At 51.5% G+C, this 142,293-nt stretch overlaps 3 protein-coding genes across 7 annotated transcripts in view; all 3 read right to left on the bottom strand.

Moving 5' to 3' along the window:
* Window positions 1-2,998, bottom strand: part of KLF11 (KLF transcription factor 11) — a 9,982-nt gene extending 6,984 nt beyond the window's left edge. The window contains exons 1-2 of the mRNA XM_047782663.1: window positions 2,808-2,998; window positions 997-1,266 (exon numbers count right to left, since the gene is read on the bottom strand). Coding sequence (XP_047638619.1) covers window positions 997-1,266; window positions 2,808-2,849 — 312 coding nt within the window. The 5' untranslated portion in view covers window positions 2,850-2,998. The remainder of the gene's footprint in view (window positions 1-996; window positions 1,267-2,807) is intronic.
* A 33,076-nt stretch (window positions 2,999-36,074) lies between these two features.
* On the bottom strand, window positions 36,075-84,357 carry GRHL1 (grainyhead like transcription factor 1). 3 transcript variants are annotated; one of them, XM_047782665.1, is made up of 16 exons: window positions 84,185-84,338; window positions 80,802-80,988; window positions 78,078-78,148; window positions 75,695-76,082; window positions 74,598-74,674; window positions 72,732-72,888; window positions 72,442-72,553; window positions 71,004-71,098; window positions 52,534-52,692; window positions 47,158-47,245; window positions 45,861-46,000; window positions 44,621-44,658; window positions 42,450-42,541; window positions 42,031-42,116; window positions 39,451-39,515; window positions 36,075-37,612 (listed from the first exon to the last, which is right to left on the bottom strand). In XM_047782665.1, exons 1-16 carry the CDS (start codon window positions 84,202-84,204, stop codon window positions 37,498-37,500), a joined length of 1,890 nt encoding a protein of 629 aa, XP_047638621.1. In that variant the 5' UTR covers window positions 84,205-84,338; the 3' UTR covers window positions 36,075-37,497. The 3 variants fall into 3 exon arrangements, with proteins under 3 accessions (XP_047638621.1, XP_047638620.1, XP_047638622.1); XM_047782664.1 differs by having other exon boundaries at window positions 36,076-37,612; window positions 75,695-76,085; window positions 84,185-84,322; XM_047782666.1 differs by having other exon boundaries at window positions 36,077-37,612; window positions 47,194-47,245; window positions 75,695-76,085; window positions 84,185-84,357.
* A 16,500-nt stretch (window positions 84,358-100,857) lies between these two features.
* The window catches only part of TAF1B (TATA-box binding protein associated factor, RNA polymerase I subunit B), a 61,776-nt gene continuing 20,340 nt past the window's right edge, over window positions 100,858-142,293 (bottom strand). For 2 of the 3 annotated variants that reach the window (XM_047782667.1, XM_047782668.1), the window contains exons 8-15: window positions 140,969-141,068; window positions 121,308-121,455; window positions 118,501-118,678; window positions 117,623-117,669; window positions 114,524-114,614; window positions 108,138-108,208; window positions 107,379-107,601; window positions 100,858-101,373 (exon numbers count right to left, since the gene is read on the bottom strand). In XM_047782667.1, coding sequence (XP_047638623.1) covers window positions 101,169-101,373; window positions 107,379-107,601; window positions 108,138-108,208; window positions 114,524-114,614; window positions 117,623-117,669; window positions 118,501-118,678; window positions 121,308-121,455; window positions 140,969-141,068 — 1,063 coding nt within the window. In that variant the 3' untranslated portion in view covers window positions 100,858-101,168. Of the gene's footprint in view, window positions 101,374-107,378; window positions 107,602-108,137; window positions 108,209-114,523; window positions 114,615-117,622; window positions 117,670-118,500; window positions 118,679-121,307; window positions 121,456-140,968; window positions 141,069-142,293 lie in introns of those variants that run through there. The other variant, XM_047782669.1, reaches the window with a different exon arrangement.

Consider the following 142,293-nt stretch of genomic DNA (forward strand, 5'->3'; position numbering starts at 1 on the left):
GTATCAGAATCTCAAAGTTTTAAAAAAATCTCACTGATAATCATTTAACACCCTTATCCAATCGATCACACACCTACCCCATCAAACACACACTCATCCAATCACACACCTATCCAACCAATTGATCACACCCCATCCAATCCGTCACACACTCATCCAGTGCCTACTAGATACAAAATAAAACCTAGGAGAACGATCCCCCAAAGGCCATGCTTTAACCAGGGGTTTGGCCTAAACCAAGACTCTCTTTGTACCACTTCTCCCTACAAACAGCTCCCACTTATTTTCAACCCAATGCCAAGTAACTCTGACAGGTGCCCCCCCACCCCGCAGCCAGGCCCACTCCTTGTACAATCCTCTCTGCTGCCACAAGTGCCTTCCCACCCCACAAGTCGGTGTTCTGCCCCATCCTTCCAGTACAAGATACCAGCCCAGAACAGCCAGATCAAAAATTTCAGTTTTGTTGGAAACTGACAGCTTTCAACTTCTCCAAGTGGAGAGGCAGTGCTTCCCAGTAACTTTGCTGCCGTTTGCCGTAAGGACAAAACAAAAACAAAAGCCAGTGTCTGATGGCACCCAACTCACACAAGAAAGAAATTGGCTCCCATAAGGGAGGCAGAGACCCAGGATTTCACCCCAGCTAATGAAGGCTGCCTGGTGCAAAGTAGAGGCTTTCCCCTGCTGCCACCCACAGATCCTGCTCCTGGACTGGAGCCCTCAACCTACAGTTCCCCAGGAAAATGGCTACATTTTGCTCTTCCACATCAATCTATAGTTTCATCCTATGGACATTTACACCCTGTGGCTACAAGCTATGCTCTATTAATGGAAAGCATATTTTCAAGAGATAAAAGCAGCTTTCACCCTTAAGACCCACATAGAGGGGGGTATGAACTTGCTTGCCAGCATCCTGGTGAATCTACCCAGCAGCTCTTTAGCACATTTACCAAAGATACTCTAGACCAGGCGCAAACCGCCCCCTCCCCCACCTCTTACCAGAGTTGATAAAGAATGGAAGTCCTTTGGTAGCTCAGGTGCAGGTGAGTCCATCGGCACAGTGGTGGTGATATCGCCAGAGTCAGAGACAGGTGTGAGCGGTCTTATCTTCAACAGGTCCCCTTTTTGGGATCTCTGACCCCAGGAGCTCATGCAAACCAGCACCTCAACAGCTTCAATGTCATTCTGCTCCAAGATGCTGCACGTAGACCTCTCACTGTCATGCCGCTTCCTCTCCAGGATGGACTCACATATGTCCATGATGTCAACCTAAAGGCGACACAACACTATGGCTTCTCAGTCCCGGAAGCACAAAAAGGGTCACGCACAGCCCCCACGGTAAGGAGGAAGAAGGCATGCACACCAGGAACCTGCCCCGCACCCACTCCACACCCACCCCAAGCCCGCAGCGCCGCATGTGCTCTGGGGGGTGGGGAAGCAGCCAGCAGAGCTCGGAGGACCACTTGGCTCCAAAGCCAGTGTTTCGCCAAGGGAGGAAGGAGGAATGGACTGGGCCGGTCAGCAGCTTCCCCAGAACACCCTGACTCTTAGCAACGGTTGCTAAGCTCTTGCTTTTCTTTGGGAAATGATTAATAACACTCCTTTCCAGAGGTGAGAACCCAATGGCTAATGCCAAACTTTCCCGGGGGGAGGAGGAGGAAGGACACCGATGGCTCAGGTTGGCTGAGCTGAGTCGGCAAAACCACCCGAGCGTCCCCACAGATGCATTTGCGACAACCCTGGAGCATCCACACCCGTCAGGGAATCACTCAGCTGAGTCCCGCGCGGGAGAGCAACGCGCGGTTCAGCCCTGGTCCCCACCCCCGGGAGCGCCCGGGTCGGTCCTCGCGGACTAGCACTGGGAGAGGAAGAACGGATAAGATGTGCCACAAGCCGGCGAGGGCTTCCCAGCGCAGCTCCTCCTCTGAAGCGGGAGCAGAGCAGGAACCGGCTGGAGCCAACCCATCTCTTCCCCGAGAACCTTTCCATCTACGAAGATAACACTTCCACTCCGCTTGCCTAAACCCCGACCTGTCCCGCCCAGGGGCCCCCCCGCGGCACACAGGTAACGCCGCCGCCCTTACAGATGTCACTCTGGCCGGGTCCTCGGGAAGAACTGTGAAGTCACAGAAGTGGAAAGGGTTAATAAGACCTGCCAGACCTGCTAGGCCCCACAGGTGGGGAGGGACGGGGTGGCGCGGGGCTCCCAGACCCTTCTCCTCGGCCCCTCGGCAGTCCCCGTGGCTCGACGACTCGGTACCAGGTTCAGCCAGCGCCCTCAAGCACGGACAGGAGCAGCCCGGGGGGTTGAGGCTGCCCGCCCGGCGCGTGCAGCCTTCCCGCCAGCCTTGGCCCCGCCCCGCTTTCCCGCCAGCCTTGGCCCCGCCCCCGCCCTCGACCCCGCCCCCCGCGCCGAGTTCCCACAGCCCCTGCCTCTCCGCCGGCGCCCCGCCCCCCGCGGCCCGCACGCCGAGTTCCCGCCAGCCGCGCCCCGCCCAACGGCCACCTCCTCCCAGGGCCTGATGACGTCATGGCTGCAAATAGCCCCGCACCTGGGGCTGCCTGGGTGGGGCCGCTGCGGGAGCGCTAGACAAAAAGCTGCGCGTGGGGCGGTGCGAAGCACATCCCCCTCCCCGCTCCTCCCGGCGCGACGTCGCGCGGCCGCCGCCCCTTCAGGCGGCCGAACCCGCCCGGGCTCTCAAGGGTGTGGGTGCGGCGAGACCCGTGTGCCCCCGCCCTCCTCCGCACCCTGTGTCCGCACAGGCAACGCAGCCCCGTCTCGCCCCTCTCTCCGATGGGCGACCACTCACCGCGTGTGCGTCGCCCGGGCCCGCAGAGCCCGGCGTGAGCATGGTGCCGGCGGCCCGGAGGCAACAAAGCGGCCGCAGGGCGGGAGCTCGGCGCACGACAGCGGCCGCACGTGCGTGGCGGGCGGCGGCGAGCCGGAGATCCAGCGGCCGGCGCGCGCCTCCGCCCTCCCGCGCCACTCTGCCTCGGCGCGGCCCTCGCGGCGTGGGAGGGGCGGGGCGACCGGAGGGGCGGGGTGCAGAGGTAAACCAAAATACACCGCGCCCCTCCGGGGCGTGGCCGGCCAGGTGCCAGCCAATCCGCGCCAGGCCCGTGCGCCACCGACCAATAGGCAGCACGGGGAGCCGCGTGATCAGAGCCTGGCCGCGGCGTGATCGGGCAGGGCGGGACGCGGCACGTGTTTTGGTCGCGATGAGGGGGCGGGGCCTGAGGCCCTGGAAAGTAGGGGAAAGGTCCCGGCGGCAGCTTGGCCCCTGCGGTGCGGAGGCGGCTGGGCAGAGAGGACAGCGCCTTTGCGGCAGGGGAAGTCCCCGAGCTGGCTGGGGAGGGGGACAGCGCTTAAAGCGGCCACTGCCTGAAGCCTACCAGAGCGCAGGTCCGGATGGGGTGAATCTGTCCAGTAGAGGCAGCGCACTTGGAGGCCTCGACCTGGAGTTTGCTTTCTTTTTAAAAAATTTGTATTAGGCAGCCGTCGTTCCTAGGAGTGCGACATTGATCTGGAAGAGTTTTGAAAGCTGGCTAGCCACAGGTGACATTCCTGCGTCCGCTTGTTCCCTTAAGCACCCAGAACTGCAACTTCTAGGCCTGTGTCTGCGGCTGACCCGTCCCCAGGCAGCTCAGGGGAGCAGTTTCCACTTAGTTCCTGGGGGGCTGGGGGCGAGACGGGGGACCACCTGACAGGCACCTGGTGAAACACATCCATTCTTCCCAGACCAGTTGTAAGCGTTACCCCATCTGGCAAGTCCTCAGGCCTGATTAGACAGATGCCCAGGGCACCTGTCTTCCCCCAGGACTTCCGGTGCCTGTGCTGCTGGGTATAGTTCCTCCAGGTCTGCAGCTCGAAGTTCCTGCGGAGCAGGCTGTGTTTATTGTGCCCTCACCGCCTGCAGCGCCAAAGAGACAGCCGTTCATCCGCCCATGTGGCCCACATTTGCTGAGCTGGGATGTGGGTTGGCACAGCGGGAGGTGCAGAGGCTGCAGCGGACCGTAGCCTCGGCCCTGCAAGCTAAGGGCAGGTGAAAGCAGAGGATCCTTGCACTTCGGGATTGGCTCTGCGTCAGAAAAGCCCTGAGCCCGAGGGACAGGTCCCCGGAACACCAGGCCCTCCCCCTTACACTGATAGGGAAGCAGGTGGAAGCAGGTGGGGCCCAGGGCTGTGGCCAGCTTGTTCCTGTTCCTGAGCAGGCCTGCTGTGTTGGGCATAAGCTCACTTCCAGCTTCTTGCTGTTTTATCTGATTCAGGTCCTTCCCAGCGCTTTTCATGGCCTGCAACTTCTCTGTTTCTTTAGTGATTTGCTGATTTTCCTCTCACCAGAAGGAATCCTCCCGAGGTTAGGGACCTTGTCTCATTCACTGTGAACACCCAGTGCCCGGCTCGCTGCAGCCGCATGATAACCACTTGTGGGATGAGGAAATGAAGGCCCACACCTTCTGTCCCCCGTACCCGCCAACTTGGACAGCTTGCAGACACCTCTAGTTCAATGTCCTTGAAACTGAATCTCCATTCTACCCAAATCTGGATGTCTCACCGCTGGAAGGGCACCACCAGATACCCCATTCATTCCTTCACCCAGAAATCTGAGAGTCACCTCTGACCCTTCCCTGCCCTGCCAGTGACCTAGTGTTCTTTCTAAATCGCTCTCAAACCCAACTTCGCTCCATCACCTACTCCTGCCCTGGCCAAGCCACCGTCTTCTCTCACTTGAATTATCCCGCTGCCCCCAGTGGGTCTCCGTGTCTCTGGCTTCGTCCCTTCCAGTCTACCCTCATCTCACTGCCAGAATGATCTTCTGGAAGTGGAGGTGGTACCAAACCCACATGCAAACCCTCGGTTTGGAATCCAGATGCCTACAGGCCTGAAACTTACTCCTTAGGTGGGAACCCAGGACCGCACAACCAGGCCCCAGCCAGTGCTTCCTGCATCATTCAGACCAGTTCCCCAACCCCTTTCCCTCCTGCTCCCACCACCCAGTACCAGACCCGGTGCCCCCCACATCACGTCGTCCCTGTCTTCTGCTTTGGACATGGTGCTCCTTCTGCATGGAACCCATACCTTCCCCACTTTTACTCTGTACGACCGACCGCAGTGCAGGGCCTCTCTGAGCCCTGCCCGGTCCCCAAAGGGCAGGACAACTCAGCACAGGGCTGAGCTCAGGGCTTTGTAGTCAGACCTCCATGCAAATCCCATCTCTGCCAGTGTGGCCTGGCCACGTGGCCAGCCGTGTCTCTGTCCTGTAGGAGGTGGCAGCAGCTCTCCAGGAGTCTGGAGCCCAAGCTTCTGTCACCTCCGGCTCAGTGTCTGCTCCCTGGAGTGCAGGAATGCCTGGATGCTTGGACAGCAGGCTGGCTCCGGGCTCTTCAGGCATAAAGCCCTATCCTTCCGATGTCTGGTCTGTGTGACAGACAGACAGACAGACAGGTCTTCATGTATGCTGCCCCCCACCGCCCACCCCATACTTATCTCCCCGAAGCCTTTCTTCACACACACGTGCAGTGTAGGCTGCTTCCAGATTGCCAGGACGTCATGTCCATGCAAGGATTAACTACGAGACCCCGTCCTGGACTTGGCATTGCCGGGCCAGCTGCTCTTCGGTTTCTTTTCTTTTCCCTTTTGGTAAATCTTACTGAAGTGTAGCATAGGTACAGGGAAGTGCAAACACGTAGGTGTCCAACTCAGTGAATTTTCCACAAGGCGGACAAACTTGTGTCTCCAGGCAGAGATCAAGACACAGAATCTTAGCAGAATCCTAGAAGCCCCCTCCCTGACCCCCCTGCCTCCGGATCATCCCTCCCATGACTTTTAATACCAGTAGGATCCTTTCACATGTATCGAAACTTGTACAGAGAGAATCACATGGTTTGCTCTCTTTGGGATCCAGCATGGAGGTCAAGATCATTAGTCCCGCTGCTGTAAAATACAGCGCAGCGCATCAGCCACTCTCCTGTCCAAGGGCGTCAAGATTGTGTCTAGCCTGGGGCTGTTATGAGGACTCTGAAAATCCTGATATGTGGTTATGTGCATTTTTAATTGAGAAAAATCGTCGCCTTTTCCTGTGATGCTTTTGTGTCCATTTACGCCATCAATAATGAACTGTGGAGCCAACCCCCTGTCTCTTTACTAATGCTGAGCCTTCTCGAATTTTCTGATCTCAACCATGCTACGTGGAAAAAAACAAGAACTCGTAGCAGTAGGTTGCCTTTCTTTGATGGAGTTTACTTGAGAACTTCACGTATATCAAAGCCATCTTGGGAGTTCCACTGTGGCTCAGCAATAATGAATCCGACTAGTATCCATGAGGATTTGGGTTCAATCCCTGGCCTCGCTCAGTGGGTTGGGGATCCACTGCTGCCGTGAGCTGTGGTGCTGGAGGTCACAGATGTGGCTTGGATCCCACATTGCTGAAGCTGTGGTGTGGGCCGGCAGCTGTAGCTCCGTTTGGACCCGTAGCCTGGGAACCTCCATATGCTGTGGGTGCGGCCCTTAAAAAAAAAAAAAAAAAAAAAAGGCCATCTCAGAGTTCCCTAGTTGCCTATGGGTTAAGGATCAGGCGTGGTCACTGCTGTGGCCCAGGTTCAATCTCTGGCCAGGAACTTTTTTTTTTTTTTTTAAGCCATCTTGTTTTCTACTTCTGTGAATTTCAGAGGACTTTTACATGACAGCAGAGACACTTGAGTGTTTGTGCGCTGCAGGGAAGGGCTCGGTACACAAAAACAGGTGCTGCGAGAGGGCGAGGAAAAGGCTGATGGCAGAAGGAGTTTGGGGGTGTCGAGGGAGGCTTGGAGGAGCACGTAAAAGGGAAGCAGGCCCTGGACAGGGAACGGCCTGGCTTCATCCGGAAACAGGGGAAGGGAGGGAAGGCAGCCGGGGAGCCAGGAGGATTCCAGGAATGGGAGGAGAGATGACCAGGGTGCTGGCCGGTCAACTACTTTCTTGGTGACGTGGGACCCACCTGCTGGGAGGGGCCTCTGGTGACATGAGAAGGGTCGGGAGCATATCTGTGGGGCGAGGTGTCAAGAGCTTGGCCAGGGAGCGTGACAAGGGTTGCCTGCTGCCCTGAGGACCCAGTTAGGATGCTGGAGGGACCCCGGATACCCGGACAGACGATTGGCTTGGTGTCCTCGCTCCTGATATTACAGTGCTAGGTTACCTGGGCAGGTCTCTTGGTCATCTTTGAGCCTCAGTTTTCTGACCTGCCAAATGGAGCTGGATTAGCTCTGTGACTCTAATCGGTCCTAAACCTCAGCCAAGCTCGTTTGCATGGTTTTGTTATGAATGAGAAAAATAAGGGCAGAGAACGCATTTTTCCTGTACAGTTAAGTGCAGCTTGAGAGTGTCCTTTACGCAGGGATCGCATCCTCCTAAGTTTCTCTCGTTAGAATGTCGAGTCTTGGCGGAGGGTATGCTGCCAGCAGGTGGTACGTAACCCTCTAGCTGTGCGAACAAAACATCGGCAAGCCTGTGGCAGCCCTGCACACGTGTTCTGAAACCCTGTGGTCAGTGAAATGCCCAAACCGGAGACTCTTTGGACGAGATGTTTCCAGAGATCCTATCCAGCTTGGATAAGCATCACTTTACAAGAGCCGGTCCCCTGTCCACACTGACCGTGGAGGAGTTGATGTCTAGGCCTAGTCAGAAACAGAGGGTTGGTGTGACTCCGCTCCACCCTGTCCCGGGCCTGGCAGCTGCCCAGAGGCAAGGACCACCCACAGCCGGCGGGCTGGCTCCTTCTTTCTCCGGACCCTCAGCCGCTTCCGCAACTCCCCCCAGTGACAGACCAGCTGACCCAGGACTTGCCGCTCTTGGGTTGTTCCGCCTTTGGCCAGAGCCCAGCTCCGGAGCCAAGAGAGACAAAGGAAGGTCAAGGCTGCCTTCCCTGCCCCCACTGCTGCCAGGGCGGTGGGCGGGGGGTGGGCAGGGAGAGCTGACCTGGGAGGGGAGCACTGGCTGGCGGCGAGGCCTGGGTCCAGCCCATCCTTCCTGCCTTTCTCCTTCTCCCTGGGCTCAGCTCACTGGCTGGAAGGCACACAAGGACCAGAACATACTATAAACTGCCCTCTGCTTGACCTAAGTAATGATTGACTGGTGGACAGATTAATGGGTCACTGATCCACCCCTCCCCCGCCACTCCTGGCCTGTTGGATGATGGACCCCTCAACCTCACAGCAGGCATCCGTCCCTCCTGACACCCTCAGTTGCTGCATCTGCAAAATGGGGCTCCATTGGTGGGGCCAGGACCCATCTCTCAGACTCATGCCAGGGCTTTCTTCCAATGTGTCTTCTTGGCAAAGGGGATGAAGGGCACGTGTGAGTCCCTGTGAGTGGATCTGGGGCAGTGGGGGGGCCTGGGCAGCTCCCACCAGACACAAAGGGGATGGTCAGCTCCTCCCTCTACACACACACACACACACACCCACACCCACACACACACACACACACCCCTGCTTGCTGGCAGCAGCTGCCTCCTGGCTGTTCTTCTCTGCCTTTTCTCTGTGTGTCCCCAGGCCAGGGCACAACCTCTCTGCGTGTTGTGTCTTCAAACCTTCCAAGATGGAAAACCCGGCTGTGTGTATGGTTCAGGCCCTAGGCCTGGGCTAGAGGGGCCGCGTGGCCTCTAAACTCCAGCATTTGCCCAAGGAAGCCTCCAGGCTGGGGGCGTGGGCGTCAAGGGCTCTCAGAGGGGATGGGCATTTGGTGGGGTCCTGGGAGCCCAGGCAGGACAGCCTGAGGTGTGGGGACGAGAGCCCCACCATGTTCCTGGTCCTAGGGGTCCACGGCGGGGTCAGACCAACCCTGACCTTTAGCCCCACCATTTGGCAGGAGGCCGACCCACAAACAGGGGAACCCTGAGGGCGATGCTGGAGGCGCAGGTGCAGGGGGCCTTCTGCCTCTGCTTGGGGCTCTGACAGGAGGGCCGGCTGGGACCGTCTCCCCGGGAGATGCCATTGCAGCTGGTGCCAAGGGACCAGTGGGAGGGAGGCCCCCAGGGAATGGGGGTGATGTCTGGGTGCTGACAACACCCAAACCTCACCCGCTGTGCACATGCCGTGCGGGCCCGAGAGACGGAGGGGGGAAGCCTGGGAAAGGACCATGAGAGCCGCCCGCCAGCGGTTCTCACACTGGAGCAGCAGCAGAATGCCCTGGAGGTCATGTCAAAACAGACCCCTGGGTCCATCCCAGGGCGCCTACAACCATTCTCCGATGGGGTCGGAAAATTCCCATTCTGCCAGATTCCCAGAGATCGACGCCGCTGGGCCGGGGACCGCGCTGGGAAAACTACTCCTGCAGTCCGCGCCCCTCGTTCTGTGGGATGAGAAGCAGAACCAGAGGACGGAAGCAGCTCGTGCCAGTCACTCCGAAACGATGAGCATCCAGGACTCAGAGCTGAATCCCAGCTCGGTGCTTCCCCCCATTACGAGCCCCCCGACCCCCCGATGGATGCCCCGGAGCCACTGTCCTGAGATCGGCCCAGAAGAAAGCCCCTGGAGGCCAGTGCGGGGTTGGGCCACCGCACAAAGTACCTGCTGGCCTGGGCGGGCAGCCTTCCGAGTGTCCCCAGGGCCGCCCAGGCCGTCTGCCTGGCCAACTGCCCACACCTGGATGTGTTGCCAGCCTGGCTTCCCCAGTGATCCAGTGTGATGCTGGCACCAGCCCAGCCGGGCAGCAGGGCCAGCGAGGCAGCAGCTCAAGGCATGGGCAGAGCAGCCAGTGAGCGTCTCACAGGAGGACTCGGGTGATGCCCGCCCTCACGCCTGCCCTCTGTAGAGCACTGGGCTGAGCCCTGCTGGGTTGCGTGGTCCCAGGCTGGCCAGCCCCTGACTTGGCGCAGGAGGGATTTTAACCCCTTGAAGAAGATGCCAGCTCCCAGCTCCAGGCTGAGCACAGCAGAACCAGGTGGGCTGGCCCTGTGCCCTCAGCTTCCCGGGCTCCAGGGGACTCCTGGGCTGCAGCTGCCTGTGGCTCCCTCCTCTGCCTGGAAGTCCCTTGTCTGCCCCACGAAGCCCCTGCCCCAGGCACAGTCAGTGCCCTCCATCTCAGTGTCCGGTGGGGCATCTCTCACACCATGTTGGTCATGCTCACCGCTTCCCATCTCGCTCTGCCCTCAACGGCGAGCTCCGACCTCCGCGCAGGCCCGTGTCGATGGCACCAAGAGATGAGGGACCTGCTTAGCCAGGATGAGTTGAGGAAATGCCCGGTGCCCTGATTCGTCCTGAACCTCTTCCTGAACACCTTTCTGGCTCTGTGTCACTCACGGATCCCTGCTGGGTCCCTTGGGCCACCCTCCGGGCTGCCGTCCCATCGTGTCTCTGAGACAGGTAGTTGCTTAGGATTTGGGAGCTGTCTTCACGGCCTTTCCCTCTCCCTCCCTCTGGGCAGGGATGCTGCGCCGTGGGGCCTCCTCCTCAGGTGCGATGCCTCTTCTGATGCCGCCACCGCGGGGGCCTTGCAGAAACCTGGGGCAGAAAGACAGGAGAGCTTGGCCCGGGTGCTTGGCTCCCCAAGGCAGACGTGGACACCAGCAGCCCAGGTTTTGCTGTTTCTGTTGCACTGCAGGCGAATTCACGATAAAGGTTTGTGCTCTGCCAGCCGCCGGGGAGAGATGCTTGTGACACTCTTCCTGCCCTCACAGACTTTCCTCACTCCCTGGATGATCTGAGGCAGATTGCTTAGGCTCTCTGAGCCCCAGTTTTCTCTTCTGTAAAATGGGGGTGGTGAAAATATCCATTTATAGGAATGTCATGGAGATTAAATGAGATGATATTCATATAAATACTTGGCAAAAGTGCCTGCCACATAACTCCTCAAAAAGGATGACCGAAAAGCCGTCCTGTAGTAGAGAGGCTCCCAAGCAAGGTGGCGATAATGGTGTAGTGTGATAAGTGCAAACCAGAGAGGAAAGCACAGCAGGCGGAGGAAATGCTGGGAGCAGGGGGAGCTGTCTTAGCCACTTAGCTGAGTTGGGGAGAGGAGAGCCGTGAAGGTTTTAAAGAGGAGATAATTAAAATGCATCGTATGGAATATTACTCGGCCATAAGAAAGAATAAAATAATGCCATTTGTAGCAAGATGGAAGGACCTAGCGATTATCAGATTAAGTGAAGTGAGTCAGACCGAGAAAGACGAAGATGGTATGCAATCACTTATATGTGGAATCTAAAAAAGTAGTATCAATGAACTTATTTACAAAACAGAAATAGACTCACAGAGAGAGAAAGCAAACTTCCCGTTACCAAAGGGGAAAAGGCAGGGAGGGATAAATCAGGAATTGGGGAGTAACAGATACGTACCACTATATATAAATTAGATAAACAACAAGGACCTATTGTACGGCACAGGGAACTAAATTCAATATCTTGTAATAAACTATAATGGAAAAGATCTGAAAAAGAATATATATATGTATATATATTTATGTATAACGGAATCATTTTGCTGTACACCTGAAACATTGTAAATCAACTGTACTTCAAATAAATAAATAGTGTAAATAATCAAATGGGAGAGAAGAGAAAGTTCTCCCACAGGAAGAATCCCAAATGATACATAGAGATAACCCCCTCCAGGGAGTGGAGCTTAAGTCTCCCCGCTCCCACCCCCCAAATATGCACTGGGAGTAGTGACTGACTTCTAACAAGTGAGTTGTGGAAAGAGAAAAGAGAAACTTCATGGTGGAGAAAGCTTGCTGACATCATCAGGCGACAAGGGTAATCCCACACGTGACAAGTCGTGTTGACGTCACAAGTCACAAGCCCCCCCCCCCCAAGGTGAGGCGAGGAGGCCACTGCACCTCCGGGTTGGTCTTTCCTCGATTCCATAATCCCAGTCTAACCATGAGCATCATCAGATGAACCCAAACTGAAGGACATGCTACAAAACACCTCGCCAGGCCTTTTCCAAAGGGTCAAGTTCACTGCAGTCGAGGAGACTGGAAAACCATCCCAGAGGGTGGGGACTAAGGAGACAGGAGGCCACGATGCACCATGGGATCCTGGGTGGAATCCAGAAGTAATGATAATAACAATAGGGCTTTTGTGGGAAAACCAGTGACATCTGAATAAAGCCTGCTGTTTAGTCTGTAGTGTTGTCTCAGTGTTGATTTCTTCGTTCTGACAAATGCACCCTGGTATGTCAGCTGTAGCCTAAGAGGAAGCTGGGTGGAGGGGAGGCTCTGGATTGTCAGCAAGTTTTCAGTGAATCTGAAATTACTACAAAGTAAATTTTCTTTTGTGTGTGTGTGTGTGTGTGTGTGTGTGTGTGCCTTTTCTAGGGCTGCTCCTGAGGCATATGGAGGTTCCTAGGCTAGGGGTCTAATCAGAGCTGTGGCTACCAGCCTACACCACAGCCACAGCAATGCAGGATCCAAGCCACGTCTATGACCTACAACACAGTTCACGGCAACATCAGATCCTTCACCTACTGAGCAAGGCAAGGGATTGAACCTGCAACCTCATCATTCCTAGTTGGATTCGTTAACCACTGAGCCATGACAAAGACTCCAAATTTTTTTTAATAATTCCCAGTAAGAGATGAATGAGAGTAGGTTTTCCAGATAGTGTGTGTGTGTGCATGCGTGCGCACACACCTGTGTGCATGTGGATAAGAGAGCAGTGTGTATGTGTGTGTGTGTGCACCTGTGTGCACAGACCTGTGTGCATGTGGATAAGAGAGCAGTATGTATGCACCAGGTTGGTCAGAGGGGAAAGCACAGCATTTTGGGAAACTGTGAGTGTGGCTGGATCCGAGGAGGGAGTCCTGGGAGGAAGGCAGCCTTGCTACGGGGACAGCTCTGTCAAGTCACCTGGAGGAGCTTGGGTCTCCAGGAAGGAGGATGGGTGGCACCAGGCAGAGCCAACACCCTAGTTCTCGGCAAAACCCGATTTGCCCGACAAGAAACCTTGTCCGTGGTGGGTGTTCCTGGTCAGATGAGGCTGATCTGTGATCCCTCCTGCTCTTCATGACTTAAGGAAAAGAGCTCCAGGCACTCGTGTGCGCCTCAACCAGTGCAAAATCCTCGTCCTTCCCAGTATCACTGGGGATCCCAGCAGCGCAAGTCTCTCTCGGGCACCTCTGGCTCTGAGACCTGCTTGTGCCAACTTCTGCTCCTCTTCTCACCTCCTGGGCACAGACTTGCCTGGGACAAGCTCCTGTCCTTCATGGCCAAGGACGTGCCTGCCCTGAGGGATGGTCACGCTGAAGGAGGGGCTGTGAACGCTGATGACACACACCGGAACATCCCTGTCACAAAAGCCCGAGTCCCCTGGCCTCCGGCCTCCAGGAATTGTTCTTCAGGTGCAGCACGCCCCCCTTCTCTCTTCCCTGGCCCCCTCAGCCCCACTCAGTTAACTCTGACCCCCTCCAACCCCGTAGCGCTAGGCCGTGGGGACGCTCCACCCCTAGTGACCCTCAATGTAGAGGATTCTCCTCCAAGACCAGCTCTGCAGCCGACTCTGGACGGGCTGTGATCCCCCCACTGCACCACAGAAGGAAGGAATACACGAGGAGTGAGCTCCCCACCTTGAGATGAGCCCCAGCCAGACGGGGCAGGAGCACATCAGGGTGAGTGATCCTTGTCGAGGGTGGGCTGGCTGCTGGGGCCCGGGGCCAGTCCTGAGGTCCTGGGGCTCGGGGCCACCCTGTCTCCACAGCCTTGGGCAGGTCCTACTGAGGCAGGAGCTAGACGGGCTCCAGGATAGACATTTGCACTTCCTGAGACAGGAAATAGGTGGGCTCCGGGATAAACATTTGCAACCAGCCACCTGTCTATACGCCAAGATAAAAATAATAACAGGAACGAGGCAAATAACTGGTACTTGTCTTCCGTGAACTGTTAATCAAGGGTCACGACAGGATCAGAGAGGGGCTGAGCCCTGCTTGGACAAACCACCAAGAGGTCACGTCCTCCCCATCCTCAGGGTCAGGGAGATCCCAACTACACAGGCTCAGAGAGACCCCTGTGGGTCAGAACGGGAGGGGGTGCCAGGCCATAATAAGTCTGGATAACCTTCCCACCATGCTCTCCTTAGGACTCCATCTTGGCCAAAAGATGTGCACACAGAGGGCGGAGGCCCTGGATCTGGTCAGCTATAAAAGATAAATCAAGATAATTGGCCAAAAGAAGGCAAAAGCCCAGAAGGACAGCCCCTTATAAAGGTCACTTCTCGGGCACACTCCTCATTGGGGGACGCCTGTACCCTCCCTCTTCCGGGTGTGTTGCTGCTTTGCTTCTGCCTTGGATCAGCAGACTGCTTCTGTGTGTGCTCTCTTACAGGTTGTACTGCGTTTCTTTTCTTTTCTTTTCTTTTTTAGTTCTAACTTTAAAAAATTTTTTTTTACAAAATAAAATACATATATTTAACACAATTACATTCACACAGATTATTATATCATGGATCTTAAGAAAGAGATTAAGTGACTCCCTCTGGAGAAGGGGAATGGAAAATATGCTGAGACAAATAGGACATTTATTCTATACTTTATCCCATTTTGTATGGCTTTCATCTTTACTATTTAGTATTATCTATTACATTTCAATTTTCCTTTAAAAATTAGCATTATATTAAAATTGTGTATATTATGCAACCAAAATTTATAAAGTAGAAAACCTTATATTCCATTAAATATTTTATATAGCATAATAAAAAGAATAACTTAACTGGTAAGAATAACAAAAATAATACACCCTCTGAAAATAAGTAAAATATAAAATGCATAAATTGGTTAAAAAACAGAGGACATGATAAATATGTCCTCACAATTTTTACATCTTATTGATTCTTCAGTATAGGCATCACACCATTCTAGGTAATGTGATAAACAAGACATTATAGACCTTACATTGTACCATGGAGGGAAATGGTTATTAATAATACTATTGTAGAACTATAGTATTTAATTGTACAGTTGCATTATTTAATTATAATTATCATAAATTTTTTGATGGGGAGGAAATCAGAATCAGTTCTAAGAAGACTTCAGCATTCCAAGAATGATGTCAAATGACCCACTTCATGGTGGATTATGCACTTATTTACTATGAGATATGTTTCTTCTCCAGAGATTCCTTGTTTGTGTATCAATTGTAGATTTTTGGTTTACAGTTATTCTGAAGTTTTGATATAAGAGTCTATGTGTACATGAGATTGTTTTAAGTTGTTCTCTTTTTTTTGTCTTTTTTTGTCTTTTTGTTGTTGTTGTTGTTGTTATTGTTGCTATTTCTTGGGTCGCTCCCGCGGCATATGGAGGTTCCCAGGCTACGGGTTGAATCGGAGCTGTAGCCACTGGCCTACGCCAGAGACACAGCAACGCGGGATCCGAGCCACGTCTGCAACCTACACCACAGCTCATGGCAACGCCGGATCGTTAACCCACTGAGCAAGGGCAGGGACCGAACCCGCAACCTCATGGTTCCTAGTCGGATTCGTTAACCACTGCGCCATGACGGGAACTCCCTGTTGGTCTCTTAATTGCAAGTTCATCTCCAGTGTCCCGCATTTGTACCCACCTCTTCTCATGATTTCTGATTTTGGTGGTATAATTGTGCATGGGTGATTTCGTATCTTTACTGTATATATACCTTTACTGGTGAGCCTTGTCATTTGTGGAATTTTTGTTTCCTGTTGCTGTCCTTTCTTTTCTGCCTAGAGAAGTTCCTTTAGTATTTGTTGTAAGGTTGGTTTAGTGTTGCTGAATTCTCTCAACTTTTGCTTATCTGCGAAGGCTTCAAATCTGAATGAGAGCCTTGCTGGGTAAAGTAATCTTGGTTGGAGGTTTTTTCCTTTCATCATGATAAGTATATCATGCCACTCCCTTCTGGCCTGCAGAGTTTCTGCTGAAAAATCTGCCTTTGATAACCTTATTGGGGTTCCCTTGTATGTGACTTGTTTCTTTTCCCTAGCTGCTTTCAAGATTTTCTCTTGTCTTTAATTTTGGTTAGTTTGATTTATATGTGTCTCAGTGTATTCCTCCTTGGGTTTATTTTATATGGTACTTGTTGTGCTTCCTGGATTTAAGTGAGTGGTTCCTTTCCCATGTTAGGGAAGTTTTTGGCTATCATCTCTTGGAATATTTTTTCTGTCCCCTTCTCTCTCTCTTCTCCTTCTGGCACCCCTATAATACAGACGTTGTTGTGTTTCATGTTATCCCAGAGTTCCCTGAGACTCTCTTCATTTCTTTTCAATCTTTTTTCTCTTTTCTGTTCTGCATCTGTAATTTCCACTAATCTGTACTCCACCTCGCTTATTCATTCTTCTGCCTTCTGTATTCTGCCATTAGCTGCTTCTAGTGAGTTTTTTATTTCAGTTATTGTATTTTGCATCTCTTCTTGTTTAAGGTTTATATCTCGTATCTCTTTGGTCAGTGTTTCCTGTGAGTTATCCATCTTTGCCTCCAGTTTATTTCCAATGCCTTGCATCATCTTCAGCTTCAACAATCTAAAGTCTTTTTCCTGGAGGCTAAGAATCTGCTCATCGCTTAGCTGATTTTCTGGGTTTTTTCCTTTCTCCCTCATCTGAGTATTAGTTCTCTGTCTTTTCATTTTTATAGGTTTTTGGTGTGGTGACCTTTTTACAGATACTAGAGTTGTAGCCTCTCTTACTTCTGGTGTTTGCCCCCCTTATGGCTGAAGTCAGTATGGGGGGCTTGCTGTGGGCTTCCTGATGGGAGGGGCTGGCCTGCCCCCTGGTAGGAGGAGCCGATTCTAATCCCTCTGGTGGGTGGGGCTTAGTCTCTGGCTGGGATTAGAGGCAGCTGTGTGCCTGAGGGGTCTTTAGGCAGCCTGTTTCCTGAGGGGCGGGGCTGTGATCCCACCTGGGTTGTTGTTTGCCCTGGGGCTTCTCAGCCTGACTGTTGGGTGGGGCCAGGTTTTCCCAAAATGGCCACCTCCAGAGAAAGGCAGCTGCTGAATATTCCCGAGAGCTTTGCCTTCAATGTCCTTCCCTCACAACAAGCCACATTCACCCTCTTTTCCCATGATGTCCTCCAAGAACTGCAGTCAGGTTTGGCCCAGATTCCTATGGAGACCTCGCTCTGCCCTGGGACCCAGTGCACGTGAAAGTCCGTGTGTGCCTTTTAAGAATGGGGTCTCCATTTCCCCCAGTCCTGTGGAGCTCCTGCACACAAGCCCCACTGGCCTTCATTGCCAGATGCTCCAGGGGCTCTTTCTCCCAGTGCCGGATCAGCTCATGTGAGGGTTTGATGTGGGGCTCAGATCTCTCCCTCCTGTAGGTGAGTCTCTGTGAACCAGTTAGTTTTCAGTCTGTGGAGCTTCCCACCCGGGAGGTATGGGGTTGTTTATATCACAAAATCGCCCCTCCTACCTCTTGATGTGGCCTCCTCTTTTTCTTCTGGAGTAGGGTATCTTTTTTTTTAAGGTTTCTGGTTCATTTGGGTGGGGATTGCTCAGCTTTTAGTTGTGCATTTTGTTGTTTTTAGGAGAGAAGTTAAGCTCCAGTCCTTCTATTCTGCCATCTTAATCCTCTCCTGTACTGCGTTTCTAACATAAACTTTGTACCTGTTTTTACAGTCTTTGCCTCCTTGAAACATTCTTGCTTTCAACAGCGGGCAAGAATCGGGGCAAATCTGCTTTCAGCCTCCAGCTAGTTTAGTGGCCAGGGTTCCCGGTTTTCACCCAGGCTGCCCAGGTTCAATTCCTGAGTAGAGAATTAAGATCCTGTTTCAAGCCATCACTCAGTCATGTCTTTCTGAGATCACTGCCAGGACCCCAAGGTGCTTCGGGCTGTATGCCCTCGGCAGCCCCTTCTTGCACAGAGCAACAGCCGCCTCACTAGAGCGTCCCTCCTCGGCTCTTGCCTAGGTTGGCCGTGCTATCTGCCTCAAGCTAGCCGCCACGAGTCCTTGGCACGCCTGTTATTGAATATATACCAACCCAGTAAGTGCAGAGCTGGCCAGGGAGTCATTCCAAAGTTCATGGCCCCACATCAGGGGTCTGCCAAGATGCCCGCCCCACAGGCTGGCCAAGAGTCGGGGGAGAGAGGCTGACGTCCCTCGGTCTTCTCTGGCCCATCACAGCCTTGGTCCCCAGTCCTCTCTGGTGCTGGGTGGCGCTTTGACTGGCAGGGGTTAACCCCCAGGGAAGTGGGAGCTGGGCAGGACATCCTAACTGGCCTTCCTCACACCCCACTTCCGGCCTGCGCAGCACACGCGTCTGCTGGTTTCCTCCTGGGCTCCTTTATGGGGCTTCCGGAGGCCTCGGGCCCTGTGGGCCCTGGGACACCCTGGCACTTGGGCTCAGGAGGAGGCCTGAGGAGTCGTGGTGGCTGCTGTGTGACATGGCACCTCTTGCCCTGTGGAAGAGGCAGGGCCCCCCAACCCGAGCCGTGATCAGGGGCCCAGGGGCACCTGCCTCTCTCCCGCGTGGGAACCTCTGACCTCTGGCTTGTCTGCTCTCGAGGCCTGACCCCAGATCTTGAGCCGCCTGAGTGAAGAGCCACACGTGTGGGCTCTGATGACTCCTTACACACACGGTGCCTCCAAAAAGCCCTCTGTCCTCCATTCTCTCATGATCACCCATAGGTGCTCAGTTTCTTCAGCCCTGAAATGGGACTAATAACACCTCCCCAGCCGGGTGGTGTTAAGAATTAGGGGTGACACTCCACAAAACGTGGTCTTTATTGGCCGTCAAATTATCCTCAGCCAAGCAGGTAGCTTCCCGGTCGTGGCTGGGCCCAACCTTCCCCTCACGTCAGAGCCAGTTGTGGGGTGATGTTGGCGGGAGCTTTTTGTTCTGTGCCCGAGGGAGAAGGGGACAGCCGGGACCTCCCACGGGGATGGCACCCCTCACCCCGGAAACCTTGGCAGGAGCAGGGGCTGAAGTCCCAGGGGGCAGGGGTGTCACCGCGAAACGCTGGGGTAGAGACGGCCCCACCGAACTTGCACGGCGTGAGCTTGCAGCGGGGTGGTCCCGGGCTGCTCTCGAGAGCACCGCGCCCTGCAGCCAGGCGGCTGGGGACACGCGCTCCCACTTTAGAGCTCAGCCGTTGCAAAGCAGGGCTTGGAGGCCGTTCAAGCGCCCAGCCCTGCGGCTTCCTGGCTCCGGTCACAAAGCCCTGGGCGGAGAAGAAAGGGAGAGAAAGGGAGGGGAAGGGTGTCGCAGGCTCAGGGCCTTCCTCTGGGTGGAGGCCGATGGCAAGGGTCCTGGAGGCTCCTGGTCCCACTGGGCCCACGGAGGCCTTTGCTCCCCCGAGAGCAGGAAGCTCCCCACCCTGGGGAAAGTCCCTCCCCCGCCTTCGGGTGGCCTGCCCACTTCCTCTGCAGAGGGACACACCCGAGCCGGTGGCCTCAGCAGCCCCCGGGGAGCGGGGGTGGGGGCTCCTGGGCAGGCAGGCTCCTTTTTGCCTCAGCCTCAGTTTCCCCTTCTGGGGTGTGAGGGGACCCTGTTGATGAGGTGGCAGTGGACAGGCAGAAGCGGAGATGAAAGAGCCCAACCAGCCTCTCTGGATTCCAGCAGCTGTTAGCTGGACTCTTGCTGCCCAGTTAGTCCAGCTCAGGGAGTGGGCTTGGGGAGCATGCGGTCCCAAGACTGGCCATTCCTGTGTAGATCCCGCTCCTCATTCGGAGGGCGTGAAAGGGCGAACTGAGCCCCAGCCCCAGCCGGAAAGTGGACATGCTAGCCATTCCTTCCTTTCATCAGACCCTTGCTGAGAGCCAGCCCTGAGCCAGCGAGATTTTGCTGCCCCCTGGGAATCCAAAGCCTGGGGGAGGACAGAGGGGGTGCACAGGTGACCAGGCACCGGGGGCTGGGCCAGAGGAACTGCATGGGGAAGGGAGAACCCTAGGCAGACCCGCACTTTTGAGCCGAGCTTCAAAGAGGAAAGGAAAAAGGAAGAGAAAGGAAGTGTGTGTGTGCATGTGTGTGTGGGGGGTGGGGGTGGGGGTGGGGGAGATCCAGAAGAAAACGAGTGGATCACAAAAGCCTGGAGCGTGAGGCTGGAGGGAACTGGCCTCTAGTTCTCACACACGGACAGGTGGGAGTTGGGAGCATGTTTAGAAAGACCAAGGGTTTGCATTTTATTCTGAGAACCAGAGCAGGTGTGGACAGGACTTAGGGAACAGGCAAGAATGTTTGCCTCTGAGGACTTTGCCTCTGACCGCGTGTGGAGGGCAGAGTGACAGGTGCAAGGCGCTGAGGCAGGGAGACCCGGCTGTGGCAGCAGCAGTCACTTCCTACTGCGGAGAAAAACAGGGGAGTCTTAGTTTTCTGTGCTGTGTGACAAATGACCACAAAACCAGAGGCTTAAAGTGGCACACATTTATTATCTCAGCTTCCGTGAGATAATAAGAGGAGTCAGGACAAGGCCCGGCGGGATCTTCTGCTGGGGGTCTCCTCAAGCGCCAGTCAAGGCGGCCTTGAGCTGTGTTCTCCCGTGGAGACTTGACTGGGGAGGAATCGGCTTCTCTGCTCCCTCAGGCTGTCGGCAGAATTCCTTCCCTTGCAGACCCATGACGGAGGGCCAGCCTCTTCCCGGCTGTCCTCCGGGGCTGTGCTTAGTCTGGAGGCTGCCCACATCTCCCTGGCCCAGTCTCTCTCCAGCGGCAGCCCCTTTGCTCCGTGTCAACGGGAGAGGATGTCTCTCTCAGCCCAGAGGGAGTCTTACATGACACGAGGCATTTTTGTGAGTGACCTCACCTTTGGCCCATCCACAGACTAGAACAAACCCCAAGGTTCTGCCCACACTCAAGGTGGCGGGGCGGGGGGGGGGGGTTATATGGCACATGAGGGCCCGCGTAGGGGCCGTCTTAGGGCTCCTCTACGCAGGCAGGCGCGGTCCTTCTGTTCACACCCTTCAATAGGCATGGAAACCTAAGCAGAAGATCTTAACACGAACCCACACAGGTGGCTGGCCCTCTTGGCTGGGCAAGGGCCTGGAGCTCCCTCCCCCGTTCCCAGCCACGAACCCACACAGGTGGCTGGCCCTCTTGGCTGGGCAAGGGCCTGGAGCTCCCTCCCCCGTTCCCAGCCCCGAAAATATCCTGGGGAGTGAAGAGGCAGCAGAAGAGGCAGCAGTCGAGTTGCACAAAGCTCTTTCTCTTGCATATCTGTTTCTCTGCAGGCGTTCCTTCACCTGAGGCTGAAAAGGCCCCATCAGAAAGATACGATCAAGAGCTGCCCAGCCCCTCTCCCACCAAAGGGCCCACATCAGCCAATCATAACTCTGCATTCCTCAGGACACGGTGATTGGTTAAAGGGTGAGCGTGTGCCATAAGCCTGACCAATCAGGCTTCTCCTGGGATTCATTCTGGAGCTGGCAGGGATGAGGGTTGCTTCCCCTCCAGAGGGGCTTTGAGGATGTGCCGGTCCGTGGAGCTATCCCCGTGCGAGAGATTGTCAGCGGCAGGAGAGACAGGCCACAACAGAGGGAGAAGCGGGGCAGGCCTAATTCGCGCCCTAATGACTCATCTGAGCTCTGGATACCAGTAGACTTTCTGTGTAAGCAGGTAACCCCCCCCCCCCTTTTTTGCTTTAGCTGACTTGGGATTTCTGACCCTTGTAACTAAAACCCTGTCCTGGAATTAAAGCTCTTAAATTTCTGAGTATCCATCACTGCCGTCCAGCTGGGGCAGGGGGAGCTGTCTTGGAGCCTTCTCCGAAGTGCTCACCGAAGAACAGCAGCGGGCACATGTCGATGAAGCTGGATGCACTTTGAGAAGCCCCCAACCCACTAAGGGAAAGGCTGTGGTTCCCATTAGGAAAGTGAGTGGGGGCTTGAGACCACATTCTTCTGCTTTTTTTTTTTTTTTTCTTTAGGGTCATATCTGCAACATATGGAGGTTCCCAGGCTAGGGGTTTAATTGGAGCTGTAGCCACCGGCCTGCACCACAGCCACAGCAGCTCGGGATCTGAGCCAGGTCTGCGACCTACACCACAGCTCATAGCAATGCCGGATCCTGAACCCACTGAGCAAGGCCAGGGATCGAACCTGCATCCTCATGGATACTAATCGGGTTCACTACCGCTGAGCCACGATGGGAACTCCCTCAGCACGATGTTTTTGATCCCTCCGTGCTGGTGAATGTATTGGTAATGGGGGCTTTTTCTGTTTTGGGGTGGGGTTTTTTTTGCTTAAAAATTTGGGCTTTTTCTGTGTTGTATGGCTGTACCACATTGCATGTATCCAGTCACACGTTCCAGTTTTTGGTGCTTAGGAATAAAGCTGCTACGAAGCTCATGGTCAAGTCTTTATGTGAACGTCCGCTTTCACCCGTCTTGGGTAAAACCTAGGAATGGAATTGCTGAGCCATGAAGTAAATGTATGTTTAACTTTCTAAGAAGCCACCCAACTGTTTTTCCAGAGTGGCGCCACCTCTTTACACACCCAGCAACCACGTATGGAGCCTCAATTGCTCCACCGCTCCACCAACATGTGATATGTGACTTTTTAACTGTAGCTGTCCCTGGGATTGAAGTCCCATGTTCTTGGGGTTTTGGTTTGTGTTTCCTGGTGACTAGTGATGCTGAGCATCTCTCACATGTTTACTTGCTCTTTGTGTATCTTCTCTGGTGAGGTGTCTGAGTGAAGCTTTTGCCAGTTTGGTTTCGGTTAGGTTGTCAGGACTATATTTCTCTCTCTCTCTCTCTCTGGTCTTTTGAAGGCTGTACCTGCGGCTCATGGAAGTTCACAGCCAGGGGTCGAATCAGAGTTACAGCTGCCAGCCTGCAGCACAGCCACAGCAACACGGGATCCGAGCCATATCTTCGACCTACACCACTGCTCATGGCAATGCCGGATCCTGAACCCCACTGAGCGAGGCCAGGGATCGAACCTGCGATCTCATGGCTCCCAGTCGGACTCGTCTCTGCTGCACCACGATGGGAACTCCAGGACTGTATTTCAGTGTCAAAGCCACCTCGTGTGTGTTCCCATACTGAGGAGGCTGACCCACCGATTGTGTCTGAGTGTGCCCTCAAGTGTGCACAAACACACCCTACTCCAGCCATGCACACCCCAGTTCTATTCAACAGCAGGAGAGAAGGCTGGCTTGCATCTCAGCCCCATTTCAGCTGTTCTGTGAAAGGCCAGGCAAAGGGCAGTGAAATGCCCTCCGTTGCAGGACCAAGAACCTGAAACCAGACAGACCGCGGTCCTGAGGGCAGTGACACAAACCCGAGTTTCTGAGCCTTAGGGCCCTGCCCCGCTGAAGCACCTTTGTGGCCTCCCTCAGGGAAGCCTTGCCACCGCCCAGGCTCTTGCCATTCAAATCCACGCCCTGCAACTACTCTCTGTGTTGACCAAACCTCAGGGTGGAGGGGGGGGCCACAGTCCTCTTCGCCCCAATACCTCTATCTGCCCCCCCAGACCAGCCAGGCCGTGTGTCTCCGCTGCTTTTCTGTCCTTCCAGCTCAGTGCCTGGCAGAGGCCTTTTTCCGGCAGCCCTTGCTGCAAGCCCCCACCCCCCCCCCGGCCCTCCCCCCAGCCCAGGTTCAAGTCCTCCCAGACACCCTCTGAGTGGTCCTATGCCCCCTGCAGCTAGGAGGGCTGGGCGCCCGTCCACACCCCATGAGCAAGCGCAGGGTTGGCCTCAGCTTGCGTTTCCCCATCAGTGCTCCCCTCTCTTCCCCCTAATCCTCTGCCTCCCAGGGCGCTGGTGGGGATGGTGGCTCTAGGCCCATTGCCACAGGGAGAACCGCATAGGGCCGCACGCAGAAGCAGCCCGAGCCTTTCCCAAGCTCTGCATTCCCAAAGCCCAAGCCCGCCCTCAAGGAACAAGGAGGGATGCAGGGCACGGAGTGTTCCTGGAGGTAAGGATTTTCTACAGCGCCATCTGCAGCCACAACCCTGGGGCTGCAGGTCCCATCTGATCCTGTGGGGATGGCCCTCCGGTGTCATGCTCACCTGCTTACCCAGAGCAAGGAGAGGCGCCCCTGCCTCAGCCAGGGGCCGGGACTAGGGTTCTGTGCTACTGAGGGGTCACAGTTATATGATATAAGTGTTCTGAGAACCCCTCGTGTGTCAGGCAGAGTTCCACCAGAGAAACAACCAGAAGGCATATGTGCGTGTATATATTTAGCCATACATAGCTATGTATACGTATTAGTATTTTATTTTATTTTATTTGCTTTTTAGGGCTGCACCCGTGGCATATGGAGGTTCCCAGGCTAGGGGTCCAATCGGAGCTACAGCTGCCAGCCTACACCACAGCCACGGTAACGTGGGATCCAAGCCTTGTCTGCGAACTGCACCACAGCTCATGGCAATGCCGGATCCTAAACCCACTGAGCGAGGCCAGGGATCGAACCCACAACCTCATGGTTCCTAGTCGGATTTGTCTCTGCTGAGCCATGGCGGGAACTCCTTCTATTATTTTATTTTGATTTTAATTTTTTTTTTTTGGTCTTTTTAGGGCCGCACCCGTGGCATATGGAGGTTCCCAGGCTAGAAGTCGAATCAGAGCTGTAGCTGCTGACTACACCACAGCTCATGGCAATGCCGGATCCTTAACCCACCAAGAGAGGCCATGGATACTAGTTAGATTCGCTTCCACTGAGCCACAATGGGAACTGTATGTGTATGTGTGTATATATACATAAAAATTGCAGAAGCCAATTGCTTGTGATAAATCTATGTATATATGAGATTTCTATAGCATATAGTATATAATATATATTATTCGGCATAATGTTGTATGATTTTTTATGTATATTTGGAGAGAGAACGAGAGCTATTACAAGGAATGACTTGCACGATTGTGGGGCTGGCCAGGAGAGGCAGGCAGCCATAGGGTGGGCGGCTGGCACCACAGTCATGGGTGGGATGGCTTCTTCTTCAGGGAGACCTCAGCTTTGCCGTTAAGGCCTCCCACTGGTTGGATGGGACCCAACCACGTCATCGAGGGTGACCTGTCCTTAAAGTCGCCTGACTGTAGATGTTACCTGCGTGGACAAAATCCCTTTACAGCTGCCCCTAGGTTAGTGTTGAGTAACTGGAGAGGAGAGCCTGGCCAAGCCGACACGTCAAACCAACCATCACACCCAGGTGCCAAGAGCCGGGGAGGTCCTGGTGGCCAGGGACCAGGAGCAGTCAGCCTCGGTGACAGTGGCTTTCAGGCCCGAGCAGCCTCCCCTAGACCGTTGGCCTGGTTCTGCCCTCGCTGCTCTGACCTGGCTACTGTGTGTGTGTGTGTGTGTGTGTGTGTGTGTGTGTGTGTGTGTGTGTGTGTGTGTGTGTGTTGGGGGTGGGTGGCAGGGGGTGTCTACTGTGTGTGTGTGTGTGTGTGTGTGTGTGTGTGTTGGGGGTGGGTGGCAGGGGGTGTCTGGGGCTGCACAGCAGCTTCCCGGACCCCAGGGCTTCACACAGACGCGTGCCTTCACTCCTGTACCGTCCGGCCTGGGGGGAGGCTCCTGATCGGAGCTGAGCTAACAGCCTGTGCTCAGAGCCCGTGTCTGACCAGCCCTGCGCCGTGGCTCCGGGCAGCGCCTCGGTCTCATGAACACAGCCCGGCTGCCGCCTGCCCAGGCCTGCGCCTGCCCACGCAGGAGAGGAGCCCAGTTCTCTTGCCCAGGGCCCCGCTTCCTCGCTGCAGGGGAAGAGAAGAGGCAGGTGCCGTGCGTGACCCAAGTTCTTTCCCTGCCTGCTGCCCTGAAAGTGAGGCTGGGCGGGAGCTCTGGGTGCCCATGAAAAGACACCCCTGGGCACACGTGTCTCCTGCCTGGAGCTTGCTCAGCTCCCCTCTCTGTGGGCCTCACGTGCTTGGAGGAGGAGAGCCGGCTGTGCTGGTGCCACCTCCCAGCCCGACTGCCCATCCTCTCAAGGCCGTTTACGGGGTCACGCTGTAGCCTGGCATCAGACACGGTGGGAATACATACACCACAGAAATCGGACAAACACTGCAGGTCAGCCCCCCACCCTCGCCCAGAGAGCTGTTTGTAGAGCAGCAGCCACGGGAGAGATGCAGAGGGAAGGCTGGGGTGCCAGGGTGGGGAGATGTTTATCAGTTATTGAGTATCCCCACCCCCCAAATACCGTAGTGGCTTAAATGACAGTGATTTATTATTTCTCACGATCCTTCGGGGTGAGGTGGTCCTGGCTGCAGTCACGCCGGCAGTGGCACTCAGGCCCCTGTCGCCAGCGGACAGCCTGACAGCGTGGTGGCCGGGTTCCCGGAGGGCAGGAAAGCAGAGGCTGCCGGGGCTCCTGAGGTCGAGGCCTGGGACTGGCACGGCGTCGCTTCTGGCACCTGCTGTCAGCCAAGCGAGCCGCTGGCCTGTCCAGATGTGGTTTGGGAGGGAACCCAGAAGATCACGAGGACGGGGAGGTGAGGTTCCTGGGGTGGTGGCCACCGGAGATGAGAAGAGCAGGTGTCAGCCGTGATGGGGGATTAGGGCTCCTAGACAGCCCACTTTGCGGTGCCGCATCCTGATGACATGGTGCCGTGAGCACAAGGGGATTTGTGCCCGTCCCCCTGCTGGGTGCCCACTGTGGCCCTGGGAGGCTGGCAGGACGGGCCTCTGTTTACAGATGAAGAAGCTTTGGATCCGAAGCTTCAGATCCTTGCTCAGAGGCTGCTGCTTCTCCCTGCTGGCTGGTGGGGGGGGGGTAGGTGGAGGAAGAGATTTCCAATCCGGGTGCCCCTTAGAGGGACACCGGGTCTCTGAAGGGAGTGACAGCCCGCTTAGGGAATGAAGAGAAATGGATGGAAAGAAGAGAAAGCTCATGGAAGCCAGAGAGCCAGTGCTGCTCCCCGGCCTCCCGTCCTGGACCACTGGCTCAGAGGGCCTCGGGCTGCATCTCTGTCCCCGCCTCCTTGCACTCACAGCACAGAGAGTGGAGGGGAGCGTGGTCCCCGGCTGTGTGCATCCTGCTGGGGGCCCCACGCCCCAATGTCAGACTCAGCCATCCACACCGTGGGACCATAAGCCCGAGGAGCAGGCTGGTGGCCTTTGAAAGTCACCTGCCCCGCCTGGATCTCGGTTTCCTGAACCTTCAAATGAGAAATTTTTTTTAAAAAAGTTAATATTTTTTATTTTTTTCATTATAGTTGGTTTATAGTGTTCTGTCAATTTTCTACCATACAGCAAAGTGACCTGTCACACGCACACACACACGCACACACACATACATACATTCTTTTTCTCACATTATCCTCCATCATGTTCCATCACAAGTGACTAGATAGAGTTCCTTGTATCAAAGGAGAAATTGAAATCACTGGTCTCTAAGAGCCGGCCTGTCTCCATATTGAAAATGGTGAGTCCACAGAGGAAGCTCCTCCAGTTCCAGACACAACGCATGTCGGTTCCGGCTTTCTCCAACCCCGTGTTCGCGACTCCCTTCTAAGCCAGCTTCCCTTACATATTTACTTACCAGGCCAGCCTCCCCGCCCCCAGGGAATCTGCACTGGTCCCACCCACTACCGGGCCACCCCCGCCACTGGTACCCACCTCCCAGCTGGGCAGGTGCCAGAACGCTGCTCACCTTGTTGTCTGGGCTCTGAGAGCCATGCCAACCCCCCACCACGGGGGTCCCCTTCGCACCCTCCACCTGGATGCTGCCCTCGCTCGGCTCTGATGCTGCGCCTGTGCTGGGCAGCCCCACCACGTGGCCCTCTGCCGGGTGGCCCTGTCTCACTGCTCAGGCCCCCAGCCTGCACCGGGCTGTGCCCCCCACCCCGACCCAACCACCTCCTCACCCACCGCACGGTGGCCCTCCTTACCCACACCTACACTAGGCCACCGTGTCCCCAACCAGGCACAGATACCTGCCTTGCTCAGCCTCACCTGAGCTTAGGGCCAGAGGTGAAGCGGGGGTGGCAGGGGTGGCGGGGGAAGAGCTGTTAGTTCTCAATAGAAGGAGGCCAGGTGCTTTGCGCGGGAGGGGCTCCCAGAGCAACCCGAGCGGAGCTCGCTGTGGGCCCCGCACCGCCCCCATCTCTCGCAAGCCCGCCAGGTTGGTTTTATCGCGACCCCTGTGTTCAAACTGCAGAAGCTGAAGCTCAGGAAGAGGTCAGGGACGCACGGCCAAGAGGGGCAGCACCCAGGCATCGGCTCCCAGGGTGTTTCTGTGTGTTTGCAAACACCACGAGGGTCCCTTTCTCACCTGTCCCACGTCCCCAGCTCTGGCCCGCCTCACCTGGGATGTGTCCTTTCAAGCTCTAGATAAGAAGGGCTTCGCCCAGGGCCTGCGGTCACCTTCCCCCCCACCCCGGCCCATTAGCCCCCAGGGGCTGTTCCTGCAGAGACTGGAAGGCAGGGAGAGGCCCAGCCCCAAGCTGGGCAGGTGCAGGAGCCTGGCCCGGGAGGGGTGGACCCGGAGGCAGCCTGAGGCTCTGAGTCCTCTGCCAGCAGAGTCCCCAACTGTCTCAGGAGCACCTCCCCGGCCCTGGGGGCCTCCGCCTGGCGATCACGGGGTCTGAGGCCAGGTCTGCAGGCACTAGACAAACACAGGAGATCTGATGGCATCTGACATCCTCAGGCCTCCACCTGGATGGGGGACCTTCCCATGACCCCGCTGTCCTCTCCAGAGGCTGGAAGGAGCCAGGGTGACCTCCCCAAGGTCCCACCCGGCCAGGGAGCTGCATGAGCCGGAGGCAGGGGTGGGGCTGGTCCCTGCATCCTCTGGGGAAGTGGCTTCTGCCCCCGAGGCAGGTGTGAGGGGGTTGGGACCCCCGTCCTCCCGCGTCCCCCACCCCTGCTCTGAGCTCCAGGGCCCAGGCAGGGTGTGGGGCTGGGGTCACCAGGCCCAGGTTGTCTGGTCCCTGCTGACCTGTCTGTGCCGCAGGCTCAGGTGCCGGAAGACCTGCGTCCATACCTGGGCCCAGCCGCGCTGCCGTGGCTCTCTGGCAAAGCCCGTGTGCCTGTGTTGTCACAAGCCTGAAGGGAGGAGAAGAGCCATCATGGTCTGACCTGAGTCCCCTTGACAGTTGGGGACCCTGCTAGCAAAGGGGTGTCTGGAGTGTGAGGGGTTGGGGAGCCCTGAGGGGCTGTGACCCTGGGTTTGGGACAGTGCCCAGGGAACTGAAAGCCGAAGACAGAGGCTGGTGCCACCGGGAGTGTCCCGTGAGGAGGACCACCCCCCAGGGGGAGACGGCGGGTCCCTGAGCCCCGCCCTCAGCCCCGACGGCCACGTGAGCAGGTGTCCAGGGCGGGGAAGGAGCCTGACGGTGGAGGACAGGGACCGCGGGCAGGCCCTGGGCTCAGGTCCCATCAGCCTCGCGGTGCCAAGCTGGCTCCACGGTCTGGCTCCGGCCTGTGACACGGCCCTCCTCGGGGGCCAGAGGTCCTCCCTGCTCACGAGAGTGGCTCAAGCAAGGAGAGGAGAGGCCGAGGAGGGCCCCGGGGCCCTGTGCCAGCGCATGTGACTCCCGCAAACTCGGGGACCGGGACTCACGTGGAGGCCAGGGCTGGAAGTGGGAGAAAGGTCACAGCGTCGCGCCAGCGGTGGCCGTGCACCAGGGCCAGAGGAGAAGGGCGGCCGGTGGCCAGCTGGGCCAGACACCCACAGGCCAGCCCCTGCCTGGCCGTCAGCCACCCAGGGAAGGCGGCCCACGCCTGGGGGAGGCCTGGCCAGCATCTGCTCCCCGGGGGCTGCCTCCACCCCCAGCGCTGCCCCTGACCCGGGATTCCCAGCAGGAGGGTTCTGGGAACAGAGCCAGGAGGAGGGGGCCCGGGTGGCCTGGGTAGGGGCCCGGTCCAGGTGTCCTGCCCTCTCCACTCCCCTGGACCTCCCCCTCCCGATGCCCCTGAGCCTGCCCGACTGGCCCCAGGGCTTCCTGCCACAGGCTGCCTTCCGCCACTTCACTTCATCGGCCTCCGTTACCACTTAGGTTGTTTCCAGATGCTTGCTGAGTTTGTTTCAAGCAGCAGATGTTAAGCCACGCTTCTGTTAAGTGCTTCCCAGGGCCCATCTAGAGCCCACCTGCTCCTGGCAGAGGCAGTGGTACAAACAGGATTCCAGCATCAGGGGGTCTGGGGGGCGGTGCCGGGACCGGGAGCAGAAGCAGGGCTGCTGGGGGAGCACAGGGCGGGCTGGAACAGGCTGGGGGGTTCGGGCTTAGCTAAAGGATAAGTAGGCATGAGCCAGATAAAAGGGAACTGGCCAGTTGTGGGAGGGGGGCTGGGCCAGGTGAGCAGCGGGGTAGAGGCTGGGGGGCTGTAGGACTACTGGAGCGGGAGGGGAGAGGGAGGGCCAGGTCTACTGGGACCTGGCCAGTGGCCTGTGACTTAGATTCGCAGCTTGGCGTCAGCTCCTGATGCTCGTGGGCTGGAGCTGTGGCTGTGGTGTAGGCCGACAGCGGCAGCTCTGATTCGACCCCTAGCCTGGAAACTTCCTTATGTCGCAGGTGCGGCCCTAAAAAGAAAAAAAAAAAAGAAAGTATGACTCATATAAAGGCAAAAAGACCAATCAATAGAAACCATCCCTAAGGAATCTCAGACCTCGGACTCAGCTATGTGAAATACGCTCACAGACCTACAGGAAGCCAGGTCTAAAGAACTAAATGCACGAGGCTGATTCTCATCAGACAGCACCCCTCTCGCAGTGGGCTGGCCTGGGGCCACCTGCACAGGTCCCCCCCTCGCATCCTCGGAGGGCTGCCTGGAGATGGTTGCCTTTGGAAACCAGGGCCGGGGTGGGGGGGTACTAGATGTGCCTCAGTGCCCCCACCCAACTCGGAGGGATCGGGAAGGGAAGCCGCTGGTACCGACTAAGGGGCACTGAGCTGGGCACACCTGGCTTGGAGCACAGACTCCACAAGAAGAAAAATGGGCAAAGAGTGAGCTTTTGGGAGCAGGTGGAAACTGGAAGGGCACAGCCATCTTCAAACAGCTTGTTTTCTTCTCTGTGAAGTGGTGATAACGACCCCCGCCCTCCCACCTTGCAGTGGCAGCACAGACTCTAAGGGCAGATTCCCGCCCCCCCCGCCCACCCCGTTTCTCCCCCAGGGCGCTCCTGGAGCGGGGCGGCTGTCCCTGACAGCGTGGCCCTCAGGAGCGGCAGCCCTCCCGTCTGCGTGGCCGGCAGGATGTCTGCTTGTCCTCCTCACCCTCCGCTCGCACACACGGGTGCAGGACTCCGTGAGGGCGCCTGGCAACTGGGCCATCGCGCTGCTGCCAGGCTCACCGGCGCTCCATCCTCCCGTCGTGGCTCAGCAGGTTAAGAAACTGACTAGCATCCATGAGGATGCAGGTTCGATCCCTGGCCTCGCTCAGTGGGTTAAGGTCCAGCGTTGCTGTGAACTGTGGCATAGGTTGCAAACGTGGCTCAGATCTGGTATTGCTGTGGCTGTGGTGTAGGCCGGCAGCTGTAGCTTTGATTCAAGCCCCAGTCTGGGAACTTCCATATGCTGCAGGTGCGGCCCTAAAAAAAGAAAAAAAAAAAAAATCCTGTGCTCCACCTATGTATTCATCATTCCCTTATAAACCCTAGCAACCACTGATGTGTTTACTGTCCCTGCTGTTTTGTTCTTTCCAGAACATCGTACAGGCGAAATCATACAGATGCTGACACCTTTCACTTAGTTAAATGCATTTCGGGCCCCTCCGTGTCTTTGCAGGGCTTGGTAGCTCATTTCTTTCTCGTGCTGAATAATACTCGACGGTCTGGACGCCCCTCAACTGATTTGTCCGTTCACCTACTGGAGGACTCCTTGGTTGCTCACAAGTTGTGGTGATTATGAAGAAGTTGCTGTGAAGGTCCACGTGTGGGATCTGACGTGGCTGTGTTTTCAGCTCCTCTGGGGAAGCGCCGGGGAGCACGACTGCTGGGCCACATCCATGGTAAGAGCACAGGCCGGACTCTCAGGGTGGCTGTACCGTTTTGCAGCCCGACCAGCAGGCAGGGGCGTTCCTGTAGCTCCACAGGCTCGGCAGCATCTGCCGCTGTCAGCGTTCTGGATTTCAGCCTCTCTGATAGGCGTGCGCTGGAATTTCACGGTTGCTTTATTTTGCATTTCCCTGATGACATGATGCGGTGCATCCTTTCACGTGCTCTTTGCCATCTGTGTGTCTTCTCCGGTGAGGTGTCTGTTAGGGTCTTTGGCCCATTTTCTAAATGGGTAGTTTGTTTTCTTATTATTGAGTTTTTTCAGTTCTTTGTGCATTTTGAATAAGAGTCCTTTATGAGATGTGTTGCTGCAAATATTTTCTCCCAGTCTGTGCTTTGTCTCCTCATGCTCATGACCCTGTCTTTTGCAGAGCCAAAGGGTTTTTTTTCTTTTAGGGCTGCACCCACGGCATATGGAGGTTCCCAGGCTAGGGGTCCAATCAGAGCTGTAGCTGCCGGCCTGCACCACAGCCACAGCAACGCCGGATCCTTAACCCATCGATGGAGGCCAGGGATCGAACCTGCATCCTCATGGATGCCAGTCAGATTCGTTTCTGCTGAGCCATGATGGGACCTCCGTAAGAGCCAGAGTTTTCCATTTCAGTCAAGTCCGGCTGATCAACTATTTCTTTCACCGATGACACGTTTGGTGTCGTACCTAAAAATGCCCCTGCCCACCCAAGGTCCTCTAGGTTTTCCTCTGCGTTATTTATGTTCCAGGAACCTGATGGTTTTATGGTTTGCATCAGGCCTGCGATCCCTTTGGCTCTAATGTCTGTAAGGCCTGTGTCTAGACTTTCTTGGGGGGATGCGCCTGCCTTTGTTCCAGGGGTGAAAGGTGAAGGGCCCTTGACACTTTCCTGCCCCTCCTTGAAGGCACCCCAGGCAGAGCCGTCTGCGTGATCAACTGCCGAGTTCTAAGCTTTGGGGGCCAGAAGGGGTTGCGTGTCACCCGTGCAGAGTCCTTCGCAGCGAGAGGCCGTCCCAGGCCTAGGTGGCCCAGGTGGCTGGGCAGCATGCCAGCTGGGACCCTCAGGTGGTGTCTCCTCCCATAATCCCCCTGGTCAGCGGCTGCGGTCTTGACGCGTGGGGAGGGACGAAGGGCGGGAGAAGGAGGAAAACCCGCAAAGGAAGAGGGAGTGAACAACAACTATCTTGCACTAGTTCGGTCTTTATGGTCTATGATTGTTCAGAGGGGCCACGCGACGAATGGAGAGGTGATCAGATGCGCCTGCGTGACTCGCTGACGGCCTCGGCAGCCCCCGGTCCAGGCGCTGCTGTGCACTGGTGTGTGAGGTGGCTCCCTCGGGCTCTGGACTTAATTTCCTCTAAAGAGTAACAGGGGAACCCGCACGGCCAGGGGGAGAGGCCAGAGGGGAACGTCCATCCAGAGCCTTGAAATGCTCTTCCTCTGAGCGCCCAACGGAACAGGTGCACGCTGCCTGGGGCTGGGAACACTTCCGGGGAAGAAAGCCAGATTTTCTTTCCTAATCACTGCAAGGAAACCCACCCAACCCAGCAGGCGCACTGCCCTCCGAAAAGGCTGCACAGCCTTGCTCTGCGTTTTATATTTGAACGAGAGTGAGGTTATTTTTTAAAAAAGGGTGACTTCCCAAAATGGAAGAACGGTAGGGTCTAAAGGGATAGTCTGTGGCCTCTGGGGAGTTGCACCTCACCCCTGAAGGGGCAAGGAGGTGGTCCCCGTCCCCAAGGGCACGTGTGGGTGGGGGGCCTCACGGATCCTCCTCCCAAGCCCTGCGGCTGCCCTGTCCCCGCAGGTGCACCCCGGGGGGCGGGGGGGAGGTGAGGAGGATGATGCGTGTGGGTCTGAAGTGGTCGACACAGGTGCCAGCCTTTTCTGGAGGCCTCTGGGGCTCACCCCTGAACAAGTCAGACGAAACCCTTGTTCTGGTAAAAGGAACATTCTAGCAAGGGAGGTGAACAATAAACAAAAACAATTAGCATTTTAACCAAGTATAGGGCAGGTTAGGAAGGAACACGTGCTATGGAAGAAACCAGAAATCCTAATGGCTTACGATTTTTGCTTTTCTTTTCTTTTCTTTTTTTTTTTTTTTTGTCTTTTTGCCTTTTCTAGGGCCGCTCCCTTGGCATATGGAGGTTCCCAGGCTAGGGGTCCAATCGGAGCTGTAGCCGCCAGCCTACACCAGAGCCACAGCAACGCGGGATCCGAGCTGCGTCTGCGACCTACACCACAGCTCACAGCAGCGCCGGATCCTTAACCCACTGAGCAAGACCAGGGATCGAACCCGCAACCTCATGGTTCCTAGTCAGATTCGTTAACCACTGAGTCACAACAAGAACTCCACAATTTTTTCTTTGGATGTGTCACATTTACAAAAAATTTTAAAATTTGGCTAAAAGATGTGAAGGGGGTGATGGCTGAAGGAGTTCAGGGCCAAGGGTGTGTAGGGTGTGAGAGACGGGAGAGACCTGAACAGAGAAGGAGCAGCCTGCGGGACTGTGGTTACCCCACACCTGCCATGACGCCCTCGGGGGAGGTGGGAGGTGTGGGTTCAAGGTCAGCTTGTATTCGCTGTATACTGGTGACCAGCATTTGCAGGTGAGCTACAAGCTTTGCCAACATCAGATGACACGACCACACCATCCCTGCAGGGTGAACAGCGCCTGGAGGCCCCACCCCAGTGGGCAGCCCCCCCCCCCTCACCTTCTCCCGTCACTCCTTCCCCATGACGTCCTGTCGGCCCCCCGAAACCACCTGTCCTGGGCACCATCAGGGGCTCTGCTCTCTGACTGCTGCCAGGTCGCATGGGTCCAGGTCCAGCCGCACTCATTTCTGAACTTCTAACTTCTAAACTGTCTCCCCGCCGATGTCTTGCAAGTGACGGGGCTCCAGGGCACCAGCCTGGCCCTTAATCACCGGGACAACCTCTACTGAGCACCTGCCAGGGGACTAGCACTAGGCTGGGTGCCAGGGATCCCGGGAGACGAGAGGCTGTGGAGGGCGGGCAGGTTTTGGCCTCATTGTGGGCTGAGTGCTGGGATGGGGCCCGGGCTCATCCAGCTGGGGGTCAGCGGAGGCCTTGGCCTCAGGGCAAAGCCAAGTTTTGAGGCAGAAGAGCTAAGGAATGGGAGGGGTACAGACCGCGGGAAGGCAGGCAGCATGAGTGGGCCTGTGCAGTGGCGGCAAGGAGAGGCCCTGGGAGGGGTCACACCCCGTGTCCCTTCTGGAAGCAATGGGTGACCGAGAACCGAGGCTGCCCCTCAGGTGTTCTGACTTGTGGCCCAGGGATTGGAGCGAAAGGTGCACAGGTGCTGTAGGAAATCCCTCAGGGCACTGGCTTCCTGAGTGTGGCCCTGCGACGTCTCTGAGCGCCTACCACATTCAGGTCCTGGATGACCTGACGATGCTCGCAATAGCCGTCTGCCGTAGAAGTTCTGATGGACTGAAACAGTATTTGTAGATTTTATTTTGCAGTAGGAAACTAGAAATTAGACATCCTTTGGTGGCCCTCTGGGGTATTTACATTGCTTCTCTAAGAAGAAAGTTGATGGGGTTTTTTGTTTGTTTTGTTTTTTGGCCACACCAGGCAGCATGTGGAAGTTTCCAGGTCAGGGATCAAACCTGAGCCCCAGCAGCAAGCTTGGCCGCTGCAGTGACATGCCGGATGCTAAACCCACTGTGCCGCAGTGGAACTCCTACTGGTGCATTTTTATTTTATTTTATTTTTTTTGTCTTTTTGCCCTTTCTTGGGCCACTCCCGTGGCATATGGAGGTTCTCAGGCTAGGGGTCTAATCGGAGCTTTAGCTGCCAGCCTATGCCAGAGCCATAGCAACTTGGGATCCGAGCCGCGTCTGCGACCTACACCACAGCTCACGGCCACGCCGGATCGTTAACCCACTGAGCAAGGCCAGGGATCGAACCTGCAACCTCATGGTTCCTAGTCAGATTCGTTACCCACTGCGCCACGACGGGAACTCCTACTGGTACGTTCTTAAACCAAACGTTTTCTATTAGGCTTTCAAAAATTAAGAACACTAAGATTTTAGGTCTGAAGACATCTGTCTTAAGCTTTAGTGGCTCAATTTTGGTAGCAGTTCAAAACATACTCAGGGCCCCCTCAGTTAAGCACGACTTGCAGCATTTCAGAGCCCTTTAAAGAAAAATTAAGAGGGAAGAGACCCAAGCAGACACGTTGGGGAGAAAAGGAGAAAACGCCAAGGTGATTCTTTTCAGCTCTACTGTTTTAGGAACTCGGATTTTGCTTTACTGAGGAATGAAAGGAAAACGCCAGACTGAGGAACAGGAAATGACATCTTACGAAATAGACATATAAAATTTAATCCCTTTGGTTTAAAATATGTCTTCAATGATACAATTAAAAACACATAAGACAAAATCGATTTCATAAAACACAATATAAAATATTGTTATATGACCCGTGTCCCATATCTTATCTTAGAAAACCAGCGATTGAGTTCACATACTTCATTTGAATCTTTTCATGGAAGAGCCTAACTATGGATCCTACTTAGACAAATAACCTATTCTAGCTCTCTGAACCGAAAGATACCTGCGATTTTATGTGTTACAAAATTACACTTTTGAGTTTTCTATATACTGAACCGTGTACAAAACGTTCTCCTGCCATCCTAAGAGTCTCATAAACCCACGCATGCTTTCGAGACTTGTTCTTAGCACACGAGGTCATCAGAGCTTGAAGGCTCTGAAGCATGAGAACACAGGAACCCCTTCTCCTCCCGGGACGATGGGGAAGACGCCCCTGCAGCCGGGGCCACCTGGTTCACGGCAGCATCCCAGGGACCGCAGCTCCTCTGTCCCGCGCGCGCCCGGGGGACCCACGCGCGCGGACAGGCGCCGCGGGAGGGTCTGTTTCTTCACTTCCTGCGTTAAGCAGTGCGGACCTCCGAAAGGTCACCTTCTCGGCAGTGCCCAGGGCGGCCGCTCGAGAAGGTTCTGCCCTGTGACGTCCACGGGGGCCCGGCGCGGCGGATGCGAAATAACTTAACCTCTCGAGAAGGTCTCCCGGGCAGACCCTGTCGCGTCCCCTCAGCCTCTGTACAGACCCCCAAATATATCACCTATTTAGCGGGGCAGCTATGTACACATTTACAGACGCGGCCCTCGCCACCTATTGCACTGACGCGCGCGCGGCTGCCGCTGCGCAGACGCACGCGGAACCCCTGGCGGCCTCCGGGAGGGAGGGAGGGAGGGAGGCGCCTCGGCCCGCCCGCCCTGCTGGAGTCACCGCCGACGGCGCCGAGGGGCCGAGGGGCCGAGGCCGACGACGGGGCGCCCTGGCCCCAGCCCGCGGCCCCCCCCCCGGGACGGCCCCGGGGAGCCGGCCGGGCCGCCAGCGCCGAGGCCAGAATGCGCTTATAAATAATGGAGCAGATACCCGACAGGTTCCCAGAGAAGCTATTAAATCTCGGAACAAAGTTGTCCCCTGTGATCCTAAGCATTTCTATCAAAACATTCAAATAGCAGAGTCTACGGTTTCTCGGTCATCGGCAAACGCCAATGCAACGTGTTCAAAGCCGTCTCCGGGCCAAGGGCAGCGCCACTGCCAGCCGCAGAGGGTCCCCTCCGCTGCCATCCACCCGCGGCCGGAAGGCGGCTGACGGGGGACTCTGCGGCTGCCCGAACCAAAGGGCCCATGGGACACCTTCGTGGAGCCCGCGGGGAGCGGGCCCAGGGCGCCCTCAGATCTCCGTGAGGGTGAGCCTGTAGGAGCCGGCGGCCTCCTCGATCTGCAGCTGGAAGGTGTCCTCGTTGGAGTAGTGCTTCACGATGTTGTCGTCCATGTTCACCAGGATCCTGCGGGACAGGAGGCCACATGCGTCCACCCACCGCCGCCCGCTCTGCAGTCAGAGCCAGGCCTCCCGGCCTCCCCGCCACCTACCCGCTGTGCCGCGGGAGGCAACCTGTTTCAACCCCTCCATGCCTCAAGCTCCCCATCTGAGCGTCGGGTACAGTAACGCTTCCTGCGAGTTCCCGTTGTGACTCAGTGGTTAACAAATCTGACTGGGAACCGTGAGGCTGCAGGTTCAATCCCTGGCCTCGCTCAGTGGGTCAACGGTCCAGCGTTGCCATGAGCTGTGCTGTAGGTCACAGATGCGGCTCGGATCCCGCGTGGCTGTGGCTGTGGTGTAGGCCGGCAGCTGTAGCTCCGACTGGCCCCCTAGCCAGGGAACCTCCATATGCTGTGGGTGCAGCCCTAAAAAGACAAAAAGCCAAAAAATAAAAATAAAAATAAGAGTTCCTATCTCACACGATTGTTGGAGGAGGAGGGATCCCAGCAAAGCACTTAACACACTGAGCACACGCGTCCCTCAGCGTGATAAAGAAAACACACTAGCTTACTTGTTATCTCAGCACACGCGGTAGCTGTTCAATAAACAGTGTCTATTAAAATGAACAAAATAAGTCTACGGAAGGAGCACTTTGCTGGTCCAGCTTTCGCAAGCACATCGATGAAATCAATCCACGGGATCTAAGTTACGGCCGCTGACAAATTACCTTCCCTGGCAAATAACCCTCCGGGCTGAGCTGAACTACTACCGAGTCCAATCCCTGCCACTGGAAAATTCCAACTGCTTTAGAATTAAGCCACAAAATTCTTATTCATACTCTGCTTACTCATGCCAAACAGCACAGACACTCAAGTAAAACAGTGTTAAAAATAATCTCTGGACAAAGAAGCAACATCCTGCGACTGAAAACACGATCCAGGGCAGGAGGGCAGAGTGGACCAAGCAGAGGCTGGGCAGTTGGTCACGAGAGACCTTGAATCGTGGCTCAGCACCAACCTGCTCCCTGATCTTGGACAAGCCACTGAGGCTCTTTGTGCCCACCTGCCTCTCTATAAACGACGAGTCTTAGGGCAACGTGAAAATCAAGGCCACATGGAGCACCTGGTTTAGTGCCTGCCTCTAGATGAGGGCTCAGTAGGACGGGTGGCGGCTGCTGTCACCCTCAGAGAATTTCACCATGTGCTCTGGAATCTGGGGCCACTGTGCTGCTGCCAAGCATGGGGAGAACACACAGATTCCACCTGGAAAAAAATCCACAAGCGGGAGTACCCATCGTGGTGCAGTGGAAACGAATCCGACCAGGAACCATGAGGTTGTGGGTTTGATCCCTGGCCTGGCTCAGTGGGTTAAGGATCCAACATTGCCATGAGCTGTAGTGTAGCTCATAGACATGGCTCGGATCCTGCGTTGCTGTGGCTGTGGTGTAGGCTGGCAGCTGCAGCTCCAATTAGACCCCTAGCCTGGGAACCTCCATATGCCGCGGGCGTGGCCCTAAAAAGACAAAAGACAAAAAACAAACAAAAAAAAAAGAATCCACAAAGGTGCCCTAGAAAGGCAAGTCAACTTTAGGTAGATAATTTCCTAAGGAAAAATGTCTTCTTCCCCCCTGTGCAGCCCAGGGAACGGCTGTGACTGGGGCGCCGTGCTGTACAAAAGAACTGGACCAAACGCTGTAAATAAGCTATACGTAAGTAACGATGATAATCAAAGAAAAAACGTGAGTTTGCATTGATGTTTCTATAACCGGTTCTCGACCAGACACAAATGCGCGTGAGAAACATCAGTGTCTCGTGATAGTAACGTAACTGAGAGGCGGCGCTCAGCACGCCAGCCAGTGCTCACCCTTTTTTACACTTCTTGAATATTTTCCCGATCTTGTCTTGCGGAACATCGTATTTGTCTGAGATCTAAAAGAACAAGAGAAAACACTTACAAGATGCTGTTTTCATAGCTTGACAAAGACACGCACATATTAACATAATGAACAGTCACTCCACTTTCCGCTTTTCACACAGGCACATGCAAAGCCACAGAGAGGAGCCCGGCCGTGTCCTGGGGAGGGGGTGCCGCCCGCCTCTGGGAGAGCTGGCATCAGGCGCTGGCAGAGGTCAGGAGGCTATGACACGGCCATGGTTTTTTTGGAATCAAGACTTCAGGAGCAGTTTCACGTTTAGAGAAAGCCAGCAGAAAGCTCGGCGCTGCCCGGCCCTCCCGCACAGCGAGCTGTCCTTGGGCTATGAGCCAAGGCTGCTGCTACAGGAGGAGCCTGCCGTCCCTGTCGGGTCCCCTCTCTGAGCGGCCCATTCCTGGGACTATGACACTTATCCGACTGGTACACAGAGGCCTTGACTGGGTCTCAGAGAGCTGACCCGAAGGCAGACGCTGGCTTCACTTCCAGCTGGCAGGTGGCCTTTAACCCGCAGCCTCGGCTGTAAGACAGCGAGACTCTCAGCTCACCTGCCAGAGGGCGGCTGCGGGGTTGGAGCGCACGCAGCCAAAGCAGGAGTTAATCTCCCAAACAGGGCGACGGGGAGGAAAAAATTATTTACTATCCAACCGCCCAGAAGGAACCTCAACCGCCCTGATCACAGCAGGAGCCTCTGCAGGTCCTGCCCACAGCCTCTTGAGGCGGGGGGCGGCGGCGGCGGGAAGGCAGCCCCTCTCCCTCGCATCCAGGGGGCGGCCCCAGGGCGTGATGACGTCAGCGCGTCATCTGAATCCTGGTACAGACCCCTCCCGTGCTGGGGGCACCACGCCCACCCTCCCTCTGAAGAGCAGGGCTCCAGGCGGCCCTGGGGGCTCTCAGATGACCCTCTTTCAGATGGCTTTCGGGCTAACAGAAATACACACCTCTGACCAAAGCCAAGCTCCCACTGAAGATGGAGTTCATTTCTTTTCCGTATCCCTGGGTAGTAACTTTTTTTGTCTTTTTGCCATTTCTTGGGCCGCTCCCGTGGCACAAGGAGGTTCCCAAGCTAGGGGTCCAATCGGAGCTGTAGCCACCAGCCTATGCCAGAGCCATAGCAACGCGGGATCCGAGCCGCGTCTGCAACCTACACCACAGCTCTCGGCAACGCCGGATCCTTAACCCACTGAGCGAGGCCAGGGATGGAACCTGCAACCTCATGGCTCCTAGTCGGATTCGTTAACCACTGCGCCACGACGGGAACTCCGATAATGGCTCTTTTTCTCTTTATGAAACCCCGCCCCAGGAGACGCGAGACTGCAGTGAATTCCTTACTAGTTGTGAACAAGATGTACTTGGCACAGTAAGTCTCCATTTTTTTCACACTCTCCCCTCCCTCCGCAGTCAAGAGGCTGCATGATGCTTAGGAAGAGAGGAAGGCTTGTCAGAAGACAAGGTAAGAAAGGGGACCCAGGCAAAATCACAGGAAATGACAGAGGGCCGGGTGCTGCCGGTGGCGCTGGCTGCCGCGCAGAGGAAGGGCCTAAGGTGACCAAGCGGTGGCGCCCCCTGGCCGCGGCCCCGCGTTATTGTCCTTCGTGGCGTTTCTTAGTACCTGGCAAATTACACAGGACTCTGGTTATTTATGGTCTCCAGCTTCCCAACTGGAACTCAAACTCCACCTGGCACCATGTCACTGACTCCTTTAACCAGTGCCCAGAGTGGTGCCTGGCCTAAGGCAGGCCCTTAACAAGGATTTGTGAAATTTTCTGTAGTCCGGGGAGCCAGGGGACAACCACTTCCAGCCCAGTCTTGTACCTGCTTTGATTCCAATTTACAAGGGCCAAGGCTGACCAACATCAAGGCAGAATGCTGATTCCCTGAACTTCACCCAGGGGCAAAGCCAGAATGGGGAACCAGCTGGCACCCCTTTCACATCTCTCATGTCCCAAAGGGCAGGCTGGGGTCCATTTGCTCGCTGGCCCTTTGCTGAGATCTCGCTGGAGGGGCTTCTGGTCATTTCGGGTCACACCTCTGAATTCTCACAGACAGGCTCTGGGCGAGATCTTGACCCGAGCACCGTCATTCCCCAAGAACAAGAGTTTCAAAGGCAGACTGAGCAGCCAGTGTCTCTGCGGAAGTTTTGAAGATTTTACTTGACTGTTCGCCTCTGAGAGTTTATGACGTGGCACTCTCCCTTCAGCCCTGGATGTGAACAAGAAACTATTCCACAGGTCATCACAAAGTCCCTCCCTTCAGGGGACTGGACACGGCGGAGTGACTGCACCTACCTACCAGGTGACTCAGGGGGGAGGCAGCGGTGTGAGATGGGGCGGCCCTGCTACCACCGAGGACCGAGTCGGGTGCGACACGAGTGGACCACGCCACAGGCGCAGACAAGGCGCTGGGGGGACTCAGGACAAGAATCCGGTGGCCGGGTGAAATCTGTTCCAACCAGATTCTACCTAAGTGTGGTCTGACTTTCAAAAGAGGATCATAAAGGTGCTGCTACTTACAGCCTCCATCAAGCCTTTCAAAGACGGAGTCCTGAGCATCAGGGCATCAAAGACTTCTTCCGACTCCTTCCGCACATAGAGCAGCACTGGTCCCCAGGCAGGAGGAAGCAGGGAAAAGAAAAGCACAGCTTAGTGACCAGGAGCAAAACAGAACAGACCGTGGGTGCTGGTTAAGATGCAGAGAGACGTCCACAACCAGGACGGCAAACACGAGCCAAGACAACGTCTGTCTTAAGGAACAGCTTCCAGCTCCTTCTGCCTCTGCTCCAAGTCCCAGCTCGAGCCAGGGGCTGGGCTGACGGAAGAGACACTCGCGAACATCCGCAAGGACAGGACCTGTTTGAGCAGCTTACGCTTTCAACGGATTCAGAGCCCACCTCCAATCCCAATCTCCCACTAGGACGCGGACACCAACGCACCTCGCTTTGGTTCTTCTATCCGGGAGAGCTTAGTGGGAGGCGGGATCCCAAAATCGTCCTCGGACCCGTACGGCCCCCTTTTCAAGTTGGACCTGTCAGGCATCCAAAGCACAGAGTGAGGGACCTCACCTCAAATCACTCGCAGAAACAAAAGGAGTTTGGGGCTGTCTCACCCAATTTTTTTTTTTTAATGACCTTCATTCTATATCTGGTCCGACTTCCTTATTCTGTGGATGAAAATCAGAGGCCTAAGGAAAGATGCGGACCGAACCAGGCAGGTGCCACTGGATGGCAGAGCGGGGACCACACTCGGGTGCCTGCCAGGCCCTTCCCTGCGCTTACACGGCTCAAGCTGCCCTCCCAGGAAAATACGAATGGAGCAGGTGGAGCTGAGACGCACTAGGAGACGGCCTGCCAAAAAGGGAGGGAAAAGCAGAGCCGGGCTGCCTGAGACAGAGCATTCCAGGGGAAATAAATCTAATCTGGAAAAGGCTGATCATTCAGCTCCGAGGAATTTTAGATTTTAGGTTGCAGATATCGGGGAATCTTTGCAGATTCTTCTGAGACAAGGACGCTGTGGTCAGTGTGTGGCAGAGAGCAGAGGGAACTCCAGGACCTACAGGCAGGAGAAGCAGCTGGGGACTTTGCAGACAATCCCAGCATACAATTCCAAAGGGTTACAATTCAGCAGTGTCAGCAGAAGGACGAAGGGGGGAGTGTTTACAGGCGCGTCGGAAGAAAGACACAAAAACATCAGAGGGATTGGCTGTCAAAGGCACAGTTACAGCGTGTTTGGTGCTGGGAGGTTCAGAGGAGGTGAGCAAGAAAATGGTGAAATAACTGATAAGGACGTTAAGTGCTTGTTTTTGAGCAGAATCATCACTTCTAGGACAGAGGTCTGCCTCGGCTTCCAGCACATCACCCGCCGTGGATGAAGGCACTGGCAGAACGTTGGCAGAACACAGAAGTAAAGAGGCGGTGGCGAACCTGCCTTCCGAGAGGCGGCCGTGGCCAGCGTGGGAGCAAGGCTGGCCCGCGAGGGGGACCAGACCCTCTACGTGGTAGAGCGCAGAGCGGGGAGGCTGCCAGGGTGGGCAGTCGGGGCTAGGCGGGCTGAGGAGGGTGCCCACGGGTGTGGGGAGCAGCAGCACCTCAACAGCAATGAGCACCCCTAGGGGCTCAGTTTCTAAAGCCCAACCTGCACCCCAAGGAGCCAGGGCTCCCTGGAGAAGAGGCTGCTTTCGGCTGGAGAAGGGAAAGCACAGGTGCCTGGAACACATCATGCCTGAAAGCGAGGACGTGCTGGGGGGCAGGGGCGCATGCCCGGGGCAGCCAGGAGCAAGCCTGAGGGACTCCGCAGCCCTCAGGGCAGTGGGAGCAGAGGAAATGATGCTGCTGGGTCACGACGGATGGAAGACAATGGGCACGCGTGCGTCCATGCTGATAGAAACAGGTACAGAAAGAAATGCCACGTTACCGAGGACTGAACTACTGACAAAGCTGCGAAGCGCCTCCCCGGGGAGGAGCCTGGCAGGCAGCACCTCAGTCAAGCCATCAGCGCCCGAGTGCTGTCAGCAAAGGCCGGGTGAGGCTCCACTGGGCCCTCCTTTGCCCAGTCAAGGAAATTCCTGGGACAACTGGCAGAGCCTGGCTGGGGTGAGTGGACTGGCTGGTACCAGGGCCGCAGCGGTAACATCCTGACCTTGCTCCGCAGGAGAACATCCTTGTCTGTGGGTACACACCACACACCAAGCTATTTGAGGATGAGGGGTCAGCAGTCTACTCTCGCACAGCTCAGGAAGAAGTCAGTTCTTTGTGCTGTCCTTACTCTTTTTTTTTTCGTCTTTTTGCCTTTTCTAGGGCCGCACCCATGGCATATGGAGGTTCCCAGGCTAGGGGTCGAATCAGAGCTGTAGCCGCTGGCCTACGCCACAGACACAGCAACGTGGGATCCGAGCCGCGTATGCAACCTACACCACGGCTCACAGCAACACCAGATCCTTAACCCACGGAGCGAGGCCAGGGATCGAACCCACAACCTCATGGTTCCTAGTCAGATTCGTTAACCACTGAGCCATGATGGGAACTCTGTGTTGTCCTTACTCTTAAACATTTGAGATTGTTTCAAAGTAAAAAGAATTTACTAAAAGAAAACAAAACATAAATCTTACCCTTCACCCTCCAATTCTTCCGAGGAAATGGGAAGGACCTAGGACCAAAAAAAAAAAAAAAAAAATTGACCGATCTCGCATAAAACCCTTTAGCTGTATTTTTTAAGGACCAGACGCTTAGGGGTGTCTTAAACTCCTCTGGCAAACTTCAGCCCTGGGCCGAGCCTGGCCCAGTGCCCGCTGAGGCCAATCAGGTCTTTACGGGCACACAGCCACGCTCACCGATGATGCGGTGTCTTCGGCGGTTTTAGCAGAGCCGCAGAGGCGGGCAGTCGCAACAGAGACCACCTGACCCCCGCAAAGCCCCAAAGATCTACTCTTTGGCCCTTTACGGCACAACACTGCTGACCCCTGCTCAGCCCAAAGCGTCTCTAGAAAGGGAATACCCTGGTGGCGGCTTCCTCCAGGAACTCGGCAAGTCTGCAGGAAGCCGCACAGAAGGGCAGGGCAGACGCCTTTGGGGTATTTCTTAGATCTCAGCCTGGAGGGACGCTCCACCCCACCCAGGCCTACTGAACTTTGGCTCCAAGCAGAGTGGGCCTGCGGATTTGCTAAATTTCACATCAGTTGCCAAGACGTGGCCAAACGTGTGCCAAAGAGGATCCACTATAGGAAGCCATGAAGCCGCCCGGAGGCCCCTCATGCCACTGAGGCTCCCACCCCATGTGTTCCTTGGCTTCCCGTCCTGTCCAGACCCACATAAGTTAAATTCATAAGGTCACAGACTCAGACTCCAAGTCACGTTACTATTCCAGTGTCTTTTTTTTTTAAAGGCCACACCTGTGGCATATGGCGGTTCCCAGGCTAGGAGTCGAATCAGAGCTGCAGCCGCCGGCCTACACCACAGCCACAGTGACGTGGGATCCAAGCCGCGTCTGCGACCTACACCACAGCTCAGGGCAACGCCAGATCCTCATCCCACTGAGCGAGGCCAGGGATCGAACCCCCAATCTCATGGCTAGTAGTCGGGTTCATTACTGCTGAGCCACGACGGGAACGCCCCGGTATCTTTGAAATGAGCTGAGACATGAATACATAAGATCGCACAGAATTAAGCTGCCGGGCCTGGGACCGCGGTTCCGAGGCCACAGCGCTCACACACCTGACTGCAAGGACGTTGCGTGGCCCAAACCAGGTACTCCCAAGAGCTGGCCCTGACACTGGTCATGGGTAAGACCGAAGCCCTTCTCTCTGCGCAGCCGTCCTTCCCTGCGGCCACCCTGGGATCCTGGTTACCTACGTGAGCGCCTCGCTGGAGGTTGGCGAAGTGCACGTCGGGGATGAAGAGGACCGGCTGGGTGTCCAGGTCAACGAAGGGCTTGAAGACCGTGACGTCCATGCGTTTGTGCGAGGGAAGCAGCGGCACTTTGACGTCAGAAACTTGAAAAAGAATGAGGGCACCACAATCAGAGCCTACACACACAGCCCGGCGGCGGCCGCCACCCGGCGTCTTCCTCCCTGTTTGAGAAACTTAAATTGCAGCAGAAGACGAGATACGGGCTGCGCCGCCGGAACGGAGAAAAACCACAGCTTGTGGGAAGGAGTGTGCTGTCTGCATTTACACAAAGATCAGCCGCGGATCTCCGCAAAAGCGGGAGAGACAAAGCCATGTGTCAACACAGACGGTCACGCAGAAAACCTGGATTGGAAGCAAAGCATGTTTGGGTTTTGTCCGAAAAGCAGAAACACAATTCAGAAGCAGTTTCCGCTTGGGCCTCCGAACTAAAGCACCTGGACAGTCCGCTCCAATTCAGAACACGCCCCTTAACCTCGGCGCTTCATCTGCAGAACCCAGCCTCAGGGAGTTGGGAGTTAGCACGACCGCCCAAGTTTTAATGTCCAGAATCACGGACTCCATTGTCCCGCAACGTCTGGCCCCAAAGGGCTCAGTGATGAGCCGTCTGGGCCAGTTAGCTCGGAAGTGACATGGCGAGGCTGGCCTGCGATGCCAGCAGGAGGGCCCTGTTGCACTCAGGCCGCTGGCCGCTCACATGCCATGGACCACTCACTGCCCACAAAGGGCAGCTTGCTTTTTCTCCTGTTAGCTGGGACCTAATGGGATTTTTGACCATGAATAATGGTCATTTGAAAAAAAAAGAAAAGAAAGAAAGAGAGAAAAAAAAAAAGCTTTCCCGGTAAAATGTCGAAAGAGAGGCCCTATAGATTCTGCAAACGTTGGAATATTTGAGTGCAGAAAACTACACTCATTGGGAATTAATTAAGACCACACAAATTCCAAAGGGCGCTATCATTATTCTTAAAATTCTAGACACGGTCCAGTTTCATCATCGGCTATTTGGGTGGAACTCGTAGTATTTTTCAGGACTGGAGCCAACGACCTGAGCCGCTGAGCCCGACCTCCGGGAAAACTCAGAATCCTTCCCGCAGTTCCCCAAGCGAAGCCCTGCGCCTCGCCCCTCGTCTGTCTGGCGTCTGGCTGCGGTGAAACCTGTCCCCACGCCCCGTCTCTGCTCGAACCCGCGCCTCTGTCCTGCGGGGAAAGGGCGAAAACCCCTGGTGGGAACACTTCTACTTACAGGCGTTCAACTGGGAGCTGGGGTCAGTACACTTGCCTTTTCTTTTGCTCTGTTTTCGTTCTTCATCCCTGATTTTCCGCTCAGCTCCCTGGGTCAAGAGAAGACGAGACGGGAATTTATTTATCTGTGCGCGTGGCCCCCTTGCAAAGATGGAGCCCTTCTCCTGCGCCCCCCGCCCCCACCCCCCACCCCCGTGCGGGGGGCTCGTTTCTGGAGATGTGCTGCACTGCTTGTGTCATCCGTGGAGCTTATCACAGTCGCCTCCTCTCAAAAGCCCTTAGGCTTAAACCATTTTTAATGACATGACGTCCCAGGAAAACAACACTCGTTCCAAGAACAGACATTTGCAGCAACACGGATGGACCTAGAAATTATGCGAAGTGAAGTCAGCCAGACAATGAGACACCGAAATCAAATGCTCTCACTGCCACGTGGAATCTGAAAAAAAGGACACGATGAACTTTGCAGGCCAGACACCGACGCACAGAGCAACTTACGGTGTCCAAAGGGGACAGTTTGGGGGATGGGGGGATGCGCTGGGGCTGTGGGACGGAAATCCTATAAAATTGGATTGTGATGATCATTGTACAACTATAAATGCAATAAACTACGAAAAATAAACTAAAAAAAAAAAAAAAAAAAGAACAAACAGACAGAGCAAACCCCCCCTCAGCGACAGCTACGGTTAAACGGAAACCTACCAAGATGGGCTGCTGTGACAGACGCTGGCTGCAAAGACACCAGTGACTTCTCCTGCTGTCTGGTAACAAGGAAACGAGACAACCCAAAGGGACCGGCTCTGCGTGTACTTCCCTGTGTGGCCAGCGTGGCCCGAGAGCTGTGCCGCTGTCCAAGGACTTGGCGCTACGTCAGTGACAGACAACGGCCAGGACGCCCCAAAGCCGACGCCGAACTAGAAATCCGCAGTGAAGTCACTTGGGAAAGTGTGCTCCCAGGCCTGTAAAGACGACACACGGACACAGCCGGCTCCGACCAGACAAGGAACGGCAGGGCCACACGACTGAAGCCACAAGCGTGTCGGAACAAACACGACCTGAAATTAAGCAAGCGCGATACAAACAAAACGACTCAGTCGTCGCTCTGACCGACCTATCAGCCTTTATTTCTGGATGGCACAGGTTTCTTTACCGAGATGTCCAGGTAAGCATGAGCTGGTGACCTTATTTTTCTACAAATGAATTCCCTGATAGCAAGAGAGCAAACAAAAACTCCAGCCCACTGATTCTGGCGCGATCACACAAGAAAGCCACTTGCACAACGTGGGAAACAAAACCACCTCCTGCCTCCTTTAAAAGGGGTTCCGCTGCGGACGCATCAAAACCACACGACCTGCTTACAAACGCTGCTGTGTGGTAATGACATAAATGTCACCTCCCTGACAGAGGACGCACAGGTGTCAGCAATCGCCTAGCCAACCAGAGACTAAGTTCACGTAAGCGGTAAGTTATACCCCCTCGGAGGTATTTTTACAAAACAGGACAATTCCTTCCTTACTCATCAGCTGTATCTGCGAAGAATGAAAAGGGGCTTCTGCTTCCCCGAGGATGGATCACCCCGGGCCACACGTACCCTCCGCTCAGAAACAACTGAAAAAAGACCCCAAAACACCTGCCAACAAGGATGTTTAAGGCCCAGCCGCCAGGCAGCAAAGAACAGCAATTCCTGAAACAGGAAGCAGGCGAGGTGAGCCCTCCAGGTGCCACGGCCCTCGGGGGGCATCTGGGAGGTTCCTGGCCTGAGGACGCAGGGGGGCCATGGCAAGGCCACGGCCAGGCCGGAGCAGCAAAGGGAAAGGTTCGAGACAAAGCAGCCCAGAGGCCTTTGGAGGGCCCCAGGGACCCCACGGAGCACAAGGACGCCACCCGCAGGGGGAGTGAAGACGCCCAAGAAGCCAGGAGAGCAGGGCCTGAAACTCACACGGGCCCACACAGCGCCTGTGCCCAGCGAGTGCCCGGGGCAGCGGGCAGTGGTCAGGATGCCGGGCCTCGGTACAGGAGTGAAACCGCCTGATGCTGAGCCCTGGCCCAGGCCCACCGGCCAACCTGCACACAGGAGACCTGAAAGGATGACACCGCGCCCAGGAAGATTCTCGGGGTTACAGAAACATCCAGCACCCAACAAGGTAAACCTCAGGGGCAGCAGAGGGAAGTGAATTTGACGGGCACAGGTCCTGGTACGTCGGAGCTCAGGAAGGAGAGGAGAGAGGATCACGGAGCCAGGGGACAGGGCCGCAGAGAAGAGGAGCTCGAACCCGGGAGAGACGACGCGCTTGGAAGCAGGAGCTGACAACCAGAGGCAGGAGAATCCGGAGCGGCTGTGAGGTCCCAGGGGCTGAAAGGCTCCAGGACCGTGAAAATTCATGACACACAGTATACACAGAATATTTTCTTCTCACGCGGGATTTCACATGAACCCTAACGGCGGAGATAAAACGGGCGCTGGGGTGTCTAAGGTCACCTGCTCTGTCCCCAGGACCCCAGGGCCCTGGCTACTGCACAACAGCGCCACATCCTCAGGCCGGGAGGGCTGGGGGCGGGGGAGGAGACCCACCGCCTCCCCCCCACGGGGCCCTCTCCTCCAGCCAATGCGGGAGGCAGGCAGGGCATGTTTGCAGGGGGCTTACAGAGAAGGCCCCCCAGAAGGCCACAGGGAGCACCCCTACACGCAGGTACCTGGTTCCAGCACGGCTCTGTGGGTTCTCCTTCCACCACCACAGAGCTCACACCCCACGGATGGAGACACAGCGACAGACGCTGGCCTGCTCACGGGACACGCGTGCGAGACCCTGGGGAGTGCAGTCCCATCACACGCGCCCGAAACACAGCGGCGGCCCCCAGACCTCACCCCTGCAACCCCGGAGAAAGGGCATCTGCTGCACAGGGCACGTCGGCGCCCGGGCACCCGGCACAAGGCTGGCTTCTACCTGCTGTGTGCCCGCTGAGTAAGAGGATGACGGGACAATTCCTGAAAGCTCTCCAGCTCTCCATTTCCTAAATCAGCTACCAGTACAGGGGTCCCCCTTGAAAAGGCTTCATATTAAAACCGAATTTGCTTAAGAGCCTCAATCAGTGCCGTTCCTTCTCCTGAAAACTGCTTACTCGGTTTTGACTGCCTGATGCGGGAAACGAGTCCCTGCTAACTTGTGCTGAAATCCCAGGCAGATCCCAAGTGTGACCTGCTCAGTCCATGAACGCTCAGAGTCTGAGGAAAGACACACCAGAAATTGGGCAAGCATTTGGAAAACAATTAGATTTTATATCTGTTGAGGCAAATAAGAAATCGGAGCCTATAATTTGTATGACTTCACGTTTCATTTCCTTTTTATAACAATTCATCTGAATTTTTCTTGTATTTTACAGAAGCAGAAGCAGCTCACGACAGATGAGAAGTGAAAACACGGGTCTCTAAGACGCCGCCCTGAACCTTGAGGAGAGACCCTGATGTGGGGCTGCCTCTGGGGGGCACTACTGCAGGTGCAGGTCCCGCCGGCCTGAGGGCCCCAGAGCAGGCCTCCTCCGTGGTTCCCATGTGAGGCCTGCCCAGTCTCGGCAAGAACAAACATCTTCAGCACATTCAAAAAATGAACTTATGGAGCTCCCATTGTGGCACAGTGCACACGAATCCGACTAGGAACCATGAGGTTGTGGGTCCGATCCCTGGCCTCGCCCAGTGGGTTAAGGATCACAGCCGCGGCTTGGATCTGGCATGGCTGTGGCTGTGGTGTAGGCCGGCGGCTACAGCTCTGATTAGACCCCTAGCCTGGGAACCTCCGTATGCTGCAGGTGCAGCCCTAAAAGGACAAAAGAAAAAAAAAAAAACCCAAATAGCAGATATGAAAAATTTTTAATTAAACCAATAAAATTTTAATTTCCCCCTAGATATTTAGAAAAAGAACATGGATATTCAGATAGTTTTTCTTTGACTGAAAAAAACAAAAAAAGAGTGTGGTATGAAGGGGAGAAACCTGACTTGGGTCGGAAAACCCCCCTCTTCAGCGCGTGCGGGGCGCTGCAGCCGCAAGCCGCGCTCCACCGCAGACACGACCTGGCATCTGCAAATCTGCGGGTGTAGACTAACGCCCCCCAAAGACGTTCATGCCTGACGCCCAGAACCTGTGACTGTCAGCTGTCACGGCAAAGGGGGGGGTGCCCCTTGGCCGACCTCAAGACAGGGACCGTCTCCTGGGTCACCTGCGTGAACCCAATCTAATCCCAAGTGTCCATCAACGAGGAGAGCCCGAGACGGGGGGCGAGGACGGCCCTGAAGCTGGGGGGGCCCCGAGCCAAGGACTGCGGGCAGCCTGCGGAAAGCAGAGAACAGGCGCTGGGGTCTCCCCCGACAGCAGAGGGAGGCGGCCTGCCAACAGCTCGGTTTCAGCCCAGAAAGACCCGGGTCCTGCCGAACTCTAAGATGACGGGCGCACGCTGTTCTGAGCCTCTGAGTCTGTGTCATCTGTTAACAGCAGCGAGAGAAAGCTAACACACCCGAGCACGTCCGGGCACAGGGCGGGGCTGAGCCTGGCGTCTGGGGAGGCCCTGGGGACCAGGCCGGTCTCAGCTCAGCCCCGGGGCCAGGCCTGTGCTCTGCATCCCCAGAGCTCGAGTCGGACACCGGGCCTCTGACGGCAAACACCCTTCCAGCTTTCCAGTACCTCCGAAGGAACCCAAGTAACAGAGAGGTTTCAACAGGATGAAGAGGGGCCGGCAGTGGGAGAGTCTGAGAGGGAAAAGTCCGTTCTTCCCTCTTAGCTCTGGGACGGCTCCGCCTAGGGCGAGGCCCCGGTGTCTCCAATCCCCAGGACCCCGAGGGCCCCCGAGTGTCTCTCTGGATTTGACCCAGCTGAGCCCCTGGCTCTGCACCTGCCCAAAGCGCCCATCTCTCTCCTCTGCACATGAGGGCAAAGAACTGGCGCCAAAACCACGCTCTTGCCCAGCCTCCCGGCTGCTGTCAGAGGCCTGCGACCCCGTGTCTCCTGCCCGCTGAGCTGGCTGACCACCTGCCGAGGGCCGGAGGGAGGTGAGCCGGTGGTGGCTGTCCGCAGGGCCCGCAGCAGAGCTCGGGCACAGCTCCACGACCCCGGCCACTGCCCGCGGGGCCCCGCGAGGGCTGGGGGCAGCGGGATGTCGCCCTCATCAGACCCGCCCAACAAAATGCGCTTGTTGCCCCTTCTGGCTTTTCAGTCGGAAGGAGATTATTTTGTTCCCCTGTGGGACCTAACTTGGCATGGCCAGAACATTTGTAGCTCATTGGCAATAATTTGTGTGTGTGACCAGCAAGACGTTCTCAGGGACTCAAACATTCCAAAGACGCTGGCCTTTTCCGGCGAGGAAGGCCCCGCCCGGGCCCCCGCCTCACCTTGTCACAGAAGACCTTGATCTGGCAGTAGGCCCGGTGCACGGGCTTGTTGCTGCGGTTGTTGTAACTGTAGGTGTCAATCTGAATGTTCAGAGGCAAGCCCTTCACGCCCTTCTGAGAAGAGAAATCTGTGCTCAAGCAGTTCACCGAGATGAAAACCTGCAAGGGAGGAAAAGCTTCCATGAGCAACAGGCCCCGAAGGCCGACTGTGCACAGCTTGTAAAACACCGGTGTCACCAACACTGTCCCCAAGCGCTCTAGACGAGAGCTCGTTTCTCATTCAAGAGGAGGGTTTTGTTTTACGGTTTTTGTTTTGGCTGCATCTGTGGCACGTGGAAGTTCCCAGGCTGGGATCGAACCCGCACCACTACAGCAACCTGTGCCACAGCAGTGACAACACCGGATCCTTAACCTGCTGAGCCACCAGGGAACTCCAAAAGGAGGTTTTGAAAAGAGATTATAAAAGGTTTATTTTATATATTTGTTTGTCTTTTCAGGGCTGCACCTGAGGCATAAGGAGGTTCCCAGGCTAGGGGTTGAATAGGAGCTGCAGCTGCCGGCCTACACCACAGCCACAGCAACTCGGGATCCTTAACCCACTGAGCAAGGCTGGGATCGAACCTGCATCCTCATGGATACTAGTTGGGTTCATTAACCACTGCGCCACAGCGGGAACTCCCATAAAGGGTTTATTTTAAAACCACCTTTGATCATGGGAATGGCAGACTTTAAAAGGGAAAAATTAGATAGCAGCTTTGACTCCTATCATTCTCCCTCCCAGAATATTTATGTAATATCACACAGTAGATGAGAATGGTTGTCTTAACGTCATTTTAAAATGTTCCAAATGGCCTAGGTTCTCTTTACAGCTGTTTTATAGATTATTACAAATTGTTTGGGAATCTGCCTGTATTTATGCCTATACCATCTCCTCGGAGAACCTGTAATACCTATGTTCTCATATTCTGGAATTTGTGAAACTAGTCTCAGTATTAAAGTGGTAATGAAGGCTGGTACTTAGACCCAGGTGAATCTTGTACGGAAAATGAATGTGCTCCATCCCCGCCCCCACCCCCAGATTTGTGATTCTAGATTCTAACCTCTGCACACACGGTCTCGAGGCCACTGAGCTCCCCTTCAAAGCTTTAGCGTTAGAATTTATTTCTGATGCACGCGCGCCACATAGCGGGTACTGCTGGAATTACAGTTTTAAAAAACAGGTTGGCACGTTTCAAAGACCCAAGACTCTGGATTCCTTTGAGCCCACGAGTCGACAACCCTGTCGCCCTACCGACCAAGGACAGATGGACCACAGTCACGTGGAATGCCAGCAGCTGAAGTGAGACCCAGAGAGGGAGAAGCTTACGTCAGAAGAGGGGAAAACCTACAAAAAGGCAGCACAGAAGGGAGTGGGAACAGAGGGTGACGAGGAAAAAGTTAGGGCCACGAGGACAAAGAACGCGCTCTAGAAGGTTCGCAAAACGTCGAACCAGGGTTTCCCCTCTTGCTCTGGTCTCTATGCTGTTTATGAGGAGGAGGAGACCAAAGCATCCTGAGGGGACTGAGACCTCGTCCAAATGCACAGATTTAAAAGTCGCCTCTCACCTGCTGTCCCTTCACCAGCTCCACTCAGCCGGGTCCACGCACCGCGCCTCCCCTCTGTCCTCGTCCCTCTTCCTCCCCCACGGCCTCCTGTCCCAGTCCTGTCGCCTCCACAGCTCCTCTCTGCCTCTGCCTCAAGGCCCTCGTCCAGAAAGTCCCCAAGCATCCCGCACTGCGACACGGGGCCGACGGCCGTGAGCGCGTCCCGTCTGGGGACCTGCGCCGGGCCCTCCCCTCGCACACACCATCCCGTCTGTCACACGGCCACTGCCTGGGGAGGGTGTGCTCTCCTGAGTTTACACGTGAGGCCTGGAGAGATTTTTTTAAACCGTCCCCGGGTAGAGAGCAAAGGGCTGGCATCCACACCCAGGACTCTCACGGCTCTCCTGCCACCTCTCTTCCCAAGGCGAGGGCTCACCCCGGACAGATGCCCTGGCGTTGCTTTACTACTTGGAATGGCTTCTCATTTTTAGTGTTTTTAAATTTTTATTTATTTATTAGTTTTTTAGGGCCATACCCGTGGCATATGGAGGTTCCCAGGCTAGAGGCTGAATGGGAGCTACAGCTGCCGGCCTACACCACAGCCAAGCCAGATCCGAGCTGCATCTGCGACCGACACCACAGCCAAGGCAACGCCGGATCCTTAACCCACTGAGCGAGGCCAGGGATTGAACCCGCATCCTCATGGCTCCGAGTTGGGTTTGTTAACAGCAGAGCCACGACAGACACTCCTGGCATGTCATTTTTAGAGGGGCTGTGTCTTATATTCCCGACCGGGCGGTAACTACCGAGCAGGCTGTGTCCATTTTCTCCCTCCTTTCCTGGTACTCGGCAGGGCTCCTGATTTCGGAGGGCCTGATCCAGCCTGATTTTTCTTGCCACTTAACTCATTTTCAGCAAATAAGCAAATTGCTTTACTTTTTAAAATACCTAAATCTAGCTATGGAGGCAAAAGGGACACATGAATTTCAAATCTATTACAGAAGCTTACTGCTTTAACTTTATATCATTTTTCTATTTATTTTTTTAAGTAACCTTTCAGGAGTTCCCTTTGTGGCACAGCAGATGTGAATCCAACTAGGATCCATGAGGATGCAGGTTTGATCTCTGGCCTTGCTCAGTGGGTCAGGGATCTGGCATCACCGTGAGCTGTGGTATAGGTCACAGACATGGCTCGGGTCCCCTGTTGCTGTGGCTGTGGTGTAGGCTGGCAGCTGCAGCTCTGACTGGACTCCTAGCCTGGCAACCTCCATATGCTTTGGGTGCAGCCCTAAAAAGCCAAAAAATAAAACAAAATAAAAAATGAAAAGCACTTCACGTACGATTCATAAATTGAAGTTAAAAGACAGCAGAGAGAACAGATGAAAGAAGGACAGAAAGGCAGACAAAAAGCCAGAGACAGAAAGACAGACAGAGGGCCGGCAGTCTATGCAGACAGCTGAGCCCACCCACGCAGCCACACCACCGCCTTTCTCATTTCACAACCAAATAGAAAGCCGGAACGGTTCCATCGTTCTAGGCCCCACGGCTCCATCCCTAACTCAAAAACAACTGCCCGGGAACGTTGCTGCCCCCCCAACAACTCCAGGAGGTCTCTGCCCAAAGTGAGTTTCCCCTCACCAGAGGATTCCACGGTAATCCAGCCCCACACCTCCCCAGGGTCGAGTTTCTAGTCAAAGCAGCAGGAAGCAGGAGGCAGACACCAGGAGCAGCACAGACTTGGAGCCTTCGGAGAGACGTGAACGCCCCTCGCCGCTACTCAGGATTCTCTGCGAGGCGTTCTGTTCATCTAGGTCTCATGTCAAGTCTTTCCAGACGGGGCGGGTCTCCACCTCTATTAGAGACCCTTGCCAGCATCTAAAAGCGCCACCTCGTCTAGACAGACGCGCAAACCCAGCAGTGAGGAGTGGCAAGACGTGTGCGGTCCAGGCCCGGGGACGGGAGGTCCAAGGAGAAAAACAGGGGGGACAAGAACAAGCCGGACACTCGCAGGACACGCTGGCCCGGAGGGGGACACGCGCGCACCGTGCTTACAGCTGGCAAGGCTTGCGAGGTCTGTTCCAGCCGGAGTAAGGGGGCCCGCAGGAAGGGCTTTGCTCCGAAAAGCAGCACGTCTAAGTTCTGGTCCCAGCCCGGGTCACCGGGGAAGGTTCGCCTCGTGTGGACAAAATGAATGCTCATCAGGCCGTTCGCACCGGGCAGAGGCCACTTTAGAAGGAGATCACGGGACAACCCGGTATCGCCTCCAGAGAGAGGGTGGGAAAGGGAGGAAGAGAAAGACGGGTCACCTCACGGGCAGCTCCTCTAACCACAGGTGCGTGTACGCACACTCGTGCACACGCACACGTACACACGCACACACACGTTCTCAAGTCTGAGAGGAGGCTCCTTCTCGGAATGATGTAAAGAGCTTTAGGAACTCAAACGATGCCCTCTCTCTATTTTCATGCTTCCTCGCCACTGATTTGGAGGAAATGTTTGATTTCATTCAAGCAATCGGAACATAAACCTCCAAAGATGAGCAATTACTGTTCCCACCCAAAACCACTAGACAGAAAGAAACTAACCACAAAAAAACAAAACAAAAACCTCGCTAAGCAGGTGGGAGACGCTCAGCAAGATTCCTCTTTAAATGTCCAGCCCGTTTTTCTAAGACGGTTCCTCATTCTTGGCCAGGAATTCATGCACTCCGAGCTCTGCGAGAGATTTCATTTTGTTTGCACACCTCCGTTTGGAAACGCGAAGAAAAGAACAAAACGCAGATGCGCATCGTCAGAGGATGAGCCTGTACGGATCGGGCGAGCGCGGAACCCCGGAGACAGCAGACCGAGAGCTCGTTTGCGGCGCTTCTCCCTGGAGCCACGACGCGGCCCACAGGCCTGTTCACCCCGCTGGCTCCTCCTCAGGTGGAAAAACAAAGAAAACAAGACGGAAGGAAAACCAGGACACGCTCAAAACACAGGCGGCCATCGCGCTTCATCTCCCAGCCAGCACAGCAAGAGCAGCCAGGAACCAATTTCGTGGAGCCCCCCAACATATCTCCGCCAACCTACCTGCCCCTGGGGACTTTCCTTCCCATCAATACCACAAACCAGGGAGTTCCCATCATGGCGCAGTGGAAACAAATCCGACCAGGAACCAAGAGGTTGCGGGTTCGATCCCTGGCCCCGCTCAATGGGTTAAGGATCCGGCGTGGCTGTGGCTGTGGTGTCGGCCGGCGGCTGTAGCTCCGATTGGACCCCTAGCCTGGGAACCTCCCTATGCCGCAGGTGCAGGCCTAAAAAGCCAAAACAATAAAAAAGAAATAATAATACCACAAACCAAGGCCCAATTCCAGTAAAACCTCTAGACTAGAGGGAGGAGTCGGGCATGTGGCTTTAACAAGTGCATTTCACCCATGGGGAGAAATCATAGGAGCATTTTTCACCCACCTAATTCACAGAAAGACAGCACTGACAAAGCGCTCAGAATTCCTCAGGCAGAAGTCGCAACAACTATAAGCAGTGGAGTCAGAAGCCAAGTGACGAAACCAACTTACTTAAATGTACTGTATTAGGGTAATTTTCACGAACAAAAAGGCTGTTCCTTTTTGCAGATTTACCACAAGAGGAATACTTGTTCCGTATTATCATTCACGTTCAAGAAAGGAAACTGACATCAAAATAAGAGGCTTCATTTTCTTCCCGCTGAGAGATTTAGGTGGAATCTTACACAGTATTTTAACACTGTTGTTATAATGCGTCAAACACTTGACCTTCAATATATGGTTTTCTCAATGAGGGGATGAAACATTTTACACACAAACAAAAAAACGAAGTTCCTGTTGTGGTTCAGCAGAAATGAACCGGACTGGTACCCATGCGGATTCGGGTTCGAGCCCTGACCCTGCCAGCGCGTTAAGGACCCAGTGTTGCCATGAGCTGTGGGCTAGGTCACAGATGTGGCTCAGATCTGGAGGTGCTGTGGCTGTGGTGTAGGCTGGCAGGTACAGCTCCGATTTGACCCCTGGCCTGGGACGCTCCATGTGCCGCGGGTGCGGCCCTAAAAGACAAAAATAAAATTTTTGTAAATAAAATAAAAAGCTTCTTCCAGTGTTGAGTATACTTCTTGTGATTCTCCAAATGCCTATTACTACGACATGCGGCTGCACTGAAAGCTGGTCATGAGACCCCGAAACACCAGGGGTAGAGAGAAATCCACCCATCATTCCAAATCCTACCTTAGGAAGTTTTGAATCCTCACAGAACTGTAAATACCCACAACCGTGGCCCTCTACAAAATCAATAAAAACACTCGATAACAAAAGAGCTCATGCAAATGTACACAAATGAACCCTTCTTTCTTCCAGCTGGAAGCGGGGGCCCTCTACACAATCAAAAGGCTACAAGCCGGGCGACAGCATGGAAAGGGAGCAGGACCGCTTCCCTGACGTCAGGCACTGGCCCGACACCAGTATCGCCACAGACGCAATCATTCATTCTTACACCACAGTTTCCCATCACTCACCACTGTCTGCGTGATGGACTAAATTCTCAGCACTCACACACGGCACGCGACACACCCCACCCTGCCGGCCCCAATTCCTACCACCTACAGCAGTGTTTCTCAAAGGAGAATAATACAGGCATCCTTTTTCAAAGAGAAAGAAAGCGGCCGAACCCACAAAAACATATCCAGATCCTAGTGTGAGAAATACTACTCTAGGAGTTCCCATCGTGGCTCAGTGGTCAACGAATCCGACTAGGAACCATGAGGTTGCGGGTTCGATCCCTGGCCTCGCTCAGTGGGTGAAGGATCCATCTTTGCTGTGAGCTGTGGTGTAGGCTGGCGGCTTCAGCTCTAATTAGACCCCTAGCCTGGGAACCTTCATATGCCGCGGGCATGGCCCTAAAATGACAAAAAAAACAAAAAAAGAAATACGACTCTAGTCAAACAGCCACATAACGTTGGCTCACACAGCACTGGCCTTTATCGGGCTCCAAGCTAGCACCTGAGCATAAACATCAGCAAGGAAACCTGCCAGCAAGTGGCAACCAGAATATACATGTGATTTTTAAAAGTCTTATCACTGAATTGAAAACAATATGAAAACTCTCGAAGAAACTCTACGCCCTTGGTCCACACTTGGTCCACAGACGCCAAGGGTCTGAGACGACCTGCTGGCGGGGCGAGGGCATGACGGGGCCTCGGGATCCGGGCCCTGCCTCCTGCCCAGATGTCCAGCTCCCCTTTAGCTCTGCGCGGACACAGCTGGGGTTCACAGGGTCGCGTGCGCGGGGGGCTCTGGGTGCTTGGCTAGGGCTTCCCATCCCCGAGGAGTCACTCGGGGGTCACCTCAAGGAAGTGTCTCTGATTCTCCTTTTCTAAAGTGCCTTTTTTGTGTATCTTTTTTTTTTTTTTCCCCCTAGGGCCGCACCCACAGCACATGGAGGTTCCCAGGCTAGGGGTCTTATCGGAGCAGTAGCCACAGCCACGCGGGATCCGAGCCGCATCTGCGACCCACACCACAGCTCACGGCAGCGCCGGATTCTAAAGGAACTTCTATTCTTCATGTTTACGTCTGTCCCTGCAGGTGCCACAGCGGCCACCTCCTCCACTGCATTTTGAATTTCCTGAGAAGGGGGCCGTGTCCTGCTCACCTGCAGATTCCCAAAACACCCTGGCAGTGCCTGGCCGCTGAGAAACACAGGTTCGCTGAATGAATGAGCCCAAACTCCAGCCACACGAAAACGCATGCTGCCGCGACATCCGAGTTCCGTCTGTCGACTCCTACCACAGTGGGCCTGACTCCTCGGCCCTCAAAACCCCCCATGCAATTGGCCCTATTCTGACCCCACTTCCCAGATGAGGCCCAGAGGTTGGATACTGTGTTGCCCAAGTTCACGGGTTACTTACGTTCACATCTTTCCTCCACGCAGACCTGGACACCTCAGTCACCCGGGTGAAGCCCAGACATCGGCCTCAGCAGCTTCGCTCTTTTTCTTTTTCTTGGTAGGGCCGCGCCCGCAGCACATGGAGGTTCCCAGGCTCAGGGTGGACTTGGAGCTGCAGCTGCCGGCCTACGCCTCAGCCACGCCAGATCCGTGCCATGTTTGCAACCTACACCACAGCTCAGAGCAACACCGGATCCTTCACCCACGGAGCGACACCAGGGATCGAACCTGTATCCTCATGGATACTAGTCGAGTTTGCTATCGCGGAGCCACAACGGGAACTCTCCCAGTAGTTTTACACACAGGGGACATTAAAGAAGCATTTGTTGAATAAGTAATTAGGGTGGCCGCATGTACCCCTCGATCTGGAAAAGACCATGGCAGTGAGAGGCTCACTGATGCACCTGCAGAGACCGCCGTGCTAAGTGCCAGGGCACGGGCAGGTCCCCGCGGCGAGCCACGGGGGAATATTCTGCATCCATTCCCTTTTGTACTTCGAGACGTCAGCGACAGTGACCAGCCTTCCTTTACAGGAATGTCAGGCACCTAACAGTCTGTATTTGATCATTAAGCTTGCCATCCTTTCACTCGTAGCTTCGGGTCGTACGGACGGCGGGGTGGGGGGTGGGGGGGTGCAAGCTTCAAGTTTTGCAAAAGACAAGTCCCAACCCTGTTCCCTGCACCCCAGACACCAGGACCTCAAGGCATCAAAATGCCTGCGTGGACGAAGCTGTTCCAGGCGCCTCTTTCCCACTTAAATTCACAACAGCTACTCTGTGGAGGAAAAAAGGTCCAAAGAGCCTTTGTGGAATATTCCACAGCCGCAACCTCCCAAAGCCGGTGGCCAGTGTCATCTCTTCCATGAAGCCTTCGACTCTCAGAGCTGGAAGCACCGCTTTTCCTGGAACTCTCAGGCGCATTTTTATTTTTATTTTATTTATTTATTTATTTATTTTGTCTTTTTGCTATTTCTTGGGCCGCTCCCGAGGCATATGGAGGTTCCCAGGCTAGGGGTCGAATTGGAGCTGCAGCCACCGGCCCACGCCAGAGCCACAGTAACGCGGGATCCGAGCCGCGTCTGCAACCTACACCACAGCTCACGGCAATACCGGGTCGTTAACCCACTGAGCAAGGGCAGGGACCGAACCCGCAACCTCATGGTTCCTAGTCGGATTCGTTAACCACTGCGCCACGACGGGAACTCCTCAGGTGCATTTTTAAACCTCACTTGTGACCGGTATCGCCCCCCAGAGTGTCACCTCTTCTAAGGACAGCCTGGATGCCCGCGTTGCTCTTCACTCCCTCGCGCGCTTGCGGGGAGCAGCACCGTCGCTAGTGCGCTGAAGGAGTGAACAGCTGAGAAAGCCAACGCTCTGCAGCGGGCCTTCCAGGCGGTTCTTCCACGAGGTAGCAACACGGCATCTGCCTTGCGCAGAATTTCCTGGGAGGACGTTAGAAATGAACTGAATTGATCGATAATGACAGGAAAAAATTTTCAAGGGAGAATGGTGTTCTGTCCTCTTAAGACAGATGATATACACCGGGCTCTTGGAAGCGTCAGCACACAGGGCCGCGAGCACGCCTGACCACCTGTGGCAACCTCACACGCGGTCACTGGTGTACCCTGTGTCCAGTGAGACAGTTCAAGTGAGTTCTAACTGCCTGGTAAACACGTGCAAGAGAAAAGAAAAGAGATGGGAGTTCCTATCGTGGCTCAGCAGTTAATGAGCCAGACTAGTATCCCTGAGGACACGGGTTCAATCCCTGGCCTCGCTCAGTGGGTTAAGGATCCCGCACGGCTGTGGCTGTGGTGTCGGCCGGCAGCTGTGGCTCCGATTCTACCCCTAGCCTGGGAACCTCCATATGCCGCAGGTGCGGCCCTAAAAAGACAAAAAAGAAAAGAGATCTAATAGAAGGAGGAAAGGAAGAATGGGCGGATGTCATTACGAAGACGCTTCAGCAAGTTGGGAACTTGTTCCACGTACACGGCGAACGTCCCGCAAACATCTCCCTTTAACACGAGCATCCCGCGGTTCGGAATCTGGAGACTCGACAGCTTCCAACCCAAGAGAGACAGCGTCCAGCTGCGGCCGAGAGCCCGTCAGTGAACGACACACGGCAAACAGACCACGAAGCCAAAGGAGGCCTGTGCCTCCTGCTCCCCGTTCACGCTCTTGAACCCACAAGGACACAGAAAGCCTGAGGAGTACCTGGTGCCTTCCTGGGGAAGCAGGAAAGCGGAACACGGTCACTCCCAGGCGGCTGCGGGCAGCAGGTTCTTTTCTGACCACGAGGCAGGAAGGGAAAGGTCCCGATATTCCAAATCAAACAGGAGCCTGTGCCAAGGTCCCACCTGACTTCCTGTAAGTCAGGCTCGGCCCCGTTAGACGGCGGCGGCCCAGGTACAGTCGCCGCTGCCTCTGGGGGCATCTGTCACTTTCCCTGTTCTCCTGTCAGACTCCCACTTAGGCCAACAAAGAGGTCATGTGCACAACCTCTTTCCTGGACTGTAACTGATCCATTACACTGAAAGGAGAAACCCTAGAACAAATCTGAATTTACCCCTCCTCCCTATCAGCCAACAAGACCGCTCTCAAACATGTCCTAGTAGCTTTTCTGAGTTAGAAACTCCTGACAATGGAAACCACAACGGGAGGTCAGTGCCAGTGTCTTCTCGCCCCAGGTCCAAGAGCACTAATTAAAGGGAATAAAATCACCATTTTCCTGGTATGTTCACATGCAGTTATGTCAGCTGAATCCGATGCAGCAGGAGACACTGCAAAGGAAGGAAAGAAACCAAGACCCGAGTCTGAAGTCTAATTAGACGGCAATGCTTACTCAGCACTACACGGCAGACCCTTTAAACATTTTTTCTATTATAGCTGACTTACCACGTTCTACCAGTTTCTGCTGTATACAGCAGAACCTTAATCAACATTCCTGGAGTTCCAGTCGTGGCACAGTGGTTAACGAATCTGACTAGGAACCATGAGGTTGCGGGTTCGATCCCTGGCCTTGCTCAGTGGGTTAAGGATCCAGCACTGCCGTGACCTGTGGTGTAGGTTGCAGACACGGCTCAGATCCCATGTTGCTGTGGCTGTGGCGTAGGCCGGCAGCTACAGCTCCAATTAGACCCCCAGCCTGGGAACCTCCATATGCCGAGGAAGCGGCCCTAAAAAAGGCAAAAAAAAACAAAAACAAAAACAAAAAACCCAAAACAAACAAAATTCCTACCTCCAAAAGCCAAAAAAAAAAAAAAAAAAAAAACCAAACCCAAATCAAACAAACTGTGATTATCTTAGTTCTGTATGAGCCTCGTCTTTCCCCTACGAACTCCCGGGAGGCAGGCCTCATGCACTGATGAAGCCCGGGAAGGTATCGGAGACCCAGGCACAGACTCAGAGGCGGAACCCGACTCCACCACTGACTCAGCGGCTGATCCCAGGAAAGTCGCTTCCCCTCTGCTGGGGATGGGAGGTGATTCGAAAACCCCATGACAGAGTGACAGTGGCATGAAGCGAACGCCTGCCAACGGGCAACGGCGACGTGCGTTCTTTCTCAGACGATCAAGCTGGAAGGCGGGGGCGGCGAGGGCGTGGGCAGAGGGGAGCGCCGCCCTGAGATCTTCTCACACCAAGTGGGGCGTTGCCCTGAGGAAATAACAAGGAGCCAGTCCAGCCACCAGCCTTCCTGCTGCCACGGCGCTGCCGCCCACACCGCCCGCACGATGGCTTTGGTCTCTGCGTGGATGGCAGGGAGCCGGGGACAAAGGCCCCGGGAGAGATGGGGACACTCTGGAGGACCTGCCTCCACCTACTCTCTGCCGCATCCTGCCAGCGGCACCTGGGGAACTTAGGGACACTTGGCAGATACGGTGCTCTGGCACCTCTTGTCCCAAATAAGGAGAATGTTTGTTTGCAATACGCAGATGGGGACGCAGATGTGACACCAGGAAAACACAGACCTCCTTCCAGCGTCTCCCGGCCCAGGACAGGGGGCGCGGGGGGTCACAAGGGGACGACCTGGCGGGCGTGCTGACTTCCAGTCAAAACGTCCAATTAGATACTGTGACCTTTCAGAAACAGCTCCAGAAAAAGTCCCAACTGAGTACGGAAGGCAGGGCGCGCTCGCGCTGCCCGCAGGACTTGGAGTCTTGTGTGAAGCGCTGCCCTTTCACACGGAAACCTCACTGCCCGGGTGGACTTGACCACAGCTAAGGACGTCTGGTCGGGGTCAGGGCTCTCTGGTCCGGCTTACAGGGGGCCACTCCGGCAGCAAGGACAGAAAACCACTCCAAAAGGAGACCCCAGGAAGGCCCCGGGAGAAGGACAGTTCATGGGACAAACTGTCAAAGAAGAAAGTTCTAGAGAGAGGCTGACTGTTTCATGACCGTGGCAGCAGGGTAGTGGGGGAAGGGGAAAAATCTGACCGACCAAAAAAAGAATAAAAAACACGTTGAAGTGGCAGCACAAGGGGTGACCGCCTGACTAGACGTGGTGCCTCAAACCCGTGTCACTAGGCGCAGGTTCCGCCGCCCAACGGAGACGCTCCTCCGCTGCCAAGTGTCCTGCGGGTCCAACGGAAAACAGCCCGCCTCGGGCCTGCACGCGGCACACGTGGGCGACTGTCACCGCCAGCTCTGCGGTCCCCCGCATGCAGCGCCTGTCATTTCCTTCGGGGAAGGACCTCCCGCCCAGACACCGGCGGACCCGCAGGACGCTTCCGGCCCGGAGCCCCAGAGCCCTGGCTCCTCAACGAGAAACCTGAGGAGGCGCAGGGAGAAGCCTCCTCCTCGTGATCAGACCCAGAGCCCTTTCTCCAGGGCGGCTGCCCACGGCCAAGCACGCGCCCTCGGCTCCCGCTAATCACAGGCGTTCTCCCAAGTTCCAATCCAGAAAGACTTCCTGGCATCAAACCCTTTCGCTCAAGACCCTTTGTTCCCTGTAGACGAACGTGACCATCTTGCTGGCGCCAAAACGACTCTTCTTCCCTCTGACAAGTAGGGGAAGGACACCCACAGGAGGACAGCCCTGGAGTCGAAAGGAGGTCAGCGCAGAAGCCTCCTGGGCCACCTTGCGTCTCCCTGGAGTCTGAGGACAGGACCCCCGGGGGTGGGGAGGCGGTGGCCAGGTCGGCGGAGTCAGCCTGCACCTGTCTGGTCTCTAGCGTCTCTTCCCTTCGTTTGAAAAGTAACCACGCTGCCTGGCTTCCTTTTCGACGTAGGCCAGGGAGGATACGCCTGCGTTTAGACCTCCTGCCCACACTTAATGGCAACGGCAAGCAAGACGTTTGACTCACCTGCCTCCTCCCATTCACATTGGAAATTTAAAGTTGAGAAACAAACCAAACCTGTCCCTGCTTCATGCAACCAAACTGGCAACGCCTTCTTTTACTGGAGCCCTTGACTGATGCTTCACCAGAATGGAATTCCTATAAATGTGAGCAATACACTCAGTGCAAACAAATTAAAAATTACTCTCACAATGAATTCCAAATATTATGCTTAGACAAAACAACAAACTGTCATTAAACTCATAAACCCGAAGCCCGCAAGCACTCACTCAACGTCTGAAGTTCCAGTTCCTGGGATGGTCACACCACCCCCGCCTCAATCCCTCGACTCAACTCTGCGACAGGAGCTCCATACACTTGGCTGAGACAGGAGACCACGGGGAGACGCCAGGGCTCCGACCCAAGCGACCCAAGCCAGGCGCTCGCGCTAAAGCCCCTGGGTGTTCCTGTCGCCTCCACTTTCTACTTTAATCCTCTTTCTTGTGTAACACGAGCCTCTCCACGACATACAAAACGTTCGGTCCGAGGGGCGATCCTGCAGAACAATCCCCCTCGGAGCCGATGGATGATAATGAAAAGCGCGGAGTCCTCCCACTGCGAGCTGTGTGTCCCAGTGCGTGGAGCCACGCTGCTCCCAGGGTGTCCTCGCCCTTCCCACAGGCCAAGGCACCGCACTGACGGCGCGGTGGGTGAGGGAACAGAACCGGGAAGAGACACGAGTGCACGGACACTGGTTCTCTCGCCCCAGAGCCCAGAGGCTGCCACGAGGAAAAGACGCAGGTGCACCTGCCGGCGAGAACGCTGATCACACCGCAGCGCCTCCTGCTGCAGGTCTGACCAAGGCACCAGAAAGCACGCGGGGTCCACAACCACACCGCCTGCCAAACACCCAAATCCTTAAGCCACAGACGTGTCATCCAATAAACGAACTCAGGCTCCACACGGAGCGCCTGCCCTGAGACGGCTCACTCCCGCGGGAGCCTGGTGCTGGTCTGCAGGCACGTTCTCTGCTGTTAATGTTTAAAAAACAAAACGTGCGCATCCAAAGGCAGCTGTACCCCGACCCACCATCCAGGAAGGACTCAGGTCACCTCTGGGAAAGACGTGTTCGATAGTTTGCACCCCTGGGGTTTCATCACATCTTTGGAAGGTTGGCTTCATGTGCACGAGGTCGCAGCCGTGTTCGGAGCAGCAAGGACACCGTGCGCCCCGCTCTCACTGTACCTGTGTTCCTGGTTCCCTACTGTGCGCTTGGCGACACCAACTGGTCCCTACGCCCTCAGCGGACTCCCCTTCCACTGGCGTTCGCCTGGCCCACGGGGCTCCCTCACAGCTGGCGGCCCCGTCTTCAGCGGAGGCCATGCAGCTGTTTTTTGGTTTCTACCTTCCACTCCTTTGCAGATACACCTCACTCACCCAACCACCAGTGTCAAGTCTCCCCTGTAACAGGGGTGCTCTCCTGCTAGAGGGATTCAGAGCGACTCCATCCTGCTGCTCTATGAACGAGGACTTTTCAGTATCCTCCCCTGTCAGCAGCACTTTCCGTCCATTTCAAGGGGCAGTCTTGCCTCCCCCCACCCCGTGACCTCGTTCCCATGACCGAGCGGCAGGTGTATTTCTGACTGGAGGACTAAGTGCTTCCTCCTGGGTACTGAGCACCAGCACTGCCTGGGTAAAAAGTGCGAACCCAGGGGAGGCATCTCAGCACAGTGCCTGGCATCACACTGGCATTCCAAGGACTAAACTCTCTCTCCCTGACTTCCTTTTCTTCTATTTATTTTAGCTCCTCAGGGTCTGAGAGGCCCTTGCTTCATATCGCCCACCAAACGTCACGCTGTTGTAAACACCCTTGGATTTACAATCTAAGCAAAAAAATTAAGCCCTAGGCCCTGGAGTGGAGCCTATTCAGAAGTACTCACTTGGTTCTGGAAATACTGAGACTAGAGCAGAAGCGATAGCCCAACCTCTAAGTTACTTGTGTCTCCAAAGTTTATCTGTACAAGCTTCCTCTCCTTAGAAACAGGACGTTACAGCCTTAGCATGTCAGGCCACGAAAGCCTACTTAACCCACAGGACAACCGACCTCCAACACCGGTGTCTCGGGGCAGCTCTAGCACAGGCCATGGGCACAGCCAGCGCGTGGATGTTTGCTGGACAGCGCCCTGAACGCCTGCAGGTGGGGGCAAGGTGCGCAGCTGGCCCGGGACGAGATCTTTGCATTGTCCAAGTCCGTGTTTACCTCCCCCTCCCCATCTCCTAACCCTCTCTCCCCAGCTGACTGGTGTCGCCCTCCAGCAAATTCTGAACGTCAGCATCTCACCAGCGCGCCACCTTCCAGTGTCGCAAAGGAAACTGCTGCTTCTCACTGCCAGAAGGACCTCAAGCAACTGATCTCAGCCGTGAACCAGGAGGGAAGAAATCGACTGGCTTCTCAATGAGATGGGAGTGTCAGGAACCTGAATTGTCTGTGGATTTCTGACCCTTGAAAAGATGCCCGACTACCCAAACAAACCTAATTTTGTGAGGAGTACGGCAAAATGAATGAAATAAATCAATACAATGGAGCTATCAGGGCCACTGGGGGGACCCATCTAAGAAATTTTTGCTTTCCAAGGCAGCTTTCTTCTCCCCTGCTGCTGTAAAACCTAATGATTTTTCTTTTACAAGTTTCATACCGGCTTCAAGTTTCCATGGTAACAACAAGTATGCGATTATTCGGATACGTGGAGTGTTTATAGGGACAGGATGATTCTGGCCTGGACGGCGCTTTTCCCAAATGGGAACATGAGCCAGGTGTTCAAGATTCAACCCGAGGAGTTCCCGTCGTGGCACAGTGGTTAACGAATCCGACTAGGAGCCGTGAGGTTGCGGGTTCGATCCCTGGCCTTGCTCAGTGGGCTAAGGCTCTGGCATTGCCATGAGCTGTGGTGTAGGTTGCAGACGCGGCTCGGATTCCACGTTGCTGTGGCTCTGGCGTAGGCCAGGGGCTACAGCTCTAATTAGACCCCTAGCCTGGGAATCTCCATATGCCGCAGAAGCGGCCCCAGAAAAGGCAAAAAGACAGAAAAAAAAGACGAGATTCAACCTGAGATGTCCTAAAAGCAGTTACCTCCAGAGAGTGGCAGAAACTACAGATGAGATTCTCGTGTTGACACGGGGCTGGAATTCTGGCCTTACTCCTCCTGGCCTGGCCAAAAAGGTACATTCAATAGCTTGAAAAAACCAAAAAAGTGTGGGAAGAGGGGAGTGACGCCCACCTCCGATAATCCCTACGTCTGTGGGAGAGGAGGAGCTGGAATGAAGAATTCATACGGGTCCTCTAATCCAGAACAAGACAGTGGGATGCTCTCGGGAAAAGAAGTTCAAGAAAAATTCTATACAGGATCCTGCACGTACCTTTGTTCCCTCGAGTTGCCCTGGGGCATCAATTACGTTAAGTGTAAAACAGAAAACATCAACTTGGCCAGGGAAAGCAAAATACCCACAGACTTAATTTCAACACATACTTGAAGCGGATGCCCGATGCCAGCTTCAAAAGGCAGCAGGCTCATTAAGAAATGACACGAGCCCCATCTGGGAGCCGGCAAAGGCTTTAAAAAATCCAGTCTGTGCTGGGGGTCTGGAAGGGGGAAACGAGACTGAATCTACCTGCACCCACTCCCAATGCGCTTAAGGCTACCTAGGACCCGCCTCCAAATAAGTTTCTCCTTAAGACGAACGCGCCGAGGGCCTTCGGCGTTAAACTGGCCATTATTCCCGCCCCCCCAGCGCCCCGCCCGGAGAGTGACACATCAAACAAACAAAGCACCCGGCCTACAGGCAGGCCTTGCCGCCAAGATCGCCACGCACTGTGACAAGTGCCTATTAGTCCCGATGACGCTCCAGCAAAGAAGAGAGCTGGTCACCATGGCCTTTTTATTCTCGGGGGACACGGGGGCACAAGGAGCCAGTGCATCGAGGCGCCAAGCCCAGGTCACAGCTAAGTCAGAAGAGAGAACTCAGGGCTGAGAGGCGAGGGTCCCTCGGCGAAGGGGAGGCCTGTCCCTACTCGGACTTCGGAACGAGGCAGCGGGGGGAAGAGAACCAGCTGTTCTCACAGGCCGCGTGCACACGGAGTCCTACCATGAGATTTAATTTCCAAATAACCAGAACGACAATGCTCTAAAATGAAAAGTTTACTTGTCCTTCTACCGGCTTCTCCGTGGTGAATTCACTGTTTAATCGAGCTCCAGACCCTGAGCTCAGCAGCCCGAGGTATCTGCGTAGGATGGAGGTGGTCGGCCGGAAACCCTTGAGGCAATTACAGTGCCTAAAGCTTCCTTTACAGACTGGCGGACCCCACTCGCCACAGCCTGCACGCTTTCATTTTTGTGCCTTTTTAGGGCCACACCCGCGGCTTATGGGGGTTCCCAGGCTAGGAGTCGAATCCGAGCTGCAGCTGCCGGCCTCCACCACAGCCCAGCAACGCCAGATCCAAGCCACCCACGTCTGCAACCTACGCCCCAGCGCACCGCAACGCCGGATCCTTAACCCACTGAGCGAGGCCAGGGACGGAACCCGCAACCTCAACGTTCCTCGGCGGATTCGTTTCCACTGTGCCACTGAGGGAACTCCTCTCCTGCACTCTTGAGACACACTGTAGCCTTAGACGCCACGGCCACAAAGGGCAAGGAAAGCGACTGCAATACAAACTTAACGTGTTTTCTCAAGAATCCAGCCACGTGATTTTTAAAAGCCATCCTAGGCAGTAAAAAATTCTAAAGTACTTAGCACCAAATGCAGGGTCTTACTCCATATTGTTAAAATCCTTACTGAATAAATAAATAAAAGAGAGGCTGAGAAGGGACGAGAAGGCGGCGGTAACTTTGCGCCTGGTCCTAGATGCAGAAGAGTATTCCCGACACCACAACAGACCCTGAGGGGACCTTGTCACCAACTGCCCTCAAATGAAGGTTTCCACCGCATTGCCCGAACTCTCAATTTTTAAACTAATGCTTAATTTTTCTTAAAAGGTACCCAAAAAGTCCCCAGTACAAGTATCCAAAGACCGTCTGAGCTGGAGGCCAGCGCGCTCTTGCCCGAGCCCGAGAGTCAGGAGCCTCGCAGGAGGGTACCTGGAGGGTGGCGCCGTGGGGTCGGGCACTGCCACCAGGACAACCTGTGCTCAGGCCCTTCTGCAGACAGCCTGGCAGCTTCACGGGCGCAGCTCCAACTGCGCTCTGGGGGCAGCGCTGGGGGCGGGAGGAGATGGGCATCACCTCTGCTCTGCACAGGAGGAGACAGAGCCCCGAGAGAGAGAGAGACGGACAGACAGAGCCGGGAGCCACACTCCGGCCGAAGACGCCGCCCTCTCCGCAGCCGTGGCCTCGGGGAAAGGTGCAGCGGGGGCCGGCCGGCGGAGGAGGCGCCCGGCTCGGGACAGGCTGGGGAGACGGGCTGCTTTTCCTCCCAAGCCCTGTCCTGCTTCGAGCCCCTTGTGTCTGGGGCTGTGACCTGCCTTCCCAGCCCTGCACGCTCTCCTTACGCCTTAGCAAAGGACTGAGAAATAAAAAAAAAAAAAAATCGGGGCTCAAAGCACTAAGCTCCTCCCACTCCTGCCCAGAGAGCTGGTGCTGTCTCCGAGCTGCCAGCTCCTCCGCCTACCTTTGCTTCCTCGTTGATGTCCCAGGTGAAAGAAATGGCATTATAAGCGATCTCCTCGATGTTGCTGATGGTGTTGAAGCTTTCTTTGTAATCGGCTACACAAGCGATGGGAAAGAGAAAGAATTTGTGATTTCCAGCTTCCGGCATGAGATTATAGCAGCTCAAGGTGAGAGTCAGCTCTTCGTGGTATCACCGCTGGGTAATATTTTTTGGCCACACCTGAGGCATGTGGAAGTTCCCTGGTCAGGGATGGAACCCTCGCCACGGCAGTGACCAGAGCCTCGGCAGTGACAATGTTGGATCCTTAACCCACTGAGCCGCGAGGAAACTGCATTGATGGAAAATATAAATTCACATTTTGCTGGGTTGAAAGGAGTTCAAGAGATGAAGAAAAAGAGTAACAGAGGCAAGCTTAGATATATTTAATTTTATCCCATTGTGTAAAAATAAGGACAGTGAGGTCTAGAAAAGTTTAAATAATTGTCCCAAGGCCACAAAACTAGTCCAAGGGATCAAGCCTGGAACTCAGTTCTCTTAATTCTTCCGCGAGAGAACTTAAACATTTCCAAAGGCAGAGAAAAGAAGAGACACAGAGATTCAGAGCCATCTTGTGAAACGCACAATGCTTTTATGTGAAAACCACATACCCGCCAAGAGGAGCGGTCTTCACAAGCCACCTGACTGACCGTGGATCTGCACAGGTCTGTGCTGTGCCCCACGTGACACACCTGCGGGTCCATTTGCACACGGAAGAGACTGGCACGCAGTCGGGCGCGTTAATGGGGGAGGACCGTGCGACGGCACCTCGGCAGGATTTTCCTTCCCTCGTTTTTTTTCCTCCACCTTATCATCATCTCCAGATAATCAGAATCTCTTAAAAACGACGTTACCCCTCAAAAAAAAAGTGTCACCCTGGAGTTCCTGTTGCGGCAAAGCGGGTTAAGGACCTGATGTTGTTTCTGGGAGGATGTGGGTTCAATCCCTGGCCTTGCTCAGTGGGTTAAGGATCTGGCGTTGCTGCAAGCTACAGCGTATGTCACAGATGTGGCTTGGATCCCTCGTTGCTGTGGCTGCACATAGACCGGTGGCGACAGCTCTCTTTCGACCCCTAGCCCTGGGACCTGCCATATGCCACGGGTGTGGCCCTAAAGAGGGGGAAAAAATGTGTCGCTTGAAAAGCAGGACACTTGATGTGAACTGGCTCTACAGCCCCTGGCCCCAGGGTCACATGGGGAGCCACTGCACGCGGCCCGTATCCTCATGAGGGAAGTAAGATTGAGAGCCCTGATTCCAGGAGGCCAAGGACAGGGCTGGGAACACATCAGGGGCTGGCACAAAAATTCAAATGCGTTCGGCAGGAAGCGGACGGCTGCCAAAAATAATTGGATGGAGAACACGGGATGCCTGCAGCCCGGGAACCGAGCGGCCGGGCCCTTACCTATGTCAATGCACCTTTGTTTGGCCGTGTGCTGCCGCGAGTGCCAGTACTTCCAGTGCCGCAACTGGTCCTCTCGGCTTTTGTCCTCGGCAAAAACCACCATGACGACACTCTACGAGAGAGGGGGGCCGCGGAGCCATGTGAGGACGCGGGGGCGGGGGCCGCAGGGAACCCTGCCGGGGTTTCGCCTTTGCCGGGAGGGCCTCCCTCGGGGCGGGGGGGGGCCTCCGCCCTGGGGCGAGGCGGCTCTGCCCAGCTCCCCCGACGGCAGGACGGGCGGCAGGACTCACCCGGACTTTGCTGATGGGGTGGTGGATCCCCTCGCTGCTGCTCACTTCCTTCAAGGTCACGGGGTAGAACTGGCCCTTGTTCAGGTAGGTCATGGTGCAGTCTCCCGGCTTCTGTCGCAGCGACTTGGAGGCTTCCAGGGTATACTCGAAGTTGTTCCTAAAGAACAAAACAGGGTCACGACGCCCTAATCCGGGCTCTCGGGAGCTTCCCACACCATGCGTGCGCGCCAACCTGAAAGGCTTCCGTGTGGACGGAGGCAAAGAGACAGCCGACTGCCCACGTCGTGTTATTAACAGCATCTGCTGCTTTTCCCAAAATACACAGAATCTCAAAGAGCCCCCAGTGCTCAGAGGTCTCAGATGCGGGCCTACCAAGTGCCCGGCTAGAAATTCTCTGAAGTGACGTTAACAACGGAGAGTCTGGAGGCGAAGGAGGCTGAAGACATGGATGAGCCAAAGGGCTCTGGAAGAGGACTCCCGGGACGGGCTGCCGAGCTGGTATTTGCCCTGCGAAGGCTGCAAACGGCAGGCGGGGAGGCCTCTGATTACCTGGGAGTTGGCCAGCAGAAACAGCCCTGTTTGAAACTGTTTTTGCTCATCAGTTATCATCCCCAGATGGCATTCGACAGTCTTCGACCGTTTCTATGGTCTTACAGTCCGGGTATTCATCCCCCAAGGCTGCTTCATGAGGCCAGGGGCTGGCGAATGACACTTACTTTTATAAATAAAGTTTTATTGGAACGCAGCCATGCCCTCTGATCACACATGCTCTGTGGCTGCTTTCGTGCCACAGTGACAGAGCGGGGCAGAGCCGGGCAGTTGCGACAGAGGCTGTGTGGCCCGCAGAGCCGAAAATATTTCCTATCTGATCTTTTACAGAGTTTGCTGACCCCTATCCTAGATCCCGAAGGCATCTGAGTCTGTGACCCCTGTCCCTCGAGGCAGGTCTTGAAGGAAGTCTTACTCCCCATTAAATCCTAGACTTTTCAATAAAACTTATTTGAAAGCATAACACACGTAGGAGTGCATAAAACAATTACAAAATGAAATCCTAGACTCAAGAAAAAAAAAATCTGAAGAGATTTAAATATAACTTGGAAGAGGAGTTCCCGTCTTGGTGCAGTGGTTAACGAATTCGATTAGGAACCATGAGGTTGCGGGTTCGGTCCCTGCCCTTGCTCAGTGGGTTAAGGATCCGGCGTTGCCGTGAGCTGGGGTGTAGGCCAAAGACGCGGCTCGGATCTGGCATGGCTGTGGCTGTGGTGTAGGCCGGCAGCTCCAGCTCCAATTCGACCCCTAGCCTGGGAACCTCCATATGCCGTGGGAGCGGCCCAAGAAATGGCAAAAAGACAATAAAATAAAATAAAATAAAATAATTTGGAAGATATGCATCTTCCCAGGGAGAGGTGCAATCTTGTGGCGTATAAAAGAGGGGTCAGCGCCCTACAAGCGGGCTCCATTTATTTTATCATCAGTGAGACTAATACAAATATAAAAGCCTCTATCCACCTGATGCTATTCCTAAAATCTCACACGATTATACACTTGTGGGAACAGAAGGGGCCTCCGAGCTCTAACCGAACCCCTGGATCTCGTCTCTGAGACGCCAGTCTTCCACCGTCATATACAGAAACCAAAGGACAGAAAGAGCACCAACACCAAGAGTCAGGGAAGCGTGAAGCCGCGCTCAGAGGTCACAGCCGAGTGCACCAGAGCTGGCGCTGCGCAGCGATGCCCACAGCGACTGCGGGAAGACAAAGCTGAAAGGCGAGGAAGCCACCTCTGATTTTCCAAGATCGAATTAACGAAGAAGAAGGGAGTCATAAAAGCTGAAAGTTAAAGGTCAAATTAAAAGACAACTGTTACCCAGAAACACTGTCAAAAACATAGTCCTCTGAGCTCATGCCAGGCATCCGCAGACTGAGGTCCGAGGGGAAGAACACCTGAAACATCAACGCAAGAGGCCACAAGGTGCAACTGGTTAGCGGGCTCCCCACAGGCCGGCCTCTGGTACAGCCTCAGAGCACGCGGCTCTCGGCAACCCACCGCCCCGTCCACGCTCGTCGAAAAGAAAAACCGGACTCTGCCCACAATCTTAAGAGAAAATGAAAAGGGAAACGACAGTGGATTTTCCACGCCACCCGATGAAACTCAGACAATCTGGGGAGGTGCTCCCGCAAAGCGCTTCCTCAGCCTCGTCCCGCGTCTTCCCCACACACCCCCATTCTGTTCACAGGGAACGTGCGACCCCGATCTCGGGCCCTTCGGGAGTCGGCTCCATCATCAGCTCTAAAGAGGCACCAAGTTAAAACACCGAGTCGGGTTCGCACCCTGGCTGGCTGGACTGGTGCACGCTCTCCTGGCTGCCTGGGGGAGTCATTTGCCCCCTGGTCCCACGAGTCGCTAAAGACGGTTCCAAATGCCTTCTGTCCCCGACTTGCACCGAGTGCCGCGCTCGTCACCACAAAACCCTCAGCCGTATTTGGCATTAGTTTGAAAGGGTCACACGATGCGTGTGTCATCAGGACCTCCCTGTGCCTCCCTGACAATGCTACCAACCAAGAGACACCCCGCAGATACCGAAGTCATTTTAGAGAAAGACCAGTTGCACAGAGCCTTGGCTTGGTCTCGGACAAAAGCTGAAAACAGACCACGTGGAGGTATCTGCTGTCGACGGCAGATTATAGACGCGGCTCTCTTTCTCCAGCAAATCACTAAGCTGAAATCACGACTGTTAATTCAGCTGCTGGTAAGATGAGCCATGCGCCCTTGATAATAATTTCTGGTTTTATGGGTTTCGTTTACAAACGAGACTCATGGGCCTTTTTTCTTAAAAGAAAAATCTTTTGTTCCCCATCCATTCACTTGGGGCTGAGTTTCAAGCTTACATAACCGGGAGGAGGCGGAACCCAATACTTATATAAACACGCGGCGTCTCAGGAGGATGCTCGGGCTTCCTGTACCTCCTGCACGCCTTCCTTGAAGGTCTCCGAGAAGGTGGAGTCTGGAGTCCGCCTCTGAGCGTTCGGGGGCTGAGCGCCAGAGCTGAACTGGTCGGTATTCAGGTTCCGGTCGAACACCACCACCCGCTCGGGGGGCTCCGGGTGGTACACGGTCGGGGGGACGCCCACCGCGAAGCCGTGCGGCTGGGTCTCCGTCTTGATGGAGTGCGTGGGCATCGCGGCGATGGAGACGGTGACCGTGGTGTCGGGAGCCGTCGGGTGGCCTCTCTTGTCAAGGCCCAGCTGACTGCCGTGCGGAAGGACTATGTTAAAAGGCACGTTTTTCAGCACCTGCACTCTGTTCTCCCCGACGGACACGAGCGGCTGCTCGCCCACGTTTGGGACGCTGCTTCTTTAAGAGAAGAAAAGAACACCGTGTCGGGACTCAGGGCTGATGCGCTACCTGGACACTTTGTATCCTCCTAGTGGCCCTGGGTCCTGCGCAACAACAACACACCCGGTCAAACCCGAACACATAGGAAATGGCACAGCGACCAATTACACAGAGGAAAAAACAAACCAAAACACTCCAGAGTTACAGGTCAAGTGAAATCCCAAAGCATTAAGTAAAATTTCATTGGACATGCTGAGAACGCAGAGCCTTCCTCAACTGTATTTTACCTCCCCTAATCCTAGTAAAATGATCATATTTTATCAGAAGTCTGAAGCTACAAATGCGATTAGGAGCCATGCAGGCTGGTGCTTCAAGTACCGATTCTAGCGTCAGGCAACGCAGGCTGAAAATCTCTCCGTAACCGAGTGCTCTTCTGTAAGATGCGGCTAATAACGGTACCTAACCTCACAAGGCTGTGGTGAGGATGAATCGAGGACCCACTGAAAGGCGTGGAAAGATGCTCAGGAAGCGTGGTGGCTGGTACCCAGCCACCATCTTTCTTAGCACGGGGCTTAGACGCTTTCCCTTTCACCAAAAAACCCCCTCTGAGGACACTGTACCAGCAGAAAGCGTTGCATAAAATTACTCTTGGCTTAGTAAATATCCTGGTTCATAGAAGACAATTTGCAGTTCAGGGTAAAATTAACAAAACTTCAAAGCCCCCTCAAATCAGATGGGCTGATGCCTACAAGGAAAAAAAAGCAATCGCGCACATTTCGAGATCAATAAAATACTCAAACCTTAAGCCCTAAATTCACTCCCAAGACTTTGCCTTAAAGAAATTTCTTTAGAGAAAGAGGGGAAAGCTACGCAGAAAGCTGTGCATTATCGCCTCTGTGACGGCAATGTTACAGATAGTTAGGGACTGCCTTAATGTTAAGGAGAGTTAGGGTCTGCTTTAAAATACTCCAGCAAAAATAAAGGAAATTTCAAAATTAATTAAAAAGTTGGAAAAGAAAGAAGAGTAGGTCAAACAGGACGAATTAGATTGATGATGGTTGAAGCCGAGTACCTGCTGGCTTATGTTATTTCTCTACTTTTTATTATGTTTGAAAGCACCCGTAACAAAACGTAAAAAAATAAAAGCCACAAGCCCTTTTCCAAATCATAAAGAGTAAAACAGCAATATGGAAAACACTTATGAAACACACAAGGTAGAAGAAAGCCTACTACAATTCCTGTCTGTGAACACAACCAGAGCCACATAAAATGCCCCCGCACACCCCAACAGTAAGCAAACGAACTGTTAGGCTACCAGGACTCTGAGTGATCATTCTTTCTTTAAACATGTTTTAGTCCCGAGTTCCCTGGTAGCCTAGAGGCTAAGGACTTGGCATTGTCACTGCTGTGGTCCAGGTTTAATTGCTGGCCCGGGAACTTCCTTATGCTTCTTCCTTCATTACGAAAAGAACGCAGGGCAATTTAAAAGGTATATTTAGCTTCTTTCCACGGCTATAAAGTCAAGCCTTAATTTCACTTGCTGAAAGTCTTAACCTAAAATACTTCAAAAATAACTTCAGTGGAAGTTTGGAATACAGGGGACCATACTTTCAAAAGTCTCACGTAGGTGGGCAGTTATTCAGGATGATTGGTACTTTTTTCTTTAATGGACCCGCACCACTGCCTTATGCCATATCCTTCTTCAGAGGACAAATAAGCCAACATTTCACCTACATTATTACTAAAAATATCCCTTTGGATGAGGAGAAAGTCATGGTTTTCTTAAAAAAGGCCACTACACCTAAGGAAACTGGGAACTTCTCAGCCATAGAATCCTAACTAGTAAGAGGCAAATCCGTAACGAAATCTGAATGCAGATACTAAGGGTCCAGCCCTCCCATCTCTTCCACTAGCGCCTGTTCATTTAACCCAACTCGAGCCTTTCTCCCCCCCACCCGGAACCCTGGCATTTTCCGAGCGCGCTGTTTTCTGCTCCAGAGTGAACCTTACCTTTTGCTGTGATCTGGCTCGGGGAGCTCCACGTCTGGCTTGGCTGCTGATGACCTTCTCTCTCTGGGAACCTTGACATTGACACACAGGACCACACGTGAGTTCTTGCTCCCGAAGTACGAATACAGTCCTTACTTCCCCGGGGAGCTCAACCGTTCCCAGGGCCACCGACTGCCTCCCGAGCCCGGGCCCTGAGGATGCATGGCAGTAAGACAGCGCCTGCCCTCAGGGAGGCTCCAGTCTGGCCGCCGCGTTGATATGTAAAAACCAACTTTCATTTAGCGGCCCAATAAACTTGGAACACCACCCATTTGCTGTCATTGCTTTGTTTGGGTTTTCACCGCTTAAAAGAAATACCTCTGGTCTGGTTTTACCCATTAATCTACATAACGTAATAGAGAAGCAGCTACTGGAAACCCAACTGGGCTCTTGCCACTTCCCCCCTGCTCTTCTCGGGTCCCCTCCTTTCAGATCGAATGCAAAATCAGCTGACTGCCAAGATCCGAACGCTGGCTTCAGAGGAGACATCGCTTCCGATGCTTTGGGACTCACACTGTCCGATACCCAAAGGACACACCGAGCTCGGCTGGTCCCCCTCCTTTTTGGATTCTGCTCCTCTCTGCATGGGGGCTGAGAGCAGGCCGGCGTCGCTGAGAGCACGGCAGGCGGCAACCCAACCGAGACGAAGGCCCCACGCAGATGGCAAAACTGCTAAAACGTCTGTATTCTATTCCTACGTTCTTGTTTTACCCTCAGAGACAACATAAATTATTGCTTCATGTACGAACAACGCGATTTTAAAGCTTTACCGAAGTTATCACGTAAAAATGACTGGCAGCTACATCCAGAGACTTGGAACGAGCAAGTCAGTTTATTTAAAGAGGAAACTAAATAACCCCGTGGCTGTTGCAAGAAGCCCGATGGGGAGTCAGTCCCTTGAGACTGCCGCCCCCAATGGACAGCCCTGAGGATTTACCTCTTCCTAAGATGTAAGATTCTTCTAGGTCCCTTTATTTAAAACACACACACACAGGAGTTCCCGTCGTGGCGCAGCGGTTAACGAATCCGACTAGGAACCATGAGGTTGCGGGTTTGGTCCCCGCCCTTGCTCAGTGGGTTAACGATCCGGCGTTGCCCTGAGCTGTGGTGTAGGTTGCAGACGCGGCTCGGATCCCGCGTTGCTGTGGCTCTGGCGTAGGCCGGTGGCTACGGCTCCGATTCGACCCCTAGCCTGGGAACCTCCATATGCCGTGGGAGCGGCCCAAGAAATAGCAACAGCAACAACAAAAAAGACAAAAGACAAAAAAAAAAAATATGACACACATACGACCACTGCCGTTAGTGTCATTAAATAGATCCTTCCGGCACTAAACTCACCGAATTCTCCCAAGTTTCAGATAAAGACAGGTAACTTCACACTTCATGACTAATACTTAGGAACCTGCGGTTTTTACACAAAGTCCATGAAATGAGTCATGAGAGGAAGGGATGTGTAAGTTCCACTTGGAAGAAGCCCGGTTTGCGGCCACAGTCAAGGGAAAAGAACTCAATCCCTCCAACCCAACAAGCTGGACACATGACCTCGTCCCAGAAAATGATGAAATCTTTTCTTTAGGCCCCCCCCTCCCTGATTTTGATAATCAAACTATCTTCTTTGCTTTTCTCCCCTCTGCAGGTCTTGCATTCAGAAAAGAAGACAGTGTCAGGATGTAACAAAAGGCGGGTAACTGGCGAATCTGGGTGAAACCATCTAGGAGTTAACTACCTCCGTGTTTCAAGTTTTCTGGAGGTTTGCAAGTTTTAAAAACAGAAAGATGGTAACAATAAGCCGTGATATACGGCCATCCCCACGTACCAGGGGCTGGTCAGAAAGAAGGATGCCAAAGTGAACACAGCAGGCAAAGCCTGTGCCCCAGGAGACAGCAAGGCGCCCTGAGAGGGGACATGGTACAACCTGAAATCCTGGCTGTTACACGCCTAGGGGCTGTGACCTGAGAACTTTATTTTTATCATCTGTAAAAGGGGGATGACACCACATTTTTTGCAGGGTTCCTGGAGGCATGGGAAATAACGTGCATCCTGGTAACAGGTCCGGTGTCACGCAGGTCATCAGCAAGAGGGAGCCAGTATCACGAGGATAATGACGATGACACAGGGAGAGGACAGAGCGTATCTCAGTAGGACTCATCGGGATCTCCACAGACCGGCAACAAAATATACCCTGATCTTAGAACGAGAAAGTCGAAGGCTAGAAGATACAGGTTTGGGGTGTGTTTTCTTTTTTTCCTTTAGGAACCCCACAGTCAAATCAAATGCTCTGTACGAGCATCGAAGGAAAAGGAAACCCCTCTGACTACAGAGGAATAAAGGTCAGAGCACAGGGGAACGAGTCCCGGGCCCCTCCCGGTGGTCCTGAGAACCACCTCTGGAGAAAGCATCCATCTCATTAAGACACAGCTCCCATCTTCTTTTGTGGCAGCTTCACCTTTCAGCTAGAGCCAGAGCAGCTGGCTGCTTCAGAGGGTTTAAAAACAGCCCTTTGATTCTATGATTGTAGATTTTCGGCTTTGAACCACCGTAGGTCAAAGCATTCATTAAACTATTTATAGTCACTACAGAAGCACCTTGCATCACGTTCTCCCAGCAAACGACTGTTTTATATGCTGTTGAATCAAGCGCATCTCGGGCTGCGGTGGAGGGTTTTCAGAGGGCAGCCGAGCCTACCTTGTAGTAGTCGTAGAGCAAGCCCAGCGCGGCGGCACTGTCTTCATCCCCGTTGATGCTCATCATGGCTTTGGTGGCTGCCGTGAGAGGGTTTTCCAGGAACGACTTCCAGGCTTCATCCTCGCTAGTGTAGGAGCGCCGCTGTGGATAAAGGGCTTCATTCTGAAGAACCAGCACCGGCCGTTTGCTTTAGAGGAATTTTTTAAAAAAAAAAAAAAACACGCCTGTAGCTCTCACTCACATCTTTTTTCTGCGGCAAGCCACCATAGGCTACTTTTTAAAAAAAAGCGAACCACCAATTCCTTGAGTTCCAATAACCCCGTCCATCATCAGTCCACCCATGACCCTGGGAGAGTAAGTGAAGACGAGGCCGGAAGATGCCCCACGGACATGCAGCCCGGTGGGCCACCCAGGAAAAGCTAGAAGGTATCGAAGCAGCCAGGGAACCTGCAGTTAACCCACGCATGGAACCCAGGACACCTGGGTTCACGAAACCCCAAACACCAAAAGACAAAAACCCACCCAAGAAAAGAGCAGGCTCCTCAAACACTTTGACACACACAAACACAAGGGCAGAGGAAAGCAAAACAGAGCATTCACTCTCCCCAGACCTAGACACCCACGGCTGCACCCTCTTAAACAGACTCTATACGGCGCAGTCGTCATGCTGCTACACGCTACTTCCTGCTTTCTCCTGGTGACACCAGGCCTTAGAGGCGACCAACAAGGCGGGGAGGAGGAGGGGACGGGGGAAAACGGAATACTTGGTTCAATCCTCGGGGGTATATGAGAAAGTCAGAATATTCTACTGATTGCCAGCAGATCGAGCCTGGAATGTGGCCAAAGGGGACTGTACATCAATACGGAGGCACAGGTTTCTGGCCTGGGAGTTACCTGTTTATCTTCCAGATAAACACTGAAGAATCTACGACAGTAAATGAAGCCACTGAACACAAAGGGATTTTTAAATCTGTGTCTAAGACTCTTCGCTGGTGTTCCCCACGGGGCAAGAACCGTCTCACTTGGACATGGCAGCTTGGTGGGAAAAATCCAGCAAATCCACGGAGAACTCCACAGAGTCTTACAGAAGATTTAACTTAAAAGATGAAAGCAAACAGGGCTGATTCCAAAAAAACTTGAAATGTAAACAGTCTCAACCACTGTCCAGCTGGTTCTGTGTGGTAAGTCAGTAAAGAGAAAAAGTGGAACACTGCCTCCAGCAAAATCGAGTAGGGGTGTGTGTGTGTGTGTGTGTGTGTGTGTGTGTGTGTTTTAAGGGAAAAAAAAATGTCAGATATTCAGAACTACGCTGAATGATCACCATTCTAACAAGCAAACGAAAGGCGCAGTTCTTATTGCAACACACAAATGAAATATGTAAATGGCCTGAAGGTGACCTACCCACTTTAAAAGTGAATGTAGAAAGATTGATTATCTTCGCAAGTAATCAACAAAGGTTAGGGTTTGGCAGTCACCCTGGCCCTTTACAAACAGATACGGATTTAGAAAAAGGAGAACATTTTTGAAAAAGATGGTTGGGGGGGGAGCGGACAGCCAACAACTTAACTTATCCTTAGTCAAAATTAAGTTGCACTTCAAAGCCAATGTTTTCACTGAGGACTAGGCTTTAGGTCCTAGGAGCTCACATTTGGTAAGAAAAGACATCTTGAGGGGGTGCGTTATTTTGTCATAAAACAAACGCAATGGATGGTCCAAAGCACGTGGCTGGTTTAAAAAGGCAGACTTTCTACAAATCTCTAATTTAAAAAAAAAAAAAAATAGGAAATAGACAAAGGGTCATTCCCTGTGTCATCAGAAGGAGAGAACAAAAGCTACTGAACCAGTGGTACCTTGGGGTGATTTGCTGGTGTCCTGCTAAGCTATTATTAATAGGGTAATAGCTGCTTCCAGAAGATTATGACAGCACTTGGCTCATTCAATTCCCGTAATGCTAGTTTTTCAGCTTCCTTTCTTCTCCCACCCCCATCCCAAATCTGCACGAGCAACAGAAAATATTTTTTTTTTGCAAATGGTTTTGTTTGCGATCACCCTGGAGGTGTCTTCCATTTCCAAACTGCGCCTAAGGCCAAAATTTCAGCTCTGGAAATATGCCTTATCTGAACTCTAAGTCAAGAAATAAATACGAAACCAGGTGTCTTTTTCAGTCTACTTCCTCATGACAGTCAGGCTGGTGCTGGTCCCTAAAGGTTCATCACTGCCCTCTCTGTGTCTTAAACTTTTCATCAATGGTCTCTACTGCGAAGATGCCTGAAATACATGTCAAGCCATACTTTATCTGCGTATTCTACAGCACAAGATGAATCCCTTTAAATGAGTCCACACATAATAATATCTGAACCTCTCATCCAGAAAGAGAGCAGCCTCAACCGAAATAATCCTCAGCAAACAATTATAAAGACAGGGCAAGCTCTGCCCTGGATTTGCTGATCTGAAATATATTGATTGGTTTGGTGCGATTTACTTTTTGTTTTTGTTCTTGGAACCACTGTAAAGCTGCAAAGAAAATACAGAAATGTCCCTCATCCAGTGTTCCTTACTCTTCACATCTTACATTACCGCCCTACACTTGTCACAATATTTCTTTAATCGCAAAGGCCAAAAAGCCTATTAGGAAGCACAGTGCTTTCTAGCTTACCGTCCTGATTGCAGTTTCATCCTCTTGATATTTTCTGAGCATTTTTAATTACAGTAATCTGTAATTACCATCAATGATGCAAGGGGCAAAATAACTCCTACAACAATTTTCTCACTCTCAGAGCCAAGCCCGGGAAAAGAAAATGCCGGGACAGCAGAGCACTTCAACTTTTCCCTAAATCTCTCGGAAGTTCTAGCAGGCTGGCCGACTGACACGGTTGAGCGACAGGAGATTACCTGAGAAGTCTCCCTTTACAGCCGCGGAGTGCGTCCCAAAGAGCCCCATAGGCTCCACGGAGCAAAAATCGCCCCGGCTGGGGACACGGAGCCGTCGGCGCGTCAGAGCCACAACCCGCGAGCGGGGCGCCCCGAAGCTCCCTCCGCGTCCCCGGGGCCACGGGAGAGCGGAACCGGGGCACGCCCGTGGGGTGGTGCCCCTGCCCAGGTCACTGAGGCCGGGGCCCCCAAAACAGGGCTCTCCCAGGGGGCTTCGGTGGAACAAAGGCGGGGCAGGGGTCCCCAGGGGCAGAGGCCGCGCCGTAGATGAAAGTGGACGGCGAGACGCGCGTCCCCCGCGCTCCCAGCCTGGCATGGGCGCCCCTCGCCCGGCCTCGCACCCACCCGGCCCTCGCCTCGCGCGCCGGGCCTCGCGGCAGGTGCGGCCGGCCAGGCGGACAGCAGCGGCCCCGGCCGCACGACCCGACTCGCGCGCCGGCGCCCTCACTCACTTGTCGTACTCCTGTGTCATCGCGCTCGCTCGCCGCTGCCGGGCCGCAGAACTGGACTTTCGGGTTGGGACAGTACACCCGATCCGGGGGGAGGAGGCGGCGGCGGCAACGGCGGCGGCGGCGGCGGCGGCGGGTCCGGAGCGGCGGCCCCGACGGGTTGGGTTCGCTTTTCTCGCTCTGAGCCGGCTCCGCGCGGGCAGCGCGCACTGGGCGCCCGAGGAAGGCCTCCCATTGGCTGGCGGCGCGCCCGCACGGGGCGGGTCCTCGGGGCCAGGAGGCCGGCGGGGCTGCCTGATTGGCCGGCGCTCGGGGCGCCGGGGCGGGGTCGACGGGGCCGAGCGGCGCGGGCGGAGGGCCGCGGCGCCGCGTGGCCGCGCTCCGCGTGGCCGCGGCCGTGTGGCGCGCCGGGCTTTCGCGGCCTCCCCACCTCCTGGACAGGCGAAGCCGCGAGGCTCCCGGAGCGCGCCCGCAGCCCCTCCGCGGGCCTCAGCGATCCCACCCGAGGGAGGCCAGGCGCTAAGTCTCAGCCCCGCCCCGCGGTCACAGTCCCCCGCCGCCCACCTGCGGGACCGGCCGTGGCCCGGCGCCGCCTTCCCGGGTGCTGGGCGCGCTTCCTTCTGCGCTCTCCCACCCAAGCCCTCTGCTGCCCCAGGGATGGAGCCTCCCCGGCCGGCGTCCGCGACCCTCCACGTGCCCCGCCGTCCGCCGCTCGGCGGCCTCGGCCACCGTCCCGCCTGGGATCTGCGAAGCGCCCCGCCCTCCTCTGCCCCATTTCACCTCTCAGTCCGCGGCCACTTACTTACGAGGCGCGGGCTTTTCCCTGGGGAAGCTCAGATGTCCCCTCCTTGTCTTGCCCCCAGAAACTGTCCGGCTTCAGAACCTCCTGTTCATCCATTTCGGATTGTCCACTAGGTGACAGTCCCTGGAAAACTGCCACAGTCTCCTAACCCGTTTCCCCTGGCGCGGCCAGGTGGGTGCCCACGGAGGGGTCGCCCCAGCCTGGGCTGAGCCGCCTCCCTCCGGTGCCTGCTGTCCCCACCCCCCACTCCCCCCGCCCACCAGGCTCGAACTTCCATCTCTGCCTACCTCTTGGCCCTCTTAGTACCGCATGTGGACTTCACTTCCCCGCTCCACGGCCCTCTCCTCCCCCACTGCCGCCCCTCCCAGCACCCATAGTGCCATCTCACTCCTCTCGCCATCCAGCTTGCGCTGGTTTCCACCGCAACTGCCCTTTCTGAGCTGAAGCTCCCTTCTCCAGGGTCTGCTCATTCATTCAGCAAATATTACTGAGATAACTGCGCTCTGCCAGGCACTGTTCTAGATGCCAGGGAAACGGCAGCCAACAGAGGGGACAAAATTCCCTGCCTTCCTCCAGGATCCTCCTTGGGGAAACAGACCATAAACCAAAATAAGTACATTGTGTATTAGGTTAGAAAATGGCAGGTTCTGAGGGAGAGAAAAAAAAATCAGGCGGCTGAAGAGGGTGGGGTGGACGAGGCCAGGCCTTGAGGAGGAGGGGACGGGGTGGTCCAGGCGCCTCGCTGCGCTGCTGCCCATGGTGTGGTGGGGCCTCTCTACCTGGTGTGTTCCCTGCAGGCGCCCCGCAGGGCCTGAGCACAGGATAGGGAGACAGGGCCAAGGAGGGAATGGGGGCAGGGACCCGGTGCGTGGGGCGTGCAGGCCCTTGTACAGACTTTGGTTTTTCCTGACAGAGATGGGGAAGCATTAGAGGGTTTGGGGTTGGGGAGTGAACCCACTCATGTTTTACAGGAATTAAGCGGGCTCTTGGGTGGTAAGGGGGACAGATGTGGCAGCAGGGACACCAGGCCAAAGATAATAATTGCTTGGCTTAGGGTGGTAGGGTGGAGTGGTGAGAAGTGGTCAAATCCTGGATCTATTCTGCAGGAAGAACCAACTGGGTTTCCTAAAAGAAAAAGAAGGAGGGTCAAGGACTACACGATTTTCCATTCAAAGCTGGAGAGAATGCTTTGCCATTATTGAGATGGGGAAATCTTTAAGTATAGAAGGACAGGGGTCTCCTTTTGGACATGTCACGTTCCAGATTTTTATGAGAGATCCCAGTGGCTGTATCGTAGATGGTTGGCTGCCTATGGATCTGAGGCCTTGGCGAGAAGTCTGGGTTGAATGGACTTCTGGGAGTCATCAGCACAGAGATGGTCTCAAAAGCCTGGAGATGAGATGGATCTCCATGGCAACGGGGGAGGACAGAATGGAACCCACACTGGTTCATGGAGCCTCCAGCACGGAGAGGAAGAAGAAGGTCCTGCAGAGATGACAGGCCTGTGGCGGGGGGCGGGGGGCGGGGGGGGGGGGGAGTCACTGAGGGAGGAGGAGAATGGAGCGAGGAGGAAGGCGTAGTCAGCCAGGTCACGTGCTGCCCGGAGCTCAAGGGAGATGAGGATTGGACAACACGGAGGCCGTGGGGTCTTTCTTCAGTGCCACTGACCCCTCATCTGTTCCCACCCACCTCTTGCTCCCTGTGTTTCAGGCCTCTTGGGACCTTAACCAGAAATCACAGGTACTTCTCACCATCCCCTTCTGCCGTTTCTAGTCTCTGTCCTCTAGCCCTGAATAGGATGCTGGAGCCAGGGAGTCTCTCTTCGTATTCACTAGCTTATTGAAATAAATTGTATTTTTAAAGTGAGCTAACTTTTTAAAAGTTTAAGTAAATGGAGTTCCCCTTGTGGTGCAGCGGAAACGAATCTGACTAGGAGCCATGAGGTTGCGGGTTCGATCCCTGGCTTCTCTCAATGGGTGAAGGATCTGACGTTGCCGTGAGCTGTGGTGTAGGTCGCAGACCAGGCTCAGATCCTGAGTTGCTGTGGCTGTGGTGTAGGCTGGTGGCAACAGCTTGGATTGGCCCCCTAGCCTGGGAACCTCCATATGCCTCGGGTGCAGCCTAAAAAGACAAAAGACAAAAATAAATAAATACATAAAATAAAAATAAAAGTTTAAGTAAATCATAGTATAGGGGGTCCCTGGATATGGTGCAAATCAGCAGAGTAGAGCTGCGGCCGTGACCCAAGTTGGGAAACCCTGTCTCTTTTACCTCATCCTTCCGTCTTCCTCTAATCCATCTCCAGATGTGGCCAGGTGACCTTTATAAAGCAGGCAATTTCGATCAGGTCAGGATAAAATCCAGGCTCCTTAGCACGGACTGGGACCGAACAGCTTAACCTGCCCTTGTGCGATTCTGCGCGTTCCTGCGCTGCTCTCTGCTGAGAACCCCCCCAATGCCCCACTCCCCCTCTTCCCGCTTGGCAGCCTCGTCCATTCAACCTTCCAGGCTGGGCTAGGACCGTCATGCCTCCAGGTGGCCTCCCTGGCCTCTAGGCTGAGATAAGTGACCCATGTGCACCCACAATCCTTGCACACTCCCCATTTCCACATTCCGTTTGCAATACTCCTTTTTCTTTCTTTTTTTCTTTTTATTTTTTTGTCTTTTTTTTTGTCTTTTCTAGGGCCGCTCCCTCGGCATTTGGAGGTTCCCAGACTAGGGGTTGAATCAGCTGTAGCCGCCAGCCTACACCACAGCCACAGCAATGCAGGATCCGAGCCATGTCTGCAACCTACACCACAGCTCATGGCAACACCGGAGCCTTCACCCACTGAGCAAGGCCAGGGATCAAACCTGCAACCTCCTGGTTCCTAGTCGGATTCGTTAACCACGGAGCCACGACGGGAACTCCCTTGTCTTTCTCTTTCTGACTTACTTTACTTCGTAGGCGAATCTCTAGCTGCAGCCCATGTGGTTGTCAACGGCATGATTTTGTTCTTTCTTATGGCTGAGGCAGGACTCCATTTTCTGTGTGTGTCTGTCTCCACCACAGTGGGAGCTTCTCAAGAGAGCAGGGGTTGCATGGCTTTCCTTTCACGTCCCCCAGCCTCCTGGTGTTCACACAGAGGGTGTCCAGGAACTGTTCCCTGAAGGGACCCGCTCCTCTGCAGCCTCTCTTCTGCCTGTCAGTCTCCTCCCTCCTGTGCCAGGCCTGGGACTGGATTCACTGACCCTCCTATTACGGAAGATGTGTGGCCTCTGGCTTCAGCCCCAGTGCCTGATACACAATAGTCATGAAATAAACATGGGATGAATGAGTAAATCGCAAACCACAAAACCAAAATAAGAACCGTAAAGGCCTGAGGTAATTAGAACTTAGATGCATTAAAGAAAAATATCGGGTTTATTTTCTAAATCCAAATTTTTTTTTTTTTTTTGCTTTTTAGGGCTGCACCCACAGCATGTGGAGTTTTCCAGGCTGGGGGTTGATTTGGAGCTGCAACTGCTGGCTTACACCACAGCCACAGCAATGCCAGATTCAAGTAGAGTTTTCGAACTACACCCCAGCTCATGGCAACACCAGATTCCTGACCCACTGAGCAAAGCCAGGGATTGAACCCCCATCCTTATGTATACTAGTCGGATTTGTTTCTGCTGTGCCGCAATGGGAACTCCTGAATATCAGCTTATTTAGTTTGTCTATAAGAGCTCTCTAAAACAGAAGTTAAAATCCATATCTCTGGAGTTCCGGTTGTGGCTCAGAGGGTTACAAACCCAACTAGTATGCATGAGGATATGGGTTCGATTCCTGGCCTCGCTCAGTGGGTTAAGGACCCAGTGTTGCCATGAGCTGTGGCCACAGGTCACAGACTGCAGCTCAGATACTGCGTTGCTGTGGCTGTGGCGTAGGCCGGCAGCTGCAGCTATGGTTCAACTGCTAGTCTGGGAACTTCCGTATCTCTCAGGCGAGGCCCTAAAAAGTAAAAAAAAAAAAAAAAAAAAGTGTGTATTTGTTTAAAAAAAAATCCATAACTATGAGCTGTTGGCAATACTTTAAGAAATGTTTTACTCATTTTTATTTATTTATTTATTTATTTATTTATTTATTTATTTATTTATTTATTTTTCCTTTTTGCTATTTCTTTGGGCCGCTCTCACGGCATATGGAGGTTCCCAGGCTAGGGGTCAAATCGGGGCTGTAGCCACTGGCCTACGCCAGAGCCACAGCCACACGGGATCCAAGCCGTGTCTGCCACCTACACCACAGCTCATGGTAACGTCGGATCGTTAACCCACTGAGCAAGGGCAGGGACCGAACCCGCAACCTCATGGTTCCTAGTCGGATTCATTCGTTAACCACTGCGCCACGACGGAAACTCCTATTCATTTTTAAATTATAAAAGTAATACATGAAAGAGTTCCCATCGTGGCGCAGAAGAAACGAATCTGACTAGGAACCATGAGGTTGCAGGTTCGATCCCTGGCCTCGCTCAGTGGGTTAAGGATCCCGCATTGCTGTGAGCTGAGGTGTAGCTCACAGATGCGGCTCAGATCTGGCGTTTCTGTGGCTCTGGCGCAGGCTGGTGGCTACAGCTCCCATTAGACCCCTAGCCTGGGAACCTCCACATGCTGCAGTTGCAGCCCTAAAAAAAAAAAAGACAGACAAAAAAATAAAAGTAATACATGAAAAAAAAGAAGGAAATGTTGGAGTGCAGAGTCGCCCCTCCTCCACCCCATCCTCCCCAGAGAAAAACACTGTTACCCGTTTTGGAGTCACTTTCCAGGTATTTCCCCCGCATCCACAGACAAAGATGTTTTATTTCTCACACAGGGGGACTCATGCTGTGCTGGGCCCGCCTCAGCTGCTGTCACTTACTATAGGGTCTTCCACATTTTTCACGTCAGCACATGTATAGTGACTGCACTTGAATGAAATGGCTGCCTGGGAGTTCCCACTGTGATGCTATGGTTAAGGAGCCAGCATTGCCACAGCTGTGGTGGAGGTCGCAGCTTCGACTCGATTATCCCTGGCCCAGGGAACGTCCATACGCCATGGGCGCAGCTAAAAAAGAAAAAAATAATGGCTATATATTATTTCTTTGTATTGATGTATGATAACGGGTAAGCCATTAGCGTTTTTATCTCCCGTTTTTCGTAATTACAGAGATTCTGCCACAAACGTCCTTCTAACCATATACTTTGCACGTTTGATCAGGTTCTGCCATAGGACAAATCCGCAGAAGCGGAGGCGCTGTGGAAAAGGCACATGCACCATTCCCATGTTCATAGATCTTACCCAATTATCTTCTAAAAGGCTGCCCCTTCTGGACTCCTACCCACGGGCTAGGGCCTTGTCTAAAGGGCCCACCCCCTGCCAGCACCACCAACCAGGGGCATCTTCAGACTTTGCTTTGCTAGTCTGCCAGACAAAAAGTAGTGTCTCATTGTTTTTATTTGCATGTTTAAAAATTGTGAGTTGTGTGGCAATGACATTTTTAAGCTCCAGGCTAGGGTCATTTTTTATCGTTTAAGAGGAGGTGGATCATTGCGATGCTTTCCCAGGTCAGAGCTTCAGAGCAGGGAAGGCATCAGGGACCCCTTTCCCCACGGGAGGGTCTCACTGAATTGTGGAAACGAAGAGGCCCGTTGGGAGGTGGATTGGGAAAGTCAAGACCTGGATTCTAGCCCAGGTCCTACTGACCTGCAAGCTGACCTCCGTAGAGTCACTTCCCTCTGGACCTCAGGAAAAGGAAGGGGCTGCACAGGTCACCTGCTCCCTGCCAGCTCCACTGTCCCCCGACTCTAGGAATGGTTGCTAACAATCGTTCTGATCTTAGCTGCCCGCTGTTAATAGACTCAAGTCCAAGATCCTAAGGCTGGCGTTCCACTCCCATCCCCACTGGGCCCCAACATACGCTTTCAGATTGATGTCCCAGTTAAAAGCCCCCAGGGCCCTGGACCCCATCGCAGAGCTCCCTGAATACGTCCTGCAGTTTCGAGCCCCTGGCCGCCTCTGCTGGTCCTGCATCTCGCCACCCCAGCCCGGTGTCACCTTTCGAGGCCAGCCTCCAATGCCCTCTCCTCCAGGAAGCCTCCCCATCCCAGAGGGTTCTCCCCCAGCTCCCTGGCTACCATTTATTCGACCACGCATCACAAGCGTCTCTGCCTTTTCTTTCATTCATTCAGTTCTGCGTGAGTTGGAGGGAACACCTTTACGTCCATCAGACCTGGATTCAACACTCAGATCTGCCTCCTCTTTCTACCTTGGCAGCAGTGCCCAGTTTTCTCCTCTGTCAGTGAGGAACACAGCATCACGTTTCGTGGAGTTAAAAAGGATCGCGCGGGCGAAGAAGCTCACGCTGTGCCTGGCTCAGACCCTGGGTGGTTGGCTTCCATCCTCCTTAGAGATCAGAGGTCCGGAACCCTGTCCATTCCCTCCAAGGACTTGTCTGTTGGCCATGCGACCTAATCGTGGGCTCGTCCCAGGGAGGGACCTCCTCCTGATGAAACAGCCTGCGCTGACGGGCCAGCCGAGGCACCTGCCAGACGATGGGGCAGCCTCCGTGCCTGACAGCCAAGAATCTCTACCAGCCGGTTCACCAGAGCCCTGGAGGCGTGCCCTGTTTACCAGTGCCTCTTGGGTGACATGAAAGTCTTCCTCTCTGGACAGACGGGGTGGGGAGTCTCCACCCTTGCCTCCCAGCTCTGTGACTTAGGAAAGTCACGGCACTTCCGAGCTTCAGTTTCCTCGGCCTGGGAATACGAGACCGTGACCCCTCTCACCAAGGGTCGACTGGATTGGTTTGTTTTGTGTTGTGAAAAGTGTTTCAAGCGGGGAGGTCCTGTCATGGCGCAGCGGAAACAAATCCAACTAGTATCCATGAGGATGCAGGTTCAATCCCTGGCCTCGATCGGTGGGTCGGGGAACCCGAGTTGCCATGAGCTGTGGTGTAGGTCGCAGATGTGGCTCGAATCCCCTGTTGCTGTGGCTGTGGTGTCGGCCGGCAGCTGCAGCTCCAATTCAGCCCCTAGCCTGGGAACCTCCATGTGCCGCAGGTGTGGCCCTAAAAAGCAAAGAAAAAGAAAGAAAGTGTTTCATGAATGCCAGACCTATTAGAACTCAACTTATTAAATATTTCATTGCCCCATTTTCCTCACTACATGATAAGCTGCTTAAAGAACAGAAACTATATGTCATTTTTTGGGGGGGGGGCCAATGCTGCACCCAGGGCATATGGAGGTTCCTAGGCTAGGGGTCTCACTGGAGCTGCAGCCGCCAGCCTACACCACAGCCACAGCAACGCTGGATCCTTAACCCACTGAGGGAGACCAGGGATCGAACCCGCATCCTCATGGATACTAATTGGGTTCGTTAACTGCTGAGCCATGACGGGAACTCCTATATGTCCTATTTTTAAAAATCCCTCATCGTCTAGCACGGGCATCAGCACGTTACACAGGATTGATAACTCACGCAGGGTGGTAGGGACGGTAACCTTTGTCCGGCAGTTTCCGTGGTCAGAGCGACGGCACACCCGCGCTTAGCTGAGTCTTAAAGCAGCCCTTTGAAGCAGCCAGGGTTAAGTACACGGAGGAACGAGGTCCCGAGATCCAATGACACCTTCAAAGTCTCACAGCCAGCAAACTGGGGACATGAACCCAGGCGTCCTATTTCCAGACCCCCCACTGTCCCTCTAGGTGGCATGTGAGAGTTTCTGCCTGATATTCTGGGTGTCTCCTGGAGCCAGACCACAGAGCAGTCTGGACCCTTTTAATGTGGCCGAGCCGCGGGCAGGGGGCTCCTAGTGACAGCATCTGGCTTGGGAGATGGTGTTTGACTGTCCTCTAAGTTGGTTCTCAAGCTCCACGTTTTGGCAGCCACACGCTCTCCTTTCCGACGATGCCCTTGCTGGCACTGCTGGGACCAGGCTGGCTCCTGGCGGCTCGGGCCCTCCCCCACCCCACCCACCTGTCAGGCCAGCGTGACTGCAGGCTGGGGTGGGTCCTGCCGACTGCCTGGCACTCGACCCAGACCCTCTCCCTGGTTCTGAATGGAGGCGGAAGAAGCTGGGTTGGTTGGGTGTCACCCTCTGCCTGGCAACAAGAGCCCAGATCTCTCACATTCTTCTCTTACAGCTTCACTGCCCATCGATCATGCCATGAAGGCGCAACAATTGCAACAGAGCTGTCAGCAAACTGTCGGCTCAGGAACACTGGTCTTAACCTCCAGGAAACCTCTCTCGCCTGTGACTCACACCGTGGGAGGAGGAGTCATGATGCTTTACTGCCACTTCAAGAAAACGTCCCAGACAAGGAGCTGGGAGGCCGTGGCTCTGCTCGCTGGCTCACATACTCTTCCAAGAAAAGGTGTCCAGCGGTAAAACATCTCCAACCATAAAATAATACCCATTTAAAATTGTCATGGAGTTCCCATTGTAGCTCAGTGGGTTAAGAACCTGGCTAGTATCCATGAGGACACCAGTTCAATCCCTGGCCTCACTCAGTGGGTTAAGGATCCGGCGTTGCCGTGAGCTGTGGTGTAGGTCCCAGATGTGGCTTGGATCCTGCGTTGCTGTGGCTGTGTTGTAGGCCGGCAGCTGCAGCTCTGATTGGACTCCTAGCCTGGGAACTTCCATATGCCATGGGTGTGGACCTAAAAAGCAACAACAACAACAATGATGATGATGATAATAATTAATAAAATTGCTGTAGCATCTCATCACATTTCAATGCACAAGTGATATTATTCTCACTTAACAGTAGGAAACCAGGAAAGAGGGATTAAGTCACTTGCTCAAAGTTGACCTTTCATGACCTTGATTTTTATGTGTCGACACACTCACTCACCTTGGTGTATCTCTTCTACTTTGTTTTTGGCCCCGCCCGGAGGCAGCCAGAAGTTCCCAGGCCAGGGATGGAACCTGTGCCACAGCCGTGACAAGGCCAGATCCTGAACCCTCTGCACCTCAGGAGGACTCCTGTATGGATTTTCGAAACCATGAGACTGTCAGTACCCATATCTGGACTTTTGAGTTACGTCTGTCCGTGGGGGATCAGAGAAGGGAAAATCCAGAGGGTGCCAAAGGGAGAAGGAGAAAGTAAGACAACTTTGCAATGAGCAGCGAGGGAAAAGCAGAAGCAGGCCCCGAAGGGTCTCCCGTAAGGGGGCGGAACCGGTGTATGTTTGGTCTGAAATTACTGTGGCCTCGCTATGGAAATGGGCAGCGGGGGTGTGTGTGGGGGGCATCACCTACTTAGTCCTCCTCCATCCTTTTATTTTAATGATTTTTAGTTAGTTGGTTTACAGTGTTCCATCAATTTCTACTGTGCACAATACTTCTATTTTTGTTTTCTTTTGTCTTTTTAGAGCCGCACCCACGGCATACGGAAGTTCCCAGGCTAGGGGTTGAATCAGAGCTACAGATGCCAGCCTACACCACAGCCACAGCCACGCCAGATCTGAGCCGCATCTGCGACCTACACCACAGCTCATGGCAATGCTGGATCCTTAACCCACTGAGCAAGGCTGGGGATTGAACCCACATCCTCGTGGATAGTGCTAGGGTTTGCTAGCCACTGAGCCACGACAGAAACTCCTGTTTTCTTTTTCTTTTGTGTGTGTGTGTGTCTATTTAGGGCCACACCCTCAGCCTATGGAAGTCCCTAGGCTAGGGGTCAAATCAAAGCTACAGCTGCTGGCCTACGCCACAGCCACAGCAATGCCAGGTCCAAAACATGCTTCTTCTCTGGTATGTTGCCACATTATTTATGTCTGTGAACTCTGCTTTCCACATAGGGTCTCGAGGGTCTTTTTTTTTTTCCCCTTTTTTTAGGGCTGCACCCGTGGCATATGGAGGTTCCCAGGCTAGGGGACAAATTAGAGCTGCAGCTACCGGCCTACACCACAGCTGCAGCAACACCAGATGCAAGCCGCATCTTCAACCTCTAGTGCAGCTTGCGGCAAGACCAGATCCTTAACCCACTGAGCGGGGCTGGGGATGGAATTCTCATCCTCATGGATACCAGTCAGGTTCTTAACCTGCTGAGCCACGATGGGAACTCCAAGGTCTCAGGCGTCTGAGCCTGAGTCTCCCGCCCAGCCCTCGGTGTCCACGCACACGCCTGACTCACGGTCTGGCAGCCACATCGCTCCTTCTGGAGCCCCAGGCACTTGGCGCCGGTGCTGTAAATGCCCTAATGATGTGTGCGCCCTGCGCTTTGGGAAGGATGGGTTCTGTCTGGGGAGCCGAGGTGGGGAAAGTGGAGGAGATGGGGTTTGAGCAGGCTTCATCGAGGAGGAAGAAAGGTTCTCCTGAGCGGAGGGAGGCCACTCCTGACAGAGTAGAGCCCAGGGAAGGGGAGCCGATTGCCCAAGAAGGAGGGGCAGGGCCAGGGTGTGACCAGGGAAGCTTATGTGGGAGCCACCGTCTAATGGAGCCCAGGCCAAGCCAGCAGGTTGGAGGCAGCGGGGAGCCACTGAAGGCTTTTGAGCCCCAGAGTGTTATCACATCTATTTTTGGAAAGGCACTGGCAGAGGAATGAGACATGTTTGCAGAGGTGAGAGGTTTTGCAACCTACCAGGCGAGAGGTGATGGGGGCCTGAGCTGGGCGGTAGCTGGGTGGACAGAGGACTGGGGACTGGCCTGAGAGGTACTTGGTGGGGGAACCGCCCGGGCTGAGCGATGGATGAGATGCTGGGGTGACAGTGAGGGCTTAGAGCTGGGCGAGGAGTGGGATGGCGCTGTGGTTGAGAGATGGGAGGACACGGAGGCCAGACAGGTGTGGGGGGAGGCTCGGCGAGGGCGTTGGTGGGGAGAGACGCCAGTCACCCAGGCTGATGCTTTCCTCTTCCTGTAGGGTTTGGGTTCCTTAGATTCCAAGCTGACATCATCGGGGTGAGGTCCTCGGGAAACAGCGCTGTAAGTTGGCAAAGCCCACAGATTCCGGCGCGCGAGGCTCCCCAGGACGGGACCGTCTCCACGTCCTTAGCTACTACAAGAACTGAACGAGGTGATTTGTGTCAAGTGCTTAGAACAGTGCCTGGCACATGCTGGGCACTAGATAGATATTGGATGAGGCCACAGGTGCACTGTGGGTAAAAGTTATGCCCGTGTCCCCCTTCAATTTGATTCAGAACCAACATTTGAAAGGCAAACAACTGAGTTCATTAAGTAGCGATCATTGCACCACAAGTAAACTGGTAAGAATTTAGCTTTTTGTAATTTTCCCTTTATCATCACTAGTTTCATCAAAGGCACTTTATTTATTTATTTTGGCTGCACCCGGGGCATGTGCACAGTCTGGACCAGGGATCGGACCTGTGCCACAGCAGCAACCCACGCCACTGCAGCGACAATGCTGGATCCTTAACCTGCTGTGCCACAGAGAACTCCAAAGGCATTTATTGAACCTGAATCTAGGGTTCCATACGGAGCCACGAGAAACAGCTCCCCCCCTCCGCCCCGTCTCAAAGTCTTCCTGCCTAGGTAGGACAACAGCAGCAGCTAAACTAAATGCCCCCCATAGGTTATGCTGGGGGTGTAGAGAAACCGAAAGAACGGAGCGCCCCTGACGCCTCTTCAGACAGAGGGCGGATGCAACGGGTGGAGGTCAGGGAGGCGGGAGGTTGGGTGGTGGGTCGTCCCTGCCCTCTGTGCCTGGGGATGGGCGCTGGGGTGCAGGGTGGTAAAATGCTGACTGCGAAGCCAACCACCCTCTCTGGTCCTCGGGCAGTGCTGCGGCGGGGAGGCAGGGGCCCCGGCTGTGCTCTGCACAAGCCCCATCTGGATGGACGCAGGTCCCCGGCCTGCGCTCTAAGACACCGGGGGTGGATGGGCGTGGAGAGGGGTTGACACGTGCAAACTGTGGATGGACGAGTGGGGCGTGCGAGAGGACGCCCCCACCTGAGGGCCCAGCTGGGGGACTGCTTAGGGTGCCAGGGAGATTTTTATTTTAGTCTAGTGTGAATTTCCAAGGAGACAAAGGTGAAAATAAGAAACATGTTTTATAATATTTTCTCCTCTAACATGGTAAAAAAATATATATTTCCCCTGCTTTCATTCTGGGATTTCTCAAATTCAGAGACCACCTTTTTTCATTTTAGGTAAAGTTTAACTTAATCATTTCATCTGGCTTAACATGGACAACAATGAGGACAAAAGATACTTACATTTAAGTGGCATTCTAACTTAAAAATTCCTCTGGGAGTATCTGTGAGTCACCCTGTTCGACTCAAATATCCATAAAACACGTACTAATTGTTCCAGAAGGAAATCACCGCTGCAGAGGGCAAAAGGCCAAGGGAGCTGAAATAGCAGGCTCTTAATTTATGGTCAATAAAAGGACTCTTGTGTGAGTTCTTCTCAAGTCAGAGAGTATTTGTCAGGTTAAGTCTGGCACCCAAATCATTTGATGCTTAAAAACTTCACGAGGGCACAAAACAAGGGAACCTACACTAAGGGCTTCTGGAAAACACTGTGAGACTTAACACTGTGAATTTACTCAGCTTCCAAGAAGGCAGAGGCATTTTACATTTTAAAATGTCACCGGCTACCTACTCAAGATAAAAATACACACTTTTAAACACTGTTAACTCTGCAGTATATAACAACTCAGAGCTTTTACAGCTGCTGCACTTTGCAAATTCTAGTCAAGATTGTCCTTGAGACTCAGAAATAATGCTCCTTCTCTTCTAAGCAGTCCAGCTTTCTGAGCCAATAGAGGGTTGAATTCGTACTGCTTTAAAAAAATTTTTTAAGTGGCTTTGTGCCAATGGGGGGCGGGGGAGCAGAACACAAAGATGACAAAGAACTACAGAGGCTCCGAAGGTCACTGCCCGGCCTCCTTCCTTTGGGCTACAGCAGTGCCACTTGTGAGCGGCAGTGACAGGCCTGCTGCTTTCCGTCTCAGAGAAATGCTACCCTTCGCTGCGATCAGGCGCCCGTGGCTCCTCGCCCTGCGAACTGTCAAGTACGTTCCCGTAAGAATGTTGACGGATCCGAGGCAAGAGGAGCCAAAGCTGGCAGGTGAAAAGCATCCCCGTTCCTTTTCAGTCTAACACAGCACCTCCGACTAAATGCCTAAAGAAACCTGCATTTTTTGAAGGATTAAAAAAACAACCCCCCGCCCAAGCCGACAGAACTATGCTCAAAGTGTAGGAGCTGTCTGACTAGGGCACTCTTTGGGCCCATGTTCTGTATTCTTGTGGGAAGAGATGCTAAGGCTCTCCCTGATTTAAATTTCTAAAGACAAATGTTAACACGTTTAAAGTTTTTGCTTTTATCGACTGCGAGCGAACCTTTAAAGGCTAGAGTTGTGGACGGCTGCATATTCATCTACACACATTAAATGAGAAAGCGCACAGAGTGTTCTGTAAGCAGAGAGGTGCTTGAGCAATGTCTCACCACTGTGCTTTCCACAATGTTTTGATAATCTAAGACAATTACACACAGGAAATTTAGGGAGTTTCCCTGGTGGCCTGGTGGATAAGGATCCAGTGTTGTCCCCGCTGTAGTACCAGTTCGATTCCTGGCCCAGGAACTTTTCTGCATGCCATGGGTGTGGCCCAAAGAACAAGAAAAACGACTGTGAAATTTAGTCAGTTTCAGCACATGTATTCTATATTTGCATGGCCATGAGCTTAGACTGATCATTGAGAGACGAAATAATTTGAGGACTCTTCCCCCCCCCCACCCCGCCTCCAAAGTAGCAGCTACTGGATTCTATTTCCAGCCCCTAGAAGACCTGATTCACCCGATTACAACAGTTAGTGGATCTGAGACCATGTGAAATCCTCCTTGGCTCTATTTCCCCTTCGGGTAGAGTCACCTCAATCATGAAATTACATTTCACTGCAGTGGTAAGTAATTTAATTAAAAAACCCAAAATTTGTTCGTAAGAGAGATTCCACCCAAACCAGCAAGCCACTTGTCACTCTAGAGGCAAAATAATGTATTTCTTCCCTGAAAGGGGAATCAACTGGAGAAAATTTGATTCCCACTCTCGGCAGGGGCAGCCTGCCGGGCCCCCGGCTCCGGCTCCCCCTAACCCTTCAGGCGGTGTAGACCTTGCCCTCTGCTAGCTCCTATCAGGCGCTACTTGTACAGCCACTGTGGCACTCAGCCTGCTTCTGCCTGACTTCCTAGCCGTCCTCTGCAGTTTAGAAACAGCTGAGGCAAGTACTGAGGGCTGGAGGGTGCCCTGTGCCAACATGGGTGGGTGAGGGCAGCACAGGAGTAGCAGCCCAGTCTCCAAAGCAGCCCCCACAGGTGGAAGGGTCCAGAGGCATCTCCATGCTCCCATGGCTCAGGAGGAAGGCGGCTGGTGGAGCTGAGTGCCAGGGGTCTTGTGGATGGCCCGGGGCCAGTGGTTCTCACTTCTGCTGCCAGCAAATTCCACTCTTTACTCAACTGAGGTGCCACAGTGCTTCCAATCAGGGTGTTGATTCCAGAAAATTCAAGTAAATATTCAAATAATTTTCCAGATCAGATCCTTGGAAAGCAGCTTTTTAAGTTATAGAAAGATGTTTCTTATATACCCCCCCAGCCCCACCCCTGAGCAGAGGCGCTGCAATAGTTGGGTTCTCTGCAGAGCTGCGCGGGCTTCCATCAGGTGGCTGCACCATCCCCTTCACCTGGTGATGGCCATTCGGCTGCTCAAGATGCCAAGCGCATCTGCGTATAAGCCTTCGTGGGGAAAAATGCTGTTATCTTTCTGAGTAGATGCCTAGAAACAGAATGGCCGGATCATAGATATATTTTCCACTTTTGAGAAACTACCAAACTCTTCTACTGTGCTCGTACCATTTTCCATTCCCACCGGCAGTTGCGAGCACAGCTGCTTCCAATCCTTGTCAATACTGTGGACAGTCTTTTAACATCTGAGTCATTTGTGTGTGTAGTGGTCTCTCCTTCTGGTTTTAACTTCATTTTCCTAATAACTAACGACATTGAGCGAGCACCTTCAAAGCGCTTATCTGTTCTCTGTATATTTTCTTTGGTGAAGCGTCTGCTTCAATCTGCCCATTTTTAATTGGGTTGTTTGCTTCTTATTGAACTGTAAGAATTATTTGTATAGATGAAGTCCTTTATCAGATATATTTTGCACATGTTTTGCCCAGCTAGTGGTTAAATTTTCGTTCTTTTGAACAGCAAAGCTTTCCCAAGAAGAAATTTCTTTCCCAAGAAATAGATAACCTCAATAACCTGATAGATAATAAAGACCCTGGACCTGTAGTTGAAAACCTCCCCACAAAGACAACCTTTTCAACCCAGACCCAGAGGAGCTTCAGGCAGTCCCCACTTGCTAACAAATTCCATACACTTAAAAATACTGAGACAGACTGCTCAACGCTAGGAAAGGTTTTGGGTTACCCACAAAGAAGGATTACTAATAAGGGAGGAAAGAGAAGCAAAAAATAAGGTTTTGCATCCATTTCAACCTTATGAATGACCTTTAAGCCTAACCAAGAAACGTTACTTCTTTAGGAGTGAAGGCATTCACAGCTCAATCTACTCACCCACAGGAGACAGGCCAGCGCAGTGAGAACATTCGATCTTTAGAGGCTTGTTCAGCGCTGGAGTCCGGGTCTAGCATGTGCCTGGCAATACACACGCTGCTCGATAAGGGCTTATGGCATGGATAAACAAACCAAATCAGAATGCCGCATTTCCAACACACGTACTCCTAATACATATACAAAATTATAATGTTTAGATCTTGGATCCATCTGGGATTTACTCTGGGGTATAAAGAGTAAGGAAATAATCTAGTTTAAAAAGCAAATTCAGCTTTCAAATACAACGAAGACAAATTTCTGAATGCCATTTCTACGCCACTGCTATTTTAACAATGAGAACATTCACAATTTAAAAAATAAATTCAAAGTTCACCTCTTTTCCAGTAAACATTTTATACGCAGTTTAATACATATGTATGTATATATGTGTGTGTCTATGTATGTATGTGTGTGCAATTAAATGCTATTTTTCACCATTCTCTGGAATGCATATCACAATTTGACATTATTATCACTATTAAAATATTTCTGGAAGCTCCTTTGTGGCAGAGCGGGTTGAGGATCTGGCATTGCCATGACTGTGGCACAGGTTCCATCTCTGGCCCAGGAAATTCCACATATCATGGGTGCACCCCTCCTCCCGCCCCAATTTCTCCATTTGTTTTTTCTCAACTTTTTCTCGCTTTTCTGGATCTTGAAGATTTCTTTGTTGTTTTAGTGTATTTTGTTTTAAAAAGTCTCTTTTCAATCAAGCTTACTTCTTCATGGAGAAGGGAGGTCTTTATTCTTAGCAAGAAGGAGAAGAGATTTAGTATAAACTGATAACTCTGAGAAAAATTCGATTCTTCATAGGTTGTCACATGTTTGCAATAGCTAGAAGGGAAGAAAAAGGAAGAGGTTACATTTAAAGGGTCATTTAGAAACGTATGGATCTATCCTGTGAACACCCCAAATAACTTAAAAAATATGTATATGGTGAGGCTTCAAATACAAATACACTCTGAATTGGAAGGAAACCTGGAACCATCAGGAAGGAAATCTCAACTTTAGCAAGGAGAAAATCTTAGCACTGTCCCTGTCCCTGGCCACCACGCAGGGGACACAGGTGGCACAGAGCCGGGTGTCACACCTCCTCCTCCAGTCTAGGTGGGTCAAGGCAAACAAAAGCACGAAGGGGGAGAGATTCTGGACATATTTTGAAACAGACAAACAAACAAAATAATCCCCAACTCCCATCCAAAATAAGACACCAGACTGAATAAATAATGTACGTTGCAATTCTGTATGTGTTACAGAAAGAAGCGTTTACAAAGTGATTTTGCTAATTTGGGAGTAGGAGAACCTGAATCTGATGAAATCTGTAACTACCATCCAATCTCCCAAACACTAATTGAAACTGCTCACTAACTCGACCAATCTGTCTACACCGGGGCAGCAGAACATGTAAGTGATATTCTGGGCTGTAATCAGCCACATCTAGACAAGGGGAAATTGCTCAGGACACATGACCTGCATTACTCAATACGTAAATTACAAGGGGGAAGAAAAGAGATAGCGGGGGAATTTATGAACCCAGACGCTCCAGGGAGATCTCGACCACCTGCCAGGTATGGACTTTCCTCGGATGCCGAGTTATTTAAAAAATGACGCGACAATCAGGACAATCTAGACACTTGACTGACGCTTGACGTTAAGGAACGACCGCGAGTCTTTGGCGTCTGACGAAGGAGAGGCTGCCGTGGGGGACCCGCACCCTCCCCGCCTGCGAGTACAGGGGCAGGAGCGAGCGGGACGCGGGCGAAGCTGGGCTAGACACGCTGGCAGTTGCTGGCGTGGGGTGGCGATGGCTGCAGGGGGTCACTGCACTGTGCTCGCTACTTCGGAAGGTACTTGGGACGTCCCGTAACACGGGGGTTTTGAAACCAGTTCACCGTATCCAGGCACTGGGACTGTACACCGCCTACGGCCCTAAACTCCTGAGAGGTTTCTGTCTGGACCACCGAGCTCTGCAGTGACCGAGGATAACGAACCACTCCTGGTTCTTTCATCTGTAGAACAGGAAAAAACAACGATATCTCCTCACAGGACGGCAGAGGACTGAATGAGAATATATAGCAAGCACTTCCCCGATGGTTGGCACACGGCAAGGGCTCAAAAATACTCACTTTCCCTACACGCCTTTAAAGGTGATTTTTTAAAATTTCCACTTAAAATCTTAAGGCTACTTTAATAATATGCAAAAAAAGCTACGGCCTACTATGTTTACTGCTAGGCGATGTAAAAGCCTCAATTGCTTCTGTGCTGATTGTTTTAATGGAAACAAAATATATAGGGATTCTCACCAAAAAAGAAGAGCCTCTTGGCTTTTCTTCTTCTCTAATTTCACTTTATTTTGTTTATTTTATCTTTTGTCTTTTGTCTTTTTAGGGCCTCACCCATGGCATATGAAGGTTCCCAGGCTAGGGGTCCAATCGGAACTGCAGCTGCCAGCCTACACCACAGCCACAGCCACTGGGATCCGAGCCGCGTCTGTGGCCTACACCACAGCTCACGGCAACACTGGATCCTTAAACCACTGAGCGAGGCCAGGGCTCGAACCCACATCCTCATGGTTGCTAGTCAGGTTTGTTAACCACCGAGCCATAACAGGAACCCCCTTCTTATCTAATTTTAAATTTTAGCTATCTTAAGAGAGATTCTTTCAGACAGTATTATCCAAGGAGGGGAAAACGACGTTTCCCTTACCTAGGGACTCTAGGGAAAGCTCTACTTCTACAAGAGAAAGATAAGAAAAGGTATACGAAGCATTTGCTACCGTAAGGACTTTTCATTTCTAAGCTGAATCAATAACAGTATCTTTTAGGGTATACATTCTTTATCATAAACTCAGAAAATTATCCCAAAGTTGTAAGTGATAAAATCAAATATACGATAATTTACATTGATTAGGAAAGTTAGCTCCGCCTCAGACAAGAAGGATCAACCGCCCGGCGGGTCTGGAGGCTCACGCAGCCTCCCCTCAGTTCTCGAGGCTTCGGGGGTTCTCACGGTTATTCTGCAGCACAGTGTCCGTCTCTTCCGAACCCTCAAAATGAGCCCTCAGCGTAACACGGTGCTCCACATAGCTGAAGATCCGCTCTCTTAAGCACCAAAACCTTTCGTTTTAACCATTTGGGGTGGAAATCTTTAAAAACTGAGTTATACATTATTTGGTTATCTCAGAGCACATTCAGCATGTTCTTTTAAAGCGCTTTTATTACATGGTGACAAGGTATCCACTTTTACAGTGGTAAGAAGAACAAACCCCACCCAATTTTGGGACCACGCTCCACCCTCGAGCTGGGACGCGGTCAGGCTTGCTTGGCTCTGGGCAGCGATCCCGTGTCTCTGAAGGGCCATCTGAGTTCTTTGGTCTGCTTCTGCGCCAGTTCCTACACTGTCTGTCAAAGGACTAGCACCACGTTTGCTGTCAGGACGCTTATCAGCAGAGTAGCTCTCAGCCTCTCTCCTACTCGGTTCCTCTTGAAGAGGAAACTGGAAATCAGACAGCTCAGCCACACACACACACACCCAACACACACCCACACACACACACACACACCCCTCTGGACAGTGCGCGGGCTCCGACAGCTCAGCCACACACACACACAGACACACACACACACACACACCCTCTGGGCAGAGTGTGCAGGCTCCGAGTCAGGGGCTAAGGGGTATCCTGAGAAAAGCGTATACGTTTTAGTCGTGGACTTGGTGACCTTTTTACCAAGGTTGGCTAAACCCTTTTTTGCTCACCCTGTGGTTCTAGGCTGTGGTCTAAATAGACAAGGCGGCGGTCCCCGCTATAGCACAACGGGTTAAGGAGCCGATAACAGCTCTGCAGCCACTCAGGCTGCTGCTGAGGCACAGGTTTGATCCCCAGCCTGGTGCAGTGGGTTAAGGATCTGGCCCTGCTGCAGCTGTGACCAGATTCGATCCCTGGCCCAGGAACTTCCACATGCTGCAGGTGTGGCCCAAATAAAAAATAAGTAGATTAAAAATAAATAGGCAAAGGTAACCGGACAGCTTGGGTGCTCAAAGTTACGGCCTCACTGGTGCTTCATCTACACAGTGTGCCGTGCTCCGCCTTCAAATGCACGCAGGGAAAAACATCTCGACAATTTCACCTCTGACTCCACCAACGTCTCTTTATAACCAACCGTCTTCTATTAGGGTATTAAACCCATGAAGAACATCTAAACTATGGATCATGTAAAAAGCATGAAGGTGTCGCCCCCACCCCAACTCCTCCAGAACCAGCTCTGCAGGCAGAAGAGCAACAGCGCCTCAGGTCCCAACTTCCCGGTCCCATGGGGCGCGGCGGGGATGGGGATGGAGCCCGCCGGCCAGCATTATAGCTTTTCCCTTCCACTTGATGAAACCTTAAATCTTGAAGAAGCCACTGCACTGACCCCTCGAAGGACTGTATCGCCCTCAGATGCAGAGCTGACCCAGGGGTTGGGATTCTGGCCTTTCACTGCTGCTGTGAAGACAGGGACACCCCTTAACCATTCCAGACTCTGCTAAACTTTTTTTAAGCAGTACATTGTAATGCAGATGACTTCATTTCATTGTCTTCTACTGTGTTTTCTACACTTTACTCATCTTTGATTGATATTCAACTCCGGAAGTTAAATTCTAATAAACATTATTTTGTTAAATCACGGTGATCATTTACTGCGTATTTACTGCATGACAGACACACCCATCTCGTTTAACTCTCCTAAAACCATACGAGGCAGCTTCTGTCTTCCACTCACTCACTCAACAAACACTTAGGAGTTTCTGTTGGGCTCAGTGGTTAACGAACCCAACTAGTACCCATAAGGACGCAGGTTTGATCCCTGGCCTTGCTCGGTGAGTTAAGGAACCAGTGTTGCCGGGAGCTGTGGTGTAGGTGCCGTGTGGCTGTGGCTGTGCTGTAGGCCGGCAGCTGCAGCTCTGATTTGACCCCTCGCCTGGGAACCTCCATGTGCATCGGGTACAGCCCTAAAAAGACAAAAACCAACCAACCAACCTTAGTGAGCACCTACTATGTGCCAAGCCCTGTTCTAGTCCATAGTGTGGGAAGGCAGATAACTACACGGAATAAATACATAATCACACAACACATTCCCTCGTGACACAAGCTACAAGGAAAACGAAAGAACAAGCAAGGGGGACAGAGAGTGATGAGGTGTGTGTGTGGGTGTGGGCGTGGGTGAGAGTGACAGCTGGTGATATTTTAGACACGATGGTTAAGAAAGGCCTCTCTGAAGAAGTGAAATCTGAGCAAAAACCTGCAAGTGAGCCCAAGTAGAGACAGGGCAGAAGAGCGTTCCAGGCTGAAGGTACGCCATGTGCCCAGACCCGCCGTGGAGTGCGTCAGGCAAGTTCGGGAAGAGCCAGGAGGCTGGTGTGAACAGGGGTGGTGAGCAAGAGAAGAGGGGGGCAGGGGAGGTCAGAGAACAGAGGGGCTTGCAGGTTCCAGGGGGGTCTCCCGACTTCACTCTGAAATGAGACGGGAGCCGCCAGGGGTTTTGAGAGGAGGAGCAAGGTCAGCATCGCCCCTCGTTTCCCAATCAGGGCAGCAGAGCTGGGGAGCTGGAGAACAGCTTGCGCACCACGAGCAGGGCCGGGATGCGGGCAGCTGCATTGGCCAGCGCATCCCCTGCACGACTGTGGGGACCTGCCCTGGGGACAACGCCTGCGTCGATGTGGGAAGGAGATCGGTGTAAAGACCTAAGATCACAGCGAGAAATGTCTTTATGATCTAAAACTTCATCCTGCTTTGCTGACGTATCATTGACACACAAGCTATGTCAGTTTAAGGCTACAACAGGATGATTTTTTTTTTTTCTTAATCATTTTGGCTGCACCTGCAGCATGGGAAAGTTTCTGGGCCAGAGATTGAACCCACGCCACGGCAGAGACCTGAGCCACTGCAGTGACAACGCCAGATTTTAAGCTGCTGAGCTGCAAGGGAACTCCACAACAGGATGATTTGATGCATGTCTCTATTGTGAAATGACTACCGCAACAATCAAAGGTAGTTAACACCGCCATCCCTAACACTCACAGACAAGACGCGGTGTGTAATTCTGATGGTTCTGATTATAAGCTCACCATCTTCTAAGCCCATCAAACAACCTACCTGGCTCTTATTACAGCCTGACTCCTTTAGAAGATATCCAGCCTATTTTTTTAATTAGCAAAGACTACTACTTCACGCCAAACGAAAGAGTTCGTCTTTTTTTTTTTTTTTTTTAAATCCTGTCATTTCTTTCTTTCTTTTTCTTTCTTTCTTTTTTTTTTTTAGGGCACACCCGTGGCATATGGAGGTTTCCAGGCTAGGGGTCAAATCGGAGCTACAGCTGCTGGCCTACACCACAGCCACAGCAACGCTGGATCCCAGCCGCGTCTGCGACCTATACCACAGCTCATGGCAATGCAGGATCCTTAACCCACTGAGCGAGGCCAGGGCTTGAACCCATCATATCCTCATGGATGCTAGTCGGATTCATTTCCACTGAGTCAGACGGGCGCCCCTATCCCGTGCTTTTTTTTTTTTTTTTTTTGGTCTTTTTGCTATTTCTTGGGCCGCTCCCGCAGCACATGGAGGTTCCCAGGCTAGGGGTCCAATCGGAGCTGTAGTCACCGGCCTACGCCAGAGCCACAGCAACGCGGGATCCGAGCCGAGTCTGCGACCTACACTCCAGCTCACAGCAACGCCGGATGGTTAACCCATTGAGGAAGGGCAGGGACCGAACCCGCAACCTCATGGTTCCTAGTCGGATTTGTTAACCACTGCGCCACGGCGGGCGCTCCTACCCCGGGATTTCTAAGAGCATCGCACACACCTTCTACAGAATTTCTGGGTACTCAGCCAGTACAGGGAATTCTTGGTTGTCAGTAACTGGCCTTTCTGCTTCAGGACCCCCTGGAGGCTGTGTTCATGGAAACAGGTTCTATCACTGTCCTCTGCGGTCCAGTTGAACTGAAAACTTGAAGGGCTTCTTTTTTCAACACTGGGTGTGGAATCAATCAGTGTGCTAAATTGTTTTTGGAGACTCACCACCATTTCTGGAAGGAAGGGAAAAAAAGAAAAGGAATGAAATAAAAACTAATGTCAAATCACAAATAAAGACTGCAGATTACCTGACAGTAAGGTACCAGAGCTGGCGTCTTAGTTTTGACAAATGTACAGCAAATGAAAGGCAAGAGGGTAACACTGAGAGGAAACGGGAGCTGGATGAGGGGCGCCCTGAAACTCAACTTGGAAAGGTTTCAAACAGTAAATTTTATGCCATGTATATTTTAACACAAGTCTTAAAAAGAATGAGAACGACAACCAAAAGCAGTTCTCCAAATGAAGGGTCTGAAAGTCACAGACACACAGCATTTCAGATTTCGTGGGAACTTAACTTCCGTTTGGAGTGAGACACTGCTCCTGAACTAGACACTGAAATTTCTTTTGGCGGTGGCGTTCCTTGGGAGTGCGCTTTGGCGCCTTGTTAACGCAGTGGGGAAGCACGTCTGTGTCTCCCTTCAAGTCAAGACACCCAGCTTTTCCGCCACTGTGCTGCTGCTCGGCGGCGACGGGAGGAAGTCCGACTCACCTCTTCTTTTACAGACCACTGGTTTGTCGATGGCCGAGTGGTAGAGTGGCCTTTCACTTTTCCACAGATACCTGTGAACGCAGAAAACCATTTGGAGCAGGGCGGAGAAGAGATGACCCCAACACGCTTACGACGACCCCTGAAACTCCTGAGACTCGGGTAGAAGGACCTCCTGCAGGACACAGGTCTCTACAGAGGGTACGACCCAGAGGTAAGCAAGGAGCACCGCAGGAGGCAGCAGTCGCAGCCGACAGAAGGCCCTGCTCCGCCCCAAAGCCTCCCAGAGGCCACACGATCCCCAAGAAGCCATTCGTTCCACAAAACCGCAGCAGCGGTGTCCCTCCCCATGAAATCCCCTTGCTGTCCTCTCAAAGTGAAGCCGCCTGAGACATAACCGCTGCCCCCGGCCCTGGCCGCGCGGCGGCCTGCGGATGCTGCCGACCTGTCAGCACCCCGGAGAGGGCACCTCTGGGCGGCCGAGGGGCAATCACCTAACAGGCGGGGCCTTCCCGAAAACCCCGAGTGAGCTGGACTTGAACGAACCACACAACACGCCAACTGTTCAGAGGGCTTGCCGTTTGTGATTCGTTCAAATACCTTTCCGTTACATATTTTACCAAATAATAAAAGCGACAATATACCCAAGGTAAAAAAAAAATCTCTAAAAATACAGACGTTCCCTAAAGATTCTAATCCCACTCCGTAGATAAACCCACTGTTACAAATTCCTCACGAATACCTAATACAGATAGGTTCTCTTATGAATTTATAGTAAACCCCTGTACGGGTGGCAACCATGCCACGGTCAAGGAGGCCGTATCGCCTCCTTGGGGTCGCATGCCCGGAAGATGGGGAAGGTGGGTGGTCTGAGAAACGCTCTCTCTAGAACCTTCCTTAAAAATTTACTTTACTTCTTCCCCCAACTGCAAATGCTACAAAAGACAGAGGCCCACTATCAAGTCCTCATATTTCCTCCAGGATGTCACCAAGTCTATTTCCACCGGGATGCCTGCCTCGTCCAGCCTTCCCAAATATTTCTCGCCCCACCGTGAGAAGTTAAGGCACAGTTTTCGTGTAGGAAAACGGACCCGCGTCAGTGTGCGGCTCTACCAGTTTTGTTAAACACGCACAGTGTGTGTCACCACCACGGCTCATCTACAGACCAGCTCCACACACCAAGGCCCCTGCATGTTCTTGGCAGTCAACTCCTCCCCAACCCCCCAGCTAAACTTGATCTCAGATAAGCCCGGATGTGTTTTTCTTCTTGTTTTTTTCTTTTTAGGGCCACACCCACAGCATATGGAAGTTCTCAGGCTAAGGGTTGATTGGGAGCTGCAGCTATTGGCCAACACCACAGCCACAGCAATGCCAGATCTGAGCTTCAGCCTATACCTCGGCTCATGGCAAGGCTGGATCCTTAACCCACTGAGCGAGGCCAGGGATCAAACCTGCATCCTCATGGATGCTAGTCGGGTTTGTTACTGCTGAGCGACAATGGGAATGGCAACTGATGTGTTTTTCTCTCCCTATCGTTTAGCCTTTTCCAGAATGTCATATAAATGAAATCATACCAAATGTAACCTTTTGAGTCTTGCATTTCGTACAATGTATTTACAATCCATTCACATTGCTGGCTGTATCAGAAGGTTGTTCCTTTTTATTGTCAACAGTAGTCCACCTTACAGATATGCTACAGTTTATCTATCTCCAGCTGAAGGGCATCTGGGCCGTTGCCAGTTTCTGGCCACCACGAATGAAGCAGGTGCAGCTACATACATTCATACATAGATTACTGCATGAACTTAAGCTTCTATTTCACTTGGGTAAATACCTAGGAATTAAATGAGTGTATACACTGCCAAAGGTTCCAAAAGAATTGTCCCACTTTGCATTCTCACGTTTGGTACGGTCAGTTTTCTGTTTCACTGTTTGGTGGTTTTGATTTACATTCCCTGCTGACTGATGATGCTGAGCATCGCCTCGCGTGCCATCTACACAGGCAATCTGGTGAAGTATCTGTTGGAATCTTCTGTCCATTTAAAAACCTGAGTTGGTTGTCTGTTTGCCTATTGTGTGAGAATTCTTTATATATTCTAGATGCAAATCTTCTATCAGATACGTGACTTGCACATATTTTCTCCCAGCCTGAAGCTTCTCGTCACAGGGTCCTTTGAAGAGCAGAAACTCTTTCTTCTGATGAAGTCCAATTTATCTTTTTTTTCTTTTATGGATCATGCTTTTGGTATCATATCTAAGAAATTGCTGTCTAACCTAACAGGCGGCAAAGAGCTTTTGCTCACGCTTTTAAACTTTCCTCCATGTTCTTCTCGACATCTCCGGGGCGGCTGCAAGGTCCCCGAGCAGTCTCTGAAGCTGTTTTTAGGTTTTCAGCGATTGCTTACTCGTGTTTTTTATAATCACACGCGCAGGGACCCACGCCTAGCTAGAGACAATGCTCTAGTAACTTTCATCTGACAATACGGAAGATGACGCTGTCCAGACAGAGAGAGAAAAACTAGAAATGTGTCACCGCTGGAGGTGGGGCAGGGTAAAACAGGAAATCCGCCGGCACTGGGGCTCTGCCCAAGGGCCAGGCAGCAGTGACGTACATGAGTTACCTCCCTCAGCCCCAAGCACACACCCTGCGAAGAAGGATCTTCGGAACGGGTCCTCGGGACAAGCTCTTCCCTGAGGTCTGCTGTCTGCCTGGAAAATGACATTTCGCAAGTGGACGTACTTTCTTCGGTCACTCAATTCTTCCGCAAAGGAGCTAGAAGTCAGTAGGTCTTCGAGGTGTCATTGACTGTAACACTGCAATATGCGTTTGGGCTCTAAGAGCTACGCCCGAAGGGTATGCTGGAGCCCGGTTTGAGTTCATGAGACGCCCGAGTGGCCCAGCCCCGAACCCCGAGTCTTCAGTGTGGTCAGGCCGACGCCAGCTGGCGGCAGAAAAGGAAGGTCCAACAGCTGATTCTCCAAGGCAACCTCAGCAAACGAACGCACGTGTGCCGCTGCTCTCACACCCACTGAGATCCAGTGAGTAATGACAGTCCTTCTCCAGCAAGGAACAGCGAGGACCCAGGTTCCTGGTGTCTGAGGCCGCCAGGTTCAGTTCACCCCCACCTCTCCTCGTTCATTTCTGCGTATCCAACCTCAACAGTATGAAAATGTGAATCCCTTCTGCCCCGTGGCAAGGATTCTCTCTCCCACGGTGCTTTATTCATTCCCGTAGGTCTCTTCCTCTATTTAAAAGTTCTCTAAAATTTAGAGGAAAATATCTAACTCTACTTGAGGAAACTGAAACTTCGCTCTTAGTTAAGAGTGTAAAGCAAGCATTGTCATCCCTACGGATATGAAATTTTTTGATCAGATGAGTTGTTATCATAGATTTACTTAAAATACAGAGATACTAACTTTTTCTTCAAAGTCTCATAGAGACTCAAAGTTCTAAGACAAGACAAAAGCCATTCAAATCAGAGATCTATAACAACATATTTTTTCCTTGTCTTTCCTTTTTTTAAGGGCTGCAAGTGTAGTATATGGACGTTCCCAGGTTGAACTGGAGCCACAGCTGCCAGCCTACACCACAGCCACAGCAACATCAGATCCAAGCCAGGTTTGCAACCTATACCCCAGCTCGTGGCAACGTTAGATCCTTAACCCATGGAGTAGAGCCAGGGATCACCTTCTGGAAACTTGTCAGGTTCATTTCCGCTGAGCCACAACGGGAACTCCAACGACGTTATCTTATATCATATAAGACACAGTGTTTCCGAAAATTTATGAACTAAACTTAAAGACTTAGCTATAAGACATCACACCATAAAACCCCTAGAAAAGAACACAAGCAAAATACTCCAACATAAGTCGGAGCAATGTTTTCTTAGGTCAGTCTCCCAAGCAGTAGAAATAACAAACAGCTAGGACCTAATCAAACTTATAAGCTTTTGCACAGCAAAGGAAACTATAAACAAAATGCAAAGACAACCTACAGAATGGGAGAAAATATTTGCATGTGATTGACAGACAAGGGATTAATTTCCAAAATAAACAAACAGCTCATACAGCTCAATAACCAAAAAACAAATAACCCAAGACCTCAACAGACATTTTTCCAAAGAAGATATACAGATGACCCACAGGCACACCCACAGGCACACGAAAAGGTACTCATAGGGAGTTCCCGTCGTGGCTCAGTGGTTAACGAATCCAACTAGGAACCATGAGGTAGTGGGTTCGATCCCTGGCCTCGCTCAGTGGGTTAAGGATCTGGCATTGCCATGAGCTGTGGTGGAGGTCGCAGACACGGCTCAGATCCCGCGCTGCAGTGGCTCTGGTGTAGGCCAACAGCTGTAGCTCCGATTAGACCCCTAGCCTGGGAACCTCCATATGCAGCGGGTGCGGCCCTAGAAATGACAAAAAAAAAAAGAAAGAAAAAGAAAAAAAAGAAAGAAAAGGTACTCGTATTGCTAATTACTAGAGAAATGCAAATCCAAACTATACGGAGGGATCACCTCACACTGATGAGAATGGCCATCACTAAAAAAAATCTACAAATAATAAATGCTGGAGAGGGTATGGAGAAAAGGGAAACCTCCTACACTGTTGGCGGGAATGCAAACTGGCACAGCTACTATGAAGGACAGTATGGAGCTTCCTTAAAAAACTAAAAACAGAGTCAGCATATGCCCCAGCAGTCCCACTCCTCAGCACGTGTGTGGAAGAGACGACATCTCTAATTAATTCAAAACGATGTCCCACCCGATGGTCGCAGCAGCACTACCCACAACAGCCGAGACTCGGAAGCCACCCAAGGGTCCGTCAGCAGACGCACGGACCGCCACCCAGCCGCAAAAAGAGGGAAGTCACGCCATTTGCACCAACATGGATGGATGAGAGATGATCATACTAAGAGAAATAAGTCAGAGGAAGGCAAATACCATATGATAGCACTGGTATGTGCAATACTAAACGCTGTTAAAATTGGACTTGTTTTAAAACAGAACAGACTTACAGAACATAGAAAACAAACTTTCCCAAAGGGGAAAAGGGGGGTGAGGAATAAATGGGGAAATTTGGGATGCGTAGATACAAACTACTCTATGTAAAGGAGAGAAACAGCAAGTCCTACTGTACAGCACAGGAAACTATATGCAACATCTTATAACGAACTACAACGGAAAGGAGTCTGTCAAAGAATGTATGTATAACCGAGTCACTCTGTTATATACCAGAAACTGACACGCCTATAAGAAATTAGCTATGTTTCGATTTTAAAAAATTTCCGAGCTAACTAAATTTGAGTGCACTTTGGCTTAGAGGTTGAGTAATTTGCCCATGGTTGTACAGCGAGCTGTTAACACCAGCAGGATTCAAACCCAGCACTGCTGAATCTGACGCATGCTCTTTCTACGCTGCCACAGCGGATCCACATCAGAATGAGAACTCAGAGTCAAACGGTGAGACTGACGGAATTAAACACACTCCTCTTTCTCTGCTTTCCTTTGTGTTGATTTTTATAGGGATCTTCATGTCTATTTTTTGGCCATGCCCATGGCATGCAGAAGCTCCTGGGCCAGGGACTGAACCCATGCCACAGCTATAACCAGAGCCATAGCAGTGGCAATGCCAGATCCTTAACCCACTGAGGCACAAGGGAACTCCTAAAGAACCCTATAGGGATTTTTATTTGGGGGGAATATTCCATTATATATGTCACGGGTTTACATTTATAATCTTTATAATATTGGGGAGGATAGATGGGAAATGACCAACTTTGATAAAGGGGAAGAGGGAGGATTATTAGCAATGAAGATGAGACTCATGCAAAGTACAAAAAGTTAATTACTAAGTAGACTCTGGTGCCCTGGATTGGTCCTGGATCAGAAGGAAGACACTAATAAAAAAGGATATTGTTGGTTCAGTTAATAGCAATGTAAAAAAGAAAAAAGTGAATTCGGAAATAGGAGCTAGCATTTTTAGAGAAAAATGTCCCAAAGCTGGTTAACCCAAACTAATGAAACTTCAGCTTTCAGATGCAAAGTAACAGACTTAAAAATAAAGTAAATGGAGTTCCCGTCGTGGCGCAGTGGTTAACGAACCCGACTAGGAACCATGAGGTTACGGGTTCGGTCCCTGCCCTTGCTCGGTGGGTTAACGATCCGGCGTTGCCGTGAGCTGTGGTGTAGGTTGCAGACGCGGCTCGGATCCCGCGCTGCTGTGGCTCTGGCGTAGGCCGGTGGCTACAGCTCCGATTCGACCCCTAGCCTGGGAACCTCCATATGCCACGGGAGCGGCCCAAGAAATAGCAACAACAACAACAACAACAGACAAAAGACAAAAAAAAAATAAAGTAAAATCGTCTAAAACTAAAAGAGGTAACATACTTCGCCCTGGCTTCCTCCCATTTTTGCTTTTTCTCATCAATAGCTTTCTTCATAACTTGGTACCATTTTCTGAAATCAAACCACGGCTTATCTGAAAGAAAGGAAACCCATGATTATTAACCAAATACGGCACTTTATAACAACATACACGGTTCATCCGAGTCTTCCTTCACCGACATGACAGCCCTTGGAGACTGTCTTCATTTTCTCACGAGACTCCTGCTCGACCCTCGCTCCCTTCCCCGAGGTCGCGTCTGTACCGTGGCCCTAACTGGACGATACCGAGACGGTCTCTTTGTACATCTGTCTCTCCTAGATTCGACTAGAGCCTCCCTGGGACCGGAAGACATGCTCTGTTTGCGTAGAAGATTACACCATCGGGCCGCCTGCTCCTGACTCAGCAACACCCAGCACAGTGCCTGGCACAGGGTGGGGTCCCAAGACGTCTAAGAACACGTGAAGTAAGGAACAGACGATGGGAAAGCGTGTGAAAGCACTGTCGTGGCTGCACCGGGACTTCCTGTTTCTGTCCTTTCTAATCCTAATCCAAATTCAAAGACTCTAAGATAAGTAAGAGCAGACTGAAATGGACAAGTGGTGTGAGTGGGTGTGCAAGCCGCCGAGGATAGAGAGGCAACAGAATTGAACACAGTTAAGCATAAACCTTTACTCCTCACTCTTTTATTCAATTCCTATGGGGAGATGGGAAGAATAGGGAGGGGAAAAAAATGAAAGTACAGGTAACAGCAGAAAGGAGGCTAAGAGAGTGAAGGAGTCTGAAGAAGGGAAGGCTTGGGGGGGACGGCTGAGTGAAAGGCTGAACTGTTCTCACTCTCTGATGGAGCCAGTGTCCCTTCCACGTCTAATTACAGAGCTTTTGACGGGCCAAGAGCACCCCCGCTTAACCCAACACGGCCTTATAGGCCATACAGCTGCAGAGAAGGGCCAACCACTACAAGAGCTTGAAAGGAAGGAGGAAAACTACAATGATTAATGGAACCCAAAGTTCTCTGACCTTAAGTGAGTCACAGCTTCTTAAGCCTCAGGTTCCTCATCGATACTGTGCTTAAGCAGGGGACAGAGGACAACAATCCCTGCCCTGCTGACAGCGTCAGTTCATTATGAGGCTCGAAGGGAAGAGAATACGTCAAGGCACACTTTAGACGTCCACACGGTCCATGATGACCCTTTAGCATGACAAGACATCTTTTTTTTTTTTTGCTTTTAGGGCCACACCCGAGGCATATGGAGGTTCCCAGGCTAGAGGTTGAATTGGAGGTACAGTTGCTGGTCCACACCACAGCCACAGCAACACAGGAGCCAAGCCTCATCTGTGACCTACGCCGCAGCTCACGGCAATGCCAGATCCTTAACCCACTGAGCGAGGCCAGGGATCGAACCCACAACCTCACCGTTCCTAGTCGGATTCGTTTCTGCGCCACAATGGGAACTCCCGCAAGACATCTTGTCCAACCTTTGACTCTATGTAGAGGTTAACACGAAGCGATGTGCAGAAGAAGTATTTTGTCCATATCCTGGAAAGAACGCACAAACTGACTGCCACCGTTAAATCCAAGCTCCTAAAGCCAATCAACAGGTGATCCCGTTGTGGCCCAGTGGATTATGAAGCTGACTAGTATCCATGAGGATGCAGGTTTGATCCTGGCCCTGCTCAGTGGGTTAAGGATCTGGTGTTGCTGTGAGCTGTGGTGTAGGTTGCAGATGTGGCTTGGATCTGGCATTGCTGTGGCTGTGGTGTAGGCCGGCAGCTACTTCTCCGCTTGGACCCCTAGCCTGGGAACCTCCACATGCTTCAATGCGGCCCTAAAAAGACTACATAAATAAATAAACAAATGAATGGAAGAATGAATGACACATAAATAAATAAAACCAAGAAATATATATGCGGAACCTTTAAAACCTCATAGAAACAGAGAGAAGGAAAGTGGCTGCCAGGGGCTGAGCCGGGGGGAGAAACAGGGAGCAGTGGTAAAGGGGACCGACCTTCGGCTGGAAGGTGAGGAAGCTGAGGAAGCTGAGGAAGCCGAGGCTCTGACTGGACCATGCCGACTGCCGCTGATAAGGCGGGGATGCGGGACTGACATCCGCTAAGAGGGGACCTAAACATCCTCACACACACAACGAGGTAAATACGGGAGGTGGCGGAGATGCTACCGGGCGGGACGGGGCGGATCCTTCCCGGTGTGTACACATGACAAATCGCCGCAACGTACACAGTAACTACCTTATAATTTTTTGTCAATCATACCGCAATAAAACTGAAATTAAAAATAAAACAATGATCATAAATTCTAGGAAGGACATTAACACACTAGAGTTGAACTGAAGAATTCACATATTTACCAAACTTTAATGAGTTGATCTGAGGCCAGTCACTATGTTAGATACTAAAGATACATTAAAAAAAAAGTAGAAAAGATAAGGTCCCTCCCCTGGAAGCTCGAGCTCGACCCGCTACCTGCCTGCTATGCCTACAGTACCCACCAGACGCCAGGGGTCCCAAGCACTCTACGAATACTGACAGACACCCTTCGTCCACCAGTTTCAACGGGACATGTTCACCCACTAATGGGCCTTTGGACAGGAGTGGCTGGGGCAGGAATGGGTAGCTCCGACCTGGGAGGGGGGAGGTGAGGGGTGGATGGGAAGAGAAGGGAGGAGAGGGTCTTTACGTCACATCTGAAAGAAGGCAGACGGGTTCGCCAGGGACAGAAGGCGTCAGCAGGTAAGAAGGAAAGACTGTTTCAGGTAAAAGACCAGTGTGAGCAAAGGCTGCAGGCGTTACAATAGATGGTACAGTTGCACAACTGCCAGTAAGCTGATGGTTTAGTGTGGCTAGTGAGTAGCAGCCAGGCCTTACAAAGAGTAGGAAGAAGTCCCCGAGGTTTTTTTTCAGTGGCCTTGAGACATAATTAGATAATTACATATAAAAAATTTCTGGTACAAGGCACAGTTTATATACGTGGGTATATGTGTGTGTGTGTGTGTATTTTTCCAAGTTTCTTCCTTGAATTTATTCTGTCTTTTAATCCATCATTCACAATCACTATGAATATGACTGATAACAAAATTAGGTACCTTCTTTGTTGCCTTCATTATGCTTCTCTGCAATGTTAGACAAAGACCTGGAGAAACAGATAAACAAATTGATTTATTTAGAAATCACTTCTTTGAAGACAGTCACATTTTGACGTCTTCTGAAAGAAAAGTATACAACAAGACTTGAAACCAAAGCCAATTTTTAATGGAGGAGCAATCACTGAAACAGGAAAAACACCATAAATACTGCCACTCTTTGTTGGGGTCTGGGAGCGGTGACATTTTAAGATTCCTTACTTTCCAAAATAATCTTTGAAGACACGTAGGGCCAGGAGCCTAAAGGTACACAAAGGGTTTGTGTGTGATGATTTAAAACTCAGAAATCAGGGAGTTCCCGTCATGGTTCAGCAGTAACAAACTCGACTAGTATCGATGAGGACACAGGTTCAGTCCCTGGCCTTGCTTAGTGGTTAGGGTTACAGTGTTGCCGTGAGCTGTGGTGTAGGTCGCAGTTGAGGCTTGCATCCTGCGTGGCTGTGGCTGTGGTGTAGACGGGCAACTGCAGTTCAGCTCCAATTTGATCCCTAGCCTGGGAACTTCCACATGCTGCGGGTGCAGCCCTAAAACGACAAAACAAAACAAAACACAATCTCAGAAAGCAGAAGAACAATGAAAAACATGTGTATCTACCTAAAAATAGGAAGAAAACATGACCCCAACACCGTAGTAAGGGAGAATGAAATCTCTGATGATCAGCGGAGTCAAAATATCATGTAAGAAGCCATTGCTGCTACTAGTCAATGTTCAGTGATAACCGAGGGTCTCTTTTTCTATTGAGATGGAACATTGGGATTCCTTTACTCCGAATAACCAGGTAGAGAATACAATTTTTGCTCATAAAGTTGATGTACACTTACCATTCTAAGCTGTCATCCAGTAAAAAGAGCAGCTTCAGCGCTGCTATGATGACAGCTACGGCCTGCACATCATATTTAACAGCTTTTCCCTTTTTAGCTATAGGATCAAATGTTAGAAAATCCACTTCTCCTATTCCAGTCACTTTGACCACTTGGCAGGTTACATCATGCATTTCGACTGTCGAAGAATAAAACAATAAAATAGGAATTAACTCCTTTGGCCAACAAGACCACCCTAACGTGTATATCCACAAAAGCAGCTTTACCTTAAAACATGACGCTAGAACTCCAAGACACGTTTGGGGAATAAACTGAAAAATGGCACCTGAAGAGGAAGACGAATGGATAGGCGAAGCCTCTCTTCTCCTATCCCGACTTCCCCGAACATCTACTACCTGGGGACACCGCTGGGCACCCAGCGCACAGCCACACTCGGTTTTCATTGTTCCAGACGTATTTCTTCCCTGTGTCTCTAGAGCAATTTGCATTGACCTGAAACGGACTCCCCTGTGGGACTCACTCGCTGGCAGGAAGCCTGGCTGGCGCGCTGGAAGCCCCTGAGTGCATCTCACTAGATGCACGGCTTTCCCAGAGCAATCACATGCTCAGCACAGACTGGGTCTGTCATTCGAGGCTGAACAAGGTGGGGCTGGGAGCCAGGAATCCTACAGCCTCTGCATTTAGGCTTCCAATCATTAGCTTTGCGACTCTGGGTTAGAATCACTGCACCTCACTTTCTTCATTTGTAAAATGGGTTACGGTGAAGGGAAACAGATTAAAGAAGATAATGGGAATGGATATACTCTGAAAACTCTCAAATTTCTGTGCTCACTAGTTTAAGTACCTAGGATGTACCGCATTCTATTGTAATTAAATTCAAGTAGAAGAGCTGTTATTTATAAGAGCATAATAAACTACTGAATCTCCTACCCGCACTCAGCCATCACGCGCTACTGAGTCGATTCCCGCAGCGTAGTATACGTACTCTAAAAAATAACCTTATACATGGTATACATTGCACATAGCATATATATTATTATGTATGCAGTATATGTTATGTACAGAATTATTATTACTGTAAAGAATGGCATTTCTTAACATAGCTCCCTTGTTTATTTAAAACTAATATCTGGACCATCTCTCTTATGCCTAAAGTACAGAGTAATAATAAAGGAAGAAATTACCAGAAGGAAGCAAGGACAGTAGAGAAAAACTAAGGCGTCCAGGCTTCTGAACAGAGCATTAGGTGGACAGAACACCAGCTCTGGGTGGGAGGACCGGGTCTACCAGGCGGGCGTCACGAAGCTCAGCTCTGTCTCATCTGCACACAGCGATACCCAGCTGCCCTCCCTCCATCTTCGCAAACGAGGTGCTATGACGGAGGCACTTTGGAAACGCTATAAAGTCCCTCGCAAATTATACATATGATTGTGAAAGCTGCCAGAAATTCTCTCTGGCAGGCCCGTCAGTCCCAGTACGAGGGACAATGCTAAGAAATGCGTTTGGAGTGCATTCAAAGTCATCAAAGAGGCGGTGCTTACTCATCCTCAGTGAGGGCATGGGTCCCACGTACGGGCACTGAGGAGGGGCACCTACAGCCCCCGCCTGCTTAAAAGCACTTTTAGCTTTCTGGGAGCACTAAAACCCATCCTTGTAAAAGGGCCAAATACCCAGGCCTCTTCTTCTTCTTCTTCTTTTTTTTTTTGTCTTTTTGCCTTTTCTAGGGCCGCTCCCACAGCATATGGAGGTTCCCAGGCTAGGGGTCGAATCGGAGCTGTAGCCACCGGCCTACACCAGAGCCACAGCAGTGCGGGATCCGAGCCGCATCTGCAACCTACACCACAGCTCACGGCAACGCCAGATCCTTAACCCGCTGAGCGAGGCCAGGGATCGAACCCTTGTCCTCATGGATACTAGTTGGGTTCGTTAACCACTGCGCCACCATGGCAACTCCTGATTTTTTTCTTTTAAAAATATTTTAAAATTACAGACCTAACATTTAACATTTGTGTTACTATTTGTAAATGTTAGGTCTGTGTTACTACTGTGTGTTAGGTATGTTTATTTTTAGAGTTAAAGGTATACTATACATACAGTTTTATACACTTTTGCTTTTTTTGGGTAACATTTCCTTTCCTATTAAAAACACATTGAATCGCATTTGTTATATTGCTCAAACAATAATGTAGTCATAACCATGTTTGTATTTTCTGTTAAGAATAGAAGTCCTGCATTTCTCACATTTCTAGTTTAGCAAGAACTTCAAGAGTGAATTCCACGGGCGGACTCCACTGGGGTGACCTGCGAACAAGGGCTAGTCAGACCGTCTTCGCATTCTGGGGTTCATCCCACCAGACTCTGGTCTCCGCTTGTTGTAGAGACGGGGAATAGTGTGTTACTGAACAATAAAAGCGCTACCACAGATTAGCTTGCGGGAGGCTGAAAGTTAGAATTCTTTATATAATAATCATGCTCCTTGCAAATGGGGGGGGGTGCCTAGGGAATTAATACCACACACTGAAATATTTGTTACTTTACTCGTGCTCAGCAAACTTACTGTGGAAGCAAACACATTCTCTTAAGCTTATCCCTCACACCCAAATAGAACTCAGTATTTCTCAACGGTGTCCTTTTAACCACTGGAAATGGTCCAAAGTATTTTAAGAAAGGATTCCGAAATCAAGCTTCATGACACTGTGGACCCCGTCAGGTGGATCTAAACACTCTGTGATGTGAGAGGATTCAATATATTCTTCCCAACGACTGAAGGCGGCAAAGCGTCCTCGCCATGCACACCACACCCTTACCAGGGAGATTGACCTCCATCAGGAATTTCACACACAGGATGTTGGGATGGAGATAGCAGTCCTCAGTTATGTCTGGAAAACGCGGCAAATCTAAAAATGTGGCCACTTCAATTACTTTTTTATAGATGTCTTCATAGGTAGGCCAAGACTGAAATGAAAGTGATAGTCAAGGTAGCAATTTTTGCAACATACATTTTTTTCATATTTTCTGATTTTTTTTTGTCTTTTTTTTTTTTGTCTTTGTTGTTGTTGTTGTTGTTGCTATTTCTTGGGCCCCTCCCGCATCATATGGAGGTTCCCAGGCTAGGGGTTGAATCGGAGCTGTAGCCACCAGCCTACGCCAGAGCCACAGCAACGCGGGATCAGAGCCGAGTCTGCAACCTACACCACAGCTCACGGCAACGCTGGATCCTTAACCCACTGAGCAAGGGCAGGGACCGAACCTGCAACCTCATTGTTCCTAGTCGGATTCGTTAACCACTGCGCCACGACGAGAACTCCATATTTTCTGATTTTAAAAGATATATTCATTGACTAAAATTTGGAATGTAGAGGAAAGCATTAAGGGAAAATACTCATAAACCCCAAATAATCCCAACTAAGCAGTTTTAAAGAGTCATCATGCTGAATTCAAAGGCCACTAAAATTCGATCTGGCTCATAAAACTCTTACGGGCCTTACCCATGATACAGTGAAACTGTTACCTCTTGCCAACCACGGAAGAATCTGGGGACGGGGAGAAAGCTGCCCCCCAACCGGAGTCACAGTGGCTCATCGTTCATTACCCAAAGCACTACTTACGTCTCATTCTCCTTCCCTGGGACCTTTAAATTCAGTCTTTAAATTCCCAGCTAACAATTTTAGCTGCTTCACTGTTACATAATATTCACATGCTTCCATGTGGGAGATGACACTAGGGTTTAGTCTGATAGTTAAAAATGCACAATTTTGGGGAGTTCCCGTCCTGGTGCAGTGGTTAACGAATCCGACTAGGAACCATAAGGTTGCGGGTTCGGTCCCTGCCCTTGCTCACTGGGTTAACGATCCGGCATTGCCGTAAGCTGTGGTGTAGGTTGCAGACTCGGCTCGCATCCTGCGTTGCTGTGACTCTGGCATAGGCCGGTGGCTACAGCTCCGATTCAACCCCTAGCCTGGGAACCTCCATGTGCCACGGGAGCGGCCCAAGAAATAGCAACAACAACAATAACAACAACAACAAAAGACAAAAAAAAAAAAAAAAAAAGCACAATTTTACCTTCTAGTTTCCCACATATCATATAAGAACCTCTTATAGAATTCAGGAAAATCGATAAGCTAATATTCATAAATTAAATCTGTTCATTTTAAGATCACCCTTATAGTTTATCGGGTATGCTATTTTTAAAATTTATTTACTTATTTTATTTTTTAATTTTTTCGGCTACGCCTGCTGCATGCAGAGATTCCTGGGCTAAGGAATCAAACCCAAGCCGCAGCAGTGTCAATGCCAAATCCTTAACTGCCAGACCACCAGGGAACTCCTGGGTATGCTATTTATATTTTTGCAGTTTCCGAACATTTTTCATGTTAATACTACATATAATTTTTCCTCATTTACTCACTCATTCACATTAAAATATTTAGAGTTTATTCTATGCAAGTACTTTGGGAAATACAAAGATGAATAAAACATCAAGGAGTTTATAATCTAGAAAGAGATAAGGTATACAAAAATAACTACAAGATGGAAAGTTACTATTACAAGCAAGATTTGTTTCCTTAAAGGCTTATGAGATTTTAGAAAAAGTAGTATTTCCAATATGGTAGGACCTGTTAAAATTGGGCCTGAACACAAACGTACTGGAAACCTGTTTGGCCATAATATCTACTAGAGTTGAACATGCACACCCTCCACAATGGAGCAATTCTGGCTCCACAACCCAAGAGAAACACACATGCGCGGCCACGGTAAGACATGCACTGGAATGTTCACAACAACGCCATCTGTAAAAGCCCCAAGCTGGAAACTACCCAAACGCCATCAACAATTGAGTAAACACAGGAGAGTAAATATCCAGTAAATGTGGACACAGTCTCGCAATGGGACAGACTCTAGACAGAAAAGAAATGGACTCTTGGAGTTCCCGTCGTGGCGCAGTGGTTAACGAATCCGACTAGGAACCATGAGGTTGCGGGTTCGGTCCCTGCCCTGGCTCAGTGGGTTAACGATCCGGCGTTGCCAAGAGCTGTGGTGTAGGTTGCAGATGCGGCTCGGATCCCACGTTGCTGTGGCTGTGGGGTAGGCCGGTGGCTGCAGCTCCGATTGGACCCCTAGCCTGGGAATCTCCATATGCCGCGGGAACGGCCCAAGAAATAGCAAAAAGACAAAAAAGACAAAAAAAAAAAAAAGAAAGAAATGGACTCTTCTGTGTGCGATAATACGAATCTTCAAAACATCATGTTAAAAGCCAGATGCGAGAGAATGATTCCAGGTGTGTGAAGTACGAAACTCAGCGACTCGGCAGGCAAGGAGCTTCTCTAGTCAGAACTCAGGAGACTGCTCTTGGGTGGAGGAGGTAACGACCGGAAGTGAGCATAAGGGGGGAACTTCCAGGGTGCTATCAAGGTTGTTTCTTGATCCAGGGGCTGGTTCAGGTTATAAAAATTCATCAGGTTTTCGTACATTTGTGACACGTTCACTTTTTAATGTCGCTACTGCAATAAAAAGTTTTTTAAAAGTGGTAGGAAACGGAGTTCCCGTCGTGGCGCAGTGGTTAACGAATCCGACTAGGAACCATGAGGTTGCGGGTTCGGTCCCTGCCCTTGCTCGGGGGGTTAATGATCTGGCGTTGCCCTGAGCTGTGGTGTAGGTTGCAGACTCGGCTCGGATCCCGCGTTGCTGTGGCTCTGGCATGGGCCAGTGGCTGCAGCTCTGATTGGACCCCTAGCCTGGGAACCTCCATACGCCGAGGGAGGGGCCCAAGAAATAACAACAACAACAACAAAAGTGGTAGGAAAGAAAGATACTATCACTTGAGTAAGCTGTTCTGTGTAATAGAAACACTGGTACATCACCTTGCAGGAGAAATAACCTAATTGGCAAATCAGAGTTGGAAGGAAGGACCTTTCGAAGTATATGGTCTAACTTTACAAAATCCCCAGGAGATGTCTGCCCTTCTTATAAATCTCCAGTGATGGGAACTCAATACCTTCCCTGACAGTGGTCTATTCCATTTTAAATGGGTTTAATTATTAAAATGTTCTTCCTTGTTCTAAGTGAAAAGCTGCTTCCCAATTTTAGCCAATAATACCATTAAGTCACGTCTCGCCCATCTTCTAAAAGTGTGAAGGTGTTTAGGAGCCAGCGGGAGGAATGCATTTCTCTGTTAAATGTCACTTGCTACATTCGCTCATGCACAATCATAAAGCACAAGGAAATGTCTTACGTAATGGTACATGCGTGGGCTTAAAGAAAACAATCAAGCTGTTACTTTCTAGAATTTAAACTATGCCTGATTATACTTTGCCTAAAGTTACGACTGTCTTTGTAGTATCTTTATTTTGATACCACTGTTTCAATGGCTCAACTCTTGAGTTCCTTATGAGAAAAAAAAAAAAGGCTTTCAGTTTATGCTATGCTATTAGCACATGACTCATCTGCAGCTGAAGAACACAAAGTAAATTTCTGTCAATCCAAAGCAGCAATACAGTCTTTAAAAAAATTTTTTTAATGCTGAGATACAGTAATTCTACCTGTACACTAAAATACTATTAATTGTATGCTGGTGTGTGAATTTAAAAGAGAAAAATGGAAAATATAAATTCTCAGCGATCTTTAGAAAAAACTGTCATTTTCCTTTATCAAATTAATTTACTTAGACCTCTGCTTCATTTTCCACAGAATTTGAAGCATCTTTTCAAGCTGAAGCAATTTAACATTACTGACAAGATTTACGGCAACTCTAATCCTTTTTAATTTATGCAGGTAGGAGACGCAATTAAGTATTTTTATCTGCAAATAAACACTAGAGCAGTGAATGTTCCCCTTTGAAAAATCATCATCTCAAAAAACCAACTTAAGGGATGATAAATGCATGACAAGTAACTGTAAGGTCAAGAAAGAAAAGGAATCTGGTGGGCAAGAAAGATTTAATGTATCTTCAAAACAGCCACACAAGCATCAGCCACCTTCTGCCTCCAGCGTTCCTTGAAGGGGTGGCCCAACTGTCCCTCCAAGGCTTGGCTCTGGACTAACCCCCCCAGACTTCTGCTCCTACTCACACCCAACCCCCCCACTCCGGGGGGCCTGCATTGCTGGCTGAGCCGAGTGTCTCAGCTTGGGCAGGAGGAGGGAGACCTGCTGCCCAGCACCGTCTGCGAGAGTGTGTCAGTGTCACATTTTGTTTCTGTCCCCCTGTCCTTAGCCCTGGGAGGGGGAGCCAGGCTCTAAATTTGACAGGACCCTGAAACATGGATAACTATTATATAATAATGCCAGTAAACACGTAACGCCTGGGTTAGAATGGGCTTCTTTTGACTTTGAGAAAATGCATTTAGGGACAGAACACACTCAAGGCAAGGGTCTCTCAGAAGCTACTGGAAATCTGTACTGTACTTTGATGTGGTGTGGGCGCGCTCCAGGTGTGAAGCAGGAGAGAGGACCACCAAAAGCCCGTTCACCACTTTACAGGTTCCGTAAATTGTAACAGTATTTGGTTTCATGTGGTCCTTTGTTCATCTGCTAAGTAGTCTAATTTCACCTCAAATTTTGGGGGAAACAAGATGGAATAACAACAGAAAGAGGCAGAGATGATAAGGCTAGTCTGTACTGCTCAAAGCACCATTTCTATCAGAACCACGTGCAAGAGGCTTATTTAAAATATCCTTAGATCCCACACCAGACTTAGAAATCCATCCCTGACATTAGGTCTAAGAACCTGTAGTTCAAACAAGCTCTCCACAACATTCTGCTGCACAAATAAGTAAAATAAAATAAAGTGCCTCTCGATCTCGTTTTTCTCTTGTAGCCTAGAGGAGACGCTCGGGTGCTCTGACTTCGCCAGCTTGATGAGAGCAGTACACCCACAGATTCCAGCGATGGGCAGGATGTCGTGGGCAGCCAGGACAAAAGAGCACACCAGCGGGTTTCCAGTCATGCTGCCTGGCAGCAGTCATGCTGGCAGGGAGTGGGAATGAGGGGAACACCTGTTACCATCACACTTGCCTTCGTCTCCCTCGGGCAGATGTCGAGCCCGGCAGATGACTATTCCAGCAAAGATTGCACAAGCAATGCCTAGAACGGCACGCGGCCCACAGTGTGAGACGATGAAACATCTAGAGTAAAGTCTGAGGCCTCAGAACACATTAGAACCTGATCCAGGACGACCTTCACTCGCTGGGGCTTAGAGAGGGGCGGACAGCTCTGGAGGAGTCTTTTTTTCCTCCTTCGGCCAACAGGGACCTAGTTTCAGCAAGGGCGTGAGACTGCGCCACGGCAGAAGGACTCGTCGTGGCAAAGCGCCACGCCGTGGGTTTGGCTGCGCCGGCACCGCAGCGTTTCCTTCCACTCAGTCAGAGAGATGAGAATGTTGTTGATCAACATTCAAAATGCTGGGGATGTACTTTGGAATGAATTTCCAGTTTCCTCTTTATCACTTCTTGCTGAGTCTAGCGAGGGGTGACGAAATGACTCATTCTTGAGAGGATTTAGAAACACCCCGTCAAGGAAGGACGACGGTAGAAGACTACGTATGCAACACATTAACTACTGAGAAACTGGTCTGTGCGTTTCAAATGCCAAAAAATCAAGAAAATCAAGGCTGAAAATACAGAAGGAGCCCTCCTGTCCGAATAAATACTACACTGTATCTCTAGCAGAGACAGAGTGTCTAGGCCCCGCTCTGGCTCGAGCAGCAATGTCATCATCTGGCCCTCCACAGAGACGGTGTCCCCGAAGAAGAGTGGATCTGCAGTGTATTTTACCAGGGGAACTGAGGGGGTTTTGCTAGAAGTAAATGACGCTTTGCATCAGCACGGTACTTTGCCAACTTGACTCAAAAATAAAGCAGCAGAAGAGGCAGAGGCAGAAAACGGAGGAGGAGGTTATCTTTAAATAAGCAAAGAAAATGAAATGGCTTTCGGCCAGGAGTTGGAAGCCAACAGCTCAGAGGGAGAGAGATGGTGGGAAATACTGACACGTAACACGCACACCTGTCTCCTCTCGTGAGCTCTGCTCTTAAATCAGCGGACGGCTCGCGTGGAAAGAGAAACAAACCACGTCAGTGGTCTCGGGGCTCTGTTCCGCTCCCCTTATGTTTTCGCTGAGTTTTGTCAGATGTGTTGTTTTTGGGACGGGGGTGCACTGAAGTGCTAACAGAACAGTATAATGGAAAGAGATATTCACACCGGATAACGTTGAAGGGCCTTTAAAAAGCCCCCCCCCCCTTTGGTGTGGTTTTAAGGTGTGCTCCACATTCTGGAATAACAAAAACAGAACCAAACCAAACACAGAAGCAAAACAGTCCCTAGCAGCCCACACACACAAAACTCCGCTGGCATCATCTTCATCACCATCTCCTAGAACAATTGCACCTTTTGTCGTTTCTGGTAGAGGAACAGCTGCTGAAGAAGCCAAGACTTAGTAGAGAAAGCTAAGCCCTGGAAGGAGGGAAGAAAATGCTTCCTTTGTTAATGAAAAGCTGTTTCATTTAAAAGTTTCAACACACTAGGACAAGTGAATGCACTTTTGTGAACAAAGGCAAAGCGTACAATGAAGAAAAGCTGCCTGTCACTTCCATAAAGAGTCATTTGAAGACATCCCCAAACGTCCCTGTTTTTCTCGAAAAGGTGGGGGAGAGCAGGGGAGGAATGTGGACTATTACTAGACCCGGCTGAGCAGCGAAAGGCGTGCACACAGGGCATGCAGGGCTTCTAGAGTGCTACAGATTCATTTAATTACACCACTGAGAAATCACAAGAGAAGGAGGTTTTTTAAAAGACCACAAGGCTATAATAAATTGTTCCAGCATGCATTAAAATGGAGCGCTTGGGAAAGCATTTTATTGAATTTCACAAATATTCCAGTGAGTTTATTTTCCTTCATGAAGCAATGCCTTGAGACAGGTAAGGACAAGCTAGAGTTTCTGTTACACAACTGCAGGCTCTTGTGATAAACCTGATTACAATACCCTGTCAGAGGTGAACTTCCTGCTTTGCTATTAAAAAAAAAAGCACAGTGCCTCACCCTTACTTGTTCTTATTGTTGCTTTGAAGCAGAGATTCAGCTGAGAAAAAGCTAATGCTACCTGCACCTGTTAACCCAAACTTTAAGACTTTCTATTGCAAAGGAAAATTAATAAGGAATAATAGTACGTCAGAAGAAATGACAAAGTACTGTGATATCGCATTTATGGAGCAAGGATAAAATGATTTCCCCATGTATTATGATTCGCAAAACAGTTGAACTTACATTTTTAGTCTGCTAGAATTATCTTAATGGTTAGAAATCTATCGGTAGTTACAAAAAATACTTTTTTATGTTCAAAGTCTTATCTTCTGCAAGTTTGTGGTGAACACATTGCTTTATGTGAAACAGAGGGTTGGTCCTGAAGATAAGACCACTTCAGACACATGCTGTCAACTTGCAGAGACCAAGACAAACCTTACGAACAAACACAAATTTATGAACTGATGACCAATTGAACAGGAGGCAGTAATCCGTTTTGGTCCCAGGATCGAGCTGGGAAAAACCTACGGGAATCCTCCTTCTTAAATGGACCTATTCTCCAAGTATTCTGCTGACTGCGGCATGCCATGCCGCCTGGCGTTCAAGTTTCACATATCTGTACTAAAGCAGATTAAAAGCTGGTATCCAGAAGAGCAGATAATCCCCAAATAATTTCCACTTGAGCTTGGCAGGGTTACCTGATTGTTTCTGCAGCAGGCTAATAACCTTTGTCATTATTCCGTTTTCCTCAGGCCCCGAGTAGAAAACCTGGTTCCCCGTTCCCGTTCCCTTCTCCTGGGAAGCAGAGGAAATGGGAGACCTGGACGGGCCATGCTGGGCACAGGGGCGGGGGGGGGGGGGGTTGTGTGGCACCGGCACAGGATCAAGCTAAACCTCAGATAATGCACGTGAAATCACTGGTTTCATGTAGCAGATATTAAGTATGATTCTCTAAAAAGAAGCATCAAGCCTCAAACACATTTTCTGTGGGTAATTTTACTGGTTTTCGTACATTAGTGAACATTACAAATACCTGACGAGATTATCACCCCACACCCAGGTTTCCAGGAGTGATGATGACACACCCAGAACTCAAAATTTTAAATGTCCTTGCTTGTAAGCAGAAGTTAAATCCCTTATACGTTTACTACTCAATATCTAAGTGGAATACTTTTTTACTTTTTCAATCAAATACCGCTATTTAAGAGCCTCCTGATGTATTGTATGAGAAATACATAAGCAGTCTGCAGGTTTATGACTTAGGTGAAAAAAAATCCCCAACAGATCTACTTGAAATCTCCTTTAAATAAAGCATTAAAACTAATCCTGCTTTTTAGCTATTTCAAATCATTTAATCAATAAACACAATCCTGACCATGTATACAGAAGTATATTACATTTTAGGCCTTATGGATGATAAAATAGAAGCATCTCCCATTCTCAAAGCATAGCTGGAGATACAAGAAATCTATGAACCCATGCGTCCCATTTTGCCTTTGTAACCTCTGTTTTAGAAATTCGTTAGACAACATCTTCTGGCTTCCTTTAAAATCTTGAGAAATACAAACAATACATGTAACACATCTGTACGCTGTGGAGCAGGATAATGAAATGAACACAGCCCACCACCAGCTGAAGAACTGCCCCGTGACCAACACCGTTGGACCTCCCGTCTCTGGTCTCTGGTCCTCCCTCTGCGCCTCCCCCTCCACAGCTGTCAGCTAGCCTGGATTTTGTTCACCATGACCTTATTTTTCTAAAAATAGTTTTTTCGTACACATAAATCACTCATATGTTTAGCTCAACTTCTTTTTTGAGCTTAACAAAAATGGTATTACACTGTTTGCAGTTTCCCAAGCCTTGCCTCTTACACTCAACAGAATGTTTCTGAGATTCTTTTGTGTTCCTTGCGGCTGCAGCTGATCCATTTTCATAGTTGTTTAATACACTATGTCTATGTCACATTTTATCCATTTTCCTACTGGCAGACATTTAGATTGTTTCCTGTTTTGTTTTAATATCTAGCTGCCTTCTTTAGCCTTTTATCCCACAAACACAAAACTGCATCAATAGAGAACTAGTCAGAGGTAAGCTGTGGCCTATCTATACTGTGCAGCTCCTAGAAAAATAAAAAGTTCATCAGTAAATTGCAGTTATATAAGAGGACATTCCTATTCTTAGAAAATATACACTAAAATACTTAGAGACAATGTGCGTGACAGAGGTAACCTGCCTTCAATGATTCGGAAACAGAACTGCACGGATAGACAGATGAGGAGAACAGCTCAAATGATAAAACAATGGGATGAAATACCAACAATGGTTGAATCTGGATAAAGGATATAGTCTTACTTTTGCCGCTTTTCTAATATCATAATAATGTAATAATCTAAAATGATTCCAAAATAAAAAGTTTATTTTTTTAAAAAAGCTAAGATACAAAGTACAATAGTTATTTTTACCAAGACATCACCTCATATTATTTTAATGCTTAATATTTTCTATCAAAATCTCTACAAGAAATCACTCCCCTGTTTTACCCATTTTCTCACTCAAGATTAATTTTAAAAAAGTCAACACAAGAGATTATTACTAAAGCAAATATTTTGTATAAACGAAAGCCTATAATTATGACCCTCCAATAATATGGTCCATCTGATGGAAAATTCTGAAGCAAAGATCAGACAATATTCATGAATCAGGAAAATACTTAAAAAAAAAATCCAAAAACGAATGAGCAATGAGATACTTTCAGGCATTCAACAAAGAACTGTTTAGGTAGCACTCAGCCAAAGAGCATTTGAAAATCGACTCTATTTCTAATGTCTAAAACTTAGTATTTGGAGCACTTCTGTTAACCCATGGAGGATTAACCACTGCCGGACCTGAGTTACCACCATAAAGAGAGAGCTGGAAGACATCTATGAAACAACAGTTTCAACTGTCAGACAAGCAGCAGCACAGGACTCTAATCCCGGAGAGAAGAGAAACAGAGGCCCCAGGCCACTGCCTAGGGGGAGCCTCCAAGCTGCAGTGCGGGAGCAGCCGGTGAAACGGGAGCAGCCGGTGAAACGGCGCCGTGGCCTTGGCCTTGCCGAGGTTAAGGAGAGAGAGGCGAGAGTTCCTGGAAGCAGAGGTGGCTACGATGTGCAGGTGGCATCCCAGTGAGGAGAAAGCCGCACAGACAGGGAACTCCAGAGTCCTCTCAAGCTTTTGGCAAAGGGGTCCTCTCATGTCTTTGGCTAAGTATCAATCTGTGCATGTGTGAGAAAAAAACCTGAGGCCTGGGGAAAAGACAAATTGGATTTTTTTCCAATGAATCCAAGCAGTTCTTAGAGTTCACGTAAGCCATCAGCTGGAGTGGAGACTTCTTCATACTGGGGGCACCGGGAATCTTTCAAAGAGACACACACCTTAGTAGTGGCTAAGTTAGTCCTAGAATAAAGGATCTGGAAGAGCCATACAAAGCGTCTAAAGGATCAAACTGATGATCCGAATTACCTAAGCATACACCAGAACAAAAATCCAGTACTCAACAGCTAAAATTCACACTGTCTGCATCCAATCAAAAATTGCCAGGGGAGTTCCCGTCGTGGCTCAGTGGTTAACGAATCCGACTAGGAACCATGAGGTTGCAGGTTCGGTCCCTGCCCTTGCTCCGTGGGTTAACGATCCGGCGTTGCCGTGAGCTGTGGTGTAGGTTGCAGACGCGGCTCGGATCCCACGTTGCTGTGGCTCTGGCGTAGGCCGGTGGGCTCCAGCTCCGATTCGACCCCTAGCCTGGGAACCTCCATATGCCGCGGGATCGGCCCAAGAAATAGCAACAACAACAACAACAAAAGACAAAAAGACAAAAAAAAAAATCGCCAGGGGAGTTCCCGTCGTGGCGCAGTGGTTAACGAATCCGACTAGGAACCATGAGGTTGCGGGTTCGGTCCCCGACCTTGCTCAGTGGGTTAACAATCCGGCGTTGCCGTGAGCTGTGGGTAGGTTGCAGACGCGGCTCGGATCCCGCGTTGCTGTGGCTCAGGCGTAGGCCGGTGGCTACAGCTCCGATTCAACCCCTAGCCTGGGAACCTCCATATGCCTCGGGAGCGGCCCAAGAAATAGCAACAACAACAACAACAAAAAAGACAAAAGACAAAAGACAAAAAAAAATTGCCAGGTATGCAAAGCAGAAGGAAAATATGACATATCATCAGGAGATAAACCAAAGACCAGAACAGAAATAACAGAGACAAGAGAATTAGTAGATGGGAACCTTAAAACAGCTATTGCAAATGTTGTCAATGAACTTGAGAATGTACAAGAAAACATAATGAGAGAAATGGAAAAAAAAAAGACTGGGGTTCTCGTCACGACTCGGTGGTAACAAACCTGAACTAGTCACCCACGAGGATGTGGGTTTAATCCCTGGCCTTGCTCAGTGGGTAAAGGATCCAGTGTTGCTGTGAGCTGTGAGTGGGTGAAGAATCCAATGGTCAGAGGATCCAGTGTTGCTGTGTGGGTGGCAGACACGGCTTGGATCTGGCGTTGCTGCAGCTGTGGTGTAGGCTGGCAACTGCAGCTCTGATTGGACCCCTAACCTGGGAACTTCCATATGCCAAGGGTGCAGCTCTAAAATCACACACACACGAAAGACTAAAGTGGGATTTTCAGAAATGAAAAATACAGAATAGGAAATGAAAAATATACTTGATGGATTTAACAGCAGATTAGATAAACTGGAATAACCTTAACCAAGGAGGTGAAAGATCTGTACATGGAAAACTGTAAACTGCTGATAAAAGAAAGTGAAGAAGACACAAATAAGCGGAAATATATTCTGTGCTCATGGATTGGAAAATTAATTCTGTTAAAACGTCCATCTTACCCAAAGCAATTACAGAGTCAATGCAATCCTTATCAAAATTCCAAAGGCATTTCTCACAGAAATAGAGAAAACAATCCTAAAATTTATATGGAGCCACAAAAGACCCCAAATAGGCAAAGCAATCTTGAGAAAGAAGAACAAAGCTGGATGCATCACACTCCCTGATTTCAAACTATATTACAAATCTACAGTCATCAAAACAGTATGGCACTGGCATATAAACAAACACATAGAAGGATGGAACACAACAGGGAGTCCAGAAATAAACCCACAGATATACAGTCAACTAATTTACAACAAGAGAGCCAGGAAATTCCATATGCTGCGGGTATGGCCAAAAAAGAAAAAAAAAATGGCCAAGGAACTGAGTAGAAATTTTTCCAACAAAAACATATAAATGAAGGGGGAAAAAAAAAAGAAAAAAGAAAAAAAAAGGAGTTCCCGTCATGGCTCAGTGGTTAACGAATCCAACTAGGAACCATGAGGTTGCAGGTTTGATCCCTGGCCTCGCTCAGTGGGTTAAGGATCCAGCGTTGCTGTGAGCTGTGGTGTAGGTTGCAGACACAGCTTGGATCCCTCATTGCTGTGGCTCTGGCGTAGGCCGGCTGCAACAGCTCCAATTGGACCCCTAGCCTGGGAGCCTCCATATGCTGCAGGTGTGGCTCTAGAAAAGACAGAAAGACAAAAAAAAACCCCCAAAAAAACAAAAAAAACACATACAAATGGCCAACATGTAGATGAAAAAGTGCTTAACAACACTAATTATCAGAGAAACGCAAATCAAAACCACAATGAGACAGCATCTCACACCTCTTACAATGGCTACGATCCAAAAAAGACAAGAGGTAAGTTTGCCAAGGATGTGGAGAAAAGGGAACCACTGTACACTGGGGGAATGTAACTTGGTGCAGTCACTGCACAAAACAGTATGGAGGTTCCTCAAAAAATGAACACTACAACTACCATATGATCCACAAATCCCACTTCTGGGTATACATCCAGAAGAAATGAAAACAGGACCCCGAAGAGATAACTGCACTGCAGGTTCACTGCAGTGCTATTCACAACAGCTCAATAACGGAAACGACCTAAGTGCCCACCAGCAGATAAACGGATCGAGAAGATGTACGTATACAATGGAATATTATTCAGCCATGAGAAAAAAGGAAATCTTGCTGTCTGCAACAACATGGATGCAACCTGAGGCCATTCTGCGAAGTTAAATAAGCCAGACAGAGAAAGGTAAATACTGTGTGGTTATCACTTACATGTGAAATCTTTTATTAAAAAAAAAAAGAACTCCCTGGTGGCCTAGCAGTTAAGGATCCAGCATTGTCCCTGCTTTGGTGGGAGCTGGATACCTGGCCTGGGAATATCTGCGTGCTGCTGGCACAGCCTAAAAGGAAAAAAAAAAAAAAATCAAGCTCATAGAAACAGAGTGGGAGAGCGGCTGCCAGAGGCTGGGGTAGAACAGGGAGAGGCTGATGGAAGGCACCAACGTTCAGCGACAAGATGAGTAGGGGCTGAGGATCTAATGTAAAACAGGATGACTGAAGTCAGTAACATCGTACTACATAGTTCAAACTGGCTGAGAGAGTCGAGTTTAAATGTTCTCATAAAAAAGACAAATACACGGGGGGGGGGATAGATATGTTAACTTAATGGGGGGACTCCATTTGCAATGTATACACCTATCACATCACCACAATGTACACTTTAAATAGTTGCAACATTATTTGTCAGGTACACGTCAATAAGCCTGAAAGATAAAATACTCAAAAGAAAAGAGGGAAGGGAAGGGAAGGAAGGGAAAAATAAATCAGGCAGTCCTGTGGGGGGAAAAACAACACTTTTAAAGTGTTGGAAGAAAAGCACAAACCCAAAATTCTGTACTAGCGAAAATGTCTTTTTCAAAAGTGAAGGGAAAACAAAGATTTTTTTTAGACCAAGAAATTCACTGCCAACAGATCTATACTTAAAAGGTGTTACAGGGCTTTTTAGACAGGAAGAATGCCAGAAATGGCAACTATGTGGGTAAATATAAAGTTTTTCTCATTTTAATTTCTTAAAAAAATAAACAACCTTTTAAAGCAAAAATAATCCCAACGCATTGTACAATATCTAGCAAGTAAAAATGAAATGTCTAACACTAAGAGACCCTTATATTGCTGTAAGGGTCTTACACTACATGTACTGGTACGTTATTATTTAAAGTAAACTGTGACAAGTTAAAGGTGAACAGAACAACCTCTTTAAAAAAGAGGTATAGTTAATAAATCAATAGTAGAGATAATATTGAATCATTAAAAAACAATTCAAAAAAGGCAGGGAAAGAAAACAGAACTAAAGACTAGACGGGACAAATAACAGCAAGACGGTAGATTTAAACTCAACATTATTATAGTTACATTAAATGTGAATGGTCTAAACACTATAGTTAAAAGGCAGAGGTTATGAGACTAGATGAAAATAATCAAGACTACATATTATCTACCAGAAACTGACTTTAAATATAAAGAAATAGATTAAAAATAAAAGACTGGAAAAAGACGTATTGTACAAACATTAATTTTTTTAAAAGTTAGAGTGGCTATATTAATATTGGACAAGGTGAATGTCAGAACAAGAGACATTATCGGGGGGAAAAAAAGGACATTACATAGTGATAGAGGAGTCAATTCATAAAGAAGACAAATATCCTAAGTACTATGACCTAGTATTAGAGCTCCAAAAGACCTGAAGCAAAAACTGATAGAATTTTAAAGAAACGTTGCTATCATAGTTAGAGATTTCAATATTCTTCTCTCAGTAACTGACAGAATAAGTAAAATTAGTATTTGAATGGTTTCAGAGCAAAAACAAAACAAGCAAGTAGATGAATAAATAACTCACTTCACCTCAACTTACAAAACTTGTATCTTGGGGCAGAGAATGGTACAGATTTGACACAACACTGAGAAGGTAATATTTCAGGTTGAAACCTTGAATTATCACCAGACAGAAATGTGTATAACGCAGTTCTCTTGCGGCACAGCAGCTTAGGGATCCAGGGCTGTCACTGCAGTGGCTTGGGTAGCTGCTGTGGCACAGGCTCAATCCCTGGCCGTGGAACTTCCACACACCATGGGTGCAGCCCCCACCCCACCCGCCCCCCCAAAATGTGGCTGTAATACTTGTAGGGACTTCTTACCATACTGTTCACAGGAGGGCAATGCAAATATTAAGCAAAGGCTTAAGCTAAGCTTCTGGAAAGTATGAGCCACACTGGCTATTACAGTAAGACTCACTTGGGTCTGTGCATTATATGTCACTCTTGCAGTCATTTAAACATTTGGTAATAATGTAATCCATTACTATTTGAAAGGACACAGAATAAATTTTTTAAAATAATTATTTTTACTGAGTGAAGTCTGAGCGTCTTTGTGAGTATGCATAAAGTGAAACTGAATTCCTTAATTCACAAGGAAATTACTAGTAGACACCATATAAACCCAGCCAAGGAAGCAATATCCTTTGTAAGCTGAATTTATGATAACCAAAATTACAAAACACCTTAATGAAAAGCAAGAGTCATATCTATGGACTTTGTAGAACCTACTTTGAAAAACGTAGAAATGGCACATTCAAGGTGGTTGTTTTTTAATAGACCTTTTTTGTGTGCGTGTGTGGCTGCACCTGTGGCACATGGAAGTTCCCAGGCTAGAGGTCAAATCAGAGCTGAAGCTAAGGCCTACGCCACAGCCATGGCATATCCAAGCCACATCTGCGACCTATACTGCAGCTTGCAGGAACACAGGATCCTTAACCCACTGAGTGAGGCCAGGGATAGAACCCACATCCTCATGGATACTAGTTGGGTCCTTAACCTGCTGAGCCACAACGGGAACTCCTTAACAGACTTTTAAAACAAAAACTTTATTTTCCCAAACTGATACATACATGTTTTTTTCCCCAAGCAGCTTGATTATCCTCTTAATCTCTACCTTAGAGGAAAAGTTTTTCCACCCTGGAGCCCGGAAGGAAGCCTATTACCATTTCAATGTCTGTGATATGTCAGTGATAGGTCTGCATTTTGAATATACTGTCTCTTGAAAACCCCAATGAGGTGAGGTTTGTTATTCCCAAGTCACATTTCTTCTTGAAAAAAATAAGAGGCTTGGGAGTTCCCATCGTGGCGCAGTGGTTAACGAATCCGACTAGGAACCATGAGGTTGCGGGTTCGGTCCCCGACCTTGCTCAGTGGGTTAACGATCCGGCGTTGCCGTGAGCTGTGGTGTAGGCTGTAGACGCGGCTCGGATCCCGTGTTGCTGTGGCTCTGGCGTAGGCCGGTGGCTACAGCTCCGATTCAACCCCTAGCCTGGGAACCTCCATATGCCTCGGGAGCGGCCCAAGAAATAGCAACAACAACAACAACAACAACAAAAAAGACAAAAGACAAAAAAAAGAGGCTTAAGTGATCTCTAAATTTCCCTCCAGTTTTAATATTCCATGACTATATAAAATGCTGATGTCTATTCCTGAGAAGCTTACAATTTGGTTAGGGATTTTAAGACAAGCAACAGTAAGGTGCCAACAAAAAGTACAAATAACCTCGACCAGGAAAAATTTCAATGTAATCTGAGTGATGAGTGGCTCTGAGAAATCAGGTTAAAACCCAGTCAATAAGGATACAAGAAACAGAACGGACAGGAGATGAAATGAGAGGAAAGAGAAGAGAAGAGAGGAAGAGCCATGGAGGAGGGAGGAGAGCAAGGAGGGAGAGGAGAGACAGGGCCGCCAAGGCTGAGCGGTCCCCACGGGAACGTACCACTCAGTCCCCTTGGTCCCTCTAGGGAAAGTCACCAACCAAAGACACCCCTAGAATCACTGAACTGAGTAGCTTTTCAGAAGAACATTTAAACGAGGCCCGTTTAGCAGCTAAATTTAAAATTACGAATTAATGAATTTTACAGATTTTCAAATCAATTATTTAAACTCCTAAGTGACAGTTTTGTTTTTTGTTTTTGTTTTGTCTTTTTGCCATTTCTTGGGCCGCACCTATGGCATATGGAGGTTCCCAGGCTAGGGTCGAATCGGAGCTGTAGCCGCCGGCCTACGACACAGCCACAACAACGCGGGATCTGAGCTGCGTCTGCAGCCTACACCACAGCTCACAGCAATGCCGGATCCTTAACCCACTGAGCAAGGCCAGGGATCAAATCTGCAACCTCATGGTTCTTAGTCGGATTCGTTAACCACTGCACCATGATGGGAACTCCCTAAGTGACAGTTTCAACAAACATCAATGTTGTCCAAGGCATGCCCAGGGAATCCAGACGTGTCCCACTGAGCATGAGCACATGATGCCATTAAAAAAGATGCAAAGCCAATCAATTTTGAGGCCAGGCTAGTTTTGATACAAAGAATGTGTGTTATTCATTTTCCAGCTAACAAGCGTTTACATCTCCGCTTTTACCCAATTTCAGTGATTCCACCACATCTCTCCTAGCTCTGGGGTTTGGAGGGCTGACTGGCACTCCGGAACATGTCCTCTGCATCCTTCAAATAAACCACTGCACCTACTCAAGCTGAGAAACAGACTAAGCTGGCTTTTCATTAGCTGCGCCTTGCAGGAAGGCTGCCCTGGCTAGCCAGCCTTGCCTTGCACCAGAACACATGCACCTGCTACTCCACTGTCACTACTAGCCTGGACCACCCTCCAGCTGGATCCTCTATTCCTGCCTTCCAGTTCTGGCTGCCATCTCTGCCACCACAGAGCTACCTCGAGGCTTTGGTAACTGGAGGCTCCTGTTTCGGCCCCGATAACCCACCCTCACCTCCTGAGCCCAGTGACCCCTGCCCCATCCCTCACCCAATCCTCACTGCTTGGTACGGCCCCTCTCTGGGTCTCCCCGCAAACCAAGGCTGCCTTGGCCACGCCGGGTCACGTTCAGAGTGAGAGTACCAGGCAAGTTATCTTATCGCTTTGTGTCTCGGTTTTATTACCTGCAAAAAAGCGGTAATGATAATACCTACTGCATAGGGCTAGTATGAATGAGACATGAGTTTGCAAAGCATTTAAAACAGGGTCTGGTATATCCTAAGCACTACGATTACTGCTAGTTCGTTTTTGTTTTTTTCACGTCAAGTGGCAGCTGCAGCTAAGCCTTCCTCCCTTGTGCTGCCTGGGGATGGACGCCGCTGCAGGGGCAAGCACAAGTGGACTCTTCCTACCCCTCCTGGGTATGACACTAGCGATCGCTACACGAGGCGACTAGGATCTGACCTAGAAGCTTGCTTTCCACTCTAAAAATCTGCAGCAACTGTTCCTGCAAAGTTGTTCTGAGAGTGGAGCCATTTCTGGTTTAAAAAATCTCATGTTCTCTACACATCATTCAGAGGGACCAATATTCTAACTCAATGCAAAATACTGCTAATATTTAATAAGCTCAGATGGAAAATGTTACGGAACGTTGCAAGCATATTTATCTCTATTTCCAACCGTCCATCTCCTTTTGGCTCAATGCTTCAACATGAGCACTTTCTAGAAGCACGGCGTCATGATGAGCTCATCATATTTCCTGGCACCTCTTTAAGTGTCCGAAGAACTAGGATCATGAGAGGCAAAGTGGCAGAGAGACAGAGCAAAAGACCACGGGATGAGGAAAAGGCTCATTATTAGCACTACGGTTCCAGGTCTGAGGCTACCATCCACACGACCTTGGCAAAGCACTCTACCTGTCGGAGGTGGTTCCTCACGTGCAGAATCAGCAAGAGAGCAAACCATCCTCAGGAGGGGGTTTAGTGAGGGTCACAAATGTCTCCAGAATTATACCGAAAATAACGTGAAGGCTGCGGAAGTCAGGAAGCCCCATGAAAATGATTCCAGAAGTGGGCGAATGAAGGGCGACACTTACACTCACACTGACCACCTAAACCCTCCCAATGAGAGCAAAGGGAAGGGAACCTGTGAGTAGATAAACAGTGACAAAGACCCTGCCATCAGCGACACATGAACACAGACCCAGAGGAAGACGGACGCGAGCAAAGGACTCACTGGTGCCTCTGGACACAACGCAGTAACTTTCTTCTTTTCGCCAAAGCAACACAGTGTGCAAACAACAACAAACATTTTTTAAAATTTGAAATTACCTAATGGTCTTTGTACAAAACTTCTTCTGAAGTTTACACTCGACCACAGACCAATGTGCGATGCATACACCCCACACTACAGCTGTATTTTTTTTTTTTTTTTTGGCCATGCCCACAGCACTCAGAAGTTCCTGGGCCAGGGACGGAATGCATGCCACAGCGGCGACCAGAGCCACAGCAGTGACAACACCAGGTCCTTAGCCCACTGAGCCATGACGGAACTCCTGAAGCTGTATTTTGATGATAACCTAACGGATTAGAAGAAGCCACATAATAAAAAATAATAATTCTACTCTTCATTAAATTGACTAATGTTCCATATTTGAATAGAGCAAAGCCTAGTATTTTTTTTTTATTAAAACTCGACACCAAATAATAAGTCAGAAAAGGAACGTAAATCACCATGATACTCTTGTGTCTTATGACTGCAAAGTACAAAGAAAGGAACTCACCTCTATAGCAAAGATTCCTTTGTCACGCCCGTAGAGTTTCATCTCTTCTGGAAAATGCTGAAAAGCATTTATGTAAGGGATACAGTCCTCTTCTGCAAACCTGCATTTTTGAAAAGAAAGAGTTTCAGTAAGGGATGTGAACGAAAAAAGAGGTAAAATGTATCTCAAAGACAAGGTAAGACGCAGTTGAGTATATACCCTATAACCTAAACATTTTTAAGGATAATCCTGCTGAAAATAGATACTATGCTCTGTAGCCACGTGTGCAGAAAACATTTAGTTGCTACCCAATAAACTCTTACACTTCCGGGTAAATAGATACAACAGTTCTAGAAGGTGCGTTTACTCTGTCTGTTTCCAGCAGCTTGCAGACATGGCAGTCCTGCCTTCTCTCCCGCGCTGCCCTCACACGATTCGCTCCTACCCATCTCTTAAGCCACTTCTTCAGGGAGTTCGACCTTGACCCTGTTTCTCCTGTTAGGGTACCTCCCTTGCCCACCATTCCGTCCCCAGGACCGATGACACTGCCTGGAAGGACCTGTCCCGGAAGAACAGTGACAGGAACGTGTAGACATTCACCACCCATCTCAACATCCAGGACAGAGCAGCTAATCCAGCATTTCGAGTAAAGCACTGAAACTGAAGAGAAGAGCGCGTGTATAAATAAGCACATACACACACACACACACACACACACACACACACACACACACACGTACCGATCACTCACTCACTCAACAGAAATGTACTGAGCACTGCAGCCCCAGCATACTCTAGGCTGGGGTACAACCGCGAGCAGAAGAGGAAAATATTCTAGTTCCTGTGGAATTTCCATTCTAGTGAGAAGAGAAAGAGAACAAACCAAACAAATAAGTGAATCTATGGTATGTAAGTCGGAGAAAATAGGAAGAAAAATAGAGAAGAACAGAGAATGAGAGAAATGGGGTATAAAAACCTGTGCCCCCTCCCCCCCACGGCTATAGATTAGGTTTTTGTTTTTGTTTTGTTTTTTCTTTTTAAGGCTGTACTTGCGGCACATGGAAGTTCCCAGGCTAGAGGGCGGAAGTGGAGCCGTAGGAGCTGTAGCCGCCAGACTACGCCAGAGCCACAGCAACGTGGGATCGGAGCCACATCTGCGACCTACACCACAGCTCATGGCAACACTGGATCTTTAAGCCACTGAGTGAGGCCAGGGATTGAACCTGCATCCTCATAGATCCTAGTCAGATTTGTTTCCGCTGAGGAGTTCCTGTCGTGGCTCAGTGGAAACAAATCCGACTAGGATCCATGGGGATGCGGGTTTGATCCCTGGCCTCGCTCGGCAG

The sequence above is a fragment of the Phacochoerus africanus genome, chromosome 5 (genome assembly GCF_016906955.1).
Source record: "Phacochoerus africanus isolate WHEZ1 chromosome 5, ROS_Pafr_v1, whole genome shotgun sequence".
In the NCBI taxonomy this organism is placed as follows: Eukaryota; Metazoa; Chordata; class Mammalia; order Artiodactyla; family Suidae; genus Phacochoerus; species Phacochoerus africanus.

What these genes read in the sequence shown, in the direction of transcription:
- GRHL1 (XM_047782664.1), bottom strand. Translation starts at nt 84,204, where the DNA reads ATGACACAGGAGTACGACAA. An exon ending in TCAAGGAAGGCGTGCAGGAG is followed by an intron (nt 74,675 to 75,694) that starts GTACAGGAAGCC and finishes TTGATGTTTCAG; the next exon opens with GTGTTCTTCCCCTCGGACCT. An exon ending in ACCTCCAGCGAGGCGCTCAC is followed by an intron (nt 44,659 to 45,860) that starts GTAGGTAACCAG and finishes TTTTGGTCCTAG; the next exon opens with GTCCTTCCCATTTCCTCGGA.